Below are 144,179 nucleotides of genomic sequence, written 5' to 3' on the forward strand. Positions count from 1 at the left end.
CCTGATTAATTTAGATGCTAAAATTCTCAACAAAATATTAGCAAATAAGATCCAGCAATATATGAAAAAAATCATACATCATGATCAAGTGGCATTTATTCTGGGGAAGCAAGGCTGGTACAATATTCGCAAATCAATGTGATTCATCACATAAACAAAAGGAAGGAGATAAACCATATGATAATATAAATAGATGCAGAAAAAGCATTTGATAAAATCCCGCATCCATTTATGATCAAAACTCTCAGCAAAATGGGAATACAGGGAACATACCTCAACATGATAAAGGCCATCTATGACAAACCCACAGCCAACATCATACTCAATGGGCAAAAGTTAAAAGCAATCCCCTTAAGATCAGGAACAAGGCAGGAGTGCCCTCTTTCACCACTCTTATTCAACATAGTTCTGGAAGTCCTAGCCACAGCAATCAGACAAGAAGAAGAAATAAAAGGCATCCAAATTGGAAAAGACGAAGTAAAACTATTATTTGCTGAAGGTATGATACTGTACATAGAAAACTCTAAAGTCTCAGTCAAAAAACTACTGGACCTGATAAATGAATTCAGCAAGGTGGCAGAATATAAAATTAATACTCAGAAATCAGAGGCATTTTTATACACTAACAATGAACTGTCAGAAAGAGAAATAAAGGAAACAATCCCCTTCACTATTGCAACGAAAAAAAAAAATAATAAAGTACCTAGGAGTAAGTTTAACCAAGGAAATTAAAGACTTTACTTGGAAAATTATAAAACATTGATAAAAGAAATCAAGGAAGATACAAACAAGTGGAAGCATATACCGTGCTCATGGTAAGGAAGAATAAACATCATTAAAATGTCCATATTACCCAAAGCAATTTATAAATTCAATGCAATTCCTATTAAAATACCAATGACATACTTCAAAGATATAGAACAAATATTCCAAAAATTCATATGGAATCAATAAAGAACACGAATAGCCTCAGCAATCTTGAAAAGGAAGAATAAAGTGGGTGGTATCACACTTCCTGATATCAAGTTATACTACAAGGCCATTGTACTCAGAACCATTTGGTAATGGCATTACAAATGCCATTGATCTATATGCCTGTGGGCCACAGGCATCCACAGGCATATAGATCAATAGAATGAAACAGAGAACCCAGAAATAAACCTGCACCTTTATGAACAATTGATATTCGATAAAGGACATAATAGCATACAATGGAGTAAAGACAATTTTTTTAACAAATCGTGTTGGGAAAATTGGACAGCTACCTGAAAAAATAAAGTGGGTGGTATCAAATTCCATTGATCTATATGCCTGTGGGTCAATCACAGTGCCATTTGGTTGCTCTGCTACAGGCCACCATGAAAGCTGAAATGTCTACTAGTGGACAGTAGGGACTGGGTTGACCAGCACTGCAAAAGTGGACGGTTTTTATAAAATGTTTGGCGACCCCTGCCTTAATTGTTCATTGATTGCTTTCTCATATGTGCCTTGACGGCGAGCCTTCAGTAGACCAAGTAACCCCTTGCTCAAGCCAGCGACCTTGGGTCCAAGCTGGTGAGCTTTTTTGCTCAAGCCAGATGAGCCCGTGCTCAAGCTGGCGACCTCGGGGTCTTAAACCTGGGTCCTCCACATCCCAGTCTGACACTGTATCCACTGTACCACTGCCTGGTCAGGCCACCCCCATGTTTATGGTTGAGTTGTTTACAGTAGCCAAGATATGAAAACAGCCCAAATGTCCTTCAGTGGAAGAGTGGATTAAAAAGCAGTGGTGCATGTACACAATGGAATACTATGGGACCATGAAAAAGAAGGAAATCTTACCTTTTGCGACAACATGGATGGACTTGGAAACTATTATGTTAAGTGAAATAAGCCAGGCAGAGGGAGAAAAATACCTTATGACCTCACTCATTTGAGGAATCCAATGAACAATATGAACTGAGGAATGGTATAGAGACAGAGTCGGGATCAATGGGTCAAGAGGGAAAACAGAGGGAATGGGGATGATAGGAAGGGATTAGAAATGGGAAAGAGAATGGTGAAATTATACTGATATAACACAACGTTATAGAGCAGAAAAGCTAATCCTGTAGGGAAAGGGGGAGGGCATTGTAGGAGAGGGTAAAGGAGGATGTTGTGGGCAACATGGGGGAGGAGGGAATCATTTGGGGGGACACTAGAGTCTATTTAAACACAATAAATTAAAATAAAAAAATACTATTTATGTTTACATCAACAACAAAAAAATCTTTCAATGAAGCACAATAATTCCTCCCCAGTGTCAACTTTATTTTGTGAATAGTTCATGATTTCACTTCTGTATAATTGTAAGCAACAATTTTATTGTCATTTTACATTGATTGAGTATCTTAATGAGGATTATGAAAAGAATCTACAGACTGGGTATAGAAAATGAAGTAGATTATAGAAGAGTTTACCATTTTGCAGCTAAGTCTTGAGAGAGATAATGTCAAGAGAAAGTAGATTGGGGATTAAACTATGTGAAGGAAGCATACACTAAATTTACAATTAATAAATCTCAGTATTCACACACACACACACACACACACACACACACACACACACACACACAAATCAAAGATTAAAAAAAGGTTTATGTATGGCCGGTAGCCACAGCCATCGCGGCCATTCACATGAAGGTTCCCATTAGATTTGAGCAGATGGTTAAGAAACAGTGGAGCCAAAAAATGGTGGGCCATTCCTTTATTGTAGCCTTGCAACTTGCCGACAAGTATACACACAGAGGGCTCCAAAACCCACTCACAGGAATTCCACAACCAGGAGAATCTTTTCTGGTTTTTCCTAGAATGAAAGGCCCCTACCAGTCTTAGTTACCTCTGGTTCCCCATCTACACACCTTCTTCCTTCTCCTATCTGCACAAACTGGCTTCTCCTTCAACACCCTGCCATCTTGGCTTTCTTCTTTCTCTTCTCCTTCTAAAAAACTACCTGGGCCTACAAAGACTCTTCCTCCAGCATACATTAGCATAACAGTGGCCCTTCTCAAGCAGGAATGCAATTCAAAATCACACACATGTGGTTGTCCAGCGCCATTTTTAACAATAAAAGTGAGCAAACTCAAATAACGCAAATTTTACAAACTCATTTGCCCAACAGTATAACTTGTTTTAGATGTATACCCTTACAGCAGGCAGAAATCAAGAACACTTAGAGATATTCCTATAGAAACACACTGATAATGAACATAAGTGAATAAATCTTGCTGATTGTATAAATAACCATTAAAATTCATCTGTATTGATTAAATACTTTCTAATGAAGCATTGAATCAGGCATTTTAACCCTAAATGGTCTGTCTTGAGCCAGAGAAGTGAGGAAACAAAAATGAGAAATAATACGATGTTAAAAACAAAATTCTATCATATATCTGAAGGTCTACTTGGCTTTATTAAGCAATTCTTGAATCGGGAAATATCTTATCTAGCAACTAGAAGGGTGCTCAGAAGGGGTATACAAAATGGGAGGTTATTATAGGTAAGAGGGTGGAGCAAGGAGATATTTGCAAAATAAAAGAATTATTTTTAGGCCAGGGCATGTTTTTTTTTGGTGTGATGGTGGTGATGGGAAATGTGGAAGAAAGGACTAGAAAGAATTTTATCAGGCAAATTGTCTCTTCTTCCTCTGGGAAATGGCGAGGCTTAAGTGGCAGACAGAAAATTTCAGACTGGTTGAATAAGACTACATTTCTGGAAGAGGTTGAAACCGCAATCAGGTTAGGTATTAATTCTATTAAATCTAGGTTGGTATCATGGTCTTTAGCAGGAGTGACACCATTTGAGGCCTGTAGTTTTCTTTTTAACATTGGAAACCAAGAAAAAAGGGGGAAAAAAAAAAAGGAACCAAAATAGGAACAGAAACATGGGAACAAAAACAAATTAGGAAAAATAGTAAGGAGACTGGGGTTTTGTGCCTCTTTTTTTACTCTCCATGTGACCTTCAACCTTCCTGTGAATGTCTGCTCTTGTCATGAAATTATAGTAAGGATGATAAATACAGATATACACTGAAAAATAAATAGTGGAATGTAGACATAATATTCTTAATTGTTATTTTTTGGCTATACTTTTTCTGTTATTTTTTGGCTATACTTTTTCCTTTGCCTTTCAGTGATTTACAAAACAAAAAGTCAGGTTCCATTTCAACAACTCTTTGTAAAATTAAAGATTTCCAATGCCAATGTAATGATCACTACAACATAATTCCAGAGAAACCCCTATTTTGACAAAATTTGAGCTGTTAAAGCAAAAGTAAATAGCACTCCAGAGCAGGCAAGTCTCACTAAAATTAATTCTGAAGTAGAGCTGGACATCTCTCTGAAGGTTTATCTGTCTTGTGCTGATCTATTTCAGGGAGAATAAATATGCTCAAGATTTCAGCAACTTCAGCCTCTCATGCTTTATGTTATTGTTTCTAACTGCCCTTGTTGTTTAATCAAAGGCACATATTAATTTCTGTGATATAGTTGGATCAGGCAGTAAAAATCAAGAGCATTATTCTTCAGGGATTCTAGACCATTATAAGAAATAGGTAGAACAAGTAACCCAATGTACTTTTTTATAGCTTAAAGCTAGACCAGTTCTTGCTGATCTAATATAAAATAGAATTTGTTTTCTGCTCTTAAATCTTTTTAGGGTTTTAAGCATTTAAACAAAGTGGAATCACCTAGAAGCTAATCACCTAGAAATTATTATATATATATATTACTTGGAAAAGAGAAATGGAAAAATGCAAAACATGTTTAAGAGTGCTGTGTGTATCTTCTTATCAACAAACCTGCCTTTCTGATAGGACAACATAAAGTCCAAGTAACTAGATAAGCAGATCAATTTCAAGAATCAAAGATAGAAAGTTAAGAGGAAGAGGAGGAAATGCACCATACTCCTAGATAAAAGGAAAGTTAATGCTAATCCCTTTTTAATCATTTTAAAGAATTCTTAAAAGATATAGGCTCAGGATGAATTACACAAACCCTAACCCAGGGATTTTTTTTTGTATTTTTCTGAAGCTGGAAACGGGGAGAGACAGACAGACTCCCGCATGCACCCGACCGGGATCCACCCGGCACGCCCACCAGGGGGTGACGCTCTGCCCACCAGGGGGCGTCGCTCTGCCGAGATCAGAGCCACTCTAGCGCCTGGGGCAGAGGCCAAGGAGCCATCCCCAGCGCCCGGGCCATCTTTGCTCCAATGGAGCCTCGGCTGCGGGAGGGGAAGAGAGAGACAGAGAGGAAGGAAGGGGGGTGGAGAAGCAAATGGGCGTTTCTCCTATGTGCCCTGGCTGGGAATCGAACCCGGGTCCCCCGCACGCCAGGCCGATGCTCTACCGCTGAGCCAACCGGCCAGGGCCATCCCAGGGATTTTTGAAGGCTAGAAAGGTGGGCTGCTAGAAAGGTAAAATTTTGACTGTCATAAGAAATCCAAATAGATTGTACTGCATGTCTGTTCCTACATGCTATAGCATTATTAACTAATTCTATTAATGCTTTCATGAACTAGAGTCATAACAGCCAAAACACATTAGTACCATAGAATGAATTTGAAAAGAATATATAACACGGTCTGCATTAGAGGTATAGGTATAGATACTATTTTCAGATATTATTAAATCTGTCATGCTTTGTGCACAGGTTGATTCTAAAAATTATATCCAATAAACAGGCTTTACAGTATTATGAGTATATAAGTGTTTTTCACCATAAAACCAAATAGTACACTTGGGACTTCAGGAGAAGAAATGGAATCTATTGACAGTAACCTCATGCCTCTCAAAGAAACATGATATTAAGAACAAAGGATTCTCTCTCGCTATCTCTTTTTAAATATTCCAAAAATATTTGGAACATTTCTCAAAATTGATACATTTTAATTTGCCTCATATACAGGCCATTAATTTATAAATATGTATTTTTATTTTGTTTTTATTGGTGTTTTTAATTGTCTCTCATGTGAAAATATTACTCTAGTTACCAGTAGGGTAGAAAGGAATGTCAGTAGTCAAAATTAAAACAAACTTAACTTTGAGATATCTGACTTTAATTTTTACATGTTTATCAGTAAGACTTAATGGGTAGATGTATGCAAAGTATTTCATTTATTAAGATGCTAAAGCTTTTGGATCTGGAGGTAGCATCCATGGAATGAGCATGGTTAAAAGCAAGCCAGGATCTTCAGTTCTTGGCCTCACTGAAAGGGCTTCTCTTTACTTCTGAATCTTTACATGTGAGCACATTGTCAGTAAGTCATCCTGAAATCTGGGATTCACATGAAAGCTATGTCTGGCATTCCTATTGAAAGGTGAGTTCTAAATTGGGTGGGATTCTACAGAAACTATTTATTTCTTGGTGGGGCATGAGGAAAGGGCATTGGGAGATGCGTATTTTCCCCAGGTGGTTCAAAGAAATGAGGAAGAGATTTTTGAAAAAGCCATTAAATCTCTGAAAAGGCTTATTATCAATACAGCAATGTGGCTTTTATGTGACACAGAATAATCTACAGTAAAGCCTTTCAAAATCAGGCAATTGCTACATTTAGAGTTATTTTAAGACACTGGAGACTTCCTTAGGTCTTTTTAATGCAGCAGCATTTTTTCGAAATGATACATTACGTGTTTAGAATAGGGACAGGAGGAGAAAGAAATGGTAAATGCTGGCTTAGAGTGTGTACTTGGTAGGAAAGTATTTCTAAAAGTTCTGCCCTGAAAGATGAAATGAACTAACATGCTGATTGGGCTCATTCGCTGCAATTTTCTCCTCTGGTTTCCCATTATGGAATGGTCCACTAACCCTCTTCACTGCCTGTAGATGGGAGATCTTTGCCAATGTTCAAACACAGGATCAGTGCTCATTTCATTTACATCTCTTTCATGCTTACAACAAACAAACAAGAAAACAAAACCTTAAATTAAAACTCATTTTCTTTTGGATTGGCTGAGAATCCTATGTCATGTGTCCATGACAGCAACCTATACATCTAGCCTTGGCATTAATGCCTACTAAGAATAAAGCATGACTCCAAGCTTAATATTGGTATGTTATATCTCAGCATGATTGTGATAATTCTCTGTTAAGTATATCTGCCAGCTATGCTGAGGTCTGAGTGCACTTAAATAGCAATCATAAAAATTATATTTTACAAAGCTAGAGTGACTATCACAGTTGCCCAAGTTTATCTGCGTATTAAGTCCTGGACAAACCACTAATAACTATGTGGCTCTGTCTTTTGAGGTAACACCAAATTGGTAATCTAGGGGAGGATTGGATAGGGTTGATAATATACTTTAGTTAATAAATAGTTCATTTCAGCATGCTCTTTGAATTTAAATACTTGGGATTGGCTGTGATTGAAATTACATAGCAGCAGGAATGAAAATATTTCCTGTGAAAAATGAGTGCCTGAGACCATTAAACTGGTTTTTATGAGAGAAAATGTGTTTTCTCTTACAGAGACTACTGTTGATCACTTTAAGAGCAACCCGAATAATGAAGTGACTTGTCACATTTTGAGTTGACATTTACGAGTTATTTTGATTTAAGGGTGACAATTAAGAGGTGGTTTAATGCCGTGTTAGGAAAAATAGAGCCTCTAATCTTATACTGTACAGAACTGTGATTATGGAAAAGAAAATGACTCAAAATTGTAGAAAAATTATGTTTACTTTTAGGACACCTTCTGGAAAAAATAAAACACGCACTGGAATTGTTAGAGTTGAAAAACTGAGAATCAATGTGTGAAAGTTAAAGTGACCAGTTACCATATATTTTTACCTACAATTTCTATACCTTATTCTTTGGCCCTTTTAAAACACTTCAAGGTACCTGCAGGCTTAACATTTTATCAGAATTTATTTCTCCTCAGATAAGTAAATATTATTGTAGTTCTTTACAATATTTTTGTTGTTGTTTAGAAAGGATGGCCGTCTCTACAGGGTTCTATGCTCATTACAGTTTACGTGACAGCATCTCTGGGCTTGTGACTTACAACCAATGCTGTCTGCTCTTCCTCCCTGATTGACACTTGTGTAAAGTAACTCACCTTCTGAATTTTAGATGTGGTTGTTTGTTGGGTTGGTGCCTGTAGAGATAGTGGCCATATTCTCATCTTCATGTGACAAACTTGAAGATAAAAGCAACACTCTGAAGATGACAAAGTGGAGAGAGAACTCCCAGGCCCTCAATTATGGAATTGTGCTGCTAAATTAACCAGTTCGGCACCAATTTCTCTACAGATTCTTGTGTGTGATGTATAAATGCCCTTATTCTTTATGACCCTTTTTGGTGCTTGTCACTAAGGACATTCTAATGGGCACAGTGGGCAGTTTCTTTGTCTTTGGACTTCCCCACCTTTCTAGGCTAATATTTGTCCCATATGTAATTATAGCGCAATATTGATTATTAGCAGCCCTTGGCATGTCTTGAAACTCTTTTTATTTGGAATTGGTTTCATGCATTTGAGGTGAGAGGGTAGTAGCACTAGAAGCACTGGGACCTATTGCAACATGAATTTAAAATCTTATGAAGCATGCATTTTTACCAAAGGCAGCTTTGGTCCAAATCCACTTTTTCTCCCTGAGGTGCACACCATGACATGAAAGCTGATGGCACAGATACATTTGACATTTTGAAATCTTCTTGCAACTCCCACATGAAGTCACTCCAGCTCTGTGAAATCTAGAACTTCTTTCACCTATTCTTCTAATTGGGTTATATCCTCATTAACCAGAGCAGCTAAGACTATGTATGATGGGAGGTTAAAACCCCAAATGATTTTCTTATTTTTCTTCCTCCCACATTAATTTTCAAACAAAATTGTATCTAATAATTTTTAAGGAGTTTAATATGTCTTAATTTAGTTTAGGGCTTCTCAAAAATAAACAGAAACTCATACACTTACAGACTCTAAAACTATGATTGTAGCCTGACCTGTGGTGGCGCAGTGGATAAAAGTGTCGACCTGGAAATGCTGAGGTTGCCAGTTCAAAACCCTGGGCTTGCCTGGTCAAGGTACCTATGGGAGTTGATGCTTCCAGCTCCCCCCCCCTCCCCCGTCTCTCTCTTCTCTGTCTCTCTCTCCCCCCCTCCTCTCTAAAATGAATAAAATAAAAAAACAAACAAAAACAACAACAACAAAAAAACTATGATTGTATAGCATAATGAATACAGCCAGTTATCCTCTCCTAATTATTATGAAACACTGAGGTTTATGTAATAATAACAAAGCCATCTTGGTTTCTATTAGTTATCTAAAGTTTTTGTTATCAGTGATTAAAATCTTAGTCAAGTTGAAATTTAGTTATTCATTTAAAATAATCTCTATTCTTTATTGTGTTGAGTTGAGTTATGGTTATGCTAAACAGGCAATCTGGCCTTCAACAGTAATCCCTTATTGAATGTGATCTTTTATCCCTGAAGTCCATGTTCTTTTTACTAAGGAATTTTCTTCTGTATTAGGTCCAATCGGAAATGTCTTGTTCATCCTTAGCAACGTAGAATGTGGTATTGTCTTTTAGATGAAGGTTCTAACAGCATTTTCTTTTCTTACTGTGTAAGATAGTGATATGACTAATAGAGACAAATAGTATATGCTCAACAACAGCTAGCTTCTCTGCTTCAACTAGACTTTACTTCCATTGAGGGTGGCTCTATGGCAGGGGTCCCCAAACTTTTTACACAGGGGGCTAGTTCACTGTCCCTCAGACCGTTGGAGGGCTGGACTATAAAAAATACTATGAACAAATCCCTATGCACACTGCACATATCTTATTTTAAAGTAAAAAAAAACAAAACGGGAACAAATACAATATTTAAAATAAAGAACAAGTAAATTTAAATCAACAAACTGACCAGTATTTCAATGGGAACTATGCTCCTCTCACTGACCACCAATGAAAGAGGTGCCCCTTCTGGAAGTGCGGTGGGGGGCCGGATAAATGGCCTCAGGGGGCCGCATGTGGCCAGCAGGCTGTAGTTTGGGGACCCCTGCTCTATGGTATTATTTATCAATATTTAGTAGATACTTTATAAATATTTGTTGAATGAGTTAAGAAAAATAGCCCTTTCCAGATCCACTCTAAATTCCAGCAACATACTGTATTATGTAGTTATTATGATGAATCAAAACAACTATCATGTGTCCAGTTTACATACACCATCCTGTTAAGTTAGGCAATAGTACATGGATGGGGATCAACACCTGGATTGGTGGAGAGTGAAGCTATTGGCATCTTTAGTCAACTCAATCTTCCACAAAAACAAAGAAAATATGACAAGTTAACACAAACAACCATTTGAGAACTTCAGAAATTAACGAAAGACACAGAAAAAAACAATTAGGAATCTATTCAAGAGAAACTATTGAATTGAGGTAAGACAGGTAGGCCCTTGATTTTTCTACTTGGGGCTGTTGCCATTCCCTCTCCTTTCCCAGCTCAGCAGCATGGAAGTTTTTAATAGCCATGTAACTAATGGGGACTGATATCTTTCTGAAGTTCCATTAAATATTTTATCTGCAGAGCATAGTAACTATCTCTATTTCCAGGGTATTATGACTATTTGATTTTACTTAGATCTCAGTTTGATGAAAATGCATACCCCCTGGATATTATTACTGAAAATAGTAGCAATCTGCTAGCAATATCACAGCTCCCGAAGACTGCGGTTTCAGTTGAGTTGAACAAGATCCTGGGTAGGAATTTAAAAAGATTATACATCATGACCAAGTGAGATTTACCCCAATAATGCAAGGTTGGCTTAACATATGAAAATTAACATATACATAGGAAAAAGAACAGAATCTACAAAGTCATCTCAATAGATGGGGAAAAAACATTTGATAAAGCATAACATCTGTTCATTATAAAACCACACTAGATATGGAAGGTAACTTCCTTATTCTGATAAGGGATCTCTTCATTAAACCACAATTGACATCATACTTCATGTTGAAAACCTGATTGCTTTCCCACTAAGATCAGAAACAAGACAAGGGTGTTTGCTTAACACTGTACCACAGGTTCTAGCCAGGGCAATTAGGCAACAAAAGAAATAAAAATTGTCCATACTAGAAAAGAAGAATTAAAATTATTTCTATTTGCAAATTCCATAATCTTATATGTAGAAAATCCTAGGGAACCCACTAAAAATTGTTTGAAATGGTTACAAGTCCAGTGAAATTGCAGAATGCAAACCAATATGTCAAAATCAATTTTATTTCTACATACTATCAATGAACAATTTGAAAATATTCACTAATTTTATTTAAAGTAGCATGTGAATTAATTTTCAACAAGAGTGCTTAGACAATTCAGTGGGAAAAGAATAGACTTTTTAACAAGCGGTGATGATTAACTGGATCTCCATGTGTAGAAGAATTAAGTTGAGTCCTTATAGCTGATATAAAAAATAACTCTGGTGTATCAATGTCTCAAAAATAAGATCAAAAACTATAAAAATTTTAAATAAAAATAGAAATAAATTCTTATGTCCTTTGATTAGACAGTGGTTTCTAAGATATCACACCAAAAAAGCACAAGAAACAAGGGAAATATATAAATTGTCTACCTTAAATTAAACATTTGTGTTGCAAAAAATACCATCAAGTAAGTGAAAACCCATAGAACTGGAGAAAATATTTACAAATTATGTATCTAATAAGTGAGTTGTCTGCAGAATATATAAAGAATGCTTGTAATTCAATAATGAAAAGACTATTCAGTTAAACACTGGGAAAAGGATATGAAGAGATATTTCTTTAAAAAGATATACAGATGACTAATAAGCACATGAAACATGTGTAGTCATTAGGAAAATGCAAATGAAAACCACAATGAGATACCACTTCATATCTATTAGCATAGATACTATAAAAAGAACACAAAAAATAAAGGGTTGGCAAGCATGTGGAGAAATTGGAACCCTCTTCATTGCTCTTGGAAATGTAAAATGGTACAGCCACTTTGGAAAATATCCTCTCAGTCCTTGGTCATTTTAAACAGCAATTTTACTAGATATATTTTCAAGAGAAATGAAAACATATATCTACACAAAATATTGTACAAAAATGTCCATAACTGTTTGTTCATAATCATTAAAAAGTAGAGTTGACCCAGGTGTCCATCAACTGATAAATGGATAAACAAAACATACACTGATTCAAAAATTAGTTCATAAGGGAAGGACAGTCACTCTTGAATTTACAAACCTGTTTTCACTCTAGACTTTACCTGGTAATACTTTTTTAATACAGCCTCATGGATTTTAAAAATTGCTAATTTATGCAGCAAAAGTAAAAGAGTACATATCAAAGAACTTAGAGAGACAGATCTCCCATTTTTTTCTGTATGAATTTTTAAGATTTTAAGTGTATCTGTGTTTTATAAAGTATTTCCAGGTTTTTGATTTCTTTTCAATGTCAAAATGGAGATAATGAAAGGAAGACAGAAAGTTTTCTATTCACTTATTATTTAGATATTTGCTCAAAAAGTATTTATTAAATGCCTCCAAGGCATTCTGCTAGACTTTGGAGTTTTTAGTCTAGTGTTACCAGTCTAATTGTAATTTACTAAGGCAGACTTCTCTTGATGAACACTCATTGCAGGAAAAACACTGAGACAATTGATAGATCTGGTTGGTCACTCTCCTTAAAATGTTTCCCAGGATTCTCAGCAGTATTGTGAAATCAACAAGCGTTCTTTTTTTTTTAAAATTAATTTTAATGGGGTGACATTGATAAGTCAGGGTACATATGTTCAGAGAAAACATCTCTACGTTATTTTGACATTTTATTATGCTGTATTCCCATCACCCAAAGTCCAATTGTCTTCCGTCACCTTCTAGCTGATTTTCTTTGTGCCCCTCCCCTCCCCTCCCCCAACCCCCTCCCTCTCCTCCCCCTCACCCCGTAACCCCCACACTCTTGTCCATGTCTCTGAGTCTCATTTTTATGTCCCACCTCTGTATGTGTTTTTTCTGATTTACTTATTTCGCTCAGTATAATGTTATCAAGGTCCATCCATGTTGTTGTAAATGATCCGATGTCATCATTTCTTATGGCTGAATAGTATTCCATAGTATATATGTACCAAAGCTTTTTAATCCACTCATTCACTGACGGACACTTGGGCTGTTTCCAGATCTTTGCTATTGTGAACAATGCTGCCATAAACATGGGGGTGCATTTCTTCTTTTCAAACAGTGCTATGGTGTTCTTGGGGTATATTCCTAAAAGTGGTATAGCTGGGGCAAAAGGCAGTTCGATTTTTAATTTTTTGAGGAATCTCCATACTGTTTTCCACAGTGGCTGCCCCAGTCTGCATTCCCACCAGCAGTGCAGGAGGGTTCCCTTTTCTCCATATCCTCGCCAGCACTTATTCTGTGTTGTTTTCAGCAAGGGTTCTTGACTTGTACTTCTTGGTCACTTTCCATGGAGAGGTGATATGCTGACGGATTGTGGTAACTTTCCTGTATGTGTTAGGTATCTTCACAATTTTTCAATCTCAAAAGTCACTAGCAGACCTAGTTTCTTTTTTAATAGAAATATTGAGTAAATACTGTGTGTTCTTGTCTGATAAATCTGCTAATATATCCTTTTTATTAAATCACTTGGGGACCCAAGTGGACAGACATCCCAAGTGATCTGACCGCAGCCTGGGGGACTTAATAAATCATGGGGATTTCGTTGGAAAAAAATGTTACTTATATTTTGAGATTCATGATTTTATTCTGTGTTTTCTCTTGCATGTGCCTGTTTTACTGTTGTGGTATTTGCCTGCAGGTCAGCCAGATAGCTGCCAAATTAGCCATCTCCATGCTAATGAAAGCCCTTTCTTGCTGACCTATCAGGGCACACTGTGAAAGAGGGGCATGTAAGACCAAAAGAGCTGATGTTGAGGAGTGTTAGAGGAGGTCGTTGAGAGGACATGATGTTTTGTTGACCTGATAGCTGAACGTGAACATTAGGAGGCTCCTTACGCCTGCCTGTCCTTGGAATGTACGTTCTGCTCACCATTCCTACAATGGCATCTGTTTGTAAGGCTTCAGCCTTAAGAGAGCAAGGTGTTTTTGAAACCATCTGGACAGTACACTTGGCTGAACTCTGTTAGGTCCTCTATATAAACTTTTAAGATTCTGAAGGGCAGGTGTGGAAATCTATTTTTCTTACTCCCAAGATAAGCCTTTTATGTAAGTTCCCTTGCTTATTAAATCTGCCACCTACCAAAAACAAACAAATAAAAAAACCCAAAGATATTTCTAAGACTTTTGCCATATTTTACAATTAGGTTGTCTTTCTTCTTCTCAATGATTTGTAAGACTCTTTTATATATTTTGTATATAAACTTCTTTCTGATGCTGATTGCAAGTATCTTCTCCTGTTCTATGCCTCAGTTTTTCACTCTTTTTATGATTTTATTATTTTATAATTATAGGGAGTTCTTGAATTTAATATAGTCAAATTTATCATTCTTTTATGTTATAGCTACTTGTGTTTAAGAATACTTTCTGTGAAATCTTGAGGTCAAGACATTCTCCAATATTAACATATAAAATCTTTATAATTTACCTTTCGCATTTAGGTATGCAGTCCCATTGGAATTGATTTTTTAAAGATTGTAATGTAGAGTAGGAGTCAGGTTCCATCCCCCCCACCCCCATATGTATACCCAGCTGTCACACCATCAGATTTTTGAAAAATCTGTTCTTCCCTTACTGTTTTGTAGTGCCATATTTGTCATATCAAGTGCTCTGTTCCTACTTATTTTTTGCTTAACTCTGTTCTACTATTGTACTATGCTGATCACTATAGCTATCTGTCTTGATATCATTAAAGCAAGCCATTGAGTTTTTAAATTTCAACTATTATGTTTGTCATTTTATAGTTCTTTTCCATTTTTTTCTCAAATTCACTAGTCATTATTTTAGTCTTCATATTTGTTCATGTTTTCCATTAATTTTAAAGAACATGCAATTATGTTTATTTTATATTCTCTGTTTGATGAGTACGGTGTTCAATAACTTCTGAGTCTGATTCTGCTGTCGGTTCTGTTGGCTTTCACTCACGGTGCCCTGTTTCCTTGCATGTTTTATAATTTTTGACTTTGATCTCATGTTTCTTAGGACTTTATCTGTAGAAATCTTTTGAGGTTTGTTTTGAAAGTGGGTTTCTTTAGAGAAAATTTGCACCATTTCTCCCATTTCTTGGCTTTGTCACCACTTTAAGTTAATGTTGCAAGCACAGAACTCAGGCTGCAAACCCATGAGAAGATCACGTTGCTGTAAAAGGTACTCAGCATAAGTATCTTCTCGGTTTCTCTGGTAGAACCATTTCTTTCTCCTCAATTCTGAATGGTAGCCCTTGGTCACCCCAGCTTTTGGAGAGCTCTTATTCTATTATATATCTTATTTGGGTAGCCCCATGTGCTGTCTGCTATCCTTTGTTTTCTGTGAGACTTTGAAAACCTAACTTCACCTAGTTTGATTAATGCTCTCAGGGCAAAGACCCATTTATTTTGTGAAGATTTGTGTGTGTGTGTGTGTGTGTGTATGTGTGTGAGAGACAGAGAGAGAGAGAGAGAGAGAGACAGAGAGAGGGACAGAGAGGGATAGACAGACAGGAAGGGAGAGAGATGAGAAGCATCAATTCTTCATTGTGGCACCTCAGTTTGTAATTGACTGCTTTCTCATATGTGCCTTGACTGGGGGTGGGTTGAGGAAGGGGGCTAGAGCAGACCGAGTGACCTCTTGCTCTAGCCAGAGACCTTGGGCTCAAGCTGGTGAGCCTTGCTCAAACCAGATGAGTCTGCGCTCAAGCTGGCGATCTCGGGGTTTCAAACCTGGTCCTCTGCGTTCCAGTCTGACGCTCTATCCACTGCGCCACAGCCTCATCAGGCTATTTTGTGAAGACTTTAAAACTATTTTTATCTGGCATTCCCCCCATTCCCCATCACATGAGTTAGGGTATTGAGTCTGCCTTGTTACATGACACAGAATCCCCCATATATACCTTTACCAACATCTTTGTAAAGTTAATTTCTACTGGGGTGCACCAAGTTTTTGATACGTAAAAATTAGCCCTCATGAGTAGGGTGATCATTAGTTTCCTTAACTGGAACACCTCTGAGAGTAAAATCAGGCACAATAATTACAGAGAGACCACAGAAATAATATTGGGTTATCATAGGCGTCTAGGACATGGTTTCTTTCTACTTATGGGTAGAGGTCATAGCAATAGGTGAATTAAGAGGTTATATCGGGGGTGCATTAATTTTCTGAACTGTTTAATTTAATGCAGAATCTGGAGATTTGAACTGCTTAGAGAGAAGCAAGTTTGTCTAACAGAGGTAATAGGGAGTAATTAATCTAGAGTTATATTTGGCTTTAGAATTAATTACTTGGGTAAATGATTTAACTTTTTGGAGGTTTAATTTTCATGTATATCATGTTTATAATAATTGTTAATGTAAGAAATGTTCAAATCTGTAGAGTTTTTATGAGTTTATTTAAGTCAAACTGACTACAGTTGCTGAGAAGCAAAATATCAACTTATTGAGAAAATGCTCCCCCAAATGTCAGTTTTATTCCTTATTTTACATATCAGAATCAAAGGGAGTTACGTGAAATGCATTGGGGATATATTAGAAAGGTGAGAGAAAGCAAAGTGTGGAAATTTCTGAGACTGGATAAATAGTAAAATGGTTAAACTCATATTCCTTTTAGATTGTTGGACACAGGAACACCATTTCAGCACATAGGGGTGGGATGCATGGGCACAGGAACAGCATTTCAGCACATAGGGGTGGGATGCATGGACACAGGAACACCATTTCAGCACATAGGGGTGGGATGCATGGACACAGGAACAGCATTTCAGCACATAGGGGTGGGATGCATGGGCACAGGAACACCATTTCAGCACATAGGGGTGGGATGCATGGGCACAGGAACAGCATTTCAGCACATAGGGGTGGGATGCATGGGCACAGGAACAGCATTTCAGCACATAGGGGTGGGATGCATGGGCACAGGAACAGCATTTCAGCACATAGGGGTGGGATGCATGGGCACAGGAACAGCATTTCAGCACATAGGGGTGGGATGCATGGACACAGGAACACCATTTCAGCACATAGGGGTGGGATGCAGGAGAGCAAGATAACAATGAAGGACACTGTGGTCTCCAGTTCTGGTGGGAAATTATGTCCTGAGGGTCTGGAAAAAAAGGATTACTGTGACATTCCAACGGTATTTTATCCTAGATGCGAAAAGACAATATACAGGCTGAGTTAAGATAAAGATTGATCTTTGTCAAGGAAGATACTTGCCTAGGACATGACTATGGGCTACGACTTGCTTTTAGTTAGAAAGTTTTAATTTCAGACCATTTTATGTGGTCACTTTAGGTCTCTGAGTTTGTAAGACCTGCTATGCAGGCCTCCCCTGAGCTGGTCAGGTTTTTTGTCTACTCAATAGTTCAGTGAGGGGCCCTGGCCGGTTGGCTCAGTGGTAGAGCGTCGGCCTGGCATGTTCTATTCCCAGCCAGGGCACACAGGAGAAGCATCCATCTGCTTCTCCACCCCTACCCCTCTCCTTCCTCTCTGTCTCTCTCTTCCCCTCCCGCAGCGAGGCTCCATTGGAGCAAAGATGGCCCGGGCGCTGGGGATGGCTCCTTGGCCTCTGCCCCAGGCACTAGAGTGGCTCTGGTCGCAACAGAGTGACCCCCCCCCCCCCGGGGCAGAGCATCGCCCCCTGGTGGGCAGAGCGTCACCCCTGGTGGGCGTGCCAGGTGGATCCCGGTTGGGCGCATGCGAGAGTCTGTCTGACTGTCTCTCCCCGTTTCCAGCTTCAGAAAAAAAAAAAAAAAAAGTTCAGTGAGGAGTAGGTAACATGCCTGATGAACTACTTCACACATGCTCAATAATAGTAGCTACTTTTACTGCAAGCAAATTTTTTTTTACAGTAAGAGATGGCTTACGGACTTAATATTCAATATAATGCTTTTTGGGCTTGTAGGTAATGCAGGTCACCGAGAAACTTGAATGTGACATAATTAAAAAGGAAGATGTAAGTGTTAAAGGCAAGGTTTGTGATCAGTGCCATTAGTCAAAGTACATGTGTAGAAGTAATTATAAAATTTCTTGATTCCTGTAATAAAAACAGACCATTTATAAGAAGTCATTCTTTTTTGTAGTTTATTGCTTTATAAACTACTGCTTGGGCCCAGAAGGAATATTATAGTCTTGAGGCAGCAGAAATTTGCAGTTTAAAAAATGGTGCCCTCATCAAGCTGTTAATCTAATTTGTAAAATTTACATACTGGTTCTCTGTATCCTGAATATTCATTACTTTCCCTAGATTTAGATACTGCAAGTACTTTGAGAAACATTGTAGCACACATTCAGGCCCCATGGATTTTCAAGGGTTCTTTATCTGTGTGCTTCAGGATAGAATTGAAGCATATGAATTTCAGGAAGAGGCTAAAGTCAAGTTTTTTTTTAATTGTCTCAGCAGTAATTTGATACACTAAATTGGAATCTGCCAGAAAGTGTTTAAGTATTTGCTGGCAACTTAATTATACTAGCACTATAAAAAACACAGTAGTAAATATTTTAAACTGGTTTATTCACTAGTAGATTCACATGTTTATATTTTTATTATTTGCGGCCTTTGTGCACTTCCATATGTAATCTTTAGATGATGCATTTATAGGGAAGACACAGTTTTGTAACTCATACTGTGACACTGTAATTTTTAATTACTGTGACCCTTTCTTTATTGTGAGGAGCTTTTTCATTAAAAGTATTCTCATCCTCACTGCCAGGCTATGTGTGTGCCAGATCAGGGACCTACTGGACTTTCAACAGCTGCCCTGATTTGAAATGGAAATGATTGAGACTGATCCCATAAAGCTCTGTAAAATAAAAGTACTAGATCTCTTTTACAGGCACAGAAGACAAAGCAAAACAATGCCAAAAGGTTCCTTCCAGGGATAAAAATGCCAACTTTGCAACATAATGTATGTTGCATATGTAATTTGCTTCCAGCCATCTCTGTTGTAGAAATCAAGAAAAAGAAAACTCACTTGATTTTTTTTTAAAAACCATCAGCTTGTCCCTAGGATCTCCATTGAATAGTAATGTGATTGAGTCACAATGGTGGGTTGGGAGTTGAAGGCAGGCATGGTTGTCTTTCCCATCTAGTTTTCTATCCCAACTGGCAGTGTTTAATGCCAGATGCTTCGAGGAAAAGCTTCAAGCACCATCAGTACACCCAGTTGTCCACTCCTACACAGCAGTAATAGCTGGGGTATGTAGTGGTAATAACATTAAAAAAAAACAAAAAAACAAGCTAGTAGTCTCTGAGTGAAACTCGAGGCTGAGAAATGGTGCGGTTTTCAGTAACAACCCCTTTGGGTAAATAGCAGCTGAGGGCAAACCCAGTGTGTTACTGGTGTTGGGGCTCTTAGGTTCCCCAAGATAGAAATAGAGAGGAAACTGCAGAGAAATTTCCAGACATTTTATTAAGCTTATGCTTGAGCACAAGGGAGACAGCATGGAGGAAAGGAATGGCCTGTGGAGTGACTCAGCACGGGCTCTGCTTGGCTGTTTCGATAAGCTGGCGACAAAGCAGACTTTCTGAGAAGACAGGCTTTCTTGAACAGATGGGTTTGTGGGAGAAGGCGGGTCTGTGAAGGGTTCAGAGAGTACAGTTTTCCATGTCAGGGTGGGGTTACTTCCTCCCTCTGTCGGGTCGCTTGGCCACTATCTCCATGCCTGCACTGTGGAGACAAGGTGGTGTTGCTCACTTACACTAATCCCGGGAAGGTTGTATAGTGGCTAAACCTTGATCATCTATATGCACATGAGGAACAATGGTTTTGATGTCTTCTGCCCACCTGGCCTTTACTTGGCTTCCTAGCCATCCAGTAATTTTCCATTCCCAGGTTCACATCCTTATACTATATCAAGTACATGTGGTGCCATGTCTTCTTCTCTGTGGCCTTTTGTTTTTATATCTAAGGATTTTACCCTTATAATTTTATCTTTTACTGACCTCTCAAATAATTGTTCAAATTTGTACTGAAAGGCTCTTCAGTGTTTCTGGCATTCTTGCTAAGCTCTTTGACTCTGTAATCCCCAGTAGATATAGTAAAGCCCTCACTTAATTACTATGCATATAAAGGAAGGTTTTCTTTTGTTGGCTTTAAATTTAATATCATCTCTTTCTCATATTGAGACTAGGAAAAATTTTAATAAAGTTTTTGCTCATCATTTTGAGATGCACTTTTTCAGGTCACCAACTATTTAGCTTTCATGATTAAATAACTTTCTTTCTTTGTTTTTTAGTAAATCATTTATTACCTTATTTTCTCAAAACATTATATAGCTCTATCAGGTATCTATTGCTACATAGCAAACTATTCCAAAACTTAGTAGCTTAAAACAATGATAATTTTTTGCCTGACCTGTGGTGGCGCAGTGGAAAAAGCGTCAACCTGGAATGCTGAGGTCGCCGGTTCGAAACCCTGGGCTTGCCTGGTCAAGGCACATATGGGAGTTGACGCTTCCTGCTCCTCCCTCCCTCTTCTCTCTCTCTCTCTCTCTCATTCTCCTCTCTAAAAATTAATAAAAAAAATTAAAAACAAAACAAAAAAAAACAATGATGATTTTGTGGGTTGGCATTTTAGGCTGAGTTCACTTGGTGGTTCTTCTTGTCTGGGTCTTGTTTGGTTGTGCTCAGCTAGTCAGGCTCATGGGTCTCAGTTCAGCTTTGGGGAAGCTGGGACTAGCTGGTACATAATGAGTCATTTTGGATGGCTAGAGTTACCGGGGCTCTTTCCATGTGGTGTTGTTTTCCAAGAAGCTAGACCGGCTTGTTTATGTGGTTACCAGCTTGCAAGAGAGAACAGGAATAAGAGAGCAGAAACTGCACAAGTCTCTTGGGGCTGAAGGGACCCAAACTCACCAGAATGCTTTAAGCTGAAGATATTTGAGATATAGTAGATACACAAAGAAGACTTTTCTGAGCCTCCATTATCTGATTAAAGGCAGAACTTTCTGAGAATAAAGCTGCCATATATCCCTTTTCTGAGGGAGCTTCTAGACAGGAAGGAGACTGGAATGAGAAATCGCATAAACCAACTTTATCAGGAGCCTCCATATCTTCCATTTATTTCCCTTAATGTCTTAGCATTTATGTATTTCCCTATGTGTTTCCCGAAAAAACCTTCCCTCCTTTCCTTTCCCCATTAAGGTGATCATATGAACCTTTATTCCTGTTTGGTGATCCATTTCTTATTGAGTGATCTCACATACATGCAAATTAAATTTTTTCTCTTATTAATCTGTCATCAATTAATTCACAGCCCCCAAGTACCTAAATGGGTAGAAGAAAAGTTTTCCTCCCAGGTCCTAAGTTCAGTAATTACAATGTTAACTTTGCCACATTCTATTGGTGAAAGCAAGTCACAAGGCCACCTTGGATTCAAGGGATGAAGAAATAGACTTCCTTTCTTCACAAGAAGAGCTGCAAAATATTGTTGCAGTTTTTCCAATCCACCACCATATTTCTAGAGTGAGGATAAACACCCCCCCCACACACAAAATTTCTTTTAAAAAAAATCTCTGTATTCCTTCCATAGAGAATTAATAATGATCAATGTCATTGTTTCTTCATTAAGGTCCTACTAGACTTTTTCTATGTCTTTTTCTTTCTTTCTTTTTTTTTTTTTCTCCCTCTGAAGCTGGAAACGGGGAGAGACAGTCAGACAGACTCCTGCATGCGCCCGACCGGGATCCACCCGGGGCAACGCTCTGCCCACCAGGGGCGATGCTCTTCCCATCCGGGGCGTCGCTCTGTCGCGACCAGAGCCACTCTAGCGCCTGGGGCAGAGGCCAAGGAGCCATCCCCAGCGCCCGGGCCATCTTTGCTCCAATGGAGCCTCGCTGCGGGAGGGGAAGAGAGAGACAGAGAGGAAGGAGGGGGGGGTGGAGAAGCAAATGGGCGCTTCTCCTATGTGCCCTGGCCGGGAATCGAACCCGGTCCCCAGCATGCCAGGCCAACACTCTACTGCTGAGCCAACCGGCCAGGGCCAAGCCTTTTTCTTATTTATAAAAAATAGAATTATTCAAATACCACTTTTACTATCATATTTTAGTAATATATTGTAAAACAATGTTCAGGGCCAAAATTTATCTTCAGCTGCATAGTTACTATTGGTATTGGTATTCAATAATATACTCTAGAATAAATTGAACTAATCACTTATTTCTGGACATTTTGATTATTTTCTGTTTCCTAATAAGGCTATAATGAACATGGCTGTAGGTATATTTTTGAGTTTGCCTTTGATCTCCCTTCTTACCCCCCAGTGATTGTCAGTAAGTGGAGCTGAGCCTTAACTACTTTGTATATTATTATTTCTTTTCTAAGGTTATGAAAGTTAGAGTGAGTCCAGTTAACCTAGCTATGTGTTTCTCTTGGGGCACATGCAAGTCCTCAGGCAGAGGAGAAGAGGAGGGAGTACTAGATTTAGCCTGGGGCTTGGATTTGCCAGTCTTGTAGGATGAAAGGAGAGAAGGATACAGGTATCAAGGGTATATATACGAAGAGTGACTATAATGATAAGCCATGGAATCTAAGCCAATTTTGGAGGAAAATGGGGACCTACAGGGAGTGGTAGACAGTGTAAAGATAGTAGAATCAATAGATGGTCATTCTCAGTATGGATAATTTGGGCTCTTGAGGAAGTGAAGTGTGTTGGTAGGAGAAGCTGGTTGCACTGTGAGATTTTGAAAAGGAGCTTGTGGAGAGTATTCAGTTGTAAGTATAACAGGACTCAAAGGATAATCACAGAGTAAGTAATGGGGAGGTAAGGGTAGGATGGAGGACAAGATTACCAGAAATAAAGAGGTCAATGAAATAGAGGGCAGGCTTACACGGAGAGCAAAAATAATCAAGAATTATAACAGAAGCAGAGGTAGAGAGTGAGAGCCAAAAAGCTAAAATTTCCTAGGAATAAAGAAGAGTGACTCTGAGTTCTGTAGTTAACGCAATAATGAAGGGTCAGTAGTGTTATGATCTAATGGCATGAGCCTGTGGGAGAATTTATGACAATTTAAGAAATGACAGAGGCCCCATATCTTTGAGTTTGGAAGTAAATAGCAACCACCTAATTAGGTTGGAAACAACAAGATTCTGTTTGGAGCCAGAAACTGAAACAAGTATTTGGAGAAAAGGGTTATCATAGAGGGATTTTTGCTGATGACTCATGATTACTCTGAAATTCAAGGGTTTCTAGTGTGTGTAGGAAAGGTGGGTGGTTCAAATCAGTGTATATAGCTGCATGGAGGGAGAGTCCAAATAAGTAGGAATGGGATTTCAGAGCTTCTTGTGGTGGCCAAGCAAATAGGGATGTAAAACAAGATTGTAGGTGGGATGGTAAAATTATGGCTGTGGCTGTGGCAGCATCAGCAAGAGCCCAGACTCTTCTTTAATGATACCTCTGTAGTAGGGAGCACTCAGTTCTACATCACATGGCCCCATTTGGAGATATCTTCCTGGTATTTCTCGTATTGTACTTACTCCCACTCCTAATGGGGAGGAGAGGACCATGTGATTTGTAAGTCTGGAAGAAGAGGTGGGCATGCTCAGTTTGGTCCCATCCTCTTTTCTTCTTGTCTGTCTGTCTACTCTGCCTGGCTGCTGCCTCATGGCAATGGCCTTGAGTCTGTCGAAGGAGGCCTATGGCTATCCAACTGTGGAATAAGACAGGTGGGAAGTCTATTTGGGAAGATTGCTCTGTCTAAAGCCACCATCTACAACCTAGCTTTTTCAATAATAACTTTGAAAATTGGCCTCATGGGGCTCTGACTCAGGTGGGAAAGCAGAGTGTTTTTCCAGCCAGAATCCTTAGAGATGCTTTTGTTTCTACACATTTCAAGTCTGTTCCTTAGCCTTGTGCTGATTTTGTACTAGGGTCTTAATTGTCCACCCAATAAATCCCCATTGGAAGGTCAATTTCAGTTTCAGTTGCTTTAAACCAAACACCATGACCTGTACAATCATTTAGTCCTTGTTCGGGATAGACTTCATTGGTTTGCCAGAAAGGTTGTCATGCTTTGCTTAAAAATGGTTAAAATGATTAACCAATGTCACCCCAATAAATTTAATTTAAAAATGCCTAAAATGACTGCATGTTACTCTTTGACTTCATTACAGACAGCACACAGGGGAATGAATCACCAGTCTAGGAAAACCCAATTTTCAGATAATTATCATTGTACTTTGTATTCCCACTTGGTTGTTTTGACTGTTCATGCTAAATTCTTTTACTCAAAGATTCACTTGACTGAGCATGTACAAATTCACTTTCTGTAGTCTACCTGGAGTCAAATTCAACTATGTTTATGACATTTTTATGTTTTACATTATAGTTTCAAACATATTTATCCATCCATGCACGATATTATAGTCATTGTTCCATTTTGGGCTGTTGGTGGCATACTGATAAACAATAGTACCAGCAAAAGTATAAATTTAACAACTACGTAGAAATGTGAATACATTGGCTCAGACTGCCTGCATACTGTCAACAAATATCAGACAAAATAAACTGATCAATGTCTTTGAAGCACTTCTGTGATCTTTACAGACTTAATGATTAGGAAGAATCACTAAGGGATTCTGTGAAACTCACTAGTAATCTTATTTTCTGGTTATCTAGGGCTGTGTAACAAATTATCCCCAAACTCAGTGTCTTAAAACAACAAAAAAATCTATATCTTACAGTCTGTGGGTTAGAATTTGGGCAGGGCTTGGCTGATTGATTTGTCTGCTCTCCAGGGCATTGGCTGAGATCACTAGTGGTCCTGAGCTGGGGACTCCAAGACATTTCACTTACAGGCTTGGTGCTTTGGTCAGAATGACTAGAAGGCTGGGGTCAGCTGGGTCTCCTCTCTTTCCAGGTGGTCATAGGTTCTCTCCTTGTGGAGTGTAAAATAGGATTGGTAGATTTGTAACATAGTGGTTGAGGGATTTAAAAGTAATTGTCCCAAGAGCCACAGGAAGAAACTTTAAGGTTTGTTTTGTTTTGTGTTTTCAACACAGACCTGGGGATCCCAGAAAGTCCCTTTTGCATTCTTTTGATGTAGTAAATCACTAAGACTAGGCTGGCTTCAAGGGCAAGGGGTTTATACTATCTCTCAATGGCAGAAGGGTCAAGCATGTTATGGCTATCTTTAATCTACCTTGTGAAGTTCACTAAATGAATGTGAACAGCATTGTTCCATTGCTTTTGTCTTTGAAATAAATTGCCTGTTAATCTCTTGTTAGTTCCCCTGAGACCAGCAGTGCTCCATGGACCACATCTTGACGAGATTGGGCGTGTTCAGGGTGGTATGGCCCTAAACTCCATGGACTACATTTTGAGAAAAGTTTTGTCCAGAAAATAAGGGTGGTGCTAAAAAACCCCTACAGCTCCGGAGTACAAATGCTGATTGAAACCATATAATCTGATCTCCAGCCCCATTAGAGACGTGGTATAGCATAAAGTTAGTGTGATCTCTAGAAGTAAACTACCTGGAGTTCAAAGCCAGATGCTAAGATTACTAGTTGTATTATACAGACAAATGTCTTAATTTATTTATTTTCTATTTCTCATTTTCTTCTCTTTCTGGAGATAATAATATCTCCCATTTTTAACAGGTAATTTTGAGAATTAAATGAGAAAATGGAAGTAAGGAATTTAGTATGATGTATGTTATAGGGTTTCATTTAATACATGTTAATTACAATGATTAATGTTGATAAGTTTATTTAGGCTCCTGAATCTCACTGGTACTGGGTATTTCCTTAAGGACAACAGATATTTAGGGATGAACTATTAAAAAAAGTATGAGACTGTGTTTTTTGATGATTCTTTTATGGTAGTAGTTAGATTTTGTTGCCTTAACTTAGCAGGTAATTGAGGACCAAGAGAGAGTTGGGCTGTAGGGACTCTCAGGCCAATAGAATAGTATGGACAGATGGAAATAATGAGTCAATATATTAAGAAACAAAAATCAATCCAAACAAAAACAAAATAAAACAATGCATACTTTATTTTTTTTTCTGACAGATTCTCTGTATGCCCCTCTTTTCTTCTTCCAACATGAATCTAGTAATGTACTTTTTTTCTGAACTGAAAACTTAGAGCAGGGGTCGGGAAGCTTTTTGGCTGAGAGAGCCATGAATGCCACATATTTTAAAATGTAATCCCATGAGAGCCATACAACGGCCTGTGTACAATACGCATTATCCAATAAAAATTTGGTGTTGTCCCGGAGGACAGCTGTGATTGGCTCCAGCCACTTGCAACCATGGACATGCACGGTAGGAAATAAGTGGATTGTAATACATGAGAATGTTTTATATTTTTAACATTATTATTATTTTTATTAAAGATTTGTCTGTGAGCTAGATGCAGCCATCAAAAGAGCCACATCTGGCTTGTGAGCCATTGGTTCCCGACCCCTGACTTAAAGGATAGCATGGGTAGTAAAAAAATTACATTAAGATCTGAAAGCTTTTATAGGTTAATGGAGTGCCTGCCTATTATGGGTTGAAATATATCTTCTTGCCCCTGCCCCCAAATGTTGAAGTCTTAATGCTCAGTAGCTGTGAATATGACTTTATTTGGATATAGGATCTTTGCAGATGATTAAATTGAGATCATTAGAGAGGGCCCTAATCCCATATGACTATGTCCTTATAAAAAGGGGACATTTGGGTGCAATGCATACATGAGAAGAAAGGCATGTGAGGATGAAGGAAGAGAATGGGGTGATGTATCCACAAGCCAAGAAACACTAAATATTGCCAGAAAAATCACTAGAAACTAGGAGAGAAGCATGGAACAGATTCTCTCTCACAGCCCTCAGAAGCAATCCACCCTTCTCCAGAACTGTGAGATAATGCATTTCTGTTGTTAAGCTGCCCAGTCACAGATACTGTACTTTGTTAGTTGGCCTAGCAAACTAATATTCTGATAGTTTTCATTTTCTCTGTAAAATATTTGGCAAGAGCATCCTCTGAAAGTCAAGGGGATGGGAGTGGAGTTGGAGATTTAAAGAGAAAGAAAATTTAGAAAAATTAGTTTTATATTTCTTTAATAAAATGTTTAAATAAGACTTTTCACTAAACCAACCTTTCTCTTATGGATTGATGGTATTGTTTGAAATTTTAAATTTATATTTATATCATTCTGATGTTTATATTCCATTATAATAATGTAGGGTTTAAACCAATCTGATGGTTACTTTTCCATGTTAGCTTGGCTGACCTGTGGTGACTAGATACTTCATCAAACATTATTTTAAATGTTTCTGTGAAGTTATTGTTATTGTGTTTTTGAGGGGAGGATGATATTTACATTTAAATTGGTGGCTTTAAGTAAAGTATATTACTCTCCATAATGTGGGTAGACCTCAATCAATCAGCTGAAGTAGAACAAAGCTCGATCCTCCCTGAGCAAGAAGGAATACTGCCAGCAGACTCCCTTCGGACTTGACCTATAACTCTTTGAGTCTCCAGCCTGCTGGTCTACATTGCAGATTTTTTTTTTTTTTTTTTTTAGATTTACAAAGCCACTGGTCATAGAATTCCAGATGACAGAAGATTGCCACTTTTTAAAACCATTCTAATAACTTTCAGAAATGTACTTCCCTGCTTTCAAAAACATAAGGAATATAAGTTAGTCTTTTCATCAAATTATATCAAAAATTTTAACCATCTTTGCTATACTCACATTGATGACCTCAGAAACAGAAAACAAATTTATCTGTTCAAAACGGAAAAAATGACAATTCAGTATCATTTCATTTTTGTTGTGTCAACTGCCATTTATTATTCTAGGCAAGAGAGGTGACTGCTGTAACTTCTGGCAGTCACCAATAGGCTTATTCTCATTTGCTCTGAGCCAAGAAACTAGATCAGGGCTATTGGCACTGAACTGTATAATACAGTAAGCAGGTTCTATGTCTCTATCTCTGTTACAGTACATTTCACACTGCATGCCGGGAAGTTACAAATATATCTTTCTCCTTGTCATTATCCTTGTACCCATCAATCTATGAGAGTACTCTTGAGAGTAGCAAAGGCTCTCCCTCATGAATGCTGGTTTGATCCATGAAGTAAGTCCAGTGATAAAGTGTACAACACGACTCTCTCTCCTGTAAGGTGCTCTAGGCTGATTTCTGTTAATCCTTTCATCTTTTCCTCTGCCATGCCACAGCAAGAAAGGTAATTATTAGTCCTTAAAAACTTCCAGAAATAGTTCCTCAAATTTCTTTCTCTTTTCTAACTGGCCTGTTCATTTTTGAAAAGATTTAATGAAGCTACTTCTCTAATAACACTATGGATTCCTAATTATTGGAGCCAATACCCTGAAATCAATATATATATATATATATTTCTCTCTAGTCTGTTGGTTCTGTTTCTCTGGAATAACTTACCAAATACAACCAACAGGTATATGTTTTACTCTTTATTATTTATAAACACAGTTTATAATTTTTGAAGACAATAATTTAGACTTGATATTAAAAATTCAGACAATCCAGAGAAGTAAAAGCAAAGTGTAAAAACCACCCCCAAATACCACAACTCTGTGTTAACCATGTTAACATTTTAATGAACATCTTTTTGTAACATTCCTTCTCTCCACACTCTTTATGACCTATTTTTTTTGTTTGTTTGTTTCAGTCGACAATAGGTCAAGAGTTCCTTTCTATGACAATACATATAGGTAATTTAAAATAAAGCATACTATTTCAAAGACATATGAGTTTGTTTCAGGGTTTTCTTTTCTTTTTTTTTAATTAAGTGAGAGGCAGGGAGGCAGACAGACTCCTACACGTGCCCTAGCTGAGATCCACCTGGCAAGTCCCCTACGGGGAGATGCTCTGCACATTTGGGGCCACTGCTTCATTGCTCAGGCAATTGAGCGATTTTAGAGCCTGAGGTGAGGTCAATGGACCATCCTTAGTATCCAGGGCCAACTTGCTCAAACCATTCGAGCCATGGCTGTGGGAGGAGAAGGAAAAGAGATAGATAGATAGAGAGAGAGAGAGAGAGAGAGAGAGAGAGAGAAAGAGAGAGAAAAGGGGGATGGGGAGGGGTGGAGAAGCAGATGGTCACTTCTCCTGTGTGCCCTGACAGGGAACCGAACCTCTGACTACTACACACAGGATGATGCTCTATCACTGAACCAACTAACCAGGGCTGTTTCAGGTTCTGATAGTGTGTGTATGTGGGACTACTATGAAATCTGATCTCTAAAAATTACATTTTCTCCTTCTGTGGTTTCTCCTTAGCTAAAGTCTCATAAGAGGGATTTCTGGATAAGGTTATTTTTGAAATGAGAAAACTCAGGGCCAGAAAGATTTTTCAGGTATCACAAAAAGAGTATAAGCTTGGTTAGACCTCACAGCCAAGGTTTCTTAGGTTTTTGTCCAGACTACTAAGTAATGTTTTTCTTCATACATGTCTCACTGCAAAAGTTCCATTCACTGTAACAAACTTATATAGGTAATCTACTGAGACTACAGATTTGACAGAGCCTCAAATTTTATTTACTATAATCACCTACTATAAGAGAGAGCTAAATCTCTTGGTGGAATGGTTTCCTATAGCATTTTTATTTATATTTAAAAAGAGGACAGAGCCTGACCTGTGGTGATGCAGTGGATAAAGCGGCGACCTGGAACACTGAGGTCGCCGGTTTGAAACCCTGGGCTTGCCTGGTCAAGGCACATGTGGGAGTTGATGCTTCCTGCTCCTCCCCCCTTCTCTCTCTCGCTCTCTATTCCTCTTTCCCTCTCTCTTTCTCTCTCCTCTCTGAGAAATTAATAAAATCCTTAAAAAAAATAAAAAGAGGATAGAAATCTGGAAGGGTTGCTCATGAGCCTTGTTTGGACTGAATACATGGTGGGCGACTGGGTGAACATCTTTTTGGAACTTTCCACACTCTATGACTTTTTTTGATCATTTTAATGGCAACCTACATACAGAAACATAGATCTGATCACCAGTGCCTGCTGCTGGGAAACAGAATTTGGGAAATCATACATTCATATGGAGAAGGGCTATTGAGTCTGTAAAGTAATCAATAGCTCTATGTGGAGCTAATGAGCAAGTTTTCTGGTATTGGATTTTAATGGTATTGAATAGAAAATCTTGTATTTCATTCACAGATAATCAACATGTTCTAATATTTGAAAAAAAATTTTAATCTTTCTAAGTACTTTTACTCCTCTAAATAATATGATCTGATACTCAGCCAACATCTTATATAGTAGATGCTCAATAGATATTTATTGAAGGAGGACTTAAATGAATATGGTATGGCTGAGTTAGTTATATTCACTTATATTATTAACACAAAGGTATTGTTCTTTCTTGGAATTGAATGTTTAGTAGTCCACATATATTTATCTTTTTCCTTAGAGATAAAACTATAGCTAGTTCATAAGCCAGCACTATTGAATATGGTAGCCACTAGTCATAGGTGGCTATTTACATTGAAGTTAATTAAAATTTAAAATTCAGTTTTTCAGTCACAACAACTGCGTTCCAAGGGCTCAGTAGCACCACAGGGCTAGTAGCTACTGTATTAGACAGCACAGATATCAGGCACATCTATTATTGCAGAAGGTTCTGTTAGATAAGGCTATTTAGGTGATGCTCAATCATTTAAAATTTTTTTATATAGTAAAAGGAATATGAATAAAGCTATGTCAATACACTTACTGATAATGAGGAGTTGTTTTTTTTCGTTAAAAAAGAACTTTAAGTTGCTGTTATTGAGACTGTAGATGTTTATACATGTGATTAATCATCTTTAGATCTGGAAAGTTTTTGTTTAATTTCCCCAATTTATTGTTACTATTTTATTCTTTTATCTAGCCAACCTCTTCCCTTGAGCATCTATGTACAGTAAATACCTTTCAAATTCTGCTGCCACCTACTCTTTCACAGAAGAGACTGAGTTCTTTAAATATCATGGGAATCTGGATGCTGGGTTCATGGGGCCCATTCTAACCCTCTATTAGGGTTCTTTTCATGTGGCCTTTTAGAATTGCCCAGTTTGAAATGTGGCATATTTATGTAGGTATAAAAAATATGTTTTCTTCACCTTGGATTAGACATTTTTAAATGGAAGATTTAAATTATAATTGGCATAGTCCAAAAAAGATCCAAGAACTTAAGTTTACTTGGTAGAAACTTTTTTTTCTAATTGTGGATATAAACAAGGAATGGGCTTCTGACCAAGTCTCTAGCCTGGTCACTGCATCCGGGTAGACAGGTGCCGATTCCTTTGTCTACAATTGCTTTAATTTTTTGTTTTTCATATAAAGAAAAAGATACAGTTGTAGTAGTAAAGTCAATTTATGATCAAATACTCTGTCCATAATAAAATAGAAAATACAAAGAACCTTCTGAATTAATTTGGAGAAAAGTTCATGTTTTGTAACTGATGTGTTTTTGTCTTTCCTCTTCCAAATTTTCAACACCGTATGAAAAGAAACAAAACACAAGCCATTTGTCAAAGGATAAAAAAAAAAAAAAAGCAGCAAGGAAATTAAAATTAGCTTGCACTGTAAACAAGGAATAATTAGAAAACTTCTTTACCTGAATTATTTGTACTTTTTAACACTGCCATTACCTTTCAGCAACTCTTATTTCTTGGTGGAGTTCTTTGGAAAGCAACACTAAGAAAAATGTTAATGGATTTAAGAAGGTTCTGCCTTTACTGGGAACCATTTTATTGTAATGCCGGATTTATTTTCCAGTTTGAATTAGACATAACCACAATGAATATTGATATGGTCACAAGGTTTTGAGTGAAAGTAGTGAAAGAGTTACTTATTTATTTTTTCATTCTAAATTTGTCTCATACAAACAGGAGTTGGGTATGCACACACAGAGGTTGATTTCCCAAGATAGTCCTCGCGATGTTCTACCTGCCACAGTGGAAAGAATGTAGCCTTTGAAGTCAGGGACTTATTTTGCTTTATACTGGCTGTTCAACTTTGCATAAATTACTTCATTTCTCTGAACTTCATTTCTATCCTCTCTAACGTATGGCAGTTCTGTTTACCTTGTAGGCCTGGTGAGAGGATTGCATGTAATAAACAGAACACAGCTGAACAGTGTCTGGCCCATGGTATGTGCTCAGTAAAGGAACGTTGCTGTGTTCCCCCAAGGTTTTTTTTTTTAATGCTTTTACTATGGTGGCAGGAAAAATGGTTGAAGTACACAGAAACATCATTTTTCCTTGTCCCTTTTCAAATATCTGAAGCTAATATTTTAAGCTGGGAAGAATAATTAGTGATGAATGCTTCAGAAGACTATCTACACATCTATTGTGGAAAATGTCAATTTGTTAATTTTAATGAGATCCTGTGTAGTGATGATAATCATTCTTATATATTGGCTGACTGACTTATATATTGGTGACATTGGGGCACACTAATATAAATTGATGACCACTGAGGATTGAATCAAAAGTATAGGAACATTATTTAAAGTAAATAGTTAAAATTGATGAGTAAAGTATAAATATGATACTAATTAATGTTCTTTTTGGTCATTAAAATTTTCAGCTATCAGCTATGTTATAGCTTTCTGAAAATTACATTATAAGTACGGGTTAATTTTGAAACAAGTATACATATATAATGGAATTGAACAATTAAGTAAGTGGCTAGTGGTGTGGGAGACTGCAGACAAGCCATGGGAAAAAGGCTAGAATAACACAGGTTGTCACAGATTAGAATTGGAAACATTACGCTAATCTCATGTTTTGCTTACTGTAGTTACATATGAACAGCTATTTATAGATAGATGCATATCCACAGCTTAGTATCTACTTATCTATTTCCTCTATTTCCTTGCTTTGTCTGCTAAAAGCAATGACACTTCAGTAGCAAAGAGCACCCAGTGCCCAGATCTTGATTTCAAATAGCATTTTCCAATAAAACAAATTGGGGCTCCTTGGAGAGATAGCTGATTCTAGGGTTGGGAAAGGAATATACGAGATGAACCTGGAGTAGCTTGGAGTACTAGAAAGTAAAGAATGCTCAAAAAACAAAGCAAAAGAAATGAACAAACAAAAAACCAAAACCACACATAGGGAGGCATGTCACAGAGATGCAGGAGCCAATTGAAAGAGCTCCCAATGGCCAAAAAAGAAAAAATTGAACAATGAAGTAGGATTGTATTATATCCCAAAGTATAAAGTACATATCTGAGTCCATACTGATATAAATGAAGTATGGAATAAACAAATAGGGCTGAAACAAAAGGTCTCCCATATACAACATTTCCAAGCAATTAGGTAGGTAACTCTGTCCTTAAGATGTGGAATATAATTCCCATGCTATAAGCATGGGCTATGCATAGTGACTTCTTTCTGGAGTATAGCAAAATAAAGGGAAGAGTAACTTTATGGCAGAGAAACAAGACAAGCCCTACCTCAGGTCAACAGTCAACATCAACAGTGATAAGTCATGTTGCTCTTATGTATTTGGATATGAAGTATGTAAATGGTACTTTATTTCTGTGGCCTTTCTCCCACAAATCCATAACTCCAGTCTAATTATGAGAAAAACATCAGACAAATCCAAATAGAGGCACATTCTACAAAATATGCATTCAGTACCCCAAAACACTATCAAGGTCATCAAAAACAAAGGAAGTCTGAGAAATTGTCCCAGTCTAGAGACACCAAAGGAGACATGATGACTAAATGTAATGTAGTCTCCTGGATGGGATCCTAGAACAGAGAAGGGATATTAGGCAAAAACTAAGGAAATCAGAACAAAATATGGGCTTTATGTTAATGATAATACATGAATTTAATCATTAATCAGTTATCACCGGCCCTGGCCGGTTCGCTCAGTGGTAGAGCGTCGGCCTGGCATACAGAAGTCCCGGGTTCGATTCCCGGCCAGGGCACACAGGAGAAGCTCCCATCTGCTTCTCCACCCCTCCCCCTCTCCTTCCTCTCTGTTTCTCTCTTCCCCTCCCGCAGCCAAGGCTCCATTGGAGTAAAGATGGCCCGGGCGCTGGGGATGGCTCCTTGGCCTCTGCCCCAGGTGCTAGAGTGGCTCTGGTCGCGACAGAGCGACGCCCCCTGGTGGGCGTGCCGGGTGGATCCCGGTCGGGCGCATGCGGGCATTTGTCTGACTGTCTCTCCCTGTTTCCAGCTTCAGAAAAATACACACACACAAAAATAATAATAATAATCAGTTATCAGAGCCAGTCACTATCACCCAGTCATATCAGATGACTGCTGGCCTCGTGGAGAGTATAGCTTTCATACTTGAATATGTTTGATAATGTTGAATTGATATAGAATTCTGTAGTTATTTCTTAAATTATGTTGTTGATATTTTCTTCAGAAATTTTCAAGGTTTAAAAAATAAATCTTTTTTTCTTTTGGTTCTAAATAATTTAAAATAAATTACAACAATCTTATTTGGTGTTTTCATGAATTTCTTATTTTGCAAAACGAATGAAAACAAATTGCAAAAACCCGTGAACATTTGAGTAACTTGCTTACCTTATGTTTTCTTTATAGTTATATTACATAATTTTGCAAGTTATACACACATGGAATGTTTATGTTTCTATGACATTCATATGTTGAAACCTGATCCCCAATGTGATAGTATTTGGAGACCCTCTGGGAATTTATTAGGTAATAAGGGTAGAGATCTCATTAATAGAATTAGTGCCCTTAGATTCTAGAGAAATTTCTCACTTTTTCCACCAGCCTCAGCTCTGTGGTCCTGTAGCTGCCAGAAGAGAGAATGCCAAACAGTGTTCAGAGGTGGCTTCACTGAGAACTAGAGACAGCCAGGGCAATGACTTTAAATTACCAAATCAAAAAAGCATTGTACTTTGGACAGAGAAGGAGGAACAACAAGAACAGATGTTATATTCAATAAAACTAAATTGCAAACATGTAGTTCAAATGTGACAAAAGGAAGTTCTGATAATTTCTGGAAGTACAAAGAATGACAAATGGAAGTTTCTTGTGCAGCCCCTTCGTTCCTATTTTTAGATGTAATACAAAGTCATTTGTTTGGATGGTGGTCCTGTTTTATTGTAGAGAAAATAAACATGCATATGAAGGCTTCCATATTTTATTTTTAATCTTGTTCCCTACCTCTGCATCCCCCTAAACATCTTTCATTTTTCAACTGGCAATTCTACCACAGGAGTTCTAAAGACTCTTAACTCCTAGGTTTGGGAATAAGTAATTATATAGTTTATTAAAGTAGTCACAAAATGAAAAATGACTCATCTTCTAAAAATTCAACTAAAAGCCAGATTAGATGTTTGGAATGAAGAAGCACAGCTATATATAAGTTAGCAAAACAAGCCCCTGGTCAGACTTAAACTACTCATTCAACATCCAATGAGAAAATAGTACGAGTTTTATAAAATTTGAAATTGGAAGAAGAAGAGGAGACAAGAAAAACTGAAGGTCTTTCAAATACCTTCCCACCTTCTTTGTGCACATCCTCCATCTCCTAATGTTGTTCTTCTCAGGGACCCTGATCTTAGCAGGTGTAGCTTCATGTTTCTCACCGGGGCATTCCGCAGTGGGCTGCCTCCTGTCTCCGTAAAGCCATCAGTGGTGGTGCAGAATCGCTTTCTTCACTTTCTATTGCCCTTCTTCCTCCTTTCATAAGACTTATCTTACATTTGCAGGACAATATGAGGATAAATTACAGGGTAAAGTTTCAACTCTTTCAGAGGGGTTTGTGTTTTGAAAAGATAATGTTTGATAACCGAAATGTGTATATTTAGATTAAGTGAGATATTATACATAAAGCACAGGGCCAGGAACTTCCTAAAGGGGATTTCTCATCCAATTCCTAGTATAACAAAGTGAAAATTAAAAAATAAAATTGCAGTGTGGGGAGGATATGATGATGCACGGGGAGGGTGTACGGTCATATTTTGGAAAAATGGCTGTGTGCGGGGGAAGGTGGAGGTTAGGCAGTTTGAATATAGTAGTGATAAATTTTTTTCTTTTCCTTTTTTTCCCCAGTAATAGATTTCTTACAAGGTAAGACTCATAACCTTTCTGTGTTTCTATAGTCTTTGAAGAAGTAAAGCCATGTATTACATGGTTGTTTTCATGTTTCTGACAAAATGTTTATTTTTTCATTTTGGAACATTATACTAGAATGTTAGTCAGGGGTTCTAAAGCCCTGATATCCTTCCAGATTTTATTTATAACTTGAAATTTATGGCAAGCTTTAAATTTCTTCCCATCCTCTTTGGAACCCATAGAAATTTAAATCCCATACTCTTGGATGGTCAATGAGAGGTTTAAGTAGAGATGGGAAAAATTATTTTTATAAGTTATACCTAAGTTTAAAATGTCATATATATTATTTTGCTTTTATCATATTGTTTGTTTTCTTATATGTATTTAAGAATAGCTGAGTACCAGGAGTACATGTAAACATAGATCTAATTTATAATAAAAAATGTGAATTGAAGGAAAGCTGTGATGTAATATTTTAGTGCATTATGCCCTGTATATGAAGAGCTGTTCCTCCACCCTCCTTTTTTTGGTCATGATTCTACCTTTAAATTTTTTTAGAGGATACTCCAATGTCTTTGGATAAGTAGCATTTCCCTTTTTTTTCAAGCTTCTTTTGTGGATCTTAAGATGCTTTAAATGTATTATTAATAAGTAGCACAATTCAATATTTATGGGTCTTCCACATTATATTATACAAGTCTAAGTGCATATTCTTTTGTATTTTCAGTTTTATAGGAAACAATTTTAATTTTTCCACTTCACTTAGTCTCTCTTAATTGCCCGTTGAAAGTTTGGTCATTCTATTAAGCTTCATTCAATTTTTTATTACAGATTTTACTTTTCTTCAAAACCCTTCCTCCAAAGTTCATCATTTCTCATGTTATTGTTCTTTTTGCACTCATCAATATTTGAAAGCAGATTTATTATGTGTTTTGGCCCTCTGAGCTCTCCAACCTAGATATCACATCTGGTCTATTTCTACTTATAATTGCGTCTGACCCTTCTGACTTTTCAACATTCTGGGTAAGGAGAAATTTTGTATTAGTTTCATAAAAAATGCTTTACTTTGTTTTTTTCCCCTTCGTTAATAAAGAGATACCTCCAAACCACATAATCATTTCTTGTGGATTTTTAAATGAAGAAGCACAAAGAGTGTAACTCTCTAAAATTTCATGGGCGTATATAAATATTTTTTCTTAAAATATTAAGTCATTGTAAGGATCAGTCTTTTTAAATTCAGAAGTCTGTCACTAATTGAATTTGTAGTATAGAATGTTCCCTAAATTTCTAAGATGGAAATCACATCAAATTAGGAACTTGATTAGGGAATAAGTATATGGTGTTAATATGAGATTAGAATTTAGGACAACTCCATTATGTTTCAAGGTGTCAAAAAGAGAAGGCTCACCTTTTGCTAAGGTCTTTGGTCTTGATGTAATCTGCAGTGAAATAGGATATTTACAAAAGGTGAGATATATAGAGACGATGGGTATGCTAATATGTCTAGTTATACAAGCTTGAGCTAAATGCTTTGAAGGTGGCCTAGATTGGCAATTATATCACTTACAAAGGTATTGAGGCTTTATATTAACACATTTATTCTGTCTTACTTTATTTAAAAGAACATGCTCACTAAACTCTATTCAGTATAAACAATCATATGTGTTCCTCTTATTACAATTGGAATTCTTTAGTTCTGAAGAGCTCTTTGTTCAAAAACAACATTCTTTATGGCAGTCTTTTATTTATTTATTTATTCATTTTTAGAGCAGAGAGAGAGAGAGGGAGAGAGAGAAACAGAGAGAGAGAAGGGGGGAGGAACTGAAAGCATCAACTCCCATATGTGCCTTGACCAGGCAAGCCCAGGGTTTCGAACCAGCAACCTCAGCATTTCCAGATCGATGCTTTATCCACTGCACCACCACAGGTCAGGCATTTATGGCAGTCTTAATTGGTTTTTATCATTTGCTTCAATTCTACTGATTAAAGAAATTATGCAACTTCATAAAATATAGAAATTCTATTTTTTCCACTAAAGATGTATTATGTGGAGAACAGAGGAAATGAACATGGTCAAGTATATTTCATGCCTGTAAATCCTTTTTTTTTTGGTAATAACATAAATAACTATATATATCTTTGATTCTATGGTAATCAAATCTGGTGCTTATTATAATTTTATTATCTGAGTAAATTCATAGTCACATCATTTATTAACTCTTAAATTCTGTGTGAGAAAAATTCTCCTATTAGCAGATCTAGCCAGTTCTCTTAGGATATAAGAATGGGATTATTAGTACAGAAAATAATCACCTCAATAAACCTGGTACACATCTGACACTGAAAAAAAAAGAATGGGATTAATATGAGGCAAAATCCAGTTTTTAAAATTCTAGCTACACGATTCTACACAATTGCAGTTTAATATCTTATGACAAGTTTACAGATATAACCCTAAAATAATGACTGACTGAAATTAATTTAATTTCCACTTGGCATTTACCTTCTAATTGTTTAATAGTTCATCAGTAATATTCTTCACAAATAAGCAAGATTTCTAGAAGACAGTGCTTAGCTCAAAGTAGATTAGCTACTGAAATGTTCAGCAAAACTGTTTCTGAAATATTTGGTAACTGAGGAAATATTGTAAGAGATTCAGCATCAAACAAAAGCAACAAATTAATAGTGAAGTTAGAAAACCGTTTAGACAAAAGTGAATTTGCTGAAATATAAAATTAATCATTCACTTTCTTGTTTTAATGTTTGGAAGCGAAGAAACATTGTCTGCAATATCTGCAAGGAGAAATTAGACTTTGTCATTAACATAGTCACACCATTTTCAAGATTAAGGAAGTTTTAGTTTTCAAAAGCCTGCTAATTACTGAGATCTGTAAGAACTTCAAATGGACATGGCTTTCTTGCCTGTTCTGTAAGGCCATTGAATTTACAGTCACCTCTGAGCTTCTGTCCTGAGTACTTTGTAAGAGTACCTTTTACTTGCCAACTCAGGGCAGATTTCATATTTCCAAACCTTGCCTTGAATAAAGTAAACCTGGATCCTTCAGGTTAGACAATTGGTTCTTGTAATCTTAAAAGATGTCTGGAAGAAAAGAGGACTCCTCAACATCAGGATTGGGCCAGAAAAATTTCTTATGCTTCCATAGTCTTTAAACTTGTAAATAAGATATGCAAGACCCATTTGAGAACATATCATTAATAGAATATATCATTTACTGGGCACATTGTATGCCCATTTAGTCCTAAAAATAACACTGTGAAGTATTTTATAGATGAGGAGGTGCTCAGAGTAATTAAGTGCATTCTTCATGGTTGCACAGCTAGAAATGAGCAGAATCGGAGTCAAATCCAGATCGAGTCCAAAACTGTTATGTATTTCCATGCTACCCCCATATGTGAAGGGAGGAGGTATGCAAATTAGACTAGTAAATGCCCAGGAGGCAGGTAATGATGCATATTATCACAATAAAACAGGCTTCCTCTTTGGAGGCTGTGAATGTATGTGCACCACCATTAGGGATATTGTAAAAAACAGGGGTTTGTATGTATGTGTGAAGATCCTTAGAGACTAACACACCTGCCAACCAGGCTTTGGTTCATGAATCCATGCTGGTTCCATTTTAGGTCAGAAAGATACCATAATGTGATAGACACTCAGACTGTGTTTCATTCTAGACGATGTGGCTTAACTTGTCTAATTAGCATAATACTTTCTAAGTTACTCCTGTAAAGTGATTTTAGACTTGACTACTAATACAGACACTGGTGATTTAAAAATATCATTGTGCAAAACTCTTCTCAGATTTTTCATCCACCGGAAGGCTTTATTATTCTAATGTGCAATTGCCCAATAGGAAATTTTCTACAGAGATGGATAGAACTGTTTAGACATAGACAAGCAATATTTTATTAAATGTGAGCTGGAAAATCAAGACAGTTCCAACAATGAAGTGGATTCCCTGGCTCACCTTCCAATAATTGTACAGTCAGCACCTAGTTCTGCCACGCGGACTGAGAACATAATTCATCTTGTTGATGCCAGTCCTGCCTTGAACCCAGGGCTTGTACTGGGAGATGAGCCTTATTGGTCAGATAGCAATTTGGTTAAATGAATTCAATTTATTTCTCACTCTATAGGTCTTATCTAATTTTATACTTCAGAGGGAAGGAATACTGGTGGGGCCACTTCCGTACTTTTACCAAAGTGTCTGGCAAGAGACTAGACTGAGGAAGAAGGTCAAGGGGAGAGTGATCAGTTATGTTCAGAGGAGATTAATGACAGTGCATTTGCTTTTGTGGGGAACAAATTCTATCACTGAGAGCATAGCAAGAACACTGGGCAAGCTGAGCCTCTGTTTTCTTGTGTATATCTGGAAGAATTCAGACATAATGTGTCTTCTTTAGTAATAATTTGCAATTAAGTATCGTGATTAACTTAGAACCCACCCACATGCCCAAAATGCTTTTAATTTGAGATTTTTTTATTGTTGTTACAAATAACAAAAGTTTGAAACCAAAAGAATAGATTCCTTTTGTTAGTGCAGCAGAATTTTTAGGAGCACAGGCATTTTCATGTAAATTATACATGACTAGTGTCTCCCACTAATAAAAAGTAAATAGGTTGGAACATGTAGACTTTAATTTCCCTGTTTATTTGCTCACTACACCTTGGCTTGGGGTCTTAATATATTAGAAGTCAAATTCGATTTAGTTGAACTTTCACTTTAGTAGAAATATTTCTTTAGAAAATAGTTATGTGGATATTGATTATGTACTCTTCTTTTTCCTAAATATTTACTACATCTCTGTCCCAAATCCCAAACTAGGTGCTTAGGTACCTCAGTTCACTGTAGTAAATTCACAGGGGAACCTCAGGAGATCTAAAATCTTTTTTTTTTTTTTTTTTCATTTTTCTGAAGCTGGAAACAGGGTGAGACAGTCAGACAGACTCCCGCATGCGCCCCGGCACGCCCACCAGGGGCGATGCTCTGCCCACCAGGGGGGCGATGCTCTGCCCATCCTGGGCGTCGCCATGTTGCGACCAGAGCCACTCTAGCGCCTGAGGCAGAGGCCACAGAGCCATGCCCAGCGCCCGGGCCATCTTTTGCTCCAATGGAGCCTTGGCTGCGGGAGGGGATGAGAGAGACAGAGAGGAAAGTGCGGCGGAGGGGTGGAGAAGCAAATGGGCGCTTCTCCTGTGTGCCCTGGCCGGGAATCAAACCCGGGTCCTCCGCACGCTAGGCCGACGCTCTACCGCTGAGCCAACCGGCCAGGGCGAGATCTAAAATCTTTAGAGCAAACAGCAGTCCTCAACATCTGTTGGATGCTGCTTTAACTACCAGATCAAGGGAGTTCACAGTTGCAACTTTAGATTGTGCTCCATTCTTTTAAATGATGTCATATCTTTGCAATTAGGCAGTTGATATAATAAAAAAGAATAAGCACCTCAAAAAAAATTAACGTGGAGCAATGTTGAAGGACATCACTAAGAGGACATGACCACCAGTTGACCGGTGAGCTGGACCCAGGCAATCAGGGGTTCCTCAGCCCCTTTTCTGTCCTTTGAATATATGTCCCACACTAGGTGGTGTTTTAAGAATGTAACTTTGAGAGAAGAAGATATATTGACACAACCTGGATGGTGTATGTGACTGAACCCAGTTAAGGGTTCCATAGAAGCTTTCAACATTATGGCAGGTGCGTAGATCTGCTCATCTTGTGACCACCCAAGGTAAGCATCCTATGTAAGTCCCCTTGCTTAACAAACCTACCATCGACTCATGTGGAGTGGTCTGGCCCTTTCTTCGGTGTCTCTTGTCCTCTGTGTACAGAGGGGTCGGAAGGGGTGGGGGGGGGTAGGCCATTTGCAAATTACCAAGCAGCAATGAAGGTGGCAGAGCATGATTTATGTTAAAGTTTGAGAAGCTGTGAAATGCCCCTGAAGTGCACACCTCACACTGAAAAATGTAAAAATTATCACTTTTTCCTTTTAGGTTCCCTGTATTATTTTCAACTATCTATAATAGTAAGTTGCTAGAGAACATATCTATTTTCTAAATATTTGTTTAGTTATTTGGACCTAATCTGAATAAACAAAATGGTTAGATATATATATTTTTTGTTCTGTGGGGTGTGCCATGAAATTACTGAGGTGTGAAGGTTGCTGAGAATTAAGTGAGTTTGAGGCCCTTTGATCTATGCCGACAATGCAGTGGTAGATGCGATCAAGTATCTTATGGAGGAAAAATAGTTTGAGGCTTGATTTCTTATTAACCATTTTGCCATCATTATGTCTTATAAGATTAGAAAATTCACTTTACTATTCTTGGGAAAAACTAATTAGGAAATTATACTATATTTGTTTTTAAATCTATTTAGTTCATTATGAAGAGTAATCCAATGTCAGGCATGTAATAAGTACTCAAAATATTTATAGAATGAATAACAGTGTATAAATTATGTTGAATCACAAAATAATTGTTCCAAATTATCAAATTCTTTTCAGTTGCTCTTATATTAGCTTTTATAATATGAATATCCCCAAGAATTTAGGCCATTGTTCTAGTGACTGAGTTTAAACAAACACACTAACAACTTGTACTCTACTGTACGTCATTAGCATATTGTGTTGATGGTGGAGAAACATTACCTGTGCCAAGAGAGGTGATACTTTTTATCTATGGAAATGCGCTAATTCCATCTGCTGCTATTAAGCAGTGTGAAAATATTCATTAAGAATAAAAAGTAATGCATAAGGGATCAAAATGGAAATTACTCAGAAAGATGTAAAATAAAAGGGAAAACCTTCCTCCCCAGAACTTGTTGCCCTCTACCCAAAAGTTTGGTCCATTAATAATTTTTTGTTTTGTTAGACTCTAAGATGGCTCTCAGTGACCTTTACTTCCTGATATTCATGTCCTGGTGTAGTCTTTACCCCTTGATTATGGATATCCATAACTTCCCTCTAAACAATAGAATATGGCAAAGATGATGGGATGTGATAATGTCACTCCAGATTATAGCTTCTGTTTTGTTGACAGCCTCTGAATACATTCTCTCCTTCACTGACTAAAGTAAGTGGCCATGTGGAGAGTCCCATGTAGAAGTAGTAAAGGATGACCTCTTGCCAACAGGCAGCAAGGAATGGAGGCCCTCATTCACCTGTAAGAAACTTGGCAATAGCAGGGTGAACTTGGAAATGGATCGCTTCCCAGTCAAGCTTCAGGTGAGACTGCAACCTTGACTGACAAGCTAATTGCAGCGTTTAAGAGACACAGAAGCAGACAACTTGGCTACGTCAAGCCAGGATTCCTGATCCACAGGAACTGTGATCTAATACATGGATGTGATGTGAAAGCTACTAACTTGTGACAACATAACTAATATATACATTCTTCCAGAAATGTGTACAAATGGAATTACATTATATGGACTCTTTGGCAATTGTCTTTTTTATTCTTTGAAGAAAGGTGTATTTCCATTTAAAGTAACAAAAGATAAGTAAAAGAGAAGACAGTTCTTAGGAAATACTCTATTTTTCTGCTCTTAATACTTTTGGACAACAAAGTCGTATACGGATAGAATGAACTCTCACTTTTCTCTCTGATTATACGCACACTAGTCTTCTCTAAATTATCAAAATACTGCATGTTTCAGCTACAAACCATTTCCTCTGACTCCACTACATATTCATCAGCTCTGTGATTTCCTGTCGTCTAGGTTACTGGTGTTTCTTAAGTCTAGTCCTTACTGCTCCTGGCCGGAGAGCCTCTTTGATCTCCCTGACTGGTTCAAGCCCCTCTGCTTTACACTCTCCCGGGACCATGTGTTTTCCTTAATAGCATTTAGTACTTAGAACAGTTGTAATTTTACATTTACTTGTGGATTAAAAAAGAAAGAAATCTTTTTCCTTTCCTTTGTAATACCTATGGTGCTCCAGATAACTTGTCTTCTTTCAACAGAGAAAATGGCCAATTCTGAATTTCTTGTAAAGCCCTAGGTGAAAGGTATTCTGAATGAATTTGGCTAATTCAATAAAATGCTTATGATTTATTTTACAAGTCCTTTTTATCCTCACCTGGGCCTTTAAGTAATAGGATTAAAATTAGGTACATGAGGCCAAGATTCTGGTTTTACCTTGGTAAAGGACATAATTTTTTTATTTATTTTTTTATATATATATTTTTTTAATTTAAAATTTTATTTTTTTAATGGGGTAACATCAACAAATCAGGATATATATATTCAAAGAAAACATGTCCAGGTTATCTTGTCATTCAATTATGTTGCATACCCATCACCCAAAGTCAGATTGTCCTCTGTCACCTTCTATCTAGTTTTCTTTGTGCTCCTCCCCCTCCCCCTTTCCCTCTCCCTCTCCTCCCTCCCCCTGTAATCACCACACTCCTATCAATGTCTCTTAGTCTCACTTTTATGTCCCACCTACGTATGGAATAATGCAGTTCCTGTTTTTTTCTGATTTACTTATTTCACTTCGTATAATGTTATCAAGATCCCACCATTTTGCTGTAAATGATCCGATGTCATCATTTCTTATGGCTGAGTAGTATTCCATAGTGTATATGTGCCACATCATCTTTATCCAGTCATCTATTGACGGGCTTTTTGGTTGTTTCCATGTCCTGGCCACTGTGAACAATGCTGCAATGAACATGGGGCTGCATGTGTCTCTACGTATGAATATTTCTGAGTTTTGGGGGTATATACCCAGGAGAGGGATTGCTGGGTCATAAGGTAGTTCTATTTTCAGTTTTTTGAGGAACCACCATACTTTCTTCCATAATGGTTGTACTACTTTACATTCCCACCAACAGTGAATGAGGGTTCCTTTTTCTCCACAGCCTCTCCAACATTTGCTATTATCTGTCTTGTTAATAATAGCTAATCTAACAGGTGTGAGGTGGTATCTCATTGCAGTTTTGATTTGCATTTCTCTAATAACTAATGAAGATGAGCATCTTTTCATATATCTGTTGGCCATTTGTATTTCTTCCTGGGAGAAGTGTCTGTTCATGTCCTCTTCCCATTTTTTTATTGGATTGTTTGTTTGTTTGTTGTTGAGTTTTATGAGTTCTTTGTATATTTTGGATATTAGGCCCTTATCTGAGCAGTTGTTTGAAAATATCATTTCCCATTTAGTTGGCTGTCTATTTTGTTAGTTTCTCTTGCTGAGCAAAAACTTCTTAGTTTGATGTTGCCTTTGGAGTCAAATTCATAAAATGCTCTTTAAAACCCAGGTCCATGAGTTTAGTACCTATGTCTTCTTCTATGTACTTTATTGTTTCAGGTCTTATGTTTAGATCTTTGATCCATTTTGAGTTAATTTTAGTACAGAGGGACAAACTGTAGAAGGACATAACTTTTCCAGAAGGAAATAGGGAACATTCCCCAAATTGCCTCTTTTCAAATACTATAAAGAGGATCATTATTAAAGCAGTTTCTGGATGGTTTCATTTTCTGATATCCAGAAAACTGTACATGTTTCTAGGGTGAAGTGTACACACATCTCTGGGTGGGGTCTTGTTTCTCCTTCCACTGTGGCAGAAGGGAATAGAGGCTACTTGTCTCCATCAGGGGAGGACACAGCGGACCTCACTTTGTCTCTTCCCTTCTTCTCTCAAGTCCCTACTACTCACCCAGGTGCTCGTAAGTCATAGCATGGGGAAAATGTTTATATTAGAAAATATTTTTTAAAGTTTAGTTATGATGCAGAAACAATCTAAATGCTTGGGTTTTACACAATAGAAATTTCTCTTTTGCCTTTTATATTCTTGCAGGGATATGAGGGGGCTATGCCCTACATTATCACTTAGCAACCCAGGCTCATCACCACCTTCTGGCTGCCCCATGTGGACTATTGAGGATGCTTTAGTACCCATGTCACGTAAGAGAGAAAACTACAGAATTTCAGGAAGGTTTTCATTGCTTTGGACCAGAAGCTGCACATGTGAATGTCACTTCCTCTTCACTGGTAAGCAATAGATGCCTGACTTCCCTAATTGCAAGAAAACTAGGAATTGTAAAGGACCACAGAGAACAGATGGATATCTGGTAAGTATGTCGGTCATAAAGTTTTCCTAAGCATCTGTAAGAGAATATTTTCAAGGATATGCATGAGGCAGGTGAAGATAGAGAGGAACTGAAGCATTAGTTTTGAGTAAGTTTAATGCTCAGATAGGTATTATTATTAAAACATTTGAAGATTTTGTTAAAGACTTGTAGGGGATTAATTGTGAACTTTTGGGTTTACAAACTTAGAAATGGAGTTGTTCTGCTGGCACCACAGACACAGCTGCCATGCTGCGCCTGTGACGTCAGGGCAAAGAGGAAGTGGCTATTTCTATGCTCAGTGCTCAGAACAGTGGGCACTAACAATGGTTTGTAGCCTGACAGTCCAAAACAACAACAACAACAAAAAACAAAAATACAAACAAACGAACAAAAAAAGAAACGGAGTTCTTATAAAATATTATGACAAAGATGTCCCATCTTTTATGATACAAATTTTTGTGTTTTCCTTAAGATGAAAGCCTATAGCTATTTCAGACTTACTCATAATGGAAAAGGGTTTAAGATTTCATCATTGCTATGTTCATTTTATCTATTTAAATTTAAATAATTCCACTTCAGGCCTCTTTTTTTTTTTTTTTACAGAGACAGAGAGAGAGTCAGAGAGAGGGATAGATAGGGACAGACAGATTAGGAATGGAGATGAGATGAGAAGTATCAATCATCAGTTTTTCATTGCGACCCCTTAGTTGTTCATTGATTGCTTTTTCATATGTGCCTTGACTGTGGGCCTTCAGCAGACCGAGTAACCCCTTGCTCAAGCCAGTGACCTTGGGTCCAAGCTGGTGAGCTTTTTTGCTCAAACCAGATGAGCCTGTGCTCAAGCTGGCAACCTTGAGGTCTCGAACCTGGGTCCTCCACGTCCCAGTCTGACGCTCTATCCACTTCGCCACTGCCAGGTCAGGCACTTCAAGTGTTAACGTATAATTTTATCTACATAGGCATGTCATTACTGCTATAATTTTATTAATTCTTCAGATTATGGAATGATTAACATTGGCTATTTACTTTTCACAAGTTTCTATTCACCATTATGTCATAAATTCAAAGTGCTTTAAGAAAACAGAAGGTCAGAGGTATCAGGTGACTTGTCCAACGTTTACTAATTTTCTACTTTGTAACAACAAAGATTTTTCTAACAGTTAATGGATTGGGATTAGTGGGCGCAGACATAAGTAAGGAATGGTCTTGATATTGAGAATCTCAGTTTATGGCAGTGGCTCATAAACTTTTGTAATAATCCCTTGGTCTCTTGTCAGAAAGATGGTTTCTCAGATTACCTGCAGAGATTTGGATTCTGTGTGTGGAGAAGGGAATCTACATTTTGTTAAGCCTGTTCCATATGACTGTAATGCAGGTGATCTATCGTTTGACTAAATGCTGCCTTACTGAATTGCATAGACAAGCCTTATTTTCTCTTCAGTCTCCTCCTGATCTGTTCTACTGAGGGTAAAATTTGAAGAAATTTAGCATATACAAATATTTATTTTTGTATCAGTGCTTTTTGTTGCAAACAATAAAAATGAACTGTGACTGTTTGAAGCAGAAAAAGAATGTATTAAAGGGAATTAGATAGCTCAGAGTACCTCTGGGAGGGCTGGGAAACCAGGCATAGAGATAAACAACCAGAAATAATGCCTGAAGTCTACCCGAGAGCTGTTCCATTGGATAAACCATTGTTGCGTGCCTGCGCATAGTTTGTGGCTTATCCAGATGATGCCGCCAACTCTGAGCACTAAATGCCACCACCAGAAGAACTACTCCAGCTGCCCCAGTCTTGTCCAGAAACTGCATGTAGCTGTTGTCACTCTCATTAGGAAGAATTCCATATGGAGCCTGCTTTACTGGGTTGATGCAAAACAAAACCCTGCCCATCTAATTTGATTGGTAGATCTTGGTCACAGTCCTCAGCAGTCTACAAGTCCAGCTGGGCAGGCTTCTATAGTAGGAGGTGTTCTCTGCCACCCACTGTGAGTCAGGAAGCAATAGTGCTCAAACAGACTATGTTGTTAAAAAGGACAAACGGTCCACATCACATTTATCATATTTGAATGTGGGAACATAGGCAACTTTTCTGTCATGCATTGCTGATGGCTGGTTTATAGTGCTGAATTAATTCATAGTATTTTGATTGAAAATCAGTTTTTATTGCAAGTCAATTTTAGCATATCAAGAACTGTTTTAAAAGAAATGTCATTTTATATTCTACTTAAGAATAGTTTATTTAAAGATTAACTCCAATATCCATGCTGGTTGAAAAAAATTTTCTCTTCTACCTCAGGGGAATATTTAGTAAAGAAAGAAAATCTTTTCTTTACTAAATTAGTGTGAAAAGCCTCTCCTTCCAGAGAAGAAATACTATTGAGTCACAAAAGGTTTTCTACTGTGAGAAGAAACTTTGGAGAAGTCAGGCTATGTACAATGTACAGTGTGTTTGTTTGTTTTTGTCTCTCAGCGTATTCTTTACATAAGAGCGTATGAGAGGCTCTTGATTCCTTTGACAGAATGTGCTCCACAGGTAGGTTTTATTCTTTGTACTTCAGCCTCTTTATTGCCCGGCACTGCAATAGGAAGTATATTGGGGGAAGAAGCTCTAAATTTGGTACCTTTAAAACAGAAAAAAATAAAGCAATCAGTGAAAAAAAGATTTATTAATTCATTTGGCAAATATTTATTGAGTGCCTACTCTACAAAAATGTTTATCACATGGTCACTACCCTTAAGAAGCTCACAAGATTGTAGAAAGTCAGCAATAACTGAATTATAAAAAAAAAGATACGAAAGAGAACACATATAGGGTACTATGAGAGTAGAGATAAGGCATATTTAACTTAAACTGGGAGCTGTCAAAGCTGGCATACTAAATTGAATTCTTCTGAGTATCTGAAGAACTGAGAAGGAGTTAGCCAGGTGCATGGTAGTATGGGAGGTATTACAGAGAATAGCATGGGCCAGAGGTGGGCACATGGCACAGAGGCATGAAAGGGCAGTTGGGGAAACTGTTATAAGAGGAGACCATAGTATGGGTCCAGGAGAGCTAAACTGGAGAGGTAGGTCAAGTGGGGCCAGGCTCATTGTCCTGAGAACAATGGAAAACCACTGACAGAGTTAAGTAGATGTGGTTAGTGATTTGTTTGAATCGTGAGAAATGGGATGATGAATGATGAAGGTGAAAATGAGTTTGAGAATGTTTTAGAAAACCTATCAGGATGTGATGAAACCATAAATCTGAAGATGGAGAAAATGAAATGGATTCCAGTGATACTTATATGAAAGAACTAATGAGACATTAATTGGTTGTAGGAGTCCACAAACGGGTTTAGTCAAAGATAATTTCCAGATATATAATTTGGACAACTGAAGGGACGATGTTGCCGCTCCTCCGTACAGGGTATTTCCTTAAGAGAAAGTTAATGCTTTTAGCTTTGGATGTGATTTAAGAACATCCAAGTGGAGATGCGCAGTTAGCAGTTGATTACGGGGGAATGGAATTCGAGAGAAAGGCGGAAGCCAGAGACATGGCTTTGTCAGGTTTTGGATTGTAGTGGATGCCATTGGTGAGGGTACGAATGCACAGTGAGATGAGGAGAGAGAGGGCAGAGAGAGGAACCCTGAGAGACACCAGCCTATGATGAGGTGGCAGTGCAGGAACCTGTCACTGTCACTGAAGGGAGAAACTGTTTCACCATCCTCTATCCACTCCCTTTGCTTCCTCACTCATTCTTCCTGGAAAGCTGCCCCACTCTCTTCCCTGTGTCTTTAATGTTGGAATCTGCTTCTCTGCATACAGTGAGTAGTGCTGTCTGCGCCCTGCCTTGCGGTAACAGGCTTGTCTCTTTGGGACACCCTGAGGCTGCCCAGCTGTGCGGTAGGTAGCCTATGAGTAAATATGCTAATTTAAGGTAGAGTATTAATAAACCTCCCTGACTGCATACCTAATCAGTGATTCTCAACTTAGGGAGAACCAAGGGGTCATTTGGCAATGTCTGGAGATATTTTTGGTTGTTATAATTGGGGGGAGGAAGAGAGGCTATGGGCATCTAGTGGGTAGAGGCCCAGAATGCTGAGATCCTTCAGAGTACAGGAAGCCCTTCTTCCCTAACAGAGAATTATTTGGCCTTTCATGTCAAAAGTACCAAGGTTAGAAAACTGATCTAAATCATAGTCTTCAGTAGAGTATAATAATAAAAAAGGAAATACTTTTATAACCTGTTGTTTGGCTCCTGAGTTTGTCTGCTTTTTGATGAGAAGAGAGTGTGGGTTTATATATTGGGCTCCTTCAGACACCATCAAGGAGTGGCCAGAAGACAGGAGAGAAAGCAGAAGCAAGGGTGTCATGACAACCAGGGGAATAGTGTGCTAAGGAGGGAGAGGCCACCACAGTCAACTGCTTCCTCGGGGTCCTGTGAGGCAGGAACTGAAAAGAGTTTTTAGAATTGACACCTGTAGCGGTAGAGCGTCGGCCTAGCGTGCGGAGGACCCGGGTTTGATTCCCGGCCAGGGCACACAGGAGAAGCGCCCATTTGCTTCTCCACTCCTCCGCCGCGCTTTCCTCTCTGTCTCTCTCTTCCCCTCCCGCAGCCGAGGCTCCATTGGAGCGAAGATGGCCCGGGTGCTGGGGATGGCTCTGTGGCCTCTGCCTCAGGCGCTAGAGTGGCTCTGCTCGCAACATGGCGACGCCCAGGATGGGCAGAGCATCGCCCCATGGTGGGCGTGCCGGGTGGATCCCGGTCGGGCGCATGCGGGAGTCTGTCTGACTGTCTCTCCCCGTTTCCAGCTTCAGAAAAAATAAAAAAAAAAAAAAAAAAAGAACTGACACCTGTGACCTCTCTACTGACCTTCAGAGGCACTGGGTGAGAAGAGGAGGCCGGAGCAGATTACGTTGGGGATCAAATGCATGGGGAGGAAATGGAGACATCCAGACAGAGCTGGGTTTTCTCCCTCTGACTATTGAGGAGAAGCAAGGGGAGAATGCAAGAAGGGCGGGGGGCGGGGGGAGGTTAAACACATTTGTGTAATAAATGGAGAGGCCAGCAGAGGGGGTACCTGAAAACAAAGGGGGAATTGTTTGTAGCATCGCTGTGGAGCTCAGAGGGAGAGGGCATGGAGACACCAGTGGAAGGACTGGCTTTGCTCAGGAGAGACTTCTCTTCCATGTGTGCGGAGTGTGGAGGTGTGGGAGGGGGCAGGCAGAGGTAAATGGGTTGGCATCACCGGCCTCTGGGGGAGGGGAGAGGCAACGGTGCACACCTCCCTTGACAGCTTCTTTCCTGACTCGCTGAACTAAAATGTGCCATTTTTTTGTGACATCCTAGGACAGAGATTAGTAGGGAGCCTAAAGGGACTGTGAAAACTTGAATTCAAAATCCACTGAGTGAAAGAATCATGAAAGGGCCATTGCATTAGCTTTACTTTCATTTTCTCTTTTTGAAATCCAATTTGGCTTTATAGTTTTTAAATTGAAATATATTTGACATATAACATTGTGTAAGTTTAATATCTATAATATATTGATTTGATATATTTATACATTGCAATATGATTACCATTGTATGGTTAGCTAGCGCCTCTGTCACATCACATAATTTTTTTGTGTGTGTGATGGAATAATTAAGATCTAATCTCTTAACAAATTTGATGGTTGTAATACAATATTCTTTTCTACAATCACCATACTGTGCATTAGATCTACAGAACTTATTTGTCTACTAGTTGCAAGTTAGCCTTACTTTATTATATTTTGGAGTAGTTTCGAGGGGGGGTGGATGCTGGGTGGGAGAGATCTGGTCACTTGCATTTACAACCAAGTCAAGCTAGAAATGTTAGGCTCTCACATTCTGTTGTACTCAATCTGTCCTTCCAGATGTCACGTAGAAGAGGCCAGTGGGGTGAGATGGCTTCCTGCTTCTTTCCTGCCTTTCATGACCACATTCCTGGAACCATCATCCTGGGTGTCTGGCGTTTCTCCCAAAACTTAACATTTCCCATATGTGATGTAAATTTACCCTGCTGCTTGCCCACACCCGCTGAGAGTCTTGGTACCTTAGCAGATAACCCATTTCTGACCCAAGTGTGTCATATCTAATACTTGGACTTGGCATTTCTTGCACTAGTGGTTTAGAAAGTATGGTTACTAAATGTGATGTTGTTTGTATCCCAAGTTGTTTGAATTTCTGTGAGTACTTTAATGGCCCATAGAAAAAACAGAATGGAACATTCAAAATAGATGTCGTTTTGGAATGCCTAGAAAAAGGTGGCCCTAAAGGCAACCACCTGCTTCACCTTCTTGCAAGTATGACTGTAGATGCTTTGCTCCATTGACTTGAATTTCTGAAATGCTCATGGTACTTATATCAATCCGCAGTCCTACAGTGGAGAGAGCTTGAATGTTTTTATGTATTTGCATCTCTAAAATCCTACAAAGGTTTTATATTTTACCCACTGGTAAAATGTTATAGTGATATTCAGATAGTGCACATTTAAGCTTGCCTTTCCTATCTACATAAAACTGCATGTTAATGGTTGTAGGATAACTAAAATTAAACCACATTCAATAGATAAACAAATTAAAGCAGAGCAAATTGTGTGTATGCCTCCCTAAATAGCACACACATTATCAGAGAGGGCAACTCTAGTTATTCAAGGATTTAGCAAGAGCTATTGAAGGAAGTATCGATATTTTTTAAAGATAAGAATATGTCTTCAGCATTAATGGTAGTATTTGTTTATAAGCCAAATTCATTGATTTAAAAATGAAACTGGATCAGAGCTACCCAAACCTTCAACACTAATCAGGACTTACCAAATTTACCAGTAGATCATGATCTGCTAATATTATTTTTAATATTTATTCTCAGTTACAAGGTGATACATGTATTTATTTTCTGTGGAAAATGTTACAGTATTTCTGACCATTCCCAAGTATCTAGCCCTTCTTCAGGGGTAACACTTGCTATTGGTTTGATGTCAACACTTCCAAATGATTTCTAATGGATTTTAATTACATTTATTTATATTTAGTTGTACATGTTTTACAATAGTATATTTTGGATTTAAATTATTTTTTTTGTTTCCAAGATTAATGAGATCATTTTATATGCACCATTCTCTCAAATGCATTTATTATTAAATAATGTCCCTTAGAGATTTATGGTAATGATACATAGGAATCTACTTCAATATTTTTCCCATTTCATTTTTTTCCCTTAATGTAGATATATCAAAGTAATAAATGCATTAGGTAAAAAAATCAAAGAGGTCCAAGAAAGGCTTATAAGATGAACAATCTTTTGCTCCATGGCTACCAGTTCCAGTCCCACTTCTCATAGGCAACCATTCTGGGGAGCTACCTGTGTTTATTATCTCCAGATGTCTAAGTAATCTATGACCACATCATTATTAATGACATATCAGACACTATACAGACTTTCTGTTTGAATACGATTACCTTTACTTAGACTATTGCTACTTTCCCTCCCCGTCTTCCCCAATGTGGTCTGAACATTGCATTTAAGTCTTAATTGGCTGTCTTTATACTTACAATAAAAATAGTTAAAATTGTATTTCTTTTTAAAATTTATTTATTCATTTTAGAGAGGAGAGAGAGAGAGAGAGAGAGAGAGAGAGAGAGAGAAAGTGGGGAGGAGCAGGAAGCATCAACTCCCATATGTGCCTTGACCAGGCAAGCCCAGGGTTTTGAACCGGCAACCTCAGCATTCCAAGTCGACACTTTATCCACTGCGCCACCACAGGTCAGGCCTGTATTTCTTTTTTTTTTTTTATGAACACTATGTATTATATCTGAACTCCTGACTTTGTATAATGATGATGCCACCTCTCCTTCAAACATTCCTTTCCTGTTCACCTTTCCAATTTATTATATGATCAATATCCTTCATAATGCTAACTTGGGTTATGTGCTTTGTTTATAAGCTGAATCTAAAAGTTGAAAATCAACAAATGGCATTTACATGCTATGCAAATGCCATGCCCAAAGAGTACACTATCTGACATTTGAAATATAGGTTTTAGTTTTTGTTGCTGATGGCATTTTTGTTTTTCTTACATTATTTGTCTTTATCATATGTATCCTTTTTAAAAATGTTTTTCAATAAAGTAATTATGGATTGCTCCTTCCCAGGGATCTTCTCAGGGCCATCTGTTTTGTTCTTCCCACAGGACTATTGACTCTAGAACTGTTGTGCAACTTTTAAATTGGGACATCTCACTGTGTCTCTAGAATGTTCTTCTCATTTCTTGTTTTTTATGTCTTTTTGTTCCAGGATATTTTCAAGAAACTTACTGAGAACTAGTATGTAAGAAGCAAATTCTCTAAGCATGCCCCAAAATATTTTTCTCTACCTTCAAACTTGATTGATAATTTGATTGGGTAAGAATTATTTCCCCTGAAAGATTTTTTTTTACCATCTTTATTTTTAGTGTTTTAAAACTTTACAAATATATGTCTAAGATTTCTCATTCAAAATGGGTCTTTAAATTTGAAACCTTGTCTCTTGTACTTATGGAGATTTTCTTGTATTATTTCTTAGATAATTTTCCTATTTCATTTTCTCTTTCTAGATTTCCTATTAGATTGGAATGTCTGATGCTCAAGTTTTATGGATTAATTCTTATATTTATTTTCATTTCTCTGCCTTTTTATTCATCATTTTGGGATGTATCTTTGACTTTATTTCCAAACTATCCACTATTTCTTTTAACTTAATATATATTTTTTTCAGATTTTTTATTTACTCATTTTACACACACACACACGCACACACACACACACACACACACACACACACACACACACACATATATAAACATCAACTCCCTTATGTGTCTTGACCAGGCAAGCCCAAGGTTTTGAACCAGCAACCTCAGCATTCTCGGTTGACACTTTATCCATTGTGCTACCACCGGTCAGGCAATATATTTTCAATGCAGAGAAATTTCTGGGTTTTCACTGATTTTTTCTCTTAAGTAACTCTTACTGTTTTATGGATAAAATATCATCTTGATATTTCTGAGGATTATAATTAGAGGTTAAAAATTTTTTTTTGTCTTATTCCCCTAAATTACTTTTTCCCTTTGGCATAATTTTCCTTTTATTTTTTTTGAAATTATTTATATCTTCCCTTTGGAAATTTTCTTCAAATGTTAGGTGATCTTAATTAAGGTCCTCTTTCATCTTTTTAGAATGAGAGTATAAAAAGCTGAGAGCTCTGTATCTGTGGGTAGGGCCTGTGCACGGGAGGCTTCTGCTGTGGGACAATTGCTCAGAGATGCTGCTGAACACTGGAATGTGGGTGTCTTTTCTAGTGCTCATCCAGTGAGGGGTAGATGGCTTTCTTATTCTGTGTGCAGTAAGGCTGGTAGCTCACCTGGGATGGCTTCATCCCTTCTCTCAGAAGGACCCCACCTTTGATGTATTGTACTGTGTTTTTTTTGTCCTGAAATTATTAATAATTTTATCTTTGAATCTGTGCTTTGTAAATCAAGTTCAATGGGACAATGGAGTGTGTGCAGAGGCTTCTAGCCTCACCACAGTGTGTCCCAGCTCCTCTATGAGCTCTATGCCTATAAATCCCCTGTTAAAAGGGAAGTGACCACAGTGTTCTCCACTCTGTGAGCCATGGGCTATTTTATGCTGACCTGATGCCTGACACATGAAACTCTGTGTCTTAGTCAGCTAGCACTGCTATAACAAAATACCATCCATAGACTGGGTGGCTTGAATAACAGAAATTTCTTACAATATGGAGGCTGGGAGGTCTGAGATCGGGGTTCTAGCATGCTTGGATTCTGGTGTCAGCTTTCTTCCTGGTTTTCAGACTGCTATCTTCTTATTGTACCCTCACATAGTAGAGAGGGAGAGGGAGAGAGAGAGCAAGCGCATGTGTGCACGCATGCTCTCTGGCCTCTTCTTATAAGGGCATTAATCATCATGAGGCCCTACCCTCATTACCTCATCTAAACCTAACTACTTCCCAAAGGCCCAATCTCCTAATTTAGGGGTTAGTTTTTCAACATATGCATTTGAAGAAAGACAAACATTCAATCCATAACATCCCGTGATCCTGGAAGACTTGCTTCCCTTAGAATGCCCCCTGATCCTTCTGCTTTTATATTATTCAAATCAGTCAGAACCTTGGTAATCTGTATTTACTCAAAAGGGTTCAGGTGGTTTTATACTTTGAAAAGAATACTGTATTTACAGTTATTTGCTAAGTCCATGCAAAAGCCCATTTGTCTTTTTAAATCACCCAATTTCCTTTCTCTGACTTAAAAAAGGCATCATAAAATACATACTTGTGCATGTTCAGCAAAACACATGACATAATAAAGTTATGTCTCTCTTTAACCCCTCAGACTTTTGAGTTTACCTCCTACCTTTTGAACAGGCTTTTTCTTGCTACTGTTGTATAAACTTTGCTATGCCCTCACAAAGATTTTTATTATTCTTCAGGCAAAATTTCCTAAAATCCAGCCTTTCTTGCCTATTATTTCTTTAGAAAACTGTTTTTCAATCTGCTGTTGTGAGTCAAAATGGCATTCTAAACAATTACTGACATGTTTAGGGGCAAGTGAGGAGCTGGAAACGGTCCCCTGTGGAGGCTGGGTTGGCATTTGGGAGAGCAAAGCCTCAGGCTACCTAGTGACAGACGCATTAACTCCAAATAGGAGATGTTTCCCTAGCTTGTTGCTGGCAAATCCATAATGTCTGAGTGGTCAGTGATGAGTATGCTCATGTCTCAGGAGGACAAGCAAAGTGAGAATTCAATCGGACTACTTGAAAGAGGATTTTGAGCTGCCTTTCACCTTCAGAATTAAATTTATGTAATTGCATTTATTTCAGCAGCAAATCTTTCCCATTTCAGTTGAGATTGCTTTAGTTTAGTTTATTGTGATCCATGCTTAAGTTATGGCCTTGCTTTACCCTTGACTGTTGGCCAGTGTTGCAGGCATAGTATTTAAATGTACCCTTGAGAACAACATGTGCAGGGTGTGGAAAGGCTTGAGGAGAAATCTGGGACACTGGGTTTGTAGTCCGACTCGACCACTAACTTGCTTAAGACTTGGCACAATTCAGTTAGCCCATCTGGACCTCAGTCTTTCCATGGAAGAAGAATTTAGATTAGGTGATATTAAAAGTTTCCTTCGTGATGTACAGTTTTATGATTTCCGTATATTTGAGGTATTGAAGGGAATTTTACATGAAACTAGAAAACTCATTATTATGCAATTTAGCAAAAAACAGCAAGAAGCTAACATGTGCTATTTGAGTTAAGAGGAAGGTTAAATGTGTTTTCCAAAAGATTAATTATAGCAGAATTAACTGAGGGGCCCTCGAGTATTCTATTGATTTTTTTCTCAGGTGTTATATGTGGTTAATGCCTAGATCACATAAGAATATGTACAATGAAATTAGTGTGACCAGTAAGTACTAATTTTATTTTTTATCTGCACTAAAGCAGTAGTGTGTGTACAGTGTATGTTTCATTGTAAAATTAAAACAGGACAACTGAATGCTCCTAAAGTTAAAACTTCAGCTAACTAGCACACGTACAACATTATGCTGCTATATTAAAGTAAACTATAAGAAGGGTTACGACTACCCAATAAAGTATCATATAATTGGATTATATTGGAAATTCCTTTCAAAAGATAATCATGGCTCCGTCTAAGATAGTTTTTTGAGATAGATGGTCATCTATTGAGATGAATGACTTCTCCAGTTTCTCAGCTGTTCCAAGAGTATACGAGTCCTACTTCAGCTGGTATGTATTTTGAGGCCTTTGAACCCTCTGACAACTGAAAGTATTTAGCAGCTTTTCAGGGAGCTCAATACCAATCTTATCATCATCATATGAAATAAAGTATAATGTTGAGGTTAGTAGCATCAATCCTGGAGTTAGACTCCCTGACCCTAATTCTGGTGCCACCCCTTACTGAGTGACCCTGAGTGAGTCACTTAGCTTCTCTCTTCCAAAGTTTCCTCATCTGAAAATTAGAGATAATGGCGAGGATTAAATTAATATATCATAAGGATTAAATATGTTAATATAAGCAGTTCCCAAGTTACAAATGAGATAGGTTCTGTAGGTTTGTTTTTAAGTTGAATTTGTATGTAAGTTGGGACAGGTATATTTATCTATTAAATGCAATTTAGACAGATGTTTGTATTAACATAGTAGTTACTTTTACTTTTCTGTGCATATAAATACTTAAACATTTTCAAACCTATAGAACCTATCTCGTTCATAACTTGGGGACTGCCTATATATTGAAAAGCCTCAGAATAAACAATTCCTGGCACATAGCAAGTGATATCCAAGTGTTAGCTATCAATATTATTGTTGATGTTATTACTTCATAATCATTATCATCAACCTCAAAGATTTATTAACACCCAATTGAGCAAAACAGAATTGAGGGAGGGCTGTATAGAAGGTTTAGAATCTATCTGGTCTATTATATATTCTAAACTTGACCTGTTGATCAGTTCCATGTCATGATCTAATTCAGGTTGAATGGTTCTCCTTGAAGATAATCCTGTGAGCTAAGAGTATAGGTTCTTTCCATTGTATGGCACTACCATCTTCAGCACAAGCCTTTTAGGTCACTGTGGAAGAAGAAAGGGAGGTGATGTTATGCCTATAGTACTGAGGGAACATTCCTTTGTGTTGTTTAGAACCTAGTCACATGACCCCAACCTAGTCTGACATGCATGGGAAATTTAGAATTTCTGTATGTGCCAGAAGAGGAGTCGAGTCTCTGTTACGTGTGGTCCCGTGGACTTATGTTTATAGGGTTTTGATCAAGTCAGTGAAAGAAGCAGTTCAATGTTACATTATCTTCTTTGTATTGTATAAATGCAATTGAGTAGAGTCCTCTTCATATGAATCTCCAGTAGAACACTGGACCTGGTCTTAGTTTAAGAATAGCTGTGTCCTGTTCGATTAGCTGTTATTAGCAAGTCAGGTAACAGCAAATGTTGGAGAGGCTGTGGAGAAAAAGGAACCCTCATCCACTGTTGGTGGGAATGTAAAGTAGTACAACCATTATGGAAGAAAGTATGGTGGTTCCTCAAAAAACTGAAAATAGAACTACCTTATGACCCAGCAATCCCTCTACTGGGTATATATCCCCAAAACTCAGAAACATTGATACGTAAAGACACATGCAGCCCCATGTTTATTGCAGCATTGTTCACAGTGGCCAGGACATGGAAACAACCAAAAAGCCCATCAATAGATGACTGGATAAAGAAGATGTGGCACATATACACTATGGAATACTACTCAGCCATAAGAAATGATGACATCGGAACATTTACAGCAAAATGGTGGGATCTTGATAACATGATACGAAGCGAAATAAGTAAATCAGAAAAAACCAGGAACTGTATTATTCCATACGTAGGTGGGACATAATAGTGAAACTAAGAGACATTTATAAGAGTGTGGTGGTTACGGGGGGGGGAGGGGGTAATGGGAGAGGGATAGGGGGTGGGGAGGGGCACAAAGAAAACTAGATAGAAGGTGACAGAGGACAATCTGACTTTGGGTGGTGGGTATGCAACATAATTGAACGACAAGATAACCTGGACTTGTTATCTTTGAATATATGTATCCTGATTTATTGATGTCACCCCATTAAAAAAATAAAATTATAAAAAAAAAAAAAAAAAAAAAAGAATAGCTGTGTCTCTCCTCGGAAAGTTGTGAATATGTCTTTTATGGAAAGTAAATTTGAGACCAGGCTTTTCCCTTTTCAAGTTGTTGGCAGCCTACTGGGAAGTTTAGAGTCAAATTGGTTGCCCATCAGTAGCAACAATATCCCTTGATCAATTGACTTAGTTTTCTTAAAGTGTTTCTTTCACAACTCGTTCATGTTATTCTTGTTTTAGTTTATACATCTTTATAAATCATAATAAATACCTTTGTAAACAGGGCACGAGTAAAGAGGTTAGCAAACTGCCTTCTATAGAGGTGTATGTCTCATGGAAATACTTATTGCTGAGTCCACCGATTGATGAAAATTCTCTTCTTTAAACCCGATAAGAGGTCAGACATTCCCTCTAGTAATAACGGCTCGATTTCATAGTGATTCCTTATTTAGGAGGGAAGGGTAGACCCTATAGGAGGGCTTATCAGAATATTTAGGAAGGAAAGGAAGCATGTGGAGTTTCCTTCAACCCCCCACACCCCTCCAGCACTACCTGTACAGACAGATATTTAAATAGTAACATGCTCTTTCACTGCAATGTTATCATAACTTCAACTTTCTTCTTATTCTCATAGAATGTTCTGTTTACTTCATATGTAAGTCTTTAAGAAGAGGCAGAGGCCTCTCTTATCAGAATATCAGGTTACCTTACTGTACTTCAGGTTCTAAATGTTGAACTGAAGAGTGGTTCTTGGGCTGAGGTAGATACCTTCTTGGCCAGAGAGAAGCCAGGTGCAAGCCTGCTATGGACAGTGTCTCTTTTCTTTTGGGAAAATCACTGATGAATGATCTTTCCCCTAACATCACTTCTAATTATCTCCCAAAGATGTTATTTTATTCTTTGTGCCTTCTCCTCCCAGGAAAACAGTTCTGTGCTGTCCAGAGAAAGGCAGAGTGTTAGATAGAGAGAGACAAACACTTTTAAAAAAATTGTGTCTTGTGTCTCACACCACACTGCTTGTTTGGTGAATTTAAATTGGGAATTGAAAAAGACTGGCTTAGATAATACTTTTCGCAGACTTCACAGACAGAGAAGACCTAGATTTACCTAAAAGAGAAAATAGGCAAATCTGGTTGAAAGATGATGTACTTAGATTAATTAGAATACCTTGTGCCCAGATTGCACCAACTGAGCCATTTTTGTGGTTTACAAGTTCTGCTTTCTTGTAGGCATCTTGATAGATGATGTAGTGGTCAGCATCTAAGATGGCCCAATGTTACCCACCTCTGATAGTCATACCCTTGTATAGACCCCTCCTACATTGTAACAGGGTTGTTTTATATGGACAATAGCATAGGGAAGATATTATGGTAATTCATCTCTGAGATTCGATTAAGAAACATTGTAACTTCCATCTTGGGTGTTGATTCTTTCTCTTGGATCTCTCTGTCTTGCTCAGGAGAAATAAGGCACCATGTTGTGAGTTGCCCTAACCAGAGGCCCACAGAGTAACAAGGAGGTGTCTCTGACCAACAGCCAGTGAGACAATAAGACTTGTCAACAGGTTCTCTTGCTTCAGTTGAATCTACAGATGACTATCCTTCTAGCTGACAGTTTGACTGAAACTGTTGCAGGAGAGCAAAATCTCAGAGGATTGATACTCAGATAACATATAAGAGAAAAAAAGAGAATTTATTAAGCCAGTGAGCACGTGGGGATATAGCTCCAAAGACACGTGCTCTCCGAAATTAGTTTTCTTATATCTTATATACCCTTTACAGAACATAAATCACACTCATGGGTCTCATGATTCCTTTGTCCTTAATTACATGATTTCAGGATGGGAGGGGGCTTGCAGGATGCCAGAGGGTAATCATTTGTAAATCGCCCATTAAGGAGAAAGAAAGGGGGAGAGGAAAGGGCTACTCAAATCTCCCTCCCCCTCCTATATTCCTGGCTATTTCACCTTCTTTTACCCAGGTGTATAGAAGGGAGGGGGTCCAAGCCTCCTTCCTCCTGCTATTCAAAACCTTCTAAGTATGAAAACCTCTTTATTTACATTATAACAGCCCTTCCTTAAGCAGGAATATGATCGGCCATCTTGAGATTTTGTAAAGTACACAAAAAATCATATTTATAAACTCTCTCTGAACGCTTGGCCTAAATTATAAAATATCCTTGAAGCCTCTTATTTCAAGGGGCGGGGGTCTCCTTCCTCAAAACCTAGTGAGAAAAACTGAGCCAGAATCACCCAGTTAAACTATCAGATTATGGCACTCAGAAAACTTTGGAGATAATAAACACTTGTTGATGTAGTCTGCTAAATTTTGGAGTAATTTGTTATATGGCCATAAGTAACTAATACAGATGAGATAGAATAAACATAAATCTTTCTCCTCAAATATCAGAAAATAAATCATTAGGTTTTCCTGAACATAGAAAGCTACCTGATTTTTCTTTTATTTTCTTTTCTTTTCACCTTTCCACCTTCATAAATACACATCACTGGGCATAGCAAAGGAAATTAGATTCTACACTAATGTTGAAAACCGTTTGACAGTATCTTGGGATGTTGATTGAAGAGATGAGATTGCTCCCAATGCTTCGTGTGAAAAGAATTTCCTCCAACACATCTTGCAGTAATTGGTCATTATTAATTACTATCTAGGCAGCTCCCTCCTTTTTCTCTCAGAGGTATCTCCTCTGTTGGGAATAAAATACAGATTAAGGGAGAATCTGCTTCTGGTCTGAAGTTAGCTTTTCCTCTTTACATGTTCTATTTTCCTCCTGTCATATTTAGGATAATGGACAGAGAACACTCCTCAGGAGCTGGATATTCTGCCTTAAATTTTGCCATGAGATAGTGTAATGAATCATGGATCAGAATTGATTTCACTTCTCTTTTTGACATGTAAGAGCCGAGTAAGATACTTCTGTGAGATAGCTAGAGCCTAGTGTCCATTTTAATGTTCTATTTAAATGAGAAGTCTTTAATATTTTACTAATGTTTTAATTAGCTTCTATGTAAAGCATAGTGAACATAGTTTTACTTCCATTATCTCAGAGGCTCAGATGCTATTACTCTAAGTTAATAAAGAGAAAAGAAAAACTAAAAAGATCTGTGATTTATACAAAGCTGCCCAAATGGTTAGAAGCATTCATGAGTAGAACTCCATTTCCCACTTTCATTCAAGAACAACGCACCCTCCCTTATTTTGCACAGGAATAGTCAGTAAATTGTTTGAATTCAAATTAATTTTATATGTATGCAAAGAGTACCTTTCATACATTAAGGAATGCCTAAGATAGAGAGATCCTGTGAGCTTTCTTAAATGGGGGTCATTAATTCTCTGAGATAGTGTAAGTTTTAAACAGCACAAAATGGATTGGGCAAGTCTGTGCAATTTTATTACTTAATAAAATTTATTTTACTTAAAATAACACTTCTGCTAAAACTGAATGGTAACTCTTTTTCGTGGACAACACAGTATTATCATATAATATGACAAAAATATTCAGTATATGTTTGAGATTCAGCTATGCTGTGTCAATGAAACAGACCCCAGAAAATTCACTTTTATCTGCATCTGCCTGAATTTAATTTGCTCAGGTCTGTCTTTGCAGCACCTCTGCTGACATGAGTCTAAGGGGTATCTACTTATTCTTAGAGCTGCAATGTGTAAGCAGGGGCTCCCTCCCATCCTGAGCATGGCTAAAAGTAGAGCTCATCTTTATCTTGAATGTGCCTTGCTTCTGTTCTACTTGTTCATGGAGGACATTAATCAGTGCTTCCTTAGAAACAATGTTCTGGTATATGAGCTAAAATTATAATGAATCTATAAAGGCAAATGAATAGGTATAAAAATAGATTCCTATTCAGCAAAATCCGCACTACTCTATCATAGACACAATTCTCCTTGTTGTCTATCAACAGCAGTCAAAAGCATGGAGCTTTGCAAGGACTTGCCTTGGTGCACATATGGGTACACTCAAGACCCTGCAGGACCAGTGGTTTCTTGTACAGAGTAATTAAACTGCCAGATTCCAGCTGTGCTGCTCCTTTCAGATTTTCCTAATGTTAATGTCTAACAGGAACCAAGGACAAAGAGCAACTAGAAAACTTGATTATTCTCAAGGCTTCCTGTGTGGACCATCTCATTTCTTCCCAATGAGAGAGGTGCTCATAGTTTTGCTGTGTGCCTACTAGACATTTATCATCTTGAAGGAAGGAAGTACTCTTAAACAACATACACATAACTCCCAGTTAGATACTTTTAATTTTAATCATTATGCAAATCTAATGAGCTATTTTTACCCCTAAATTGGATGTCTTTCAAAAATATCTAAAGAAATATTATTCCAGAATATCCACAATAGTATAGAATAGATTTTTCATGAAAGCTGACCAGATAGGTATTAAATGACTTCAGGGATTCTATCATTTCTGAATAAACACAAATTAGAACTGTAATGTTTTAAATTGAAATTTTGCCAAGGTTGCTTCTGTCATCATTGATTTGGTCAGGATATGTTCTAACTGAGGGACTTCCACATCTGCTGCTCTTCTGGAATACACTGGAATTTATGCACCATAACTATCTACACACACACACACACACACACACACACACACACACACACACACACTCTGTTGCTGGTAAGGATGTGGACTTCACAGTCTATTTGGTTTCCCATCATGGCTGATGCTCTAGACTGTGTGATGGTCACAGGGACCATTTTCAACAGATGTGGTCAGGACCTAGCATTTCACTGTATGCATAGGTCCTCTCTAGACTCTAGAGGCAGCAGGAGGTGAAAGCCTAGAGTAGGAAGAACTCACAAATGTTTGTTAAATAAGGATTGCATCTTGCAGAGGAAAGTTCAAGAGATTGAGAAGTGAACGTTGCCCCAAAGCTAATTCTATTGATAACTGCTTTCTGCTAAAAGTTGTCCCCCTTAGTGACATGTCTCTCTCTCTCTCTCTCTCTCTCTCTCTCTTTGTATGTGTGTGTGTGTGTGTGTGTGTGTGTGTGTGTGTGTGTGATCCTGAGGCCTCTATTGTCTTTGTCTTTTAGAGTGGTTCCTCCATAGAAAAGAACTGGGGAGGGAGCAAGTCTTGGGTTCTTCCCAGAGCACAAGTATTTAAAGGGGATGTGGGGAACTATAAAACAGGTGGGAGCCATAAGTGAACTTTGGGGCATTTGTAACTCCCCTGAGATGTCATGAAAATAGCTTTTTATCAATGCTCAAAAAGTTGGGGTTCCCAAACTCAAGACACACTGCCAAGAGGTGATCAGCAGTCATTACAGACAGACTTTGTAACTGAACTAATGCTACCAGTACCTTAGGAGCTGAGGTTTTAAAAATGTAATTCTAAAAGTGATTAATTAGAAATAGTTTGCTGTTAGGTACACAAAATGCTATTTGAGTAAAAAGTCCTGTTATCCCAATAGTCAAGACTTTGTGGAATGCTTTATGGTGTAAACTTTCACTTACAATCAGAGCTGACTGATTTTTTTCAGATATACCAGTTCTTTACTTGCTCTGTTCTCATGGACTCTGGAACAGAAGTTCAGTGATAATGGAGCATTTGCAAATACATTTTTCAGTACAGTGGATATGAAAGTTTCATTTCTGTTTCCTTTCAGTCTTGTAGAACTCTGTGGTTTCTCACACCTGAAATATATTTTTGTTCAAAATCTATCTTTTCTACAGGCAAAGTATTCATGATAAAAACGAACCTTCTAGAAGGCAGAATAAGTTGAGCACATTGTATTTCATCTTCATGATGAAATGCAGACTTCCCATTAAGTGGAAAATCTTTTGAAAAAAGTGAATAGAAAGGCACTTTAAAATAAGTCTTACAGATTAAATTTGCAGGACCTAGAATAATGATAAAATTTATTTGATTATGAATTGAATAAATTTCCATTTATTATTTAATAAACTCCAATGTAGGTGTGTGTCACACACACACACATACACACACACTACAAGTAGAAAAAGAACAGGATATCAGGTCACCTAGTGTTTGCACAGAACTTAGTAAGCATTATCTTATTTAACCAAGAAAATTTTAATAAATATGTGGTTTAGCAAACATTCATTCATTTGCTTATTCATTCATTTATTCATTTAGCAGATATTTGAGTGTCTATAGGCTCTAAGTCGTTTGTTAATTTCTGATGTGAAATATAAATATGAAGTGATCATTCTTTCAAAGCCTGCCTTTCAGCCCAGGAGACAGATTTAACACAACCCAATATGCCCAGAATCACTATAGTCAGTGGAAGCTGTGTCTGATTGGGAGGAATCTAATGTGAGAGCTCCTGGATGCAAACCTGGTGCTCTAACATGTTAGCCTTTGGTCATGGCCCATTCCTGTTCCACTTTGCTCTCAGAATCTGCATTTTTAAATTAAATAGTACTGCCTCACAGGGTTGTCACATGTTTTTAAAGGACTTAGACTGCCAATAAATTCTGCATAAATATTAAATGTTATTATTATTATGATTAAAAACACAGCATGAACAAAATACTTGGGAGCACAGGAAAGGGAACTATGAACAGTGACTAGACAGGTTCCGGTACTAGTTGGGGTGAGAAGCATCTTCATAGGAATGCTGATGACATGAAAATGCTTAGGGGAGAACGGTTCAGTCTGTGGAGAAGAAGGCCTTCTAGAATGCATATATTGCTTTCCTTCATGTGTTCAACTTAGCATTTTAACCTCTCTTATAGAACTATTATTTGCCTTTTAAAGATTTTCTCTTGACATAATAAATAACTTAAATCTAATAAGTAATTGTTACTTTTGGGTCTCACTTTCCAACTAGCTAGTCTGTCAACATGAATGTATTAATTCCATAATTTAACTAATAAATATAGATGTTCAATTAGAAACATATTCCAATTTTCTTTTTTCCTTGTATTTATGTTCAAGGCTAAGTTTTTCTATTTTTCATTTTGCTTTATTTTATAGCAATTATTTCTAAGACATTCTTTCTTTTTATTTATTTATTGTTTTGTGACAGAGACAGAGAGAGTCAAAGAGAGGGACAGATAGGAACAGACAGTCAGGAAGGGAGAGAGATGAGAAGCATCAATTCTTCATTGCAGCACCTTAGTTGTTCATTGATTGCTTTCTTATAGTGCCCTGACTGGGGAGCTACAGCAGACTGAGAGACTTCCTGCTTGAGCCACTGACATTAGGCTCAAGCTGGTGAGCCTTGCTCAAACCAGATGAGCTCGCACGCAAACTGGCGACCTTGGAGTTTTGAACCTGGGTCCTTTGTGTCACAGTCCAATGCTCTATCCACTGCGCCACCGCCTGGTCAGGCCCATTATTTCTTATTTATTTATTATTATTTTTAATTAATTTTAATGGGGTAATATTGATAAATCAGGATACATATGTTCAGAGAAAACATATGTAGGTTATTCTGACATTTGATTATGCTGCATTCCCATCACCCAAAGTCCAATTGTCTTCCGTCAACTTCTAACTGGTTTTCTTTGTGGACCTCCCCTTCCTCAACCCCCTCCCACTACCCCCCCCAACCACTACTCTCTTGTCCATGTCTCTGAGTCTCACTTTTATGTCCCACTTATGTATGAAATCATATAGTTCTTAGTTTTTTCTGATTTATGTATTTTGCTCAGTATAATGTTATCTAGGTCCATCTATGTTGTTGGTAAATGATCCGATGTCATCATTTTTATGGCTGAGTAGTATTCCATAGTATATATGTACCAAAGCTTTTTAATCCACTCATCCACTGACGGACACTTGGGCTGTTTCCAGATCTTCGCTATTGTGAACAATGCTGCCATAAACATTGGGGTGCGTTTCTCCTTTTGAAACAGTGCTGTGGTGTTCTTGGGGTATATTCCTAAAAGTGGAATAGCTGGGTTAAAAGGCAGTCCAATTTTAATGTTTTAAGGAATCTCCATACTGTTTTCCACAGTGGCTACACTATTCTGCATTCTCACCAGCAGTGCAGGAGGGTTCCCTTTTCTCCACATCCTTGCCAGCATTTATTCTGTATTGTTTTGTTGAGCCATTCTGACTGGTGTGAGGTGATATCACATTGTGGTTTTAATTTGCATTTCTCTAATGATTAGTGATATTGAGCATTTTTTCATATGCCTATTGGCCATCTGTATGTCTTCTTTGGAGAAGTGTCTATTCACTTCTTTTGTCCATTTATTGATTGGATTGTTTGTCTTTCTGGTGTTGAGTTTTACAAGTTCTTTATAAATTTTGGTTATTAACCCCTTATCAGACACATTGTCAAATATATTCTCCCATTGTGTAGTGTGTCTTTTTATTCTGTTCTTATTGTCTTTAGCTGCTCAAAAGCTTTTTACTTTGATATAGTCCCATTTGTTTATCCTGTCTTTTATTTCCCTTGCCCGTGGAGATAAATCAGCAAATATATTGCTGCGAGAGATATCGGAGAGCTTACGGCCTATGTTTTTTTTTAAGATGCTTATGGTTTTACGGCTTACCTTTAAGTCTTTTATCCATTTTGAGTTTATTTTTGTGAATGGTGTAAGTTGGTGGTCTAGTTTTATTTTTTTGCAGGTAGCAGTCCAATTTTCCCAACACAATTTGTTGAAGAGGCTGTCTTTACTCCATTGTATGCTCTTACCTCCTTTGTCAAATATCAGTTGTCCATAAAAGTGTGGGTTTATTTCAGGGTTCTCTGTTCTGTTCCATTGATCTATATGCCTGTTCTTATGCCAGTACCAGGCTGTTTTGAGTACAAGTACCTTGTAGTATAACTTGATATCCGGAAGTGTGATACCTCCCACTTTATTCTTTCTTTTCAAGATTGCCTAGGCTATTCGTGTTCTCTTTTGGTTACATATAAATTTTTGGAATATGTGTTCTATATCTTTAAAGTGTGTCATTGGTATTTTAATTGGTATTGCATTGAATTTATAAATTGCTTTGGGTAATATAGACATTTTAATGATATTTATTCTTCCTAACCATGAGTATGGTATATGCTTCCACTTGTTTATATCTTCCCTGATTTCTTTTATCAATGTTTTATAATTTTCTGAGTATAAGTCTTTAATCTCCCCGGTTGAATTTATTTTAAGGTACTTTATTTTTTCGTTGCAATGGTGAAGGGGATTGCTTCCTTAATTCCTCTTTCTGACAGTTCATTATTAGTGTATAAAAATGCCTCTGATTTCTGAGTGTCTTTATTATATGCGGCTTAAGTGTCTGTTTGTCGCCGATAGCTTATTGGTTGCTTGCGTAACTGTACTAGCCAATGGAGTGAAGTTGCCATGGCATTCAAATAGTCCCGCCTGCTGGCATGCCACCTCACAAATTGAGGTTAAAGATTGGAGCAATTATTATGCTGTTAAGAAATCTTAACACCAGAAGGGGTCTTTGCAATGGTACAAGACTAGAGGTTCTCCAATTGAAAAATAATGTCAGAATAGCTACGTCTTTGACTGGCTCCTCTAAAGGTGAAATACATGTCATTCCAAGAATTGATTTGGTTCCATCTCAAACAGGGTTGCCGTTTCAATTGAGACGTAGACAATTTCCTGTAAAACTTGCCTTTGCTATGACCATCAATAAGTCTCAGGGCCAAACGCTTAAGCGTGTTGGCATTTTTTTACCTGAGCCTGCATTTGGACACGGTCAACTTTATGTTGCCTGTTCAAGAGTTCGTGAAAGAACGGGCGTAAAATTAAAAATAATTGATGGTCCTCTGCAAGGCGAGCTTAAAAATGATGGAAAGATCTACACAAGAAATGTTGTGTACAAAGAGATCTTTGACATGTGAATTAACACTTTATTATTTAAATCACCTTTATTTATTGAGCTAGCAGTGGCTCTTAAGAAATGTACCTCCAGTGGTTTCCTTCATTGCACTCTACTTTAAGCAATTAAGCAAGTAGAAGGGGGAAACCCCGTGGGGCACTAAGCAAAGGGGCGTCCTCGCCGTCTGCTCTGGGTAATTCAGTTTGAATTAGCAGACACCTTTGCACAAATCATTTTAATTACAATTTATAATATCTAGAACAGCGGTCATTTCATATGACCACCGGGCTTTCTAGTTAATTTTATATTCTGCCACCTTGCTAAATTCATTTATCAGGTCCAGAAGTTTTCTGACTGAGACTTTAGGGTTTTCTCTATATAATATCATATCATCTGCAAATAGTGATAGTTTTACTTCTTCTTTTCCAATTTGGATGCCTTTTATTTCTTTTTCTTGTCTGATTGCTGTGGCTAGGACTTCCAGAACTATGTTGAATAAGAATGGTGAAAGGGGGGCACCCCTGCCTTGTTCCTGATCTTAAGGAGATTGCTTTTAATTTTTGCCCATTGAGTATGATGTTGGCTGTGGGTTTGTCATACATGGCCTTTATCATGTTGAGGTATGTTCCCTGTATTTCCACTTTGCTGAGAGTTTTGATCATGAACAGGTGCTGGATTTTATCAAATGCTTTTTCTGCATCTATTGAAATTATCATGTGGTTTTTCTCCTTCCTTTTGTTTATGTGATGAATCACATTGATTGATTTGTGAATATTGTACCAGCCTTGCCTCCCAAGAATAAATCTCACTTGATCCTGCTGTATGATTTTTTTCATATATTGCTGGATCCAGTTTGCTAATATTTTGTTGAGGATTTTAGCATCTAAATTCGTCAGGGATATTGGCCTATGATTTTCTTTTTTTGTGTTGTCTTTGCCTGGTTTTGGAATCAGAATTATGCTCGCCTCATAAAAGGAGCTTGGAAGTCTTCCCTCCTCTTGAATTTTTGAAAGAGCTTGAGAAGGATAGGAGTTAGTTCTTCTTTGAATATTTTGTATATTTCACTTGTAAAGCCATCAAACCCAGGACTTTTTTTGGGGGGGAGTTTTTTGATAACTGTTTTGATCTCATTTGTTGTAATCAGTCTGTTTAGGTTTTCGATTCTTCCAGATTAATTTTTGGCAATTTATATGTTTCAAGGAATTTGTTCATTTCTTCTAGGTTGTCTAATTTTTTGGCATACAGTTCTTCATAGTATTTTCTTACAATATTTTGTATTTCTGTTGTGTCAGTTGTTCTTTCTCCACTCTCATTTCTAATTTTATTTATTTGAGTCCTCTCTCTTTTTTTCATGGTGGGTCTGGTTAAAGGTTCATTGATCTTGTTTACATTTTCAAAGAACCAGCTCCTGGTTTCATTGATCCTCTGTATTGTTTCTTTAGCCTCTATGTCATTTTTTTCTGCTCTGCTCTTTATTATTTTCTTCCTTCTACTACCTCTGGGCTTTACTTGCTGTTCTTTTTCTAGTTCTTTTAGATGTATGGTTAAGTTGTTTATTTGAACTTTTTCTAGCTTCTTAAGGTATGCCTGTAATGCTATGAACTTCCCTCTCAGGACTGCTTTTGTTGTGTCCCATAAATTTTGAGTTGATGTATGCTCATTATCGTTCATTTCTAGGAATTTTTTTATTTCTTCCTTGATCTCATTGTTAACCCATTCATTATTTAATAATATGCTATTTGGTTTCCAAGTGTTTGAGTATTTTTCAGTTTTTTTGTTGTGGTTGATTTTTAGTTTCATGCCATTGTGATCAGAGAAAGTGCTCAATATGATTTCAAACTTCTTAAATTTGTTGAAACCGCTTTTGTGCCCTAACATGTGGTCTATCTCAGAGAATGTACCATGAGCACTTAAAAAGAATGTACATTCTGCTGCTTTGGGGTGAATGGTTCTGAAGATATCTCTTAAATCGAGTTGATCTAGTGTGTCCTTTAAGTCTGCTGTTTCTTTGTTAATTTTCTTTCTTGAGGATCTATCTATTGATGTTAGTGGGGTATTGAAATCCCCTACTATTATATCATAGTATTGCTGTTGATCTTGCTCTTTAAATCCATCAAAGTCTGTTTTATATATTTAGGTGCTCCTTTATTAGGTGCCTAGATATTTATAACGGTTATATCTTCCTATTGGATTGCTCCCTTCATCATTATGTAATGACCTTCTTTATCTTTTACTATAGTCTTTGTTTTAAAGTCCATTTTGTCTGATATAAGTATTGCTACCCCAGCTTTTTTTCATTTCTAATTGCGTGAAATATTTTTTTCCATCCTTTTATCTTCAGTCTATGTGCATCTTTTGTTTTAAGGTGTTTCTCTTGTAGACAGCATATGTACGGTTCCTATTTTCTTATCCACGCAACTTCCCTATGTCTTTTGATTGGATCATTTAATCCATTTACATTTAAGATTATTATTGATATGTAGTTGTTTATTGCCATTTTATTCTTTAAAACTGTATTCCTCTTTTGCTATATTCTTTTCCCCCTTTGATCTGTTTACAACAGGCCCCTTAGCATAAATGCAAAATTGGTTTGGTTGTAGTGAATTCCTTGAGTGTTTTGTTTTTTTTTGTCTGGAAAGCTTTTTATTTCTCCTTCAATTTTAAATGTTAGCCTTGGTTGTAGGTTCTTGTTCTGCATTACTTTGAACATTTCTTGGCATTCCCTTCTGGCCTCAAGTGTTTCTGTTGAGAAATCGGAATTCATATTTATAAGGGCTCCTTTGTAGGTGATAACCTTTTTTTCTCTAGCAGCTTTTAATATTTTCTCTTTATCACTTAGCTTTGGTATTTTAATTATGATGTGTCTTGGTGTAGATTTCCTTCGGTTCTCTTTAATGGAGTTCTCTGTGCTTCTTGAACTTGTGAGATGTTTTCCTGCCTTAATTGAGTGAAGTTTTCAGCTATAATATGTTTGAACAAAGTCTCTATCCCTTGTTCTTTCTCTTCTTCTTCAGGAACCCCTATGATGAGATGTTATTTCTTTTCATGTTGTCATAGAGCTCTCTTAGCATTTCCTCAGACTTTTTGAGAATCTTTTCTTTTTTCTGCTCTGCTTCCATGCCTTCATTTATTTTGTCTTCTAACTCGCTGATTCGATTCTCAGCTTCATCCATCCTGCTTTTAATTTCTTACATTGTATTCTTCTTTCTGATATTGCATTTGCATTTCTGACTGATTCTTTTTTATTATTTCAATGTCCTTTTTTATATTTGTTATCTCTTTATTTAGGTGTTTGTAATGATTATTGGTGTTCTAATATCTCTGAGCATCCTAACAATCGTTATTTTTAACTCTGCATCTGGTAAGTTGGTTATATCTGACTCATTCTGGTCTGCTGCGGACCAGCACAGCTCCAAATAACAGTGCAGAATTAAGGAAACACACTTTGTCAGAACAAAACTGATGGGACCGGGAGGACTCCTCAAACTGCCTGGCAGCATCTGAGTGCCTCATAGCTCCAGTTTGCTTTATTATATAGACCTATGCAAATCAAGGACCCTGATACAAAGTTGCACTTCAAAGGCTAAGACAGGAACTCTCCCAAGGCAAAAACAGGATACATTAGTGAAATTTACAAACATCTGAAACAAACAAAGAGTCAGAGGAAGGGCATGTATATTGCTTCCTGCAACCCAAGGAAGGAAGTGGAGTGGGTGCAAACACTTAGCATCAAAGCCAAATATGGAGATGGAGGGGGTAGAACTTAGCCCCCTGCCAAGCCTCGAATCTATAATGGCCTTTTGCCATTAACGGTCCACACACTGGTCCTTTTCTGGGGATTTCTGTTGATTCATTTGTGTTGCATTTCTCTACCTTCCCATTTTGTTTGTGTAAAAGAAGGTTTTGGCCACTGGAATCCAGTGGGTGTGGCTTCTGTGTTCCCTAGGTGTCTGCAGGCCTGCCACCCCCTCTGCTATTGCTGCCTTGGGCGTTTGGGTATGGGGGTTGCTGGTGCCAGCCCACTGGGGTTGTTGCTATGTTTTCTGCCTCTCCTTCACGTGCTTGGGTATATAAGCCTCGGTGGCCTTGGCCTTTGCCCCGCTCCCGCTGGTGGGGTTATGCGCTGTGCCTGGCCACAAGCCTTGGCCCTGAGGGCAGGGGTGAGCACGTTTGCTCAGCTGTGGGTCTCCGCCTGATTCTGGGCTTTCACCCCACCCCTGTGGGAGGAGCCTGCTCGCAGTATAGCTGTAAGCTTTGGCTCCATGGACCACACGGGGCTGTATGCCCTTGCTCAGTCATGAGACTCTGCCTGTTATGAGCTTTCACTCCACCCCCACTGGAGGAGCCAGCTGGTGCTTCAGGCTGCAAGCCTTGGTTCTGTGGGCCAGCCGAAGCTGCACTCCTGTGCCCTTGCTCAAGGGCGGGTCTCTGCCCCTTCCTGGGCTCCTGCCCTTCCCCCGCAGGCTAGATTGCAGTCGGCCTGCAGCTGGGCTTGACCACTTTCACGAGTCCCCTCTGCCCCAGCCTGGCAAGACCAAGCTCACACCTGGGCCTCAGTTGTAGCCAGCCAGCTTCTGCCCTTGCCGACAGAACCACACTTCCGCGTCCCACCACCGCCCACCCTCAGGTGAGCCCTCAGCCATGTGGGTGGGGGTGCTGCAGCTCAGACCCTAACACTCACTACTGTAGTCCCAAAAGCTCCCTCCTTCTAAGCAATCTGCTCTAAGTACCATGGCAGAGCTTGTTTGGCTGGTATCCTGGTTCCCTTTGCTGGTATTGCTGTTTCCAGGGGAAATATTTACTTCAGATTTGGGGAGTGACTCCGCCCAGGGGTTAGGGTTGTGTCCCTCAAAGTGTTTCTTCCTGTGCCTCTTAGATTACACTCTCTTCTTGCTGCTCCAGTCCTCTCCTCTCTCCTTGTCCCTTGGAGCCCCAGGTGAGTGGTTGTGAGAGAGGTTTTCTGTGTAGTCCCTTTAAGAAGAATCCTCCTTCCCTTTGCTGGTATTGCTGTTTTCAGGGAAAATATTCACTTCAGATTTGGGGAGTGACTCATCCCAGGAGTTAGGTGGCTGTCTCTCAAAGTGTTTCTCTCTGAGAGAGGTTTTCTGTGTGGCCCGTTTAAAAATCCTGGGTCTGAGAAATCAGTCTCTTTCTCACAAACAGTATCCTGACTGTTTCCAGCTAAGTATGGTCTATACGCCTCTTCTAGGCTCTGGGGCTTTGTTCCTGGGGCTCAGGACCCTCCCCTCTCTGCTAAACTCACTTCCTGCCACGCGAGTCTCTCCCAGCTGCCATTCACTCCAGGGAGCTGGGCAGCCCTCTTCGTGTTTCTGCTTTTCCTACCAGTCTCAGTGTGGGTTCTTCAGTGTTCCTTGGTTGAAGAGTCCTCTTAATTTAGTCCAAAGTTGGTTTTTCCAGATGATGGTTCTTAAAATTAAGTTGTAATCCACTTTGGTTCTGGGAGGTAGAAATTGGTACGTTCACCTACTCCATCACCATCTTTTCCTCTCCGTTTTATTTCCTTTAATTAAACTACCTTTTATTGAGCCTCCTTTATTTTATACACAGTGCATTCTATTTTTTATTGGCTATTTTGATTGACTGGTGCCTATCTCAGTGGTCCACAACACCCTAAAGCAACAAGCTGGTGGAATTTATATTTGAGTGTGTGTACATATGTGTACATGTATGTATCTTACCATTTTAAAAATATAAGACAGCTTTAAGTAAAAAAAATTTTTTTCTAAACTTTTTGAATATTTTGTGAGCTACTGAGTAAAGCAGGGTACAGAAGTAACAATGTGATAGTGACTGACTGACAACATGATTCATGGGGAAAAAATGCTCCATTTTTAGTTTATAAACATGTGTTTGCTATCATTGTTATCAGGGTATATATGCCTGTGATCTTCTTCTTTTTAAAAAAAATTTAGCCTAAACTCTCCAAGGCCTTAAATCTGTAATACTTGAAATTTGAATTGATTCAGGTAGTATATCCAAAATGAGAAATAACAAGATTTTTCATTTTTTTGACATTTTGAGGGGCACATACATTTTGAATAGACTTAGAATTTAAAATAAAATCCTTATCATTTAATGTTTCCAAATCAATTCATACTGTCAGTGGATTTGAATGCTTGAGAATATAATACATAGTGAGGTTCTTGGCAAATGTTAGCTTTAATTTTCAGATATATTAAAAAGCAGTGTACTTGAAATACTATTATTTTAGCAGTATCTATTTTCATTTAATAAAATTCTTATCTATGAAAATGTCTGCAAAGAATTCACTGCTATTAATCTAATTGAAACTACTTGATTACTCAGAGCTGAATGTTAAAATGACTAATATTTTTTGGAGACAAATTTAATTTGCGTTTAAGTACTATAGCAAATGACATTCTTCTAGATCTCTGAACGGTATTGATGTTTATGTGTTGCACAAATTAAGGAACTAAATCACTTTCATAGGTAGGAGTTAAATGTGGTAGAGGAGTCATTAAAGTAATTTACAGCTGATGAAATGTCAAAGTGCTTTCCTATGAAATTCTACAGAGATGGGAGGGAGTATGAATCATTGAGAATTAGAGATTTTCCGTCTCTAATTACTTTAGCTCTCTTAGGAACCACACATACATTTTTAACGTATAAAATAAAGACAACAAACACCAGAGAGGGAATACTACACGGAGGGCTGGCGTTTTCGCGTTTTGTTTCTCAAGACCAGAATTTTGGGATCAAGCTGGATTTGTATACTTGATTTTTAATGTCTCCTCTCTTCACCTTCACTGAAACAAAATCAGCAACAAATTGTTCACAAGTCCTGTGAGAGTTCATTTGTTTGTCCTATTCAGTTGACTAAAATGAATGGGCAATGCTTAGAAAGTGTTCTTTCAATATAGATTAAAAAATGTTTAATGCAAGTTAAATGAACCCTTAGAATAAAAAGTGCTTTCTGGTATCTCTGAATTTGTATATGAAACACAAGTATGTTAATTGCCATTACTATTTAATTTAGCTGAACGTTGCTGTGGGCATCTGTGATTTTGGTCATGCAGCACCCACTCACAAGTCTCTGGATAAAATCACCGTTTCCCTTCTGGGAACCCTCTGTCACTTATTCTTCTATGGGGGAAGAAGGGTGAGTATGTGGCTCAGATTTGGCCAAACAGAGCATTGTATTCCCACAGCCACAGTGTTTGGCTCACGAATAATCTGTGAGCACAGCTAGTTTATTACCATAAGGGTCATGAGAATCAAGTTAACGTGGAGGAAAGTAGAAAAAAATCAGAAGGTAATCCCAAGGCTTGGTGACTTTATTGAACCTCTGGATAAAAGACCTAGATTTTTCAGTCATTTCTCCCAGCAGTTCCTCTTTTCAGTTATGCCCATTTGAATTGGCTTTTCTGTCACTCATAAGTGAAAGAATCCTAACCAAAATATGCACAAAATTTTTGAGTTGGAAATCAATGACTTGCAAGAGTAGTAGAGGTTAGAATGAAGTACAGCTTCATTCTTTTAGCTGATTTCAAAGGCATGGATCCCCCCTCCCCTTCACATATTATTTCTTTCTAAATAAGATGGCTAAAACTTATGCTTAGATATAGGCATGTATAAAGAATCAATCTGACAGTTTTGAAATACAAATCCTGACAAAGTCATCCCAGTTCTTTTATGTTTTCTGAGAGAAATGAGCTTTTTCCATTTTATGTCTCTGAAATGAAGACAAATAGAGGTTTCAACTTTTCAAAAGTCCTAGGGGAATGCAGCAGGATCTGTGCCCAATGACAAGAGCAGCAGGGAATGGCTGGGAGGCTGGCCCTGATGGCCCAGGATTGTAGGCACAGAGCTAGGTAGGGTGTGCATGCCCTGAATGCAGCACTGGAATAACCTAGCCAGAGAAGGTGGTGACATTGGAAGGCTGCATGAGAGCCTTGGAATAATGTCAGGATAAGGAGGTAATTGGCTGCCTGACCTCATAAAATCAGCTTTCTAGAGATTTGTCCAGGAACCACTGGAGCTGGTTCAGGTTTAGTGCTTCAGAATCCCTCTTTATGTTATGGATTATGCATTTAAGTGTTTGCTATATTTTTTCCAGCATTTATTCATTTTTTGGGGGGTAAGATCAAGGTGTCTAATAGCTCAGTTTACTAGGCTGATGTAACCCAAAGTTTGTGATATGGTTTTAAAAATTAATTTCCCCTAATGTTTGTCATAGTACTAGGTCATTCTAAGATAGTCAGGTGATTGTCCGACTGTGTGTGAAATAATAAGCTCAGAGTGTGGCCCAGAGCTGTGGCTGTATGCATGTTGGTGTGGGAAGAGGAAGGGCTAGATGTCCTTGCAGCCCAGCAAATGTCTATCAGGCTAAATGTAAGGTATCTTCTTGGGAAAAACAAGGGTTTAGAGCCTAGGAAATCTCCATTTCCTGGAGGTAACTCTGGTAGCCTCTGTCTCTCGGTCTCACCAGCTCTTCCTCAGTGGGAAGCACTTCTGGAACACTTCAAGGAGCTAAGGGAAAATAATAGTCAAGCATACATTCTTTCAATAATCAGGGCAAAATGAAAAAAAAAGTTAGACAGAGACTAGGAGAGCTTATTATCCATAGTGTTTTCTATAAAATAAATAGGTATAGTTTAGCAGGAATAAAAGTGAACCCTGAGGGAAGGCATGAGTTATAAATGAAAATATAGTAAACAGAAATATTTAAGAAAGGGTCATGAAATTTAACCACTCATGGTGTTTTGTTCCCCCAGTACAAGTAAAGTGAAACTAGATTTGAAGACAACAGCAAGATATGCTGTAGAGTTCAGGGGTGATTAAATCATATTTTCAGTAGGAGTATATAAAGTTGTGAATTTGGACTTTGGAAAAAATTCACGGGTGAGACTATATCTTAATACGTTAATATGGTATTAATAAAAATTGCAATCTTTACCTTTAAACAAAGACATAACAATATAGAAAAATTTTTATGAGCCTAATCAAAAGCAGGACAAGGAGAACAAAAGAAGCAAAGAAATGAATGGTAAGTAGAAACTACAAAATAAGATGGTAGAAATAACTGCGAATGTATGGTCAGGCAACAATTATTGTCAAGTAACAAGTGTTTTCAAGGTTTATCATGTTGACTTCAGGTTACATCAACAAGTAGTAGACTGAGCTACTAGACACATTTATCTTACTATAAACACAAATAAACGCTGGAAAAATGATTTATTACTAGATCAGGAACACACTGCCCTACTCACTATTGTATTATAATATTGACATTATGTGAACACTCTCTTTACCTGGATCATCTTGTGTAAATATTTTGTCTATCCTTGGTCTTATATTCTTTCAAGTATATTTTAAAAGTAGTTTGTCAAATGTAATTAAACCATGTTGGTATTTTGTTTAAATTTCACTGATCCTATTGCTCTGATAATTTAAGGAGGATTGATATTTTTGTGACATTGGGTCTTCCTACTCATAAAAATGGTTCTTCTCTCTATTTTTAAATTGACTTAATAATGTCTTAAATAATGCCTTACTCTTTCCAAAAATAAATTGTATATCTTTTAGTATCCTGGATAACTTATGTATTTTTTTGGCTACTGAGGCATTTAATTAGCCCCTCTGCCCCATTTACCACCAACTCCAATAAATACTGTTTTTGTTATTTTAAAAATGAAAATAGCTTTTGTTTTTGGAGATTAAAAAATTCTATCTCCTAACTTCTTCCTATTAGTAATGAAATTGTGGGTAACTAGAAGGCCATTAATACATGCTAAATTTTACCATGAATGCTGGCCAGAAATTAAGGGAAATTAATTGCAAAGAATACACTTCTCTGACAAATGTGTCAGAAGCTGTGATTTCCTGGCTATGTCTAGACTGGCTGATCCAGACACTGGTTGGAGGGAAGCCTGGGTAATGATAGATGAGGCTGATGGGTCATCAATTAAAGGTGGTGTTAATAATGTTCTCTCAGGAATATAAATGTAGTGAAATGGAGGTAGCTCTTCTTCCTCCAAAATCTGCTTACAAGTAGGTCATTATAATTGTTACAAATGTTGTGATTCAGAATCTGCCAAGTTCTAGGAGTATTTTTTGCATTGCTGACTTGAAATTACCCTAAACAGCAATAAAAACTTCTATTTATAAAGCACACCCCAAAGACTACTGATTTATTACAAATACAAGTATGGCCTTGGCCAGCATCTTTGGATCTATCGGCTCAGATTCAAGCAGCTAAAAATAACATTACTCTTGTGCCTCAGATGGAAGTTAAAGCCAGCTTTCTTTAGGACTTAGCATAGTCTAAGACACTTAAATAAAACACAGGGAACAATAAGCAAATACTAGTGAATAGACAGTTTTAGCAAAGCTTTGAATTTGGGTCCAGTGCCTGTTTACCCATGTAGGGAAGTTCATTTGGTACCCTGTGAGACATTTCCAAGGATGCTTTATTTTGCCAATTTGTGCCCCTAGGTAGGACCTTCTGGTGGTTTTAGAGTCAATGAAATAACACTCAATATAGGAACCCTAAATTATCCTAGCTCATTTCTATATTACATCAGATAGCAATGAGTTGGAGAGATCTCGGCTTCTGGTTATAAGTTCTGAAGCAAAGCTTAGTGCTTAACTATTTAAAAAATATGTTGTCTTTTGGCTTTTTTCCTTGGAGAGTTGTTGTAACCAAAGGCAAACAAATCACAGCAATAAAATATTCACGTACCGAGTAAGAATTTATTCAACGATTATATGTATATATTGGCTTACACATTCCTCTCTGTCCCCTGGATGTATTTTATGATGTATCTGTTCTGGGGTTGCAGTTTTCAAGAGAACAGCATCCATGATGGTTATCTGTTTTGTGTTATAGTATAAGCAAACGGTTGTTTAGCTAATGTTGTTTGAAGATGACAGCACTGGTGGTGACTCCATATACATTTGTCTTCAGCATTGACATAATTGACCTGATTTGGAGCTGGATGTGATGAGTTTTAAAATTGGCTTAGCAACTTTCCACAAAATCAAAGAATCAGTTTCCAGCTTAAAAGCCAAACAGAAGTCATTCTTGCCAAGAGCTGTAGGATAACCCACAGGCAGAGCTTCTGAGTGTCAGAGGATACACAGGAAGGACACAGTCTGAAGATGCAGGTAGAGCCCTGGCTGAAACCTGCGGTGGTTACCGCTAGAGGAGAAAGCAAAGCCAACGGCATGTACCTTGCTGAGCTTCTTGGAGAAAAGCCAATGCTCCTTAGCCTTAAGTTTGATGAAGGGTCTAATCTTAACAGGAATTTTAGACAAAAGCATAAGACCAAGAATAACCTTGTGCACAGGAAGTAGCTTAGTGCGTAGGGAAAATGGGGTGGGTCTCCCTGACCATTGAGATATAAGGATTCCTGAGTCTCAGGGTGTGTGGCATGGAAAAATGTAGAAATGGAAATTAGTATCTGTGAGAGTTTCAAATGTTTGGCCCAGAAGTAGGAAAGTGGTTTGGTGACAAGCTCCCTGAGGTTGCTTAGCAGAGTCCGGAGCAGGAGTGCTTATCTACCTGCCATACAAGACCTTAAATGTTCTGCTGGTCAAAGCCTTCATGTGTGTACTTATCCTAGGTGCATGTGATAGCTGGAACAGCAAGGGTGGCATCTGTTACTTTGGTGACAAGGCCTTCTGAGCCTGCAAAGTTGGCCAGTTGTATGAAAGTGACAGCCCTGTAAGAAGTAGAACAGATGTGAGAGACCTTGGAAATCTTGGTCCTACCACCTGAGTCAGAGATAGGGATCAAAGGGACAGACTCATTAGCTTCCCCAACACCAGCATGGAAGAAATCAAGGGAACTTTCTAGAAACTTGTGATGAATGCCTAGTCTACAATCCATAGTGTCTTTGCCAATGATAGCATTGGTTCCTCACTCAGCTTAACTACCTAGTTCCACATTTTTTTTTTTGTTCCTTCAAATTTTGGTCCCCTAGCTCTGATGTTTACTTTTGTGGAGCCTCCATAGGACCTTAGTTCCATGCATACAATAGCATAGTGATTGTTTTTGCAAGTTTTTAACTTATAAACTTAAAATTTCTTGCTTAAGTCATCCATTCTCCAAGAACAGGTACTAGAGTGGGGTAGAACAATGTGACTAGAGTAGTGATTTTCAAACTTTTTGACTACCAGGACTTGTAAGAGGAAAGTCAATATGTGTCATGCCCCTTACACAAACCTATACATATAAAAAGCTAAAAGGGTTAAGAAAATAATGCCAATCCCAGAAGTGTGCTATAAACTATAATTTTCCTATCCAATTTCATTTTTGAAAATGTCTTTTATGATTCACAAAACTTGTAACACCCAATGAAAGTATCTGCATTTTAGAAAGCATGGTCAAGAACAGAGTCAGCAAACTATGACCAGGGCCAAGTCTGCTGATGGTTGCTATAGGAACACAGCCTGTCCATGCATTTACACATTGGCTGTGGCTACTCTCTGTGTACTTGCCACTGAGACTATTGGCCTAGAAAGCCTAAAATACTGTTTATCCCTTTGCAAAATAAATTCATTGACCTTGAATCTGGAATAAAAAAAGGCAGGTTAGGTATATAAATGAGTAATATATAAAATGTATGAATATAAATTCATATATATATATATATATATATATTTTTTTTTTTTCCTGAAGCTGGAAACAGGGAGAGACAGTCAGACAGACTCCCGCATGTGCCCGACCGGGATCCACCCGGCACGCCCACCAGGGGCGATGCTCTGCCCCTCCGGGGCGTCGCTCTGCCGTGACCAGAGCCACTCTAGCGCCTAGGGCAGAGGCCAAGGAGCCATCCCCAGCGCCCGGGCCATCTTTGCTCCAGTGGAGCCTCGGCTGTGGGAGGGGAAGAGAGAGACAGAGAGGAGGGAGGGGGGGGTGGAGAAGCAAATGGGTGCTTCTCCTATGTGCCCTGGCCGGGAATCGAACCTGGGTCCCCTGCACTCCAGGCCGACGCTCTACCGCTGAGCCAACCGGCCAGGGCCTAAATTCATATTTTTATATACACTCATATCTGTGTACAGGTCTCTATTTATTCTCAAGTAATTTTTTAGTTGCTGTCAAAATATGCCATGGCCACTTAGAATGTTGTGTCCATTGAAGACAAGGGAATGTTTAGTAGCTGCTGCCAGTGAAGAAAGTGACAGACAGTGATTATAAGGTAGCCTATTGCAGTGACAGTATGGGCTTTTATTAACAGTGCTGCTCAACTTAAACAAAATATAGTAACAAAGAATTCTTAAGTTTTGGGCTCAAAATATAGGCTTCTCAAAGGAACTTTATATGTACCAGATTAGTTTAAAAGAATACATTCTACATTTTAGAGCTTTAGGACTAAGAAAACTAAGTTTGAGCTTGCCAATTACTGATATATAACTTCAGTTGAATTCATGACTCTAACAGATCTATTAGAAAGTAAGAGCATTGGTTGTTGCAGATATTGTGTTGATTTGGAACAAACCGTATGGAGGGGTACTTTGTACTAGATGCTGTGGGGAGAACTTTACAATCCAGGTGGGCATACTGTACACATGTATAATCACAAGAAGGGTGAAAGCTCATTGGTGGTACACAGTGATTTCCAAACAAATGCAATAGATACCTTTGCCTAGAAAGAGGTTGTCACAGCTAAGCTGGAGAAAGTATAGGATGCTAAGGAGTTAAGGGGATGTGAACCTGGGAGCCAGTACATACCTTCTTCTTATACTTGAATAGTCACATACACTTTCTGGAACTCATAAGTTCTTATCAGCAAAAGTTTGTCCACAGATAATTTACAGAATTACTGTATTGTTATACATTTTATAGTTTAGAGTCACAGAAGAAGTAAGAATTAAATCAGACCTTCAGGAATTAAGAATTTTGTTATGAGGATAAAGATGCAGGACATTTCAGGAGCTGGGAACCATCTGAGCCAAAGTGCGTGAAACAGAAGAGTATAATGTTCCTGGTTGGGTGTGCAGAGTGGTTTGTCCTAAATATTAAAAATAAAATATCAGAAGGCAGGTAATTAGAATTGTAAGTAATCAATACTCCATGGTGAAGGAAGGGACAATATAAATGGGTCTGGTCTCATGGTGACAGCTGTGGATTTTGATCTATCCTTTTTTGTCCATGGTTCACTTGAGCCTTTGAAGTTTCTTATGCTGGTCTTTGATCAATATCCTTGTTAAAATTCTACAAAATAAGGCACAGTAAAGAATTATTCTGTGTTTCTGTATTTTTAACATTAAAGTGAATGTAGTTATAGCACTGGTTACTATAAGAAGGTTTCTTATCCCAGAGACCTATAGTTTGTAAATAAGGCATCACCACCCCTGTCATCTACCCCACACTATCTTGGGCTAATAAAGTTCATGGCTGTATATAGTAAATTTTTTGAACACATACATTTAGAGAAATATATTGATTATATAATATTTAGTGTCACACCAAAGTGACAAACAAAAACATGTAAATTTTCAGCGTCCCAGTCCAATGCTCTATCCACTGCACCACTGCCTGGTCAAAACATGTAAATTTTCTCAGGCTGTGAGGGACATGAGAATGGCACTTAAGTATTCTCAAATATACACCATTTTAATTTAAGCAAATTAGTAGCAGCACTGTTTTAGGAGGTTAACAGCTTTTGTGAAGAAATGAGCTTAAATATACTGTTTGGGTTTTGTTAAGTCATCCTCAAAAGATTGTATTTTTCTGCCTTTTTATTTCAAAGTCTAAAAGATAGTATTAAAGAGGTTATTTTGATTAAAATACTAGATAGCTTCTTCCTATGTATAGTTTTAATCAGGTTTTAAAATGACTCTGGTTGGATATAAAATTTAATAACAATGAGTACTGAATATTGTCAATCTGAAGCTGCAATGCAGCATGGCCTTTCTTGCTGTTTGCCCTCAAGGAAATATTTCTAAGGATGATTGCAACTGTGTATAAATAATCATACTGTAAATATTTAAGTTTAAATTTTCCTTTTCAAATCAAGGACCGTATCAATGGAAATGAAATTAGCTTCATAATAGCAGTGTTTGAATAAACATCTTTAGTAAAGCATCTTTATTATTTCTATAATACTTCTCAAGAGAAGTAAGATAGGATGATGTCAGAGTAATGGCAGCGTGAAAGATGCTCCTGATCCCTCCCCTTGAAATTTCAACAAATTGATCAACTATAATGCAGCAAAATAACCTCAGCTGGTTTTGCAGGCATGCCTGAAATATTCACACACCTTAATGGATTAAAGGTGGCACAGGGTGAAAAGGGGGGCAGAAGATAAAACACATTCACAGTGAGCTTTAGATAGGAGAGGAAACAAACCTGGAGTGACTGTTGTTTTTTTTTTTTTATTATTTCTACTGGATTGTGGGGAGGAGGGAAGCTTGGGCTCTCTTGATTTTGTCTGAGGGGGATGGAGGGAGAAACTCAGAATGACTGGGTCTCCTTATGCTGGGAGGAATGGTGAGACAGAGAGGCAGAGAAAGAGAGAGATAAACCAAAGTGGCCAGTGCACAGGGTCATGGCCAGTGTTCCCATGGTCTGCCTACAGCCCACACTTGGCAGAGACAGAGAAAACTAAAGTGCAGCCCCTAGCCTCCCAGATCCTGCTTCCCTCACCTTGCAGTATGGAGAGTGGCAGAGACAAACTCCACAATTAGCTCTCCAGAGCCTCTCTCTCACCTAAAGAACAGGTATGCTCCATGTCTTGTCCCTAGGCCTATTGAGACTTGGGAAGAAGCAACTAGAAGCCTGAGATTGCCATTGCTAGAGACATAAAGCTGAAAAGCTAAAGCCATAAAGCCAAAGCCATAAAGGATGAAGCAGTAAAGCACTCACTACATACCCCACCCACCAATGCAACTGCAGCCCTACCTACATCATTATGATAGCAACAATGCAGCAGAGAACAGCCCAGGAACTTCACAGAGCTAAAGGTTGTAATACAGCTACACTGGATGGAAGAAACTTCTCAAAACCAAAATTTATTTTTTCTTTTTACTTTTCCTTATTCTTTTATTCTCTTTTGAATTTTATTTTTTAATTTTTATATTTTTTCTGTGGGTGTTTTGTTTTTGGTATTTTTGTTAGCTTTTGATATTTTTTCCTGTGGTTTTTCTTCTTTACCTAATTTTTAAAATTTTTATATTTTTTATTGTATTTCTTTAATTTTTCATTTTTTAGTTGTGTTTTTGTTAGGGGTCTTAACAATACTACTCTCAAATCTATCAAGGAAGAAGAAATAAAATAATACACAAGACAGATATGTAGTTTAGAAAGAAAATAAAAAATCTCCAGAAAGAAATCTCAATCACATGAAAACCATGGATTTAATTGATAGAAAATTCAAAATTGAAGTTCTAAAAATATTCAACAAGATGTGAGAAAACACCAATAGGCAACTTAATGAGCTCAGAAATCAAATTAATGAACAAACAAATACCTCAACAAGGAGACTGGAACTTTAAAAACAGAGATGAAGAACTCAATACATGAATTGAAGAATGAGGTAGCAAGTATAGCTAATAGAACAAGCCAGATAGAGGAAAGAATCAGTGATATCAAAGACAGGCAACTAGAAATGCTATAGAGAGAAGAAGAGAGAGACTCACAAATTTTAAAAAAACTGAGAGCTCAACAAGAATTGTCTAATTCCATCAGAAAGAGCAATAGAAGAATAATGGGTATATCAGAAGAAGAAGAGCGGGAGAAGGGAATGGAGAGCCTATTCAAACAAATAACAGATGAGAATTTCCCAAGCCTGTGGGAAGAGTTAGAGACTTGAATTTAAGAAGCAAACAGAATGCTGAGTTAGCAGCCCAAACAGACCTACTTCAAGGCACATCATAATAAAATGTCAAAAATCAAAGACAAAGAAAGAACCCTCAAGGCAGCTAGGGAAAAGAAGAACATAACACACAAAGGAAAGTACATTAGGTTATCATCAGACTTCTCAGAAGAAACTCTACAAGCCAGAAGAGAGTGGACCCAAACATTCAAAGTACTGAAAGAGAGAAATTACCAGCCAAGAATACCATATATATCAAAATTATCCTTCAAATATGAAGGAGAAATAAAACTTATACAGACATACAAAAGATGAGAAAAACCCCCACTCTAGGAAATACTCAGTGGGGTTATTTGACCAGACACAAAGAACAACACAAATCAAAACTACAAGTAAAAGCTCCAACAAATTTACAATAAAAACAAGGGTAATCTGTAACAACAATAACATAAAAGGAGAGAGGATAAAGATCTGCAGTAGCAAAGGAGGATGGAGTGCAGAAGCACTCATATGACAAAGGACTCTTGTACATATGAGCATTTTTCTCTTAATAACCTAATGGAAACTACCTATGAAAAAGCCACCACTGCAACACACAGTTTACATAAAGAAAAAATGGGAAAGAAGTATGGAATACCACCAAACAAAACCAATTGACAGAAACAAAAAAAGAGAAGAACCAAATAAGACATAGAGTTATCAGAAAACAAAACATAAAATGGCCATAGGAAATCCTTAAATGTCAATTATAACCCTAAATATAAATGGACTGAACCACCAATAAAGAGGCATAGAGTAGTGGATGGGATTAAAAAGCAAAACCCAAGCATATGCTGCCTTCAGAGATACACTTAAGCTGCAAGGACAAAAGTAGATTCAAAGTGAAAGGTTACAAAATGATTCTCCAAGCAAATGATATCCAAACAAAAGCAGATGTAACCATACTTATATCTGACAATGCTGACTTCCAGACAACAAAGATAACCAAAGACAAAGATGGACATTTCATAATGATAAAGGGGACATTGTATCAAGAAAACCTAACACTTCTTCATATATATGCACCAAACAAGGGAGCACCAAAATATATAAGACATCTACTAACTGATCTAAAAATAGAAGCAGACAAAAACACAATCATACTTGGAGATTTCAACACACCATTTTCTGTTTAAGATAGATCATCCAAACAGAAAATCAATAAAGAAATATTGACCTTAAACAGCACTCTGGACCAAATGGATATAATAGATATTTATAGGACATTTTATGCCAAAACGTCAGATTATACATTCTTCTCTAGTTTGCATGAAATAGACCATATGCTGGGCCACAAAACTAACATTGACAAATTCAGAAAGACTGAAATTATACCAAGCATATTTTCTAATCATGCCTTTGAAATTAGAATTCAACTGTAAAAAGAAAGTAAAGAAACACACTAAAATATGGAAATTAAACAACATACTTCTAAAAAATGACTGGGTCAAAGAAGACATAAAAGCAGTGTTCAAAAGATATATACAGACAAATGAAAATGACAACACATATCTAAGTTTCTGGGATGCAGTGAGAACAGTAATAAGAGGGAAGGTTATAGCATCACAGGCTTATTCAAGAAACAAGAGAGATCCCAAGTAAACAACCTAACATCCCACCTTAAGGAACTAGAAAGAGAAGAACAAAGGCAACCCAAAGTCAGCAGAAGAAAGGAAATAGTAAAAATTAGAGAAGAACTGAAATAAAGAACAAAAGCAACTATAAAAAAATTAATACAACAAAGAGCTAGTTATTTGAATAGATCAATAAAATTGAAAACTACTGGCTAGACTCTCGGGAAAAAAGAGGAAGAACTCATATAAACAAAGTCCAAAATGAAAGAGGAGAAATTACCACAGACATCATAGATATAAAAAGGATCATAGTAGAATATTATGAAAGATTATATGCCACCAAATTCAACAAATTAGAGGAAATGGATAAATTCCTAGAACTATACAATCTTTTTAGATTGAGTCATGAAGAAATTGAAAACCTAAAGGGACCTATAAGCAGAGCAGAAATAAAAACAACTATTTGAAACCTCCCCCAAAACAAAAGTCCAGGACCAGATAGTTACACTAATGAAATCTACCAAACATTCAAAGAGGATTTGGTACTTATCTTTCTCAAAATCTTCCAAAAAATAAAAGAAGAAGCAAAACTCCCCAACACATTTTATGAGGCCAACATAACCCTAATACCAAAGCCTGGCAAGGTAAAAAAGAATAAAGAAAAATATAGACTTATATCTCTAATGAGTACTGATGCAAAAATCCTAAACCAAAAACTATCAAATCAAATACAATAACATATTAAAAAATAATACATCACAATTAAGTGGGATTTATTCCAGGAGCACAAGGATAGCTCAACATATGGAAACTGATCAACATAATAAACCACATCAACAAAACAGAGAACAAAAATAATGTGATCTTATCAATAGATGCAGAAAAAGCATTTGGTAAGATAGAACACCTCTTTATGTTTAAAACACTCACTAAAGTTGGAATAGAAGAAAGTTCTTCAACATAATAGAGCTCATATACAACAACCTATCAGCTAATATTATTCTAAATGATGACAAATGAAGGCTTTTTCTTTAAAATCAGGAATAAGACAAAACTGCCCCCCCCATTCTTATTCAACATAGCTCTGGAAGTTTTAGCCAGAGCAATCATGCAAGAGAAAGAAATAAAAGGCATCCATACTAGGAAAGAAGTAAAGGTATTACTTTTTGCAGATGACATAATCCTACATATGGAAAACCCCAAAGACTCCACCAAAAAACTATTAGAAACAATAAACCAATACAGTAAGGATACAAAATCAACATACAAAAGTTCACTGCTTTCCTATATGCCAGTGATGAAACATTGGAAAATGAACTCAAAAACAAAACAGAAAACCCAATTCCTTTTACAATTGCAATAGCAACAACAACAACAACAACAATATACCTAAGAATAAATTTATCAAAAGATGTGAAGGACCTATATACTGAAAACTATAAGACATTATTGAAAGATATTCATGGATTGGATGAATGAACATAGTTAAAGTCATATCACCCACAACAACATACACATTTAATGCAGTCCTCATCAAAATTGCAATGTCATTTTTAAAGAAATAGAACAAAAAATTACCAGGTTTGTATGGAACCATAAAAAACTCTGAATAGCCAAAGCAATCCTGCAGAAAATGAATGAAGTCAGAGGTATCACACTACCTGACTTCAAATAATACTATAGAGCCACAATAATCAAAACAGCATAGTATTGGCAGAAAAACAGACATGCAGACCAATGGAGCAGAATCAAGAGCCCAGAAATAAAACTACATATATATGAACAAATTATTTTCTACAAAGAAGCTAAAAACCCAATGGAGAAAAGAAAGCCTCTTCAATAAATGGTGCTGGGAAATTTGGAAAGCCACATTCAAAATAATGAAACTTGACTATAGTTTATCCTCCTGCACAAAGATTAATTTAATATATATTAAAGACCTAAGATCTGAAACAATAAATTACATAGAAGAAAACTTAGGTAGTAAGCTTATGAACCTTGCCTATAGAGAATATTTTATGAATTTGACCAAAAGGCATGGGAAATAAAGGCAAAAATAAATGAATGGGACTCTACCAAACTAAAAAGGTTCTGCACAGCAAAAGAAACTGACAACAAAACAAATAGCCAGCCAACTAAATGGGAGATGATATTTGCAAACAGCAGCTCTGATAAGGGGCTAATATCCAATATATACAAAGAACTCAAAAAGCTTAGCAACAAACAAGCGAACAATCCAATTAAAAAGTGGGGAGAAGACCTGAATAGACACTTCTCCCAAGAGGATGCACAAATGGCCAACAGATATATAAAAAGATGCTCATCTTCACTAGCTATTCAAAAAATGCAATTCAAAACTACAATGAGATACCACCTCGCACCTGTTGGACTGGCTATTATCAATAAGACAGGTAATAACAAATGTTGGAGAGGCTGTGGAGAAAAAGGAATCCTCTTTCACTGCTGAGGGGAGTGCAAATTAGTCCAACTATTATTGAAGAAAGTATGGTGTTTCCTCAAAAAATTAAGAATAGAATTACCATATGACCCAGCAATTCCTCCACTAGGTATCAACCCCCAAAACTCAAAAACATTGGTATGGATATGTAAAGACACATGTTCTCCCATGTTAATTGCAGCATTAATCACAATGGCCAAGACATGAAAGCAACCGAAGTGTCCCTCACTAGAGGACTGGATAAAAAAGATGTGGTACATATATGTCCCAGCAGAGCCCAAGCTCTACGTCGATCAGGCGCCCCTGATTCGACTTCCCCATGCCGTGGAACACTCCTGCTTATCAGCAAGGCTGGCAGCCTCTTCAAGACTACTCTTGAGGTAGCTATGAGGATGATACTGTTAAGTGCCACTGGAAAAAAGACACGACTGATACACAAATTAGTTGCAATAATCACACAGGCAATTTATTACTCACAAATCCTTCTGGTGTCCTGGGTACAGCTTAAAGGGGCTCAGTTGCTGTGCTCCTCTTGGCTGTCTTTGGTCAGAGCTCAGAGCGGTGTGGAGACAGTCCACATCAACGTTGGAGTCTGGGCAACTACTGCAGCATGAGGTCGCTCAGTTTTAGTACCTTTACTGGCCAACGCCTTTTTTAAAAAAATTAATTTTAATGGGGTGACATTAATCAATCAGGGTACATAGGTTCAGAGAAAACATCTCCAGGTTATTTTGACATTTGATTATGTTGCATACCCATCAGCCAAAGTCCTATAGTCTTCTGTCATCTTCTATCTGATTTTCTTTGTGCTCCTCCTCTCCCTCCACCTTCTCACTTCCTCTCTCCACCCCCGGTAACCACCACACTCTTATCCATGTCCGTGAATCTCATTTTTATGTCCCACCTATGTATGGAATCATATAATTTTTTTTCTGATTTACTTATTTCATTCAGCATAATGTTATCAAGGTCCATCCATGTTGTTGTAAATGATCTGACTTCATCATTTCTTATGGCCTCATACTATTCCATAGTATATATGGACCAAAGCTTCTTTATTCAGTTATCTATTGAAGGGCTTTTTGGTTGTTTCCATGTCTTGGCCACTGTGAACAATGCTGCAATGAACATGGGGCTGCATGTGTCTTTATGTACCAATGTTTTTGAGTTTTGGGGGCATATACCCAGTAGAGGGATTGCTGGGTCATATGGTAGTTCTATTTTTAGTTTTTTGAAGAACCACCATACTTTCTTCCATAATGGTTGTACTACTTTACATTCCCACCAACAATGGATGAGGGTTCCTTTTTCTCCACAGCCTCTCCAACACTTGCTATTACCTGTCTTGTTGATAATAGCTAATCTAACAGGTGTGAGGTGGTATCTCATTGTAGTTTTGATTTGCATTTCTCTAATAGCTAATGAAAATGAACATCTTTTCATATATCTGTTGGCCATTTGTATTTCTTCCTGGGAGAAGTGTCTGTTCATGTCCTCTTCCCATTTTTTTATTGGATTATTTGCTTGTTTGTTGTTGAATTTTATGAGTTATTTGTATATTTTGGATATTAGGCCCTTATCTGAGCTGTTGTTTGAAAATATCATCTCCCATTTAGTTGGTTCTCTGTTTGTTTTGTTGTCAAGTTTCTCTTGCTGTACAAAAGCTTCTTAGTCTAATGTGGTCCCATTCATTTATCTTTGCCTTCACTTCTCTTGCATTTGGAGTCAAATTCATAAAGTGCTCTTTGTAATAAAGGTCCATGAGGTTAGTACTTATGTTTTCTTTTTTTAAAAATTTATTTATTAAATTTAATGCAGTGACATTGATAAATCAGGGTACATATGTTGAGAGAAAACATCTCCAGATTATTTTGACATTTGATTGTGCTGTATACCCCTCCCCCAAAGTCTAATTGTCTTCTGTCACCTTCTATCTGGTTTTCTTTGTGCCCCTCCCCTCCCCCAAACCCTCTCTCCTTCCTCGCCCCATCCCCCCTCCCCTCACCCATCTCACCCCTGTTGCCATCACATTCTTATTCATGTCTCTGAGTCTCATTTTTATGTCTCATCTATGTATGGATTCATATAGTTCTTAGTTTTTTTCTGATTTACTTACTTCACTCCGTATAATGTTATCAAGGTCCATCCATGTAAATGATCCAATGTCATCATTTCTTATGGCTGAGTAGTATTCCATAGTATATATGTACCAAAGCTTTTTTATCCACTCGTCCTCTGACGGACACTTGGGCTGTTTCCAGATCTTCACTATTGTGAACAATGCTGCCATAAACATGGGGGTGCATTTCTTCTTTTCATTCAGTGCTATGGTGTTCTTGGGGTATATTCCTAACACTGGGATAGCTGGGTCAAATGGCAGTTCGATTTTTAATTTTTTGAGGAATCTCCATAGTGGTTTCCACAGTGGCTGCACCAGTCTGCATTCCTACCAGCAGTGCAAGAGGGTTCCCTTTTCTCCACATCCTCGCCAGCACTTACTCTGTGTAGTTTTGTTGATGAGCGCCATTCTGACTGGTATGAGGTGATATCTCATTGTGGTTTTAATTTGCATTTCTCTAATGATTAGTGATGTTGAGCATTTTTTCATATGCCTATTGGCCATCTGTATGTCCTCTTTGGAGAAGTGTCTATTCATTTTTTAGCCCATTTTTGAATTGGATTGTTTGTCTTTCTGGTATTAAGTTTTAAAAGTTCTTTATAAATTTTGGTTATTAACCCCTTATCAGACGTATTGTCAAATATGTTCTCCCATTGTGTAGTTTGTCTTTTTATTCTGTTATTGTTGTCTTTTTTTTTTTTTTTTGTATTTTTCTGAAGCTGGAAATGGGGAGAGACAGTCAGACAGACTCCCGCATGCGCCCGACCGGGATCCACCCTGCACGCCCACCAGGGGGCAACGCTCTGCCCACCAGGGGGTGACGCTCTGCCCCTCCGGGGCATCGCTCTGTTGCAACCAGAGCCACTCTTGAGCCTGGGGCAGAGGCCAAGGAGCCATCCCCAACACCCGGGCCATCTTTGCTCCAATGGAGCCTTGCTGTGGGAGGGGAAGAGAGAGACAGAGAGGAAGGAGAGGGGGAGGGGTGGAGAAGCAGATGGGTGCTTCTTCTATGTGCCTTGACCGGGAATCAAACCCGGGACTTCTGCATGCCAGGCCGATGCTCTGCCACTGAGCCAACCGGCCAGGGCTGTTATTGTTGTCTTTAGCTGTGCAAAAGCTTTTTAGTTTGATATAGTCCCATTTGTTTATCCTGTCTTTTATTTCACTTCCCCATGGAGATAAATCAGCAAATATATTGCTCCGAGAGATGTCAGAGAGCTACTGCCTATGTTTTCTTCTAATATGCCTATAGTTTTAAGGCTTACATTTAAGTCTTTTATCCATTTTGAGTTTATTTTTGTGAGTGGTGTAAGCTGGTGATCTAGTTTCATTTTTTTGCAGGTAGCTGTCCAATTTTCCCAACAGCATTTGTTAAAGAGGCTGTCTTTACTCCATTGTATTTCTTAACCTCCTTTGTCAAATATCAGTTGTCCATAGAACTGTGGGTTTATTTCTGGGTTCTCTGTACTGTTCCATTGATATATATGCCTGTTCTTATGCCAGTACCAGGCTGTTTTGAGTACAATGGCCTTGTAGTATAACTTGATATCAGGAAGTGTGATACCTCCCCCTTTATTCTTCTTTTTTAAGATTGCTGAGACTATTCGTGTTCTTTTTTGGTTCCATATAAATTTTTGGAATATGTGTTCTATATATTTGAAGTATGTCATTGGTATTTTAATTGGTATTGCATTGAATTTATAGATTGCTTTGGTAAAATAGACATTTTAATGATGTTTATTCTTCCTAACCATGAGCACGGTATATACTTCCACTTGTTTGTATCTTCCTTGATTTCTTTTATCAATGCTTTGTAATTTTCCGAGTACAAGTCTTTAGTCTCCTTGGTTAAATTTACTCCTAGGTACTTTATTTTTTTGGTTGTAATTGTGAAGGGGATTGTTTTCTTAATTTCTCTTTCTGACTGTTCATTGTTGGCGTATTTGAGTCTCTTTCTTTTTTCTTCTCTGCTTTCATGCCTTCATTCCAGTTGTCCTCCAACTCGCTGATTCAATCCTCAGCTCTATCTATCCTGTTTTTAATTCCTTCCATTGTGGTCTTTATTTCTGATATTGTATTTGTCATCTCCATCTGATTCTTTTTCATACTTGCTATTTCTTTATTTAGGTGTTCATAATGACCATCCATTGTTGTTCTAAGGTCCCTAAGCATCCTTACAATCATTATTTTGAACTTTGCATCTGGAAGTTTGATTATTTCAATATCACTCAGTTCATCTCCTGAGGGTATCTCTTGTGGTTTCATTTGGATTGCACTTTCTTGTCTTCTCATTTTGTTTGGGTGTTTTATTTGTAGAGTGGTTGAGTCTAGGCTTGGTGTTGTCTGCCTCCAGTTTTCAGTTGTGTTATTTCTAGGTCTTCTTGGGTTGGTATCAGCTATTATTTGTAATCCACTTTCAGATTTGGGCAGCTTTGAAGAGTTGATTTGTTTGTTTTTTTAACAGGTGATAGTCTTGTTTATTGATCTCAGCAGGGGGTTTCCTTGAAAGTGTATCCAGGAATGCGATGGGTGTAACCTGAGACTCTGAAGGCCTCTTCAGCCAACTAATCTCTCTGGGGGCAGGGTGTTTTCTCAGCTTCAGTAGGGGGAGGTGTATCTCAGATCTCCATGGAGACTTGAGTTACTGCCCTTCCTCCCCACTTCTTGTTTTCAGCTGTGTCTTGTTGTGCTGATTGGAGCTGGAGAGATGTCTGGAGATCTCTGATCCGGAAGCAATTCAGTACTGTTTTGTGGAAGGTTCAGTCCCTCCCCCAGCTATGGCTGCCTCCAGCACAGATGAGTCAGCTTTTTTAGTTCATTTCCTGCATTCCTTAGCCCCTCACAGTCTGTCCCTCTCCCTGTCCTTTCCACTTGGGAGATAAGCTGGTCTTTTCAACACACCTCGCTCCCTGGTCACCAGGCAAGTGGCTGTGTGCAGTATTTTCTGCTCTTTTCCCTTGGTTGAGATCCCCTCTGGGCTCTCAAGCCTCCCCCTCCCCTCCCTTCCTGTAAGCAGAGGAGATTCAGGCGCTCCCTACCAGGTTTTTTGTGGCTTCTTCTTTGCTCCTTGGTTTTTGAGAGCTGTTCTTGTAGTCCAGAGTTGTTTTTTCACGCTGATTTTTCCTAAATTGATTTGTATTCCTGTTTGGTGGTGAGAACTGGGCGTCTGTGCGTGTGCCTACTCTGCTGCCATCTTCCTGTCCCCTATGTTTTCTTATATGTACTTTTTGTTTCAGGTCTTATATTTATGTCTTTGATCCATTTTGAATTAATTTTAGTACAAGGGGACAAACTGTAGTCGAGTTTTGTGGCTTTCCAGTTTTCCCAGCACCATTTGTTGAAGAGGCTTTCTTTTTTCCATTGTGTGTTGTTGGCCCTTTATTGAAAATTATTTGACTATGTACATGTGGTTTTATTTCTGGGCTTTCTATTCTGTTCCATTGGTCTGAGTGTCTATTTTTCTGCCAATACCATGCTGTTTTGATTATCGTGGCTCTAAAATATAATTGAAGTCAGGTATTGTAATGCCCCCAGCTTCGTTCTTTTTCCTTAGGACTGCTTTGGCTATTCGAGGTTTTTTATCGTTCCATATAAACCTGATGATTTTTTGTTCTATTTCTTTAAAAAATGACATTAGAATTTTGATGGGAATTGCATTTAATTTGTATATCGCTTTGGGTAATATAGTCATTTTGACTATATTTATTCTTCCTATCCAAGGACAAGGAATATTTTTCTATTTTATTATATCTTTTTCGATTTTTGTTAACAATCCTTTATAGTTTTCATTATATAGGTCCTTTACATTCTTTGTTATGTTTATTCCTAGGTATTTTATTTTTGTTTGTTGCAACCATGATGGGGATTGTTTTTTTGAGCTCATTTTCTGATGTTTCATTGTTGGCATATAGGAAGGCAATGGACTTTTGTATATTAATTTTGTATCCTGTGACCTTACTGTATTGGTTTATTTTTTCTAGTAGTCTTTTTGTGGAGTCTTTGGGGTTTTTGATATACAGGATCATATCATCTGCAAAAAGTGAAACCTTTACTTCTTCTTTCTAAATATGAATGCCTTTTATTTCTTTCTCTTGTCTGATTGCTCTGGCTAGAACTTTCAGCAATGTTAAATAAGAGTGGAGAAAGTGGACAACCTTGTCTTTTTCCTGATTTTAGGGGAAAAGTCCTATTTTATGCCATTTAATATGATGTTAGCTGATGGTTTATCATAAATGGCCTTTCTTATTTGAGATATTTTCCTTCTGTACCCATTTTGTTAAGTGTTTTAAACATAAAATTGTGTTGTATTTTATTGAATATATGTTGAACCATCCTTGTGATTCTGGAATGATTTTCACTTGATCATGATGAATTATTTTTTTAATGTGTTGTTGTATTTGATTTGTTAGTTTTTTGTTTAATATTTTAGTATCTGTATTCATTAGAGATATTGGTCTGTAGTTTTCTTTTTATGTTTTGTCCTTGCCAAGTTTTGGTATTAGTGTTATGTTGGCTTCATAAAATGTGTTTGGCGGTATTTCTTCTTCTTCAATTTTTTGGAAGACTTTGAGTAGAATAGGAACTAAGTCTTCTTTGAATGTTTGATAGAATTCACTAGTATAGCCGTCTGGCCCTGGACTTTTATTTTTTGGGAGATTTTTAATAGTTGTTTCTATTTCCTCCCTGCTTATGGGTCTGTTTAGGCTTCATGCTTCTTCATGACTCAGTCTAGGAAGATTGTATTGTTCTAGGAAATTATCCATTTCTTCTATATTGTTAAATTTGGTGACATATAGTATAGTTTTTCATTGTATTCTACAATAATTCTTTGTATATCTATGATATTTGTGGTGATTCTTCTCTTTCATTTTGAATTTTGTTTATATGAGTCCTTTCTCTTTTTTCCTTGGTGAATCTTGCCAAGGGTTTGTCAAAATTGTTGATCTTCTCAAAGAACTGGCTCCTTGTTTTATTAATTTTTTCTATAGTTTTTTTGTTCTCTATTTCATTTATTTCTTCTCTGATTTTATTTTTTTCTTTCTTCTGCTGGTTTTGGGTTCTCTCATTCTTCTTTTTCTAGTTCCTTAATGGGAAGTTAAGTGGTTTCCTTGGGCTCTCTCTTGTTGTTCCTATAGGCCTGTAGTATTGTAATATGTTCTTCCCTCTTATTACTGCTTTTGCTGCATCCAGAGATTCTGATATGTTGTATTGTTATTTTCGTTTGCCTGTATGTATCTTTTTATCTCTGCACTTATTTCTTCTTTGACCCACTCATTTTTTTAAAAGTATGTTGTTTAGTTTCCACATTTTTGTGGGTTTGTTTACCTCTTTTTTGCAGTTGAATTCTAGTTTCAAGGCTTTATGATAAAATAATATGCTTGGTATACTTTCAATCTTTCTGAATTTGTTGATGTTATTTTTGTGGCCCAACATATGGTCAATTCTTGAGATTGTTCTATGTACACTAGAGAAAAATGTATACTCTGGCACTTTGGGATTAAATGTCCTGTAGATGTCTATCATATCCAATTGTTCTAGTGTTTCATTTAAGGCCAATATTTCTTTATTGATTTTCTGTTTGAATGAACAATCTAGAGCCATCTGTGGTGTATTGAGGTCTCGAAGTATGATTGTATTTTTGTTGGTTTTGTTTTTAGGTCAGTCAGTCGCTGTCTTATATATTTTGGTGTTCCTTGGTTTGGTGCATATATATTAAAAAGTGTTATGTCTTCTTGATTCAATGTCCCCTTTGTCATTATGAAATGACTGTTTTTGTCTCTGATTACCTTTGCTGTCTTGTAGTCAGCATTGGTAGATATGAGTATTGCTACACCTGCTTTTTTTGGGATGTATTTGCTTGGAGTATTGTTTTCCAGCCTTTCTCTTTGAATTTGTTTTTATCCTTGTAGCTTAGATGTGTTTCTTGTCAGCAGCATACAGTTGGATTTTCTTTTTTAATCCATTTTGCTAGTCTGTATTTTTTTGGGGGGGGTGAGTTCAATCCATTTACGTTTAGTGTAATTATTGACATTTGAGGGTTTCCTATTGCCATTTTATATATTGCTCTCTGATATTTTTGTATCTTGTTTGGTTCTTTTATTTTTCTATCATTTGTTTTTGTTTGGTTGTAATCCAAACTTTTTTCTCTGTTACTTCTTTTTTCAAGCCATGTAGTTTTTTCAGGGGTGGTAACCATTAAGTAATGGAAAGCATACATATCATGTTCATTGTAGTACATTATCTCATGAGTGCTTCTGCACTCCATCCTCCTTTGCTACTGTTAATCTTTTTCCTCTCCCAATTTTTGTTTCTTTGTAATAGATTAATCTTGTTTTTATTGCAATCTTGATGGAGCTTTTACTTGTAGATTTGTTTGTTTTATTCTTTGTGTCTAGTTGGAAAACTTCCTTTATTATTTCCTGAAGTGGGCATTTTCTGGTGATAAATTCCCTCAGCTTTTCCGTATCTGTAATGTTTTTATTTCTCCTTTGTATTTGAAGGATAGCTTTGATGGGTATATTATTCTTGGCTGGAAGTTCTTCTCTTTCAGAAATTTAAATGTTGGGGTCTACTCTCTTCTAGCTTGTAGAGTTTCTGCTGAGAAATCTGGTGATAATCTAATAGGCCTTCCTTTATATGTTGTCTTCTTTTCCCTGGCTGCCTTGAGAATTTTTTCTTTGTCATTGGTTTGTGCCAATTTTATTATGATGTGCCTTGGAGTATGTTTCTTAGATTTAAGATAACTTGGTATTCTGTTTGCTTCTTGAATCCGAGACTTTAGTTCTTTTCATAGGCTTGGGATGTTCTCGTCTATTATTTGTTTGAATATGTTCTCCATTCCATTTTCTCTCTCTTCTCCATCTGATATACCCATTATTCTTTTCTTGCTCTTTCTGATGGAGTTAGACAATTCCTGTAGGGGTATCTCATTTTTTTAAATTTGTGAGTCTCTCTCCTCTTCTCTCTGTAGTACCTCTAGTTGCCTCTCGTCTATGTCACTAATTCTATCCTCTCTCTGGCCTGTTCTATTGGCTAAGTTTGTTACCTCATTTTTTATTTTTTTATTTTTTATTTTTCATTTTTTCTGTATTTTTCTGAAGCCTGAAACAGAGAGAGACAGTCAGACAGACTCCCGCATGCACCCAACCGGGATCCACCCAGCACACCCACCAGGGGGCGATGCTCTGCCCACCAGCGGGCGATGCTCTGCCCCTCTGGGGCGTCGCTCTGCCACGACCAGAGCCACTCTAGCACCTGGGGCAGAGGCCAAGGAGCCATCCCCAGCTCCCGGGCCATCTTTGCTCCAGTGGAGCCTCGGCTGTGGGAGGGGAAGAGAGAGACAGAGAGGAAGGAGAGGGGGAGGGGTGGAGAAGCAAATGGGTGCTTCTCCTGTGTGCCCTGGCTGGGAATCGAACCCGGGACTTCTGCACACCAGGCCGACGCTCTACCACTGAGCCAACCGGCCAGGGCTGTTACCTCATTTTTCAGTTCATGAATTGAGTTTTTCATCTCTGTTTGATTCGTTTTCATAATTTCAATTTCCTTGGTGAAGTATTCTTTCTGTTCATTGAATTGCTTTTTGAGCTCCCTAAATTTCCTTTCTGTGCTTCCTTGTATATTTCTGATTATTTTTAGGACTTTAATTTTAAATTCTCTGTCATGTAACATCAAGGTTTCTAAGCTATTGAAATTTTTTACTATAGATTTTTCCTCATCTCTCTGAGCTACATCACCATCTTTTGTATCCATGATATTCAACTTTTTTTTCTTTAATGGCATTTGAGAGTAGTATTGTTAACACTAATAAGATTTGAGAAAAAAGATTTTTTTTTTGAGAAAATGCAGTGAAAAACTGAATATTCTATTGTGCTAAGTGGAACAAAAATACATAGATCTAAGGGCCTGGGTGGGGGGGGGGGAGTGACAAAGAGGCAAAAAACAAGGCAGGAACCCACAAAATTCCACAAGAAAGAAATTTGGATCAAAAATAAAATAATTTGTTTGTAAATGATGGTCGAATGAGAGAAATAGTGTTAGAGAAAAGAAAAAAAAAGCAAAAGAGAAAAAAGAAAAAATACAGTAAAAAATGAAAATTCTATTGTATTAAGTGGCACTAAAACTATAGAATGGAGGGCCAGAGTTGGAGGAAATGCTAAAGAGATAAAGAGCAAAGTAAAAAGCACATAAAATGCCACAAAAAAAAAATCTGAATCCGGAATAAACTAATTTGTTTGTGGGTGAGATTGAAATGAGAGAAAAAGTGAAAGAGAAAAGAAGAAACAAAAAGAGAGAGAGAGAAAAATTTGAGTTAAGTGTTTTGGAATGCAACACTCATAGAAAAATAAAAAGAATGGGAAAATGTAACATTTATGGCTAATAGCATTCAAAATGAAAAGAAAAGAATAAAACATAATGAGGATAAAATGACCAAGGTGGAAGGAAAAAAAAAGGTTAAAAACACAAGGAAAAAAATGAAAAAAGTTATCAAGACTGTGGATTTTTTCTGGTTTTGAGAAGTTATCTACTTCCTTTTTCTTTCTCATCTCTCTCTTTTGTCAGTGGCACTGTACCCCAGGTTCTGCCCCTGTGGCACTCTTAGGCAGAGATTTGCTGTTATGTTGCTATGGTGATGACATAAGGTAGGCCTCAGTCCCGTTAGTAGGTGGGGCTTGTTAGTGTTTGCAGGCTCTGATAATGGGAGAGTCTGTTTTTGTGGAGCCTCTCCTCAAATCTCTCCTTCCTGATTCAGCAGCCTGGGACCCAGCTGTGAAGTTGCCCCAGCCATTGCCTGGAGAGCAAGAGGCTCTAAAGCTACCAAATCCCCCCTCTATCCCCACTCAATGCAGGGTTCTGGGTAAGGCTTTGTCAGCCAGAGCCATCAGGGTAATCAGGCAGGGCTGGGAGCCTATTGCCTTTCAAGTATCTTTCTATGAGCCTCTGGGCATGTCTAGTATGCCTCAGCATTCCACAGGTCTGCCCTCCAGAGGCTGTCTGCAAGCTGCCTGCATGCCCTTCCCCCTACCACTTCCGCAGTTCTCTTTTCTAGGAATGTGCTTTGTTAGCATGTATGGCTGGTGGAGGTGCTGTGCCTAGACAGGTCTGGGAGTAGGGAAGCCAGCTTTCATGCACTTCCTGCGTGCTATTGTTTGGGAAGTCAGGATTATTTAGAAACTCTGGTCACAGTCCACACAGAGGACTACTACTGACAGTCTCCAACTCAGCCCCTCCATCCAGGAATGCGGGTAGCCACGCCCGAAGTGCCAGGTGGATCCACTTGCACACTGCCCACGCTCACCAACTGGGATACCAGGAGTAAACAAGGCAACTGCTCGCTCACCTCTGCTGGGGTCTGCCGCTGGCATTAGCTCTGTGTGGGCTGAGCCGCGGGCACACTCTCTCCTCAGCTTGAACATCTCTGTCCTAGGCCAGCTTTTTCTACGCCCCCAGCCCTTGGCTTTCTCTCATTTCCAAGTGAAAGCAGCCCTTGCTCAGGCCAGTGAGGAAAGCGGAATACTCCATTCTCCGTCTTATTTCCTTCAGAGTGGATTATATATTCAGCCACCTTTTCACCCAATCATACCTTTGTTTGATGTATGTGTATTTCAGATGCTCCTGCGATTGTTTTTCTGTCTCTAGTTGTTGAAGTTTCAGGGAGAGGTATCAGGAGCACTCCTCACAGTGCCATTTCTCTGTCATCACTCTGGCCAATGCTTTCTAACAGGATTATCACCTCAAACTACCTTTTTGGGAGTTCCTCGAAGGGAATCCCTTTCTGTCAATCTACTGAAATGTTTATATCAAAACACTTTTTAAGATGTTCTTATTTATATTAACTTACAAAGTTAATGTAAATAACACCAAGCCACTTTTTATCTAGGTATAACTTCACACACATACTAACAGGACCCTGCTTGTAAGTCAGAATCTGTTTATTACAGTACAGAGTTATGGCACCAAGCCACTATATTAATTCCTATCTAAATGGCATAATTTTAATAATTATTTTTACTTTTATATATCTTCCATATTTTTACATTTCTATATATTTAATTACTATAACCTTATATTACTACAACAATATATATAATGGCATACTACTCAGCCATAAGAAGTGCTGACATAGTGATGTTACAACAACATGGATGGACCTTGAGAACATTATCCTGAGTGAAATAAATAAGTCAGGAAAAGCTAAGAACGGCGTGATTTCACACATATGTAGGATATATAACTGAGACTCATGAACATAGATAAAAGTGAAGTGATTACCAAGGGGAAGGGGATCTGAAGCAGGGAGACAAGGGAGGGGATGGGGGAAAAGGTATAAAGAGGGACAAATAGAAGGTGACAGAAAATGATTTGACTTTGTGTAATGAGTATATAACATAATCAAATGTACAAATGCTATATAAATGTTTATCTGAAACCTATGTACTCTTATTGGTTAATGTCATTGTGTTAAGGTTAATTTTCTAAATAAAGTTTAAAAATTATAAAAAAGAGAAGTAAGATAAAGAGTAGTATGTATTATCCTGAATAATTTGTTATATCATCACAAAGTAGCAAACCAGCTTCATGTGCTTGCTTGATATTGAAGATAGGCTATTATAGAAAATGCCTAAGGTTTCATATTAACTCACTGACCATTCTTATTTATAATGAAACAAAAGGCTAGTTGCAGGAAATTTTGAAGAGAGGTCCAAAAAGTTTAGGTAGATTGTATGCCTTTTTATCCTGTACTAGTTAAACTTCTCTGAAGTGTAGTCTATGCATTCACCCACCTATTACCCTGACAATCTGGAATACAGTTGGTCTGTCATGTAAGATTTGGTAATCAGAAGATTCATGTAGATGTTGCAGTTAATAGGTATTTAAACCACCTTAAAGCTACTATTCTTGTTGACAGAAATGGAAATAGTATAACACTCAAATAGCTTCTGAATCACAGCCCTTCCTTCACTGCCTTCCGTACTGGGTGGCATTAGCTTACCATGTTGTGTAGTATGATTAGGATAATTTCTAGTATTTTCTATCAATATGTTATCATGTGACTATGATCAAAGCACAAACAATCATGATGTGAATTGGGTTCCAAGTGTGTAACAAAACAGGGAGAGAATGACAATATGAACTTTGGAGAAAAAGAGAGAAATTTATTATGGATGATGCTTAGAAGGAAACCAGGAAACAGGTTTGTTAAGTCTGACTCTGCAGAGGGAGCTAAGAGATAATAAGTGACCTTGGCAAGATATCTGAAGAAACTATAGAAGTGAAGACTTAAGAGGGAATAGCCTTGATGCCTAGAGATTGTTACTGGCGAGGAACTCATGAAGATGCCTTGAGTCTTATATAAGTGATATTCATTCATTCATTCATGCATTCATTTATCTTTTTTTAATTGAGTGTTTTCCATGTTTTAGGCCTAGGTCTAGGCACTAGGTATATTGAATGAAACAAAACAGAAACTCTTTTTCACTGTGAAATTTATATTCTAGTGAGGCTATACAGATGATAAAGAAATAAATATATAGTTTCTTTCTCCATGGTATAACTAAGCACTATGGAGAAAAATGAAGTAGAACAGATGGGATAGGATGTGACAGGGAGAGAGTTTTTACTGTTATTTTATAAAGCTGGTGGGAAGGAAAATCAAGAAGCTTCCTTTAAAACAGGAGGTATTGTAGCCTGTGAATATTGATAGAAATAATTTATAGAAGAGGAAAAAATAGGGGATTAATCAGAGAATAGAAGGAAACATCATGATAGTAGTCCTTGATTAAGCATGGGGAAAATGAGGTCAGATATAAAAGCAGGGGTTTGGATTTAGAGAGGAGCGTGGATAAGTGGAAGATGAAAATCAAGATTAATAGAGAGATACAGTTATTGGTAATGCTAAGATTTAGCAATGGGAGTAGGTATGGAGGTTTAGGTCAAGGACAGGTTTCTGGGACAGAGAAGTTCAAGGAATGAGGAACCAGGGTATTATTGGATAGTTATGTAGTGGATACTGAAATCACCAGAACTTATGACAGGAGGGGTGTTGGGAAGACTTATGGTAAATCGAGTGCTAAATTTTTCAAGGAATAAGGGACATGATCCAGGGGTTCCTTATTTGATGTAACACTATTTAAATAAATAAATATAAATCCTTCACCACTTAGGAGATAGGTGCTCCTATCTGATCCTTTTTCCCTGCAGCCGAGTCCCAGTTTGCATTGGTCCAGGGAGACTGTCCTTACTCTAGAATTTCAGAGACATTGAAATCCAGAGGGCATACAAAATTGATAGTTGAATGGGGTCAGCTGAATTAATCAGCTGGAGAAATGGGTGCAACTGAGTCATCAAAATGGAACAGTGCAGCCTGACCAGGTGGTGGTGCAGAGGATAGAGTGTCGGACTGGGATGCGAAGGACCCAGGTTTGAGACCCCGAGGTCACCAGCTTGAGTGTGGGCTTATCTGGTTTGAGCAAGGCTCACCAGCTTGAGCCCAAGGTTGCTGTATCAAGCAAGGGGTTACTTAGTCTGCTGTAGCCCCATGGTCAAGGCACATATGAGAAAGCAATCAATGAATAACTAAGGTGTCAAAAAGAAAAACTAATAATTGATGCTTCTCATCTCTCTCCATTCCTGTTGGTCTGTCCTTGTCTATCCCTCTCTCTGACTCTCTTTCTGTCTCTGTAGGAAAAAAAAGTAACAGTGCAGCAGCATATGAGAAATATAGCCAGGAGATCTGAGGGCCAGGAAGAAGAGAGCAGAGGAGATTGTGGGAAAGGTAATTGGAAGACTAGTGGAGATGGGAAAAGCGAAGCAGAGATGTAGGTAGTGGTGGTTATGTTTGTGCTTTTGAGAGGTCCCTGAAGTGAGCGTGACAACTTGTCTGGCTTTCCTTTGTTAAAAGGCCATGATCAGAGTAGACAATTTCCAAGTGCCAAATACTATTGTTTCTCCTATATAGTGACTTATTTACAAGTATGAACATCCCAACTTCTCTAGAACCCCATCTCTCTATTTTGATCTTGCTTATAAAAGCTCTTGTGCTTGTCATTCCATCAGCTTCTTTTATTTGGGCATATTGCAAATGGAATCTGTAAAGCATTTTTTTTTCCTGGATTAAGAATGTTAAATCAGTTTTATTGGAAGGACTGAGGCTTTTCATTTGAGACTGCCCATTGGAGGGCCCTCAGAACAGTGAGGCAGCATCTGCTTCCTACTTCAGAGTGGATCAACATTAATTAAGTAGGTAAAGTCCTGTTTACCTCACTGATACTCTCGGTTCCCTAGTGGCTGCTGTCATTTGCACTGACACTTAAAATTCTCTGCTTTTTCCATCATGAGATCTGCTTTCCTCATTAAATCTGTTTGTGTTCACAGCCTGTGTAAGATTTTATCCTGTCTGAAGAAAGGTCCTCAAATGCAGAACCTTGCCTCCCATCTCCTCCTTTTACTTCCCGCTGCTGTTCTTGAGAATAATTGCTGTGTATAGTCAATCCACAAAACATGAGAATCGGTAGGCCCTTTATAAATTCTACATTATAAATTTAAGATGGCAATCTCCATTTTCACAAATGTCATAGAGTAGGGTTTCTGTTTTCATTTTTTTCCCACTCAAAAGGACTAAATTTAGTTGGTTGATTTACTTTTTATCATCCAAACATTAATTTTGCAAAACAAAGAAACTTTTCCAGATGGACTTTAGAAAGATAATATATCTGATTTCCAAAACTGCAAATCAGAGAGAATACATTAGGGACTTTTTCTAGGAGTGAGTTATTTATTTTGTTTTTTTTCCACATTCCCATTTATCATTTAGTAGATTTCCTGTCTATATGCAGAACTAAGATGTGAAAGTCTGCATGTAAAACAGGTGTATATTGTCAGAGTTCTACAATACTATGCAGATTACAAAGTAATTCTAAAACCTTAACACTTGGTCTTGACATAAAGGTATTGTTCAGTTATTTTTCTTAATTTTTACTGCTTGATTGTAAGATAGATGAATTGACTGAAAATGAGAACACTTGACAATTGTATGGGAGAGGGTACTAAAATATAACTGAGTTGGTGCATTACAAAGCTCTTGGTATGGCCTTAAAGCTATTGTTATTTATTTCCTTAAGTCCCTAGTGGATATTTCAGTAACTATTCCAAACCTTTCTCATACACATGGAGCTCCTATCCTCTCATCATCCCTTAGGTAACCTTGCCTTTTGCTTAGTAAGGGAGATTTTGAAACCATCTTTGAAAACATTTGACTGCCTCAATTTCTTCCTACATTAAACTTCTTTTATCTTTCAAAGTAAACTACAGTGCTATAAAAGGGTCATGGTTTTGAAACATTTCTAATTGACTGCAGTTTTTAGGGCTCTTCAACTGCAGTTAGCACTTTTAAGGGATCAGTATAAGAAGAGTCTCTATAATAACACTTTTTAGATTTGGTTCTAGATTTAGATTCAACCAATGCTTACTGGGAAGCATTTTAACACTTTTACGTTTCTGTGGGTTTAGTTTTGATTCACTTTCTAGGATAAGGTTGTAAAAAAGCCGTGGATGTGGTGTTTGCTGATTTCTAGTATGGTTGAGAATTTGTGTTGTGTTGCAAATCAGAAGTATCCTGATGCCAACATTTAAAACCAGAGCTTTAAAAGTTCTTTTATAATCTATGTAGCAGATAGAACACTGAAGATGTATGATTGGAAAGAGGATGGGTGAAATTTTAGCAGTCCTAACAGAAAATTTCATTCACAACAATCCTAAGAGCAAAGTACAGATTTATTTGTTCATTAACTTAACAAATACTTATTATACGCTACTATGTGCCAAGCATTATTTTAGGTACTGGGGATATAGCAGTGATTAAAAAAAAAAGGACAAAAGTCCTTGCCATACATGAACTTGTAACTCTTGGATAATAAACCACATTAGTGAATAAAGTGCAGGCCATAAGTACTGAGGAGAAAGAAATAGAGGAAAGGAGATACAATTATTGTAGAGACTGAAACTTTAGGGTGGGTAGGGAAGTAAGTACTTATTAATTAGGTGATCCTTAAGACCTGGTAAATCATTTGCTTATTAGAGTGAAGGTTAGTGAAGGAGCAACACTCCCTACAAACACATAAATGAAGACTGGTGCTTTCTTTTCTCTGCTCAGTTAGAGGCAGAAGCTAGGGCAGGGTGAGACCTTCCTAGGAGGTCCTGAGCCAGTGCAGCAAGCAGTGTACTCCAGGTATGAATGCTTCTTGATCTTGATTCATGTGTGGTTGGCATAGGTAACTGGTGACCTAAAAAAAATTTATGTTAAAGTTGGAAGTGACCATAGAAACTGTCTCGTTCAACCGTCTCACTGTATAATGAGGAAATGGAAAGGCCCCCAAAATACTTGTTAAGATGAATTGACCAAAATAATATTTGTGAAGACCCATCCTACACCCACATATTGTTTTTTATTTTCTTTTTTTATTTCTTTTATTGATTTTAGAGAAAGAGAAGGGGGGAGAGAGAGAAAGAGAAAAATTGACGTGTTCCTGTATGTGCCCTGATCAGGAATTGAACCTGTAAGGTATTTTCCCGGCCAAGGAAGAAGGAAGGGCGTAGGCATAAAGTGTGGAATAGCAAAAGCTTTATTTAGTAGAGTGCAACCCACCCGATGAGGTTCTCTGGTCCAGGGTACAGGGGCCAGAGAAGTTGCATGGGGGAATCCACGTGGGGAAATTTAAAGGGTCGTTTAGGGTGGTCAAGTTAATATGATGTGGCAAAATTTCATTGGCTGGCAGACAGTCGCTCTTTTCCAAAGGACTCCTGGGAAGTTTCTTTTGGGTGCATGGGTGTGGGCGGTTCCAGCCAAAGTTCCCAGGTCTGGTTCCTCATGTGACCTTCACCCATTGCCCACTAACCTCACAGAACTGGCAACCTCTATGCTTCTGGATGATTGCTCTTAACCAACCAAGTTATCTGGGTAGGGCCCTACATATTGTTTTTTCTAATAGTGTTTATTCCTAATAACTCACATCCAACCAGAATCACCAGGGGAATGGTAGCCATTTGACAACTCTTTTAAACTCAGTTTATATGATATAATCAGAAAATTTGGACAAGGAAGCCAAAAAGGCAGGGTGCTGAAGAAAAAGCCAGTTTGTGCAGAGAGGAGAAGGGAGAATGTGTGTAGATGGGGAACCAGAGGTGACTGAGACAGGTGGGGGCCTTTGATCCCAGGAAAACTGGAAGAAAGTCAGTGGCTTTGGGAGCCCTGAATGGAAAGGAAAGTGTTTTTCCTGTGTGTTTCTTGCCCACCAGTGTGAGGCTAGAATAAAGGGATGGCCCACCATTTTTTGGCTATGCTGTTTCTTTACTGTCTGCCCGAACCTAATGGGGACCTGCGTGTGAATGGCCATGACAGCAGTGGCTACTGCCCATGTAGACAGTAAACCCTGAACAACCATTTTTTTTTCTGTCATTTAAAATCTTTCAAAGTAATTAACTTTGGCATGGCACTGATTTCTGAAAACATTGACAATGTTATAAAATCTCTATAATAAGTCAGGATCTCCCATTCCTTTTCACAAGACTTTCATTTACTTTTTAGTTTTTCTCTCTTGAAGTGGCCACAGAAGCTGGTTCTCGCAAACTATTGATTCGGATTTGGCTACAGTGACTGCTTAATTCTTTGGGCATCCTTCAGCTCTAGTCTATTCTGCTCCTAAACAGATATTTGTGGGTGAATGTGTCAGGAAGTGACCCAATGGAGGATAGACACTCAGATAACTTTATTAGAGGAAAAGATAATTTAATAAAAGCCAGCGGAGCACATGAGACTAGTAGCTACAAAGACATGTGCTCTCCGAAGTTGATTTTCTTACAGATTATATACCTTTTACAGAATGCAGGCTTTCATGCAAGGGGCTCATGATCCCTTTGTCCAGAGGTATAGGTCACTCTCATGACTCCAGGATGGGAAGGTGAATTTAGGTGGGATCAAAGAATAAGTGTTGGAATTTTTAAATTAAGGTATGTAAACATTGTTTTTTTAAAAGCGTTTAAGAAAAGAAAAGAGAAAGGGGTTTTCATATTAGTTCTATCTTCCTTGATCTGTGTAGCAAGAAGCACCAGGCTACCCTTTCAGAGAACTATAAGACGTAGTTAATCCATAATTGGTTGACTCAGCTGTTCCTGCAGGCTCCCTTCCCTTGCATTCTTCTTGTTTCTTCCTTCTTCAAATGTAGGTAGGCATGTGTCCTTCAGCAGCTGCGTGTTTCAAGCACAATGTATCCTGGAAGCTCTTTTATTTAATGCAAAATACTCCCTAATCTTTGTAATTATTAATGAAGTTTTAGTCTTTTGTACACCTCATTTCATGGTTCCATAGACACTGGGGTTGGAATTTGTAGCATTTTGGTTTGGTGAGCAGGTTAATTGTTTATGAAGTGAGCTTTTATTAGTGCAACGAACTTGTCCTCTCTTACATGCACATTGCATTATAGAGATGGTTCCTACAGTGTATAATTGTAGAGGACATCTTCAGAGACTGTTTTCTGCCAGGGCTATCAAAAACTGCCAGGATGTCTGTGAGATCACAGTCATGGGGATTAGAAGAGCATATATACTGTGGTTCATGGAAAGCCGTTTACCTTTTCTGAGCGAAGAGCTGTGTTTTGTGTATGTGTATGCATACGAGTGGGTCAAATAAGTTTGTAAATATGATATATATGTTTGCTCACTTATAGTTCACATTGGGTGTGGGGGACAGGCTGTAAGCAGGCAATGTCATTATAGCCTAAGGCTTAGTTTTAAGACTAAGCCTTTCCCATCCTTTTTGATGTGGGGTGGTGCACTCTCATGAGGAATCCCATTATGTCTCAGATAAGTGACTTTGTATCAGAGACTTTCTTGTTTGTATATTGGATTAAAGGTTTTGATTTCTTTTTTTTTTTTTTTTTTTTTTTTTGTATTTTTCTGAAGCTGGAAATGGGGAGAGACAGACAGACTCCCGCATGCGCCCGACTGGGATCCACCCGGCACGCCCACCAGGGGGCGATGCTCTGCCCACCAGCGGGCGATGCTCTGCCCCTCCAGGACGTTGCTCTGTCATGACCAGAGCCACTCTAGCGCCTGGGGCAGAGGCCAAGGAACCATCCCCAGCACCCGGGCCATCTTTTGCTCCAATGGAGCCTCGGCTGTGGGAGGGGAAAAGAGAGACAGAGAGGAAGGAGAGGGGGAGGGGTGGAGAAGCAGATGGGCACCTCTCCTGTGTGCCCTGGCCGGGAATCAAACCTGGGACTCCTGCACGCCAGGCTGATGCTCTACCACTGAGCCAACCGGCCAGGGCCTAGTCCGATTCTTTATTCCAGGCATGGCCAACAGTTTTTTCCCCTGGGCCAAATTAGAAAGAAAACTTTTTTCACGGGCCAGATGAAATATTAAAATAAAAAAATGTAAATACAAAAACGATTTAAGTAAACAAAATTTTATTATGTAATTTATGAATAAATTTAAGTGAGTGAAAAAAATTTTAATATACAATATTATTTTAATAAAAATATAATTATATACCGTATAAATATCCAAACTTGATCACAATCAAAACAATATTTAATTAAAAGAATGAGCTTTAAGGGGTTATACTGCAAATTAAACAATTATTTCATTTTACAAACAGCTTGGACACGTTTTCAGTTATCAATTGCAGCTATTGTCTATGCTGCAATGCCACTTGATTCAGCACACTTGACCACAAAAATAACGAATTGTTTGAACTTGGGTGCGCACTGGCAAACTTCGCCTAAAAGAATGTGGGTTTCACATTGCTGCTAAACATCAAACAGTTCATATTGAGTACAGATGAGTACAAACGTTGTAAATCTTTATAATGGAATTTTTTAAAAAAATTAAAAAGTATTGTGATTCCATTTGACCAATTATTGGAAGTTAACACTAGTTTAGTCACACACGAAATTCTTTTCCATGTATCACTATCTTCTTAAATATCTTGATTTCCAATAATCAAAGACGCTTCTGAGGAGCTGAGATTTTAAAGTAGTGGAGAATATTAGAAATTTAATCGCAGGCCGCATAGACTCATTACGCAGGCTGGATCTTGGCCATGTCTGCTCTATCCACTGTGCCACCGCCTGGTCAGGCTGTTTTTAATATTTCTAATCATGCTAACTATGCAAACTGTGACTTCTGTAGTTACCTGGTATGAAATCAAGTAGCAGATATATCTAGCAGTAGTGTTCTTCAAAAGGTTCAGCTAGCACAGTGCTATATACCTAGCAAATGCTCAATAAACAGATGTGAATTACTTGACTATGATGTTGTCAATTTCTTTTCATTCATTTAAAAAATTCAATTGTCTAAGCATGTGTGCCTGTAGAATTTAACAAATACTTATTAGGGGTCTATTATGCATTAGATTCTAGGTTATACAATGGCAAACAAGAGATAGTTTTTGTTCCTCAAGGAATTCAGTTATCATCGGATGATAAAGAAACTTCTAAGGCCATTTAGTTCCATTATGTATGATATTAATTATCCTGAATGTATGGCCCTATGTATTGAGCTAGTGGTACAAAGAACAGGAATGAAACACTCTTGTCCTCAGGGAACTTACAGATCAATTAGAGAGCAAGAGCTACACATGTGACTAGACAAAGTAGCAATGTAAGACTGTTTAGTGTGATAGATGAGCGCTGCTTGTTTTATCTTTCCCTCTGTGTTCCAGACACATAGATGTTTTCCTCATGCATTGCATGGTTGGAGCTTCCTACTTTTTCCAGTGATTTAGATTTCCACACTGAGAATCCTTCCCTTTTATTTTCACTGTTCTCTCCTCATTTTAAAACTTCTTTCTCATATTCTCTCATAGTTTCAAAGAGAAAATATCTAGTTTCACTTTTCTCACAGAATCTTTTCTGCTTGAAAGAATCATTTAATACAGAGTCTGTATTTTTTTTTTAGGTGTATTATCTCCATTGAGCCATTTAAGTACTTTTTGCTTCTCAATTTTTTGATCATTTCAGATTGTGTCTGCAGAAGATCCTATTATGGCCACAAAGTCTCTCTTATTTTTTTTTTTTCTTAAATGAGAAGCAGGGAGGCAGAGAGACAGACAGATTTCTGCTTGCTCCTGACTGGGATCCACCTGATAAGGCCACTAGAGGGTGATGCTCTGCCCATCTGGAGCCCTTGCTCCCTTGCAACCAGAGCCATTCTAGTACCTGAGGCGAGGCCATGGAGCCATCCTCACTGTCCAGGCCACCTTGCTCCAGTGGAGCCTTGGCTTCAGGAAGGGAAGAGAGAGATAGAGAGAAGGGACAAGGGGAAGGGTGGAAAAGCAGGTGGTCACTTCTCCTGTGTGCCCTAACCGGGAATCAAACCTGGAACATCAACATGCTGGGCCTACGCTCTACTACTGAGCCAACTGGCCAGGGCCTAGCCACAAACTCTTTAATCAACTCAGTGACTTTCATCACATTATAGGCAAAGACCCATAGAGGTAATTTGAGCAAAAGTGACTCCCTCATATTTGACTTGACGAAAGGATAAAAATTACTCTATTCAACCTACATGACCCTATTTGGATTTTTTAATTAACAATATCCTGGATTAGTTTAGATTGTCAGTGACCACCCTTGTATAAGAAAAAAGTATAATTACAGGGCAATGCTAACCCCTTGAGATTTTTTTTAGAGGTAAAAGACGTACAATTAGGTGGAAAGAGGGAAGGAGGAGAATTTTAGAGTAGGTTTTATTTTTATTTATTTATTTTTAAATTATTTTTATTTATTTATTTATTTTAGAGGAGAGGGGGAGGGGGGGGGAGAAGTGGGGGAGGAGCAGAAAGCATCAACTCCCATATGTGCCTTGACCAGGCAAGCCCAGGGTTTCGAACCGGCGACCTCAGCAGTCCAGGTTGACGCTTTATCCGCTGCGCCACCACAAGTTAGGCCATTATTTTTAGTTTCTTTATTGCAGATGCTAAATTCCAATTTCTAAATATAAATACAGAATGTCAGACTGCTTTGTCATGGTCTTATTTATTCCAGAGATGACTGAAGAGGAATGCTGTCAGATTGTATGACTAGATCAGAAATACACTTCCTTCTCATAGATGTCAAAATAGCATATGGTTCATAAAGCCCTCTGATCAAATATTTCTTCTATGGAAAATGAGTCTCACCTTATAAAAGGATTAGTTGTTTCAGTTTGTGTTTAAACACATATACGTTTTTCCAAGAAGCATTCATTTGTTCAACAACAATTTGAAGACTTAATGTGTGCCTTGAAAAAAATGTTCAATGTTTAAATTTTTGCATTATTTTTTCAAGCCATATCATTTAAAAGAAGAGTTATGACTGCCATTAAGCTACACAATTTCAGAACTAGAAGGATCCAAAGAAATCATTTGGTCACTCACTGCTCCATGCCACTTCTCATTTTATAGACATGAACCACATTATCCATACTCATAACATGAATACTTTTTGGCCTATCAGTAACTAAGAAAAGACAAAGAAATTTACAGATAACAAGGGAAAAAAATCATTGCAGCATATAAAGATTTAGCTATATTTTAAAATGCTAAGCACTCCTTCCACTTATTGTTAACCTTTTGAAAATTAAGACACAAAGATGGCCAATCGGGATCATTATACATTTTCTTTGCTTTCTTTTATCAAATTGATATTTCCTCTAGGCTGATATCAAACTTGAGCTGTGTGGCTGAGGCAGTAGTTCAGAAACCAACACTCAATAACCAGCAAACTAATTTGATGTTCCTATTGACTTGAATCTGTCTGCTTTATATCCTGAACCTATGAATGTGTGACCCCTTCTGCAGAGGTCTGCTGCTTCTGGGCATTTTGTAAAGTACTGAAATGGTCTGGAAAACTACTCTCTGTGGTTTACAAAATAATGGAAAGAGCGAGTATTTTCTATCTGCTTCCTGCAGTGATTTCCCAATAATACAATTGAAAATGTATGTTTTAATTTTATTTCCATTTAGTTTTGAGAACCATCTTGAGATACTTTGTTTCCTAACTATTATTTCTTATCAATGAACTTATTGACTCATTGTTTCTCTGCTATAATTTCTTTTCAACTCTGCTTTAGAAAAAACAGCTCCATATTTTCCCTAAATCATTCTGTTCTTTGTTTTATTTTTTTTTTTGAAACAAAGTGGAAATACAAAAAATAACATTTGACCAGAATCTCAATTTTGGCCACTTCTTAATATGTTTTGCAACCAGTAATTAAGAAACCCGTCTTCCTTTTCATCATTTCAGAAAATCAGGAATTTTTCTTATGGTTATATCGTATTTCTGAAACCAATTGAGAGGGCTTTTTGTAATTTATGAAGAAATTTTGTTTTCGGTGAGCTTTTGTGTATACATTAGTCATTTAAGAAAAAAGAACTTAATTTTATCTTTTTCTTTGTTTTTCTAATTGTCCCTTTGAAATCTTGCCAGGGCCAGGATAAACTATTTCAGTGTATAGCAAATATACTTTTGGTTTAGCCATTGAAATAACAAAACATGCTTCTAAGGTTATGAGATAATCTGGTAGTTTGTTCTCTGACTCTTACCTAATGCAATTATTTTCCCAGGTCCTGGGTCTTTATAGACAGCAAGAACTCTAAAATGGTTTAGTGAGGAAATAACCTTTGTTCTATGATTTGCACTCATGACACTGTTTGCTCCTCGCTAAGACTGTTTCTCTGATTCCGGGACTGAACTCAGAGACCTTGTGGCTTACAAATTTGGATGGACTTGCTCTGTCAGATGTCTCCTCCAACTGACTCCCTCTCCAGACCATGTCTGCTCACTCTGACTTTGTGTATCCTAGGAGAGTCTTGCTAAGACTGACACTGCAATCTGGTGCTGTGTCTTTCTCAGTCTTGTATCTTCTAACATAGACATTTGCCCAAAGTGGGGTCTCTATAAATATTTGCTGAATGATAGTATTGATTGTAGCATGCAGTGAGTTTGTTAGGGCTGCATTGGAAATGCTGGGTTGCTCAGAGTTTGTAAGGATTATTTTCTGTACACTTATTTCCTCTCCTCTTCTTCATCTGTGTTTACTCCCACTGAGCTTAAGTGTTGGTCAGAGTAAAACTGGAGACAGACCACGCCTCTGGATCATCTTCTCACTCTTACCCTGTGGGTCAAATAAGTTTGTAAATATGATATATATGTTTGCTTGCTTATAGTTTGCATTGGGTGTGGGTGACAAGCTGTAAGCAGGCAGGGTGGTTATAGCCTAAGGCTTAGTTTTAAGACTAAGCCTTTCCCACCCTGGGGTGGTGCACTCTTATGAGGAATCCCATTATGCCTTAGATAAGTGACTTTGTATCAGAGACTTCCTTGTTTGTATATTGTATTAAAGCTTTGATTTCTACAGTATAAAATGGGGCAGAGGAGCCCATGCTGGAGGAGAGAAGAGAAAGGCTATGTGGAGGAGAGGAGAAACAGCCAAGATGGCAGAATACTGAAGGAGAAGCCAGTTTATGCAGAGTTTGTGCAGATAGGAGGAGATGGGAAACAGAGGTGAATAAGGCTGGCGAGGTACAAACCTTTGATCCTAGGAAACTCAGATAAGTCAGTGGCTTTGGGATCCCTGAATGGAAAGGGAAGTATTTTCCCACTGTGTGTATTTCTTGCCCACTGGGTGCAAGCTAGGATTAAAGCTAATGACCTACCAGTTCTTGGCTCTGTTGATTCATTACTGTCTGTCTGAATCAAATTCGAACCTGCATGGGCCAGGTAGCTGTGATGGTGGCGCGGCTACTGGCCTTATGTACCTTACTTTTCCAGGTTCTACTCATCATTTCTCTTACCAGAGTGGTCTGAATCCCCTTTACCAGAATAGTAATTTTAAGCATACAGTGAAAGGTTTACATAACCCTAGGATAGAGAGAGACCTTTGGATCACAAGAAATTCAAAGCTCAATTAAGATATATGAAACATTCAAATCTAAAATTTGATGAAGCAAAATGCTTTAGGAGAATCAGAGACTATAAGCGTAAATTGTGCTTTCAGTGAACAGGAGCATAGGGGCAGGGAAGCAGGGAACGGTGCGGGAATGGCCCCAAAGGTGGAGATGCTCTCTACGCTGGGTTCCTGACTGCAAGCAGAGGTTCGGTTGTGTATCTACAGGACAGCCTGGAGGCCATGAGGGTGGGCTGGGGGTAGGGGCATTCTTCAAGACTTGAGTAACTGGTAGTCTGAGCAATGAGCCTTTGTGCCTGTTCTGCTGTTGGCACAGGGTTCCCTATAAAAACATGTCTGACTACTCAGATGATGGACAGGAAGGACTCGGCTCCTCTGCAAGCGCTGTGGTTCCCTATTGCGAGACTCCGGCAGAAGCCAGGATATGTCTTTCTCTATTCTTTCAGCTGAGATGCATTGTGTGGATTCATGTGACTGCTTTAAGATAGGGACTTGTTTTATTTTTTTTATGTTTTTTTACATTTCTTTCCTGCACTTTATCTTGCATTTGTCTTTGGGAAAATGAAAACCCTGGGGGCGCTTGGGAGCTTCTGCCACCCAGACAGGCAGCAAGGGCTTGGAGAGCTCTCTCCTCTCTGTTTTTATGTCCTTTCAAAATGTCAGTTAGCACCTTCAAAATAAAGTCTGCCATCAAAGACACACTCTTCTCCTCCCTGTCTGGTGTGCCAAAGATAGACATTCCTCTGTCTGCTTCAATTCCCAGCTTCCTGTCATGTTTGCCAAAAATTCAATCTCATCTCCTTTCAGACCAACTTTTGTTTATTTTCTTAGCTGCAACACCACCTCCTCTAAAGGAGAGTTTTTGAGGCGCAGGATGTAGACAGCTTTCGTTTCTCCTCTTCATGATTGGCTTCCCAATGCCTTTTAATGAAATTTGATGTCCAGAAAAGATGTGACAGGAGTCAGGCAGTGTTGGTTTATTCAGGGGTGACAGACAGTTCACCTGTGCAGCCCAGTTTACTCAGGTGAAACTCCAGGCTGAGTCTCACTGCAGGCAGTAGCCTTTCTTACTGCCTCCTAGGATACTTCGGGCACTGCCTTTGCCAAGTGGATTAAATAATAATAATGATAATAATACTCCCTCTCAGTCAGCTTCTCCTATTTCAGATTTGTATGTCTTTTCTTTAGAGGCTTCTTGCCTTCAACCTTGATAGTTTTATACTAATTCTTCAAAACCTGACTCAAAGTTCATATATATAGAATTAATCCTGCGTTCTTCTCTTTCACCATAGCACTTTTCACATGTTGATTACAGTGCTATCACACTCACTGCATGGCCGAATGACTAATTATCCACATACGTAATAGCTTAGCACTCCCGCTCCCCCCATCCAAGGTTGCAAAATGCCTAAGATTACGGAATTTGTCTCTTAACTTAATCTCAAATCCCTAACATCTAGTCCAGGGTTTGATATATAGTAATTACCTAAAAGATGTTTACTAAATAAGTGAATAAATGTGAATGTTACTTTTGTATTTAGCTCTCATAGTTAATACTGTCCTCAAGTATTATCCCAGACGGGGACATGAATTTAAAAGGAAATGATTATTTGAATATTTACACGGGATCAAAGAATAAAGAGGAAAGCGTTGAGAATAAAAAAGGGTGGTGACTAGCTGTCTGCTTTGGAGTTTTGTGAAAGAAGGCAGAATCTCTTGAGATTCAATGACAAAGGGAATAACAAGGCTCTACAACTGAGGAAACAAGAGCGAATATATGCAGATTAATATAATACACCAACTTGAACCAAGAAGACATTCTGAGAGGGTATGGAGAGTTCAGGTTTTTCTGTTGAAGGGTTTTGAAGCAGAGAATGAAGACTTTGCCACCAGCCTTCAATAGACAGGCAAAGAGTGACCGGAAGTGTAGATCACTGGGAAAAAGTATCTGGAGAGGTTGCAACTAGAACTGGGGCTCTGATGTCTCAGAGAGAAACTGTGTTGGAAATCCAGTTCAGGGGTGAACCATGCATGGACCATGAGGTTAACACTCTCCCAACACAAGTCAACAAGAAGAGCATCTCCAAATTCATAACACTGTTGTATCTCTTTCACTGTTACCAATGGGGCAGTGTATTGTGGCAGGAGAGGATCTTTCATGGGAAGGTAGGCAGGTGAGTTATAATTTCTTTCCTCTCAAATATTAGGTATATGACCTAGGAGAAGTCACTACCCTTGCTGAGTCTCAGTCGATTTATATGTAATATGGTAATATTGTAATAGCATTTTATCAGCCTGAATGAAAAAAATAGTGCTGAATGATTTATTGAGTTCTTTAGCTACTATAAAACACATTATATCTCCCTGGAAATTCTCCATTTTGTCAGTTAACATGGATTTTCTTAAGAGTTTATTGTTTAAATTATAGTGATAGCTTGAGATACGAGCAGACCAACATACAAATTTTTAAAATACGAGCTGCGATTTGGTTCATATTTTTGTTTGATCTGAGAAAATTCTGAGATGTGATTTGGGAAGCTGCTGCTAGTTGGTGCATTGGTGCACGGGTCCAGTATCGGCAGCACAACACCAGCATCTCGTTCATCTTCACGTGTTACCCGCAGAATCAAGTCGAATCTCTTGTGCTGTACTCGTTCTTGAATCATTTTTGCATTTTTTACTAAATTTTTGTGTGCTATCATGGAGCCGAAGAAAGTGATTGTGAAGGACAGTGGTGAGAAGAAGAGAATGATGTCAATAGAAGTAAAGCAAGTAATAATAGAAAAACATGAGTGTGGTGTACAAGTGATTGAACTGGCAAGGCTGTACAACCACAATACAACTATAATTTGTGCCAACCTTAAACAAAAGGATGCCATCAAAAGTGCAAATCCAGTGAAAGAAACTACAAGTCTGTCCCAAATAAGGACAAATATACATGAAGAAATGGAGAAGCTTCTGCTGGTGTGGGTGAAAGAGAAAGCTGGCAGGAGATACAGTGATGGAGATTGTAATATGCGGAAAGGCACACATTATTTACTGCGACTTGAAGAAGAAAAAACCATCAACCTCAAAAGAGGCAGCAGAAGATACGTTTAAGGCAAGTCACAGCTGGTTTGAAAATTTCAAAAAGAGATCTGGCATCCACTTGGTGGTGAGGCATGGTGAAGCTGCAAGTGCTGACGTTAAGGCAACTGAGGAGTACATTGCACGTTTTGCTGCGCTTATCGCAAAGGAAGGCTACATCCCCTAACAAGTGTTAAACTGTGACAAAACAGGATTGTTTTGGAAAAAAATGCCCCAGAGGACTTCATCACCACAGAGGAGAAGAAGCTGCCAGGCCATAAACCCATGAAGGATCATCTGACCCTTGCATTGTGTGCAAATACTAGCGGTGACTGTAAAGTAAAGCCACTGCTAGTGTATCATTCCGAAAATCCTCGAGCCTTTAAGATTCACAAAATTCTTAAAGAAAAACTGCAGGTTATGTGGTGCGCCAATGCTAGGGCATGGGTTACACGACATTTTATTGAATGGGTAAATCTCGTTTTTGGACCTGCAGTGAAGAAATATCTTCAAGAAAATAAACTTCCTATGAAAGCATTACTAATCCTTGAAAATGCTCCAGCCCACCCACCTGGTCTTGAAGATGACATTCTCGATGGGTTCAAATTTCTGAAAGTCCTCTACCTCCTACCCAATACGAATTCAATCTTGCAACCTATGGATTAGCAGGTCATTTCCAACTTTAAAAAGCTTTATACAAAGCACTTATTCTGCCGCTGTTTTGAGGTGACTGAGAAGACAAACCTAACCTTTCAAGAGTTTTGGAAAGATCACTACAACATCGTGATATGTTTACACATTATTGACTTGGCATGGCAAGAGATTACAAGAAGAACCTTGAACTCGGCATGGAGAAAGTTATGGCCTGATGTTGTTGCAGACAGGGACTTCGAAGGATTCAAACCAGAGACCGAGACCGAGGTAGAAGAGTTGGAGGAGATTATGTTCCTTGGAAAGTCAATGGATCTGGAGGTAGATGAGGGTGATGTAAATGAGCTTGTCAAGGAACATGAGGAGGAACTCTCAACTGAGGAGTTGAAGGAGCTACAGTTGATGCAACATACGGAGCTTCTGCAAGAGATTACTAGTGAGGAGGAGGTAGAGTCGGAGAAATTGATTTCTACAAGTGAAATTAAAGACATGCTGGCAATGTGGGAGAAGCTTGCAAGTTTAATTGAAAAGAAACACACAGAAAAAGTTTCAACTGGTCGTGCTTCAGCACTTTTTAATGACACTTTTTTGTCACATTTCTGTAACATTTTAAAAGGCAGGCAAAAGCAAACCTCTTTGGATAGATTTTTATTCAAAAGTCCTGCAAGTGAAAGTGCCGAAAGTGCAGCCAAAAAGGCAAAAACAGGTGATGATTAAATTAAAAATACGTAATGTTAAGCTTAGGTTAAGTTTAAAGTTAAGAAAGTACTTTTTTTTTTTTACAATTAAGGTTTTGTGGTTTCATTTTAAGTAAAGAAAGTGTATTTTTAGTTTTGTTTAAAGAAAATGCAGTTTTAGTTTAAATTTAGTGTTAATAAAGTGCAGTTTTAGTTTACGTGTCTACAGTGCCTGCATCCCTTCCTCCCTCCCTCCTCCTTCACCATTCACCTCTGTTAGCTGCACTTGTCTATCTCCAAGGTAAGAATACAGTACTAAATAACACTTTTTTCTTTTATTTGATATATTTTGTTATGCATTGGTGAAGTATACATGTGTATTTCTTAATTAAAAACATGTCTTTTTTTCATAATTTAGGATGGTTTGGGGATGTTTCACAGGGCTGGAACGGGTTAAATTTATTTCAGTTATTTTAAATGGGAGAAATTTGTTTGATATACGAGTTGACTGACTTATGAGCTCAGTTACAGAACAAATTAAACTCGAATCTCAAGGTACCACTGTATTTTACTGTTTTATTATTTAAACAATTATTAAATTATTTCATGATAGATAGATTTTACTTATCACAAACAGGTCATGTGACTCTGAGCATAATCACCTTGGAAAGAACTTTCTTCTTTTTAGTATTAAAAATCTACATTTAAGCCAGATGAGTTGTATATTTTAACAGGAGGATGTTAAAAGTTGATATTTCCTTAAGATCTGAAATGTATAGGGCTGAAATGATATTAAATGTTACATAGTTGTAGAACTCTCAGGTAAATATAATTTTCTTTTAACTTGGAAAGATCTTGGCACTTTGAACTCATCAAAGACATGTCTAGCTTTCTGAAAAATTAGAGGTTCTAGAAGGTTAAATAAGACTATTTCTTAAAATCACTTTTACTTTTTAACAGAAGAAATTCTTTTTACTCAGGTGAATAATCTTTTTTTATTTCTATCCCTTTCAAGTACTGTATAAAAACAACTACATTGTTTAAAAATATTTCTAATGGCGAGATGGTCTACATATTTATTATAAGAAAAATAAAACAAAAAAAGCCTAAAGAAGAAAATTAAAATTATCCCCTAGCAATAACTATAATGAATATTAACATTTCTCTTTCAATATATCTGTACAGGGTGGGGCAAAAGTAGGTTTACAGTTGTGAGTATATGAAACAGTTTATTCTTATGCTATTATTGATTAATTATTGTATTATTTTCCATACGAACAGTTACAAACCTGCTTTTGCTTTACCCTACATATCTTTATCCTCTCTCTGTCTTATATGAATATGTATGTGTGTGTGTATGAATCACACACATAGTGTACACATATATACATATATACAGTGTGTCCGTAAAGTCATGGTGCAATTTTGACCAGTCACAGGAAAGCAACAAAAGACAATAGAAATATGAAGTCTGCACCAAATAAAAGGAAAACTCTCCCAGTTTCATACCTATTCAGTGCAGTTTGATGTGGGCTCACACATAGATTTTTTACGGCTCCTTAGGTAGCTATCCTGTATAGCCTCTACAGACTCGTCACTGACTGATGGCCTACCAGAATGGGGTTTCTCCACCAAACTGCCGGTTTCCTTCAACTGCTTATCCCACCAAGTAATGTTATTCCTATGTGGTGGTACTTCATTATAAACATGCCAGTATTCATGTTGCACTTTGGTCACAGATTCAAATTTAGTGAGCCACAGAACACACTGAACTTTCCTCTGTACCGTCCACATCTCGACTGGCATGGCCGTGGGCTGCTTCGCTGTATACCCAGTGTTATGTCATCATCTGCACATGCGCACATGCTGCCACATCATCCTACAGAAACTGGGAGGGTTTTCCTTTAATTTGGTGCAGATTTCACATTTCTATCGTCTTTTGTTGCTTTCCTGTGACCGGTCAAAAGTGCACCATGACTTTATGGACACGCTATATTTATACTCATATACATATGCCTTATGGACACCATTTTATAACTTGCTATGTCACTTATAATTTATATTTTAAGAGTCATTCAAATTATTTTGACTCTTAAGAAAAAAATTCAGATGATAAAGAAAATAATCAGAGCATATAAAAATATTAAAATCTTCCTTTACTCTTTCTTCCTCTTTTAAAGTTCTGTCTAACCTCCATAAGTAACTGTTTTTATCTGTTTCAGTTTTAGGTTTTTCTTATTGATATACTTAAGTGTCTACTTCTTAATTTTTTTCCAACATCTTATTCCTTGTTATATAAAAGATGAGAAATGAGGACTAAATTCTTACCTTTCTTTTTTTACTTCTTTATTTAATTTAAAGATTTTTTAAAAATTTATTTATTTTAGAGAGGGGAGAGAGAAAGAAAGAAGGGAGGAGGTACAGGAAGCATCAACTCCCGTATGTGCTTTGACCAGGCAAGCCCAGGGTTTTGAACCGGCGACGTCAGTGTTCCAGGTCTACACTATAGCCACTGCACACTATAGGTCAGGCCTCTACTTCCCCATATTGTTATGTTATTACTATCTTTTGTCTTTTGATGGGTTCACTCATAGCTATAATCTCTACACTAAAAAGTACACATAGTAATAAGTAACTTTGGAAAATATATTAATACAATAGTTCTATTCTGTGTCAGATGAGGAAAGAGCATATCTTATTTTTCTTTAATCTTTTCCCCTATTCCATTAGTTTTCCATCATCAAGGTGTACAACATTGATCATATGACCTGTAACCATCTTCAAAGCTTCCACTGAAGCTTTTTAGTTCTTTGAACTTGATTTTTAAGTTGGCAATAAAAGTTAAAGAAAAATGAAATAATGTAGTTGGTAAAAGTGCAGGACCTGAGACTATACCTCCTGACTTTCAAGTCCAGTTTTGCCACTTTCTGTCTTGGCTTTTGTAATTTTGGATAGGTTACTTAACTCCCCTATACCATAATTTTCTCATATGTAAAATGGTCACAAAATAGTATCCACCTGATAGTGTTGTTGTGAGCATTAAATAAGTGGCTACTTGTAAAATCCTTAGAACAGTGCAGGACACATAGTAAGAGCACAGTGTTAATTATTCTTGGAGAGCTCCACAGTGAACCCATATCACTGAACCTGTGCTGCCCAAGGGAGACTGTTTTCTAAGAATCAAAGTCAAATGGTTTTTCTTTTCCTCTGTACATTAATTATTCAAATTCACGAAACATATTAGTGTACTTCACATTTAGACTATGACTTTCTTGTACAACTTTTTGTTTATCCTGGAACTTCTCATTGTTTTTCATCTTGTCTATTAATGGAAGACAGAAATACCCTCATCCCATTGTTAACCTCTTCCATGACTTATTTATTAAATTAATTTAAATAGAGATTGAAAATATAGCAGCAACTTGGAGAAGCTTTCCTCTTGTAGATTATTAAATTTGATTCTGTTGATCTTGATCCTTTTAGGAACCAGATGTGATTCTCTGGCTGGCCTCAAAGACCAGCTCCAAGGGAAATTGCAAGTAGAATTGGTGACTTTTTTCTGTGGTCTATTTTCCATCTCATTATTCTGGTTTAATGCATTAGAATGGCTAGCTGTGACCCTGAGTTCTCAAGAGTTTTCTTCCTCTGGAAAAACTTCTCAGTGAAGTAAACTAGGTGGCATTTTGCATTTTGGGTTGGTGCTGTAGCTTCTGCTCTCTATGCACTATCGCCCTAGTACTTCATTCAAGATCAAGGCTCCTAGATTGAATTTTGAGAGTTGTTCAAATAGCCTTGGTGATCCGCTTCCCTAAAAAGAGCTGGGCAGAATGCCCTGTTCTGAGACATTCATTTTTAGGCAATCACTTATGCTTGAGGAACAGCAATCAGTTGAGCATGTCTGCACTTAGGGGAGTGTCTGGACAAGTAATGAGAGGTGATGCTGGATAGGTAGGTTGTGGGGGTCACAAAGAATGCAAAACAATTTGCCAAGAAATTTTAAATTCATTCTGTGCTATAGGGAATGATGGAAGGAATCTTAGCAGAGCCACAATAAGATTTGCATTTCTTTTTTCTTTTTTTTTTATTAATTTTCAAAATTTATTGTTACCATGGATTCAAGTGTCAGGTTTGTATTTCATAAAATTTTTTTTTCAGTAGAAGTTTTGAAGATGATTATAACAAGGAGAAACTGGAGCAAGAGAGAACTGATTGTTGGCTATTACATTTAAACCTTTGGCAGTGGAAGCTTAACTTTAATGCAACTATAAATAGAATTATTGGGATGTATTATTCAGTTAGATATAACAGATGCAAAAGAAAAGGCACTGAAGACAAGGTCATAATGTAAGCATAAGAGCAAGGTTTGGGAAAGAAGATAAAAAATCTAGTTTTGGATACTGGTGTTTGTATGGTGGGGGGGATATCCAGATAGATGCTGAGTTGGTATTTGGAAACCAAGGACTCAGGTTCAACAGAGAGGAGACCTGGATACTCACAGACCTAAGAATCATCATGTAGAAGCTGTTGCCAGTGAAATTGGATAAGCTCCTTCTAGAGAGACTCTGTTGCATAAGAAAAGGTCTAAGGAATAAAAACTCAAGGACCACATGGTTTTAAGAGATGACTGGAGGAAGAAGATTCAGTGGTTGGGAGAGCATCTTGCTCATCTATATGTCCTCAGTGTCTAATGATCTCTTACACAAACGCTGATTGCTGGACTCCATGCTGGACTCCATGACACTAAGAGAAGAATTTAAGAATGAAGAAGTGAAATCAAGAGAGTAAGTGTCCTAGAAACCAAAGGGAGAGAGAAATGTAAGCAAGAAGAAGACATTAAATAAGATGAGAAATGTCCTTTTGATTTGATAATGAAGAGGTCATGTTCCATCTTAACAAGAATTTGTGTTTTAGAGGATGTGGGAGCCAGAGCCATATGGCATGAATTGAGGGGTCTGCTAGACGAGAAGGAGACAGAAGCTGTATTGATCTTTGAAGAAATTGGATTGTGAAAGGAAGGTGATATTTATAAGATAAAGGGTAAAAAATGTATCATTCACATTTGATAATTTTGTGGGGAATGAAAGGGCCTGAGACAGAAAAGACTACAGAATGGAAGGCAGAGGGAAGGAAAAGTAAGTGATCTCTCACTTGGTGTTAAACATTCATTACCTCATAATTATTATTTGTGTGTCATTATTACAATGTATGTCATTTACGCCTAATGAGACTATTAGTTGTTAAGGGGCAGAGGTCTTACCCTATACTTCAGTTCTTCCTCAGCCTGTTTAATACATGGCATGTAGATGGTTATTATTGCTTGGGTATAGACATTTAATGTCACCACATAAGGAAATATTTGGAGGAAGTCTATGGGAAATCTCTATAGTCTTTGCTTTTAAAGTAGCCAATGTTGAAACAGCCTCAGATACCTTAGCATCTCTCTTGGCTATGTAGTTGGTATGTCATCTTACTCTTGAAGTGGTCCACTTAATTTTGGTGGATTTGAACATATTGCTTCTCTCTAATTAAGAAAACTGGCTTGGTTTTTTGTCAGATTAAGGAGATAACGCTACACTTGGGATTGGGATAACCTGTTCTCTCTTCAGAAGGAAAAGGAAAAGTGTGGCATTACCATTGTTTTTCTCCATTTAACCTGTACTGGAACCTTTTCTCTCCCAGGGGTTGGGGGATGGGGGCAGGATTTCCTGAAGCTCTGGGCCCACATAGGCTTCTTGTATTGCTGCCTGGTTTTTTGTTGTTGTTGTTGTTTGTTTTTTTCAGTCTCCTGATAATCTTTGCACAATCCTTTCTCTGCTTATATTTAGGAAAAGGGCCGCAATGTTTTCCAGTTATGCCTTAAACTTGATGATACCAGTAGATGTCACTCTGGACAGCAGGATGGAGTATCTCTGTTCATAGCTGTGGTTCAGAATGGGCTGCGGGATTCCTGCTCCCAACCACTTTCACACGTCTCAGGACTGACACATCTGAATTATGACATTCTCTGCATTGCCAGTTTTACTTGTGTTGTGAAATAAGAGGGTTAGGAGAGCTGCCATTTCATCTCGTTCTCATTCAACTAGAATGCCAAATGCTTACACAGTAACACCAATCAACTAGGCAAGAAGAAAATGGTTCAGGGAAAAACGGAGGGAACATATATTTTAAAGCAGCATATCCAAATCCAGTGTTCAGGTGCATTAACTTCTGCTGAGACTTAGGCAGAGAAGCAGTAAATACTTTCCTGAGTATATGAGGTATGTGACTAGAGTCAGATTTGTTTAAGCTAACCTCTCCATATATACTGCTCACAAAAATTAGGGGATATTTTATCGCTTCATATTCATTTTATAATGTCCCTTAATTTTTGTGAGCAGTATATATGTATAATTTTTCACGGCTGCCATAAATCAGCGATACTCAACCATGCTCTTGAAACAGGGGAAAAACGTCTTTCTAAATTCTCAGAAAACAATCAAGTGAGTAAATAAACTTTCCTGAAAATCATTTTTTCCCCTCCATATTGCATCCCCCCACCTTGAGCCCTTGGAATCTGCTTCAGTACATGACTAGAGCAATGAACAGATAACAGACAGGAAATGTTGAGGAAAGGGTGAGTCTTGTTGGAGAGATTCATATTTTATAGACATGTGCTTGTGGTTGTCACGCTGTATACAATTTAATTTTATCATGTTTTCTTTCAACATGGTTTCCATTGTGGGCATTGTATATATTGTACGTGATATTTTATGTATCAGTTTATGACTTCTGTCACCTAAACAAGAGTGAGGATTGTGCCCTGCATGAACCACCTTCCACAATTAGTCTTGGAGACTCATATTACCCTGTGCAAGCCCTGCCCAGGCCTAGGCCAGAGGTCTTGGTTGAGCTTTTTTTTTTATGACTTGGAATTTCCTTCCAACTTCCTTAGCAAATGTATACAATTGAACCAACACTCAGGACCCATCCCAAATCCCACCTCCCTCTATAAGGAAATCTTGATCAGGCAATAGAAACTATTAAGAAAGGGAGGAGCAAGACAGTATGTGCAGGAAGAAAGGACTTTGCCTTGGGAGATGAACATGTGACAGATTGGGGGCTAGGTTTAAGGGCTCTGGGCGCTCATGGAAGGAAGGATTGCTTACAGCAGCTGTGATTTTATTGAGGTTAAATTAACACTCAACTCCTGAAAGGCTGAGAAGTCTGTGCCTATTCAGTGAACAATGAGGAGGAAAGTCCTCTAGGAAAAGAATACATAAGGAAAAACAGAGCAATGGGCAAGGTACAAGGGGGAACAGGTGACCAGTGAGGTCAGTTTGTCTAGAACACAGGACTTATGACTGAGAGTTATTATGGATAAAGCTAATAGGACTTTCTAATCTCATTCTTCCTTCCTGCTGACTTGGAAAACCAAAAAAATTATAATAAATATTTTCCTGAGTTCATGTGGCTCTCTTTCTTTTTTATGTCAACTGTGATCCCCCATCTGTCCCATCTTCCATCTTCTCTTTATATTGTTGATTTGAATCTGAATCAGCATGAAGATACATGTTTAATAAGAACAATACAAAATAAAAGATAACACTTGACTTTTCTATGTACCTTGTCCTGGTTTTAGAAACTGACTGCTACTGATCTTACTGGTGGCTGTTAGCTCAAAATATGTTATGAAAAACAGGTATATAGATATCTCAGAGGAAAAGGCTTTTAGATAAAGATATAATCCTCTTATGTAAAAGACAAGAAAGAGACACAGGAGACATAATGCCACTTTAATTAAGGTTTTCTTAGTATCTCCATTGTAATATCTTTCTTGAAGGGTTTCATAGGTGTTAATTTTGAATACGTGAATACCTTTCGATACCATAAATAGTTTTTTCTAATAATTATGTTTTCAATATATTATTTTAATATCTTTTTTTTTCAGTGGTTAAGGACACCTTTCTGTTTCCACATATTAAGATGACCTTAGCATTTTACTAAATAGGAATAGGTGTGCTTCCAGAGGCTTTCTTTTTAAAGTCATATTATTCTATTCTCAGAAATTAATATATTTACTTACTTGGGAACTATTCTTCAGAGTAATCTACAGTTACTCTACAGAAAGAAAAGGACGGCTCTCCAATATGTGAAAAGCTACAAACTAAATCTTCTACAATTCTCTGTGTTGACTATTCAGCTACATAATATAATGAGCTATTGGATTTTCTTATAAATTGTAAAATCCTTATTAATCAAAACATGTTGACACAAAGCAGAGGATTAATTGTTTGCTTTGAAAATTAAGAAAAGGGCATAGAGAAGAGGAAAAAAGATACTAAATAGCATGATATTTCATTCTGTTTGGAATTAATGAGCATCACGTTCACCTTATTTGAGTTTCTGACCTTTACCATATTATCAAAATTCATTTTGTGCAGAAAAATCTATGGAGATTTCCAATCCATTGGTTATGAACCTAGATGACTTGAGAAAATTATTGTGAACCTTCAGGAACTTTGTTATAAGGATTCTATGGTGTTGTTTAAATTAGGGCAGATGGGCAGTACTTTTTAATATTGACTTGGACAGGATTTGCTTGGTTGTAAAATGAAGTTGCAAAATAATTTAATTTCCAGTTAGAGAATATATAATTTTACAGAGCTTGCCATTTGATGGTCATCATCTCTTCTCTTAGACTCATGGCACTCTGTCCTTAAGTGACATCTGTCACCTAATATGTGAGAACTTAGATCATGGTTTTTCCACCTTTCTATCGCTGACAGAGTCAAAATAAATTGAGCCCAGATATTGGTAAATAAATATTTATAAGATAAATATCATGACCCACTTCACTGTCAAGTGTTTAAAACCAGAAAGGCAAAGCATACAATTATATTTTTGGTTAAAATAAACTAAAATCATGTTGCTTAGGCATCCTTTGTAACTTAATCCTTTTAGCTCAAACTTTTCTTATTAAAAATTAAGTCTAGCATCTGTAAGAATGTAGCCAACTTCCATTCCTTCACGTGTCAGTATATGTTCCCCTCTGGACCGCTCCTGCAAAAGTAACATGTGAGTACAAACCTGACTGCTGTGCTTCTGATTCAAACCTGAAATACTTTTCTAAGACCCAAGTATAAACTCATATGGATGTTTCAATTTTAAATTGTAGATGTAGAAGGAAAAAAGTCACCTGTGAATTATCTCAGCTACATCTAAATTAGATTAAATATTGTCAGTGATTTTCTTCTACAAGTTTTAGATTGGGAAATTCATGTTTTGACTACCCAAGAGCAAAAATTCAGTCTTTCCAGACAAAGGTCAATTTTTTAGGTAACTTTATAGTGCTCAACAATAGCTAGCGAGGCCATGGCAGTTCCAGCGCGACCCTAATAATGCTTTTTAATGGAGACCACGTCTATGAAGAATATTACTATTTGTTCTATGTTGGGTGGACTTTTGAGATACTCCCAAGACAGTAATGCTAATATTCATTAATATGTGAGTGTTCCCTATGTGCCAGGCACGGTTCTAATCTCTTAAAAGGTACTATGTCGTGCCCTGGCCGGTTGGCTCAGCGGTAGAGCGTCGGCCTGGCATGCGGGGGACCCAGGTTCGATTCCCGGACAGGGCACACAGGAGAAGGGCCCATTTGCTTCTCCACCTCCCTCCCCTCCTCTCTGTCTCTCTCTTCCCCTCCCGCAGCCAAGGCTCCATTGGAGCAAAGATGGCCCGGGCGCTGGGGATGGCTCCTTGGCCTCTGCCCCAGGCGCTAGAGTGGCTCTGGTCGCGGCAGAGCGATGCCCCGGGAGGGGCAGAGTGTCGCCCCTGGTGGGCGTGCCAGGTGGATCCCGGTCGGGCGCATGCGGGAGTCTGACTGTCTCTCCCCGTTTCCAGCTTCAGAAAAATACAAAAAAAAAAAAAAAAAAAAAAAAAAAAAGGTACTATGTCATTTTAGCAAACCAATGAGTGAAGGAATGATATTATCTCATTCTCTGGATAAGAAAACTAGGGTGTAGTGCTTCATCTTGTTTTTCAAAAGTATGTGAAGCAACATCTTAGTCTCGCTAAGACTAACCCAGGGCTCATTAAATCAGGGCCTGAAATTATATCTCAATAGTGTAGCCTTATTTTAGCCTGAGAAAATGGGGAAATTTTAGTAAATTTACTATTGGGAAAAATTAAAGAAGTAAGCCCTGGCTAGATAGCTCAGTTGGTTAGAGCATCGTCCCAAAGCTCAGAGGTTGCCAGTTCGATCCCTGGTCATGACATGTACAGGAACAGATTGATGTTCCTGTCTCTCTTTTTTTTTTCTGTTTCTTCCTCTCTTGTTAAAATCAACAAATTATAAAAAAATTTAAATTAAAAATATTTTTCTAGTTCTGGAAGCTAGCTATCCATGAATAAGATGGCAGCTAATTCAATTTCTGGTGTGGGGTCTCTTCCTCTGCCTTCCTCACTTTCTTCCGTTGGCATTTCCTCAGAGAGGAAGGAGACAGGCAAGAGTGAGGAGAGAGAGTGAGCATGCCTTTCTGGTGTTTATTCATTTTTTTTTTAATATTTATTTTATTTTAATTTTTTTTATTAATTTTAATGGAGTGACATCAATAAATCAGGGTACATATGTTCAAAGAAAACATATCCAGGTTATCTTGTCATTCATTTATGTTGCTACCCATCACCCAAAGTCAGATTGTCCTCGGTCACCTTCTATCAAGTTTTCATTGTGCCCCTCCCCCTCCCCTCCCCCTCCCCCTCCCTCTCATTCCCCCCACCCCCATAACCACCACACTCTTGTCCATGTCTCTTAGTCTCGTTTTTATGTCCCACCTACGTATGGAATAATGCAGTTCTTGTTTTTTTCTGATTTACTTATTTCACTCCATATAATGTTATCAAGATCTCACCATTTTGTTGTAAATGATCCGATGTCATCATTTCTTATGGCTGAGTAGTATACCATAGTGTATATGTGCCACATATTCTTTATCCAGTCTTCTATTGAAGGGCTTTTTGGTTGTTTCCATGTCTTGGCCACTGTGAACAATGCTGCAATGAACATGGGGCTGCATGTGTCTTTATGTACCAATGTTTCTGAGTTTTGGGGGTATATACCCAGTAGAGGGATTGCTGGGTCATAAGGTAGTTCTATTTTCAGTTTTTTGAGGAACCACCATACTTTCTTCCATAATGGTTGTACTACTTTACATTCCCATCAACAGTGAATGAGGGTTCCTTTTTCTCCACAGCCTCTCCAACATTTGCTATTACCTGTCTTGTTAATAATAGCTAATCTAACAGGTGTGAGGTAGTATTTCATTGCAGTTTTGATTTGCATTTCTCTAATAACTAATGAAGATGAGCATCTTTTCATATATCTGTTGGTCATTTGCATTTCTTCCTGGGAGAAGTGTCTGTTCATGTCCTCTTCCCATTTTTTTATTGGATTGTTTGTTTGTTTGTTGTTGAGTTTTATGAGTTCTTTGTATATTTTGGATATTAGGCCCTTATCTGAGCTGTTGTTTGAAAATATCATTTCTCATTTAGTTGGCTGTCTGTTTATTTTGTTGTCAGTTTCTCTTGCTGAGCAAAAACTTCTTAGTCTGATGTAGTCCAATTTATTTATTTTTGCCTTCACTTCCCTTGCCTTTGGAGTCAAATTCATAAAATGCTCTTTAAAACCCAGGTCTATGAGTTTAGAAGTTATGTCTTCTTCTATGTACTTTATTGTTTCAGGTCTTATATTTAGGTCTTTGATCCATTTTGAATTAATTTTAGTACAAGGGGAAAAACTGTAGTCGAGTTTCATTCTTTTGCATGTGGCTTTCCAGTTTTCCCAGCACCATTTGTTAAAGAGGCTTTCTTTTCTCCATTGTGTGTTGCTGGCCCCTTTATCAAGAATTATTTGACCATTTATATGTGGTATTATTTCTGGACTTTCTTTTCTGTTCCATTGGTCTGAGTGTCTATTTTTCTGCCAATACCATGCTGTTTTGATTATTGTGGCTCTATAATATAGTTTGAAGTCAGGTATTGTAATCCCTAGCTTCATTCTTTTTTTTAGGATTGCTTTGGCTATTCAGATTTTTTTATAGTTCCATATAAATCTGATGATTTTTTGTTCCATTTCTTTAAAAAATATTATTGGAATTTTGATGGGAATTGCATTAATTTTGTATATTGCTTTGGGTAATATGGCCATTTTGATTATATTTATTCTTTCTATCCAAGAACAAGAAATATTTTTCCATCTCATTGTATCTTTTTCGGTTTCCCTTAACAATGGTTTGTAGTTTTCATTATATAGGTCCTTTACATTCTTTATTATGTTTATTCCTAGGTATTTTATTTTATTTTTTTTTTGTTGCAATAGTGAACGGGATTATTTTTTTGAGTTTGTTCTCTAATATTTCATTGTTGGCATATAGAAAGGCTATGGACTTTTGTATATTAATTTTGTATCCTGCAACCTTACTGTATTGGTTTATTTTTTCTAGTAATCTTTTTGTGGAGTCTTTGGGGTTTTCGATGTATAGGATCATATCATCTGCAAAAAGTGATACCTTTACTTCTTCTTTTCTGATATGGATGCCTTTTATTTCTTTATCTTGTGTGATTGCTCTGGCTAGAACCTCTAGCACCATGTTAAATAAGAGTGGAGAATGTGGACAACCCTGTCTTTTCCTGATTTAAGGGGAAAGCCTTCAGTTTTATGCCATTTAATATGATGTTAGCTGATGGTTTATCATATATGGCCTTTATCATGTTGAGATATTTTTCTTCTATACCCATTTTGTTGAGTGTCTTAAACATAGAATTGTGTTGTATTTTGTCGAATACCTTTACTGCATCTATTGATAAGATCATGTGGTTTTTGTTCTTTGTTTTGTTGATATGGTGTATTACGTTAACTGTTTTACGTATGTTGAATCTGGTGTTTATTCTTAGAAAGGCAGTCATCCTGTCAGATCAGGCCCTAACTCTTATGACCTCATTTGACCTTAATGACTTCCTTTGAGGTCTCAATACAGCTGCACTAGGGTTTGGAGCTTCAGTGTTTGAATTTGGGAGAACACAAGTATTTAGTCAATAATATTTCTTCCCATAGTTTTTAATACTCCTTGTACTTTTAATCACCAATTCATGTATTTCTTTTCCCATAATTGGACTCTTGGAATATAACTTGTACTATCACAAGATGTCTAGCACAAAATAGATTCTCTAAAATGTGTTGAATTGAATTGAGAGAGAGGAGTTTGGATTTGGGTTTTGTTTAAGATAGTCAACTTTGCTAACTTTCTTCAAGGTTTTCAGATTGATTTGACCAGCATATTCTAATTTTTCATTTTACTTTTCTTTTTTTAGTCTTTAGCCCTTGAAGGACCATGGACCATGATGTTATTTATTTATTTATTTTTATTTTTTATTCATTTTAGAGAGTGAGAGAGAGAGAGCTAGAGAGAGAGAGAGAGAGAGAGAGAGAGAGAAGGGGGGGAAGAGCAGGAAGCATCAACTCCCATATGTGCTTTGACCAGGCAAGCCCAGGGTTTCTAATCAGCAACCTCAGCATTCCAGGTTGATGCTTTATCCACTGCACCACCACAGGTCTGGTAACATGGTGTTAGTTTTGATTCCTGGATCTTTTTTATTTTCTTAAGTGAGAAATGGGGAAGCAGAGAGACAAACTCCCATATGTGCCCTGACCAAGATCACCTGGCAAGCCCCCTATGGGGGAGATGCTCTGCCCATCTGGGACCATTACTCTGTTGCTCAACAACCAAAACATTTTAGTGCCTAAGGTGAGGCCAGGGAGCCATCCTTCACACACAGGGCCAACTTGCTCCAACCAAGCCATGGCTGTAGGACAGGAAGAGAGAGAGAGAGAAAGCAGAGGAAGAGGGGTGGAGAAGCAGATGGTTGCTTCTCCTGTGTTCCCTGACTAGTAATTAAACCCAGGATATCCACATACTGGGCTGATGCTCTACTGCTGAGCCAACCAGCCAGGGCCTGGTTACTAGATCTTTATTGTGGAAGCAATGATACCTATCCCATCTCTTATCCTGTAAAGATAAAATCAGAACATGAATATTAAAGTTCATTATAAGTTAAAAATCAGAGAAATGCAAGGTAAAACCTTAGAACATAAAGCACAGACTATGGTAGCATTACTTCAGCTGGATTTTCAAAGCACCTGGAGTGTTGTTAAAGATGTCACTTCTACTGCCCTCCATTGGATTTACTGAGTTTTCAGTAGATGGGGCCCAGGATTCTGCATTTTACAAAACCCCAGGGTACTGTGTTGAATTGAATTCAAGGAAATAAGATACATCTACAAATGACACATAACCCTTAAGTTCACAAGGAGATGTTAGTTTTTAATTTAAAAAAAGCAAACAATGAAATTGAGCAACTTACCACAAACAGCAGGAAGGCCATACTTTGTTTACACTATATGTACTCCACATGCAGAACTATGAATATAGTGATTGTCAAATATGAATGATTTCAGAAACACATGGAAGCTTTAAATATATAGATTCCTGGGCCCCTCCGATGGAGAATTTGATTCAGTAAGTTTGTGGCAGGATCAGAAAAATCTATTTCTCAAATGTTCAAATGATGATTATAGAGATTTGGGGACAGCTCATTGAATTATGGTGAAATTTAGTGGCTCTAAGTCAACACAATTTACAATTAAAATACAAATTTCTGACATATCAGTCTCAGTGTTGAATTATGCAATATGATATTCATTAGTCTCGATACACAAAATACAGTTACAAAAAGTGACACAGCTTACTGTAGTCATTGTATCTAACTTTGGATTGTGTATATCTGCTTAGAATGAAGCCACTTTTTGTATTGATTTAAGTTGTGCCAGTGAAAGCAGGAACTAACAGAGTCTAGAAGTTCTGACTCAATGAGTTTTGGCTTCCAGAGTATTACTGCTTTTATTTACTGTCCTCTCTTTGATCCCTAGGCTTGAGAGGAAATCTGAACACAAAACCTATCACAAACCTGTATGAACACAAAACCCAATAGTATTTATTCAATTTCAGAGAAGTGAGTTTTAAACACTTCTTGAAACTTTTACTTAAGTACATGATAGCAAGTTTATGCTCAATAAATAATATTGACAATATTAAATGAGTTGTCAACACTGAATCTGGTGCATACACAAATGAACTTTATGGATTGGGGATAATACTGCTTAGTTCAACACTGAAACTTGTGAATGGAGGAACATTTTGAAATTGATTAAAGCAAACTAAATATTAGCTGAAAAATCAGAGTGTGATAAAATAATATTTTAAATAGCTGTTATGAATTGTTGTATGACTTAAAAGTACATCTTCAGAGGTTTTCAAACATTCTCTTGATTCGTAGAACTAACAGAAAAACTGGGTAAGATTGTGTCACTCCCACCTCTCTCTCTCTCAAGAGAAAGAAATAGAGATGGGGTGGCTAATCTAAAATGAGCCATGACCTTAATTAGTATCATAAATTGTGCTAAAACTCAAGTCTTCTGATCTTAGTACACTTCTCACTGAATCAGATGGGCTTGGCTACAAAATATGCACCATCCATATATGAAAGGATATTATTGTTATATGGCAGAAATTGAGTTTAATTGTGTTGGATCTTATGGACATCAAAAGCCAAATTTCTTCCATCTTCCTCAGTTGTTCTTCTCATATTCAGAAATTAATGGGGGAGGGGGGAGATTGTGCTACCCTGCCTTCTGCATGTGCTTTTCAAAATTGCAGTCCATAGTTCTACCTCTTTGGTTAATTTCTGGGAACATGATTGATGAGAACTGTACCAGTTTTTGAGAACAGAAATAATTTAAACACTAAATTCTATTGGAGATTAATTTTAGATAAGGGCCAGAAGTATTCAGACACCTTAATGAAATTTACTTTATGGAACCAACTAGATACATATAATGTTTTCTTGATGTATATTCATTAAAAAACAATGTAGAACACTGAAGCATAGACAATTATTGTTTTGAGAGCCCTGGATAATTAAAGAGCAATTTTAGTTTATTAGCATACAAGTCTTCAAATTCCTTTGTCTTGGCTACTGATTATACTCCATTATAAAACTTTTTTTTTTTTTTTTTAAAGAGCAAGGGCTATCTTAAGTCACAGGATACTTCAAGAGAACCTTCAGTGGAGAGGTAGTGAGAGATTAAGAAAAAGCTGATGCAGTGACAAATCCTTGTACTGTATTTTGACATCACCAATAATCACTCTCTGTCTAGGTATTCCCCTGTCTGCAGTATTTATTACTCAGCCCAAGCAAACTAACACAATGACATATATATGGATATATCATCTTAATTTCTTTCCACAGTGTAAGGATCTGGCAATATCTTTAAATTGTATGAAAAATATTTGTTAAGAGCAGTGCTGGCTACATCATTTCTGGGTTTCAGTGCAAAATGAAAATAAGAAGTCCTTTGTTCAAAAAGCAGGAAAACATGGCTTTTTGAGAAAGTGTAGTACTTTTAAGGTACTAAAATATGAAGTCTTTTCTTTTTTCCATGTTTTTTTTTTCTTTTTTGTATTTTTCTGAAGCTGGAAACAGGGAGAGACAGTCAGACAGACTCCCGCATGCACCCGACCGGGATCCACCCGGCACGCCCACCAGGGGGCGACGCTCTGCCCCTCCGGGGCATCGCTGTGCCACGACCAGAGCCACTCTAGCGCCTGGGGCAGAGGCCAAGGAGCCATCCCCAGCGTCCGGGCCATCTTTGCTCCAATGGAGCCTTGGTTGCGGGAGGGGAAGAGAGAGACAGAGAGGAAGGAGGGGGGGTGGAGAAGCAAATGGGCGCTTCTCCTATGTGCCCTGGCCAGGAATCGAACCCGGGTCCCCCGCACACCAGGCCGACGCTCTACCGCTGAGCCAATCGGCCAGGGCCCCTTTTTCCATGTTTTGACTTTTGACTTGCCATTTAACTTTTTAAGTACAGTGATACCTTAACACACGAGTTTAATTTGTTTCATGGCTGAGCTCATGACTCAGTTTGCTCGTGTGTCAAATCAAATTTCCCCATTTAAATTAATGGGAATTCAATTAATCTGTTCCAGCCCCCAAAAACCACACAAATTTTTGTTTTATATGCTTTTTAAAATTAATTTTAATGGGGTGACATTAATAAATCAGGGTACCTATGTTCAGAGAAAACATCTCCAGGTTATTTTGACATTTAATTATGTTGCATACCCATCACCCAAAGTCAAATTGTCTTCTGTCACCCTCTATCTGATTTTCTTTGTATATGCTTTTAAATAAGAAAATGTACTTAATAAATAACAAATACACACACACACACATACACACATAATAAGAGAGAATGTAAAGAAATAAACTGGTTTTTGAAGTGTATTTACCTTTAAATTCAGGCGAAGATGCTGGCGGGGGAGGGGGGAGGAGACTGGCGGAGGAGGTTTTCATTTTGTGTCCTATCACTTAACTTACTCTCTACACACTTAATGCCACATTTAATTGCAAAATATACCTTCCACACTACATATGATATATAACTTTATTGCTAAACTTAATTGCTATTTTTTTACTTTGCTTAATCATCATCATTTTCTTCACTCACTTTTGGCTTTTTTGCCACACTTCCCTCGCTTTCACTAAGAGGCAGTTTCAACAAAACGCTTTCCATGGAAGTTTGTTTCTTCCTCCCTTTCAGAACGTTTGGCAGGTCATCTAGTGGAGGGTGGCAGAAGTTTGTGATTCAAATATCTGCTTGTGATTTATAGCAAAAAATCCCATGAGTGACGGCTTGTCTCTCAAATTGCTCATGATTTAATGTGCTTGTGTGTCAAGGTACCACTGTAAATTAAAAAAAAATTCAGTTATTAGCATGTGTTTTACCATTCATATTTATATTGTGCAATGCACTTTTTTTTTTTGAGAGACAGAGAGACAGGAAGGGAGAAAGATGAGAAGCATCAAGTAGTAGTTGCATCACTTTAGTTGTTCATTGATTGCATCTCATATGTACCTTGACTGGGAGGCTCAAGCCAAGCCAGTGACCCATTGTTCAAGCCAGTTACCTTGGGATCACAGTGATGATCCCATGCTCAAGCTGGTGACTCCGTTCTTAAGTTGGCAACCTTGGGGTTTTGAACTTGGGATCTCAGTGTCCCAGGTCAACACTCTATACACTGTGCCACCACTGGTCAGGCTGCAATGCAAGTTTTAAATACCCACATAAAAACATTTAACCTGTACACAAAATCATCAAATATGCACAATTCTTATTTTCTAGTTTGTTCATTCTAATTTTTTCCTTACCAGAATAGTAGTACTACTGCACAGAACTAACTCAATTGTTTTTACCTCACTTCTTGGTACACATACATTCTAGCAACACTTACTACCGATGACTTTATGATAAGTAAGGAAGGACTTACAGGAAAAGAAACTATGGGTCACTCTAATTGTTCCTTCTGTGTCATCATTTTCAGTGTAGGTGATCAGCTATTACAGGGAAGTTAACAGAAACAAGAAAGAATTCAATAGGCTTCCTTAATCGTTTGTATATCTTAAAACACCACTGTCTTCTTTTCACATTTGAAACAAGTCCTGGTTTGAAATTATGGCCTCTTAGGGATGTTGATATCCCTGCTTACACAGCAGTAAGTGTACATGTTTAACTTGTCTTTGCTTTGAGTCTTGCTGAATTCCTACACATTGTGGGTCCACTGGAGTTTTATGTTCATGAGGCATTGCAAATTCTGTATGAAAATGGAGTGGCAAGGACAGGGTATGTGATTATTTCCCATTTTCTGCTCATGTTCCATTATCTCATTTCTATTTTTTTCCTTTTTTTTGTACATGGTTTCTTTTTTTTTTTTTTAAATTTTTATTAATTTCAATTTACTGTGTTTACATGGATTCAAGTGTACCACGGAATATAACTCCCTCACCCCCCAAACCCTGTGTCCCTTTTTATACACCCTTTGCCCCTCTCCCCCTAACTCCCTCCACCCCTTCCCTCTAGGATTTGCTGTCCTGTTATCTGTATCTCTGTGTTATGTGTATATAATTTCACTGCTCCCTTTAACTTCTCTGATGCCATCCTCTCATCCCTCTTCCCTCTGACTACTGTCCCTCTGGTCCCTGTGACCCTGCCTCTGCCTCTATTCTGTTCCTCAGTTCACTTTGCCCATTAGATTCCACATATATGTGAGATCATATGATATTTTTCTTTCTCTGACTGGCTTATTTCACTTAACATAATAATCTCCAGGTCCATCCATGCTGTCGCAAAAGGTAAGATTTTCTTCTTTTTTATGGCTGTGTAGTACTCCATCATGTATATGTACCACTTCTTTTTAAACCACTTGTCCACTGACAGACACTTGGGCTGTTTCCAGATCTTGGCTATTGTAAACAATGCTATAATAAACAGTGGGGTGCATATCTTCTTTTGAATCAGTGATTTGGTATTCTTAAGATATATTTCTAAAGATGGAATAGCTGGGTCAAAAGGCAGTTCCATTTTTAATTTTTTGAGGAAACCCCATATGCTTCTCTACAGTGGCTGCACAAGTCTGCATCCCCACCAGCAGTGCAGGAGGGTTCCCTTTTCTCCAAACCCTTGCCAGCACTTATTGTGTGTTGTTTTGTTAATGAGCACCATTCTGACAGGTGTGAGGTAGTATCTCATTGTGGTTTTAATTTGCATTTCTCTAATGATTAGTGATGTTGAACATTTTTTCATATGCCTATTGGCCATTTGTATGTCCTCTTTGGAGAAGTGTTTATTCAGTTCTTTTGCCCATGTTTTAATTGGATTGTGTACCTTCCTGGTGTTGAGTTTTAGAAGTTCTGTATAAATTTTGATTATTAACTCCTTATCAGGTGTATTGGCTAATATGTTCTCCCGCTGTGTGGGTTGTCTTTTTATTTTGTTCATGGTGTGTTTTGCTATGCAAGAGCTTTTTAGTTTGATATAGTCCCATTTGTTCATCCTGTCCTTTATTTCACTTGCCCGTGGAGATAAATCAGCGAAAATATTGCTACAAGAGATATTGGAGAGTTTACTGCCTATGTTTTCTTCCAGGATGTTTATCGTTTCATGACTTACAATTAAGTTTTATCCGTTTTGAGTTTATTTTTGTGAATGGTGTAAGTTGGTGTTCTAGTTTCATTTTTCTGCCTGTCCCTGTCCAATTTTCCCGACACCATTTACTAAAGAGACTGTTTTTACTTCATTGTATGCTCTTTCCTCCTTTGTTAAATATCAATTGACCATAAAAATGTGAGTTTATTTATGTGTTCTCTGTTCTGTTATATTAATCTGTATGCCTGTTCTTATGCCAGTACTATGCTGTTTTGAGTACAATGGCCTTGTAGTATAACTTGATATCAGGAAGTGTGATACCTCCCACTTTATTTTTTATTTCAAGATTGCTGAGGCTATTTGTGTTCTTTTTTGGTTCCATATAAATTTTTGGAATATTTGTTCTATATCTTTGAAGTATGCTATTGGTATTTTAATAAAAATTGCATTGAATTTATACATTGCTTTGGGTGATATAGACATTTTAATGATGTTTATTCTTCCTATCCATGAACACAGTGTATGCTTCTACTTGTTTTTATCTTCTTTGATTTCTTTTATCAATGTTTTATAATTTTCCAAGTACAAGTCTTTTACCTCCTTGGTTAAGTTTACTCCTAGGTACTTTATTTTTGTTGTTGAAATAGTGAAGAAAATTGTTTCCTGAATTTATTTTTCAGATTGTTTATTGTTGTTGTATAAAAATGACACTGATTTCTAAATATTGATTTTATATACTGCCACCCTGCTGAATTTATTTATTAGGTCTAGTAGTTTTTTTACTGAGATTTTAGTTTTTTTTATGCACAGTATCATCTTATCAGCAAATAATGAGAGTTTTACTTCTTCTTTTCCAATTTAGATGCCTTTTGTTTATTTTTCTTGTCTGATTGCTATGGCTAGGACTTCCAGAACTATGTTGAATAAGAGTGGTGAAGGGAGGCACCACTGCCTTGTTCCCAATTTTAAGGGTATTGCTTTTAATTTTTGCCCATTGATTATGATGTTGGCTTTGGATTTGTCATAGATGGCCTTTATCATCTTTTGATATGTTCCCTGTGTTTCCACTTTGCTGAGAGTTTTGATTGTAAATAGGTGCTGGATTTTATCAAATGCTATTTCTGCATCTATTGGTATTATCATCTGATTTTTCTCCTTCCTTTTGTTTATGTGATAAATCACATTTATTGATTTGCAAATACTTTACCAGCCTGCCTCCCCAGAATACATCCTACTTGATCATGATATATAATTTTTTAAATGTATTGCTGGATCTGCTTTGCTAATATTTTGTTGAGAATTTTAGCATCTAAGTCTATCAGGGATATTAGACTATAGTTTTCTTTCTTTGTTGCATCTTTACCTGGTTTTGGAATGAGGATTATGCTTGCCTCATAAAAGGACTTTGAAAGTGTTTTCTCCTCTTGAATTTTTTGAAAGAGCTTGAGAAAGATAGGTGTTAGTTCTTCCCTGAATATTTGGTAAAATTTGCCTGTGAAGCCATCTCATCCAGGACTTTTGTTTGCAGGGAGTTTCTTGATAACTCTTTTAATTTCAATTGTTGTAAATGGTCTGTGTAGGTTTTCTGATTCTTCCACATTGATTTTTGAAGGATTATTTGTTTCTAAGAATTTATCATTTCATCTAGGTTGTCCAATTTATGGTAAACAGATCTTCATAATATTTTCTTACAATCTTTTGTATTTCTGCAGTATCAGTTGTTACTTCTCCACTTTCATTTTAAATTTTATTTATTTGGATCCTCTCTCTTTTTTTCTTGATGAGTCTGGTTAAAGGTTCATCTATTTTGTTTACCTTTTCAAAGAACCAGCTCTTGGTTTCACTCATCTTCTGTATTAATTTTTTAGCCTCTATGTCATTTATTTCCACTCTGATATTTATTATTTCCTTCCTTCTACTTCCTCTGGGCTTTATTTGTTTTTCTTTTACTAGTTCTTTTAGATGCATGGTTAAGTTGTTTATTTGAGCTTTTTCTAGCATCTTAAGACATGCCTGTAATGCTATGAACTTTCCTCTCAGGACTGCTTTTGCTGTGTCCCATAAATTTTGAATTGTTTTTATGTTCATTTTCATTTGTTTCAAGGACACTTTTGATTTTTTTCTTGATCTCATTGTTAACCCATTCATTATTTAATAACATGATATTTAGCCTCCAAGTGTTTGACTGTTTTTCAGTTTTTCTATTGTAGTTGATTTCTAGTTTCATGCCATTATGATCATAAAAGATGCCTGATATAATTTGTCTTTTTAAATTTATTGAGACTCATTTTGTGTCCCAACAAGTGGTTTATCCTAGAGAATGTACCATGAGCACTTGAAAAGAATGTATATTTTACTGCTTTAGGGTGAAAGGTTTTGAGGATATCTATTAAATCCAGTTGATCTAATGTGTCCTTTAAGTTTGTTGTTTCTTTTTAAATTTTCTATCTGGAGGATCTATCCATTGATGTTAGTGAGGTATTAAAATTCTCTACTATTATAGTATTGCTGTTGATCTCACCCTTTATGTCCATCAAAATCTTCTTTATATATTTAGGTACTCCTATATTAGGCTCATAGATATTTACAATGGTTATATCCTCCTGTTGGATTGCTCCCTTTATCATTATGTAGTGACCTTTTTTATCCCTTACTATAGCTTTTATTTTAAAATCTACTTTGTCAGATGCAAGTATTGCTACTTCAGGGTGTTTTTTTTTTTTTTTTTTTTCATTTATAGTGGCATGAAATATGTTTTTCCATCCCTTCACTTTCAGTTTATGTGTATCTTTTGTTTTGAGGTGGGTCTCTTGTAGACAGCATATGTATGGGTCCTGTTTTCTTATCCACACAGCTACTCTATGTCTTTTGATAGAAGCATTCAATTCATTTACATTTAAGATTATTATTGATATGTAATTGTTTATTGCCATTTTATTCTTTAAATCTACAGTCCTCTTTTTCTTGAAAATTTTCCTTTGCTCTTTTTACAGCAGGCCCCTTAACATTTCTTGTGGTATTGGTTTGTTTGTAATGAATTCCTTAAGTTGTTTTTTTTTTCCTTGTCTAAGAA

The 144,179-nt window shown here is 37.7% G+C and overlaps 1 non-coding gene across 1 annotated transcript; it reads left to right on the plus strand.

Annotated features, from left to right (window-relative positions):
* Nucleotides 1-46,437: 46,437 nt before the first annotated feature.
* LOC136401606 (small nucleolar RNA SNORA43) lies at nucleotides 46,438-46,567 on the plus strand. The gene has a single exon (XR_010750630.1). It is a non-coding gene; the product is annotated as a small nucleolar RNA SNORA43 (small nucleolar RNA).
* The last annotated feature ends 97,612 nt before the right edge of the window (nucleotides 46,568-144,179 follow it).

The sequence above is a fragment of the Saccopteryx leptura genome, chromosome 3 (assembly GCF_036850995.1).
Source record: "Saccopteryx leptura isolate mSacLep1 chromosome 3, mSacLep1_pri_phased_curated, whole genome shotgun sequence".
NCBI lineage: Eukaryota > Metazoa > Chordata > Mammalia > Chiroptera > Emballonuridae > Saccopteryx > Saccopteryx leptura.